The following is a 144,179-nucleotide window of genomic DNA, read 5'->3' as shown; positions in this document are numbered from 1 at the left end:
CTTGAAAGTTCTACTCAGCCATAAAAAAAGACGAAAACTTGCCATATGTAACAACATGCATGGACCTTGAGGGTATTATGCTAAGTGAAATAAATTAGACAGAGAAAGACAAATACCATATGACTTCACTCATATGTGGAATATAAACAAACACTTGATACAGAGAACAGATTGGTGGTTATCAGAAGGGAAGGGGGTGGGGGAAAGCAAAAGGGGTAAAGGAGGACATATGTATGGCGATGGATGGAAACTGGACTTTTGGTGGTGAGTACAAGGTAGTCTATACCTGAAGTTTATATATTTATATAATGTTATAAAGCAATGTGACCTCAATAAAAAAAGAAAACTTGGATGATGTTCTGTATCCAGAGAGCACAAAGAGATCATCTGTGTGTACTTTCAGTGTTGCTTACACGTGTGTAAACATTGTGAATATAATGCTGTAGGCATTTACACCAGGAGTTTCTCTGGTGAAATAATTTAAACAACCAAACAAAAAACAATCTGTTTTTATCTGAGCCTCACCCTCCAGCAGCGGCTGAGCGTTGAGGAGTCTGAGATTTTCAGGTTTAAGTGGAATGTGTGAATGAGGGGATATGTGGATCCTTTAGCAGAGAGAAGAGAAGAAAATAGCCACAGGAGGAAAGCCAAAATAAGATCAATAATTCATCACAAGACGATTCTTGCGGCTAGAAAATGACTATATGTACTTAAGCTCCCCAGGAATTTTGAGCAATCTTGGGAGAACACTAGGTTTCTCACAAAAAGTGTGTTTGGTTAATAGAGCCAATTTTAAGGACAAATTTCAAGTAACGGTAAGCCCAGCTAATGTCTGGTTAACACAAGTCTAGATTAAAAGTTACACATAGACTTAAGGGCTTGAATTTTTCCTGTAGAATTTATATATTCCTTTGCCTTGTGTTTTCAAACTTTATTTTAGACTATTTTTAGATTTACAGAGAAGTTGTGAAGAGAGCACAGTATTCTCATATACCACGTGCCCGGTTTCCTCTACTGTTAACATTTTATATTAATATGGTGCATTTGCCACAACTAGAGAATTGATATTGATGCATTATTATTAACTAAAACCCATGCTTTATTCACATTACCTTAGTTTTTACTCAATGTGTTTTCTCTATTCTAGGATCCTATCCAGGACACCATGTTACATTTAGTTGCCAGGTTCCTTTAGGTTCCTCTTGGCTGTGACAGTTTCTCAGACTTTCCTTATGCTTGATGGCCTTGACAGTTTTGATGAGTACTGGTCAGATAGTTTGTAGAATGTTGCTCTGTTGGAATTTGTCTGACGTTTTTAAACCAGGGTTATGGATTTGGGGGAAGAAGACCCCAGGGATGAAATGCCTTTCTCATTAAATCACATTAAGGGTATGTGCTGTCAACATGACATTATTAATAATGTCAAGGTTTTCTTTTTTAATGTGCACATTCTACGTTCGCTGTTAGGTTACAAACATAGAGACTGGACATAGAGACTATCTTGATCTTTACTATGTACAAACTACATATTACCACCGCTAGAATTTACTAGTTTATGAATTTCCCAATATTTTAGTGTGTGATACATACAGACCAATACAGAACCAATCAGTCTTATTTTCCTCCCACATAGTTTGACAAAGTTAGAAAAAGCTGACCAAAGAATAGAAAATTTTATATTATAACAAAAGTGAACGCACACTCCATGAAACTGGAAAACATATTTTCAATGATGTCTCATGCCTCTTCATCTTATTGTTGTTGCTGCTATATCGTTCTGTGAACTTTGCTGTTTAAATTTCTTTTAAAATGTTCAGAAAAACATGTGACCCTAGACATCTAACAGCACGGTTCCTCAGCCCCACTACACACAATACCCAGAATCCCAAATCTCTTCTCATCATTTCCTTGGGGGAGAATCTACACTAGTCCTCACAGAATTTGGGAGTGGCAAATAAGCACCTGTCCTGGGATTCCTGGAAGTTCATCACTGAAGAAGAATGCTCTGGGTTTTTTTTTTTTTTTGAGGAAGATTAGCCCTGAGCTAACGACTGCTGACAATCCTCCTCTTTCTGCTGAGGATGACTGGCCCTGAGCTAATGTCCATGCCCATCTTCCACTACTTTATATGTGAGACACCTGCCACAGCACGGCTTGCCAAGTGGTGCATAGGTCTGCACCCTGGATCCAAACTGGCTAACCCCAGGCCGGCAAAGTCGAATGTGTGAACTAACCACTGTACCTCCGGGCTGGCCCCTAGAATGCACTGTCTTTTGAGGTCCTCTTCTACTTCAATAGCTAGGGATCTGGGAAATGTCCACACTGGCATCAACTGGGTTTAAGCGTGCCCTCCTGTGTTCAGAAACTCGTCCTAGGAACCCCTGGGAGCCAGATATGGAACTTCTTTTTTGCAGGAACAGATGTGTGTCTTGTATCTTGCCTAGCTTTGTCTATCGTCTGTTCTTTTGTTTTTGCTGAAGCTCAATCTGTGCTCACAGAAAATTCCTAGAGTCTGCAGAGAGAGGAAAGCAGGCAGCATAAAGAAAGAAAATAACCCTGGTTCCTTTTCTGACATCTCTTTGTTCTCTTTACTCTAGTTCAAACAGCATCATCTAGGTCATAACTCGGCAATGGGCAGTTCACATTTCTACCTTCCTTGGTGACTCTCTTCCTAACCACTTCTCAGAAACAATCTCCTTGTTGCATAATTTTTCGGATTATTATATCAGGATCTTCTAAGTTACGTGAATGGATAAGATGCCAGTTTACAAAGTAATGCCAATGTACATATTACATTTGCTTTTTCTAAAAGTACAAATAGAACAAGTTTTCACCCAGCAAATGCTCATTAAAAATTATTAAACAAGGCACTCATACTTGTATTTTGATTGTTTTAGCAATATCTTTTTATCTATAGAAATTTCTATGTTTCAAGTATAATAGATATGATATAATTTTGCTTATTTTGCATTTATTATATTCACTTCACATCCATTATCATTGTTTACTAAAAACTCTCAGACTCTGTAGTTTGCCGTTGTCTGCTTGAAAAGAGAATCCATTTCAGAAGCTCGTGATTACATGTCTTAATTCTACCTGGTCAAATTAAATGATTTTAAACAATATCTCTATTACAGATGAAAGTGAATTTTTAATTCTTAGTCAGTATGCCGACATTATGTGGAGAGATGGAAAGCCATTGCACTGCCTGGCTTACACAAGCAAATCTTATATACTGTAGCTTGAACATGTAGTCCTCTTGCCCTTGGTCAATTTGGTCAAAATTGACTCTTTTGAAGTGTACGGTTCAGTAGCTTTTAATATATTCATAAGGTTGTGCAACTATCACCACTATCTAATCCAGACATCATTCAGGGCCATATTAGCTTTATTCACTACAGTCATATTCATTAATAAAACTCTTATTTATTTAGCACTTACTATGAGATAAGCCTTGCATTAGAGAAGAAGTGTATAGACCAATCAAAGAGAGACCAACTTTCTGCCTTCAGGAAAGCTTATAGTCTAGAAAGAGAGAAGCTGTTTTCAAATGTTTACAAATCAAAGATAAAAATACAGCTCTGACAAGTGCGGTGAAGCTGAGGTATACTACATTCTTTTACATTAATTTTAATTGAGATATACGAAACATAAAATTTACTCTTTTGAAGTGCACAGTTCAGTAGTTTTTAGTATATTTGTAAGATTGTGCAACTATCACCACTATGTAATCCAGAACATTTTCATCACCCTATAAAGAAACCCTATCTATATCCATTACCAGTCACTCCTCATCCTCCCCTCCTCCATCCCCTAATCTACTTTGTTTCACTGGATTTCCCTACGCTGGGTATTTCATATAAAAGGAATCTTCCAATATAGATCCATTGTGTCTGGCTTCTTCCATTTAGCATAAATTTTTGCTGTTCATCCATGTTATGGCATACATTTATCAATATTCATTCTTTTATAATTTAAATCATATTTTACAAATGTAAATAATATTCCATTGTATGGATATACCACATTTTATTTCTCTCATTCATCAGGTGATGGAAATTTGGATTATTTCTACTTTTTGGCTCTTATAAATAATGCTGCTATAAATATCTGTGTATAAAGTTTTGTGTGAAAATATGTCTTTGTTTCTTTTGGGTATATAACTAGGAGTGGCATTATTGAGACATACGGTAACCCTATACTTAGTTTTTTGAAGACCTACCAAACTCTTTTCCTAAGTGACTGTACCATTTTACATTCCCATTAGCATTGCATGACAGGTGCAATTTCTCCACATTCTGTCCAACAGTCATTATTGGTAGCATTTTTATTATAGCCATCCTAGTAGATGTGAAGTGTTAACTCATTCTCGTTTGGATTCACCTTTTCTTAATGATTAGTGATGTTGAGTATCTTTTCATGTATTTATTGGCCATTTGCTTATTTTTATAGAGAAATATTTATTCAAATGATTGACCTGTTTTTAATCGGCTTATTTATCATTAAGTGGTAGGTGTTTATAGTTAAACAGTAATTCTCTGGACTGAGACGTTGAAGGAGATCCAGTCCTGCTCTGCCATCTCCAGTGGCTGCCAGGCTGCAGATTTTCACCATGTTTGTGGATTGTTGATTTTCAAGACTACGACAAAACTGGAGAGTGGGGGAATGCAACTATGACAAATTAAATCTCTATAATGCTTACTGTTCTTACCAAAATTCAGTAATTTTTCTTGATTATATGCTCCCAGGATTATTATAAGTATTTTGTTAATTTTGACAGCCTTGAAAAAGTTAATTTTGAAAATCTTTGTGAGATTTGTTGTTTCTTTTATGAATGAGAGGAATTTTGGAAGTCTTTACTCAGCCATTTTTCTGATAACCTCTATTAAGTATTTGAGTTTAAAGTAGTAAAAAAGACTAAAAGAAGACCTGTGGGGCCGGCCCAGTGGTGCGGTGGTTAAGTTTGTACATCCCGCTTCTGGGCGGCCCAGGGTTCACTGGTTTGGATCCCGGGTGCAGACATGGCACCGCTTGGCACTACATGCTGTGGTAGGCGTCCCACGTATAAAGTAGAGGAAGATGGGCATGGATGTTAGCTCAGGGCCAGTCTTCCTCAAAAAAAAAAAAAAAAAGAAGAAGAAGACCTGAGAATTGAAATTGAGAGAGAAAGAGTAGTTCCAAATGAGGCCAAGGAGGCGGTCATTGGTCAGATTATTTAGCCTTATAGATCACAGCTAGGAGTTTAGTCTTTATTCTAAGGCCACAAGGATGTAACCGGAGGGTTTCACATAGAAGAGAAGCCAGTATAGATTTAGGGAGATTAGTTAGAAGAGAGGCAGAAGATAGCTGCTTGGCTGAATGTGGAAGGGAGAGGAAATGAAAAGTGGATAGATTTGAGAGATATTTAGGAAATAAAATGAACTGGGCTGTTGGAAAGTTTGAGGAAGAAATTCACAAAAAGACATGACTTTCATGCCCCTTCATCACCTCACAGTTCTGCTTTCCTGGCTAAAACGTCTGATAAGTTTTACCAGTATTTCATCTTGGATGAACGCACAATGTATAAAGTGAAATTGCCATGAATATCGTCACTGTTGGTACAAATGCAGTCATCTCTCTCTCTCTCTTTCACTACCAACTGACAAAATAAAAGAAACTTCTCAGAGGCAGAAGCGTTGACAGAAGCTCTAGTTACCGAGAGAAGACATGAGAAGAGATATGGGAGAATGGTTAGCGTTAAACTAAATCAAACACCTGTTGACCTTCTGCTCTAAGGATTTTATGGAAATCAAAGCACAAAGTGAATCTATTCTTAGGAAAAGCAGCTCTATCTTTCTTGCAATCACTTTTTGATATCTCATATGAGATTTTATTTATCTAATAGCTCAAAGTATTTTCACTAAGCCTAAGATTTTTACCCCTTCAGACGTATCCACAAGTTATCTCTTTATGTGACAATCTAATCGTGTCCCTGAGTTTTACAACAGTGTGGCTATTGCTACAATCCTACTTCCAATAACCTCTTGGGGTGACATTAATAGTCCATCCTCAAATAGTGCTCTTATTGTTTTAAAGGTTTTTACAGTGATTTGCTCCGTTAATAGCAAGTTGGAAATTATAACAATATCAGGAATCATGAATTTCTAAACTAATTGCTTGACTGGGATAAAAAAATCCTATCTTGATATAGGCCCACAAACACCAAAAGGTAATAAATGTTATTTAAATATCGGAATGGTACCAGGAAGTACTAATAATTTAAGAATGTTTGTCATATAAATATCAACATAGCATTATTTTAGAAATTAAAAAAAAGACATACATCATTGACAAAACAACTCCACATCTAGGATTATATTGCAAAGATGAACTATTACTTTCAGTAAAAAAAATATTTAGAATGATGTGATTTCAGTATTGTATGACATAACAATGAATTAGGAACATCTTAAATGAATTTCCATGGAAAATAGGTAAAATTACGGTAATAAATCATGAAAAAATGAGATCATTCTATATGTACTCATATGGAAATATCTTCATGAAATATTGTTCACAGGAAAAAGCAAGGCACAAAAAGGTCTGTATAATGTGTTATTATGTGGAAATAAGGGCATGTACATGACTGTACATGCAAAGACTACCTCTGAAAAGATCCATAGGCAACTGGTAATAGTATCTAACCCAGGAAGGGGAGCTGGGAGGCTGAGAAGCATGGAAAAATGGAAGGATCATGTGTGTGGGGGGGGTTTTTTGTATATACTTTCTTATGTTTTTTTAATGCTGTACCATATATATGTAATAATTAGCTTAATTAACTTAAAAAGTAGTATGCTTAAAACCTCTTTTACTTACCTTTATAGCAAGCTTTATCTATCATCTCTTTCTGCCTATCTATCCATCTGTCTATTATTTATCTATCTTTTTGTATACACACATATATCAAAATACATACACATTGTATTTGTCAGGGTTCTCCAGAGAAACAGAACCAAGTATATATAGTTCCCTGAATACATATAATTTATATAGATATATATTTCCTGATACTAAATATATATATATGGAGAGAGGCAGAAAGAAAGATTTGTTTTAAGAAATTGGCTCATGTTAAGGGAGGTGGTACCTGGCAAGTCCAAAATCTTTAAGGTAGACAGTATGCTAGAAATTCAGGTAAGAGTTGATGTTGTAATCCAGAGTCCCAATTCTACAGGACAGCTGGCTGGAAACTTAGGCAGAGTTTCCATGTTGCAATCTTGAGGATAATTCTTTTTAAGAAAACCTGTGCTCTTAAGACCTTCAACTGATTGGAGGAGGCTCGCTAGGTTATGGAAGATGGAGGTTAGTATACTTTCTCAAAGTCTACTGATTTAAATATTAATCACATCTAAAAACTACCTTCAAAGCAATATCTAGATTGGTGTTTAACCAGCAACAGGGCACCACAGCCTTGCCAAGTTGACGCATAAAATTCACTATCACACCTCCACTAAGAATCTTAGGCTTAAAAATGAAGAGCATTTCTACAAATGGGGCATAGGAGGAACAAGTCAATGAAAATTTTCCCACAATCCACAGATAATTTTCCCTAATAATACCATCTATTCGAGTGGAGAAGAAGATACAAGGATAAGGTGAGCAAATAAGCAGAGCTTTCATGAAAGACAGGCTTTTCCATACAAATTCTCTAGTTAGGATAACATAACTTTTTCCCTCCCAGGTATCATGCTATCCTGAAATGAGTGATATCCCAGTGGGGATGGTAGGAGAAAATGGAGATCTTTAACTGACGGAGAAAAACTAAAGGGTTTATATCAGTGTAGCAAATCAACACGTTGTATGCCTTAAACTTTCACGATGTTATATGTCAGATATATCTCAATGAAGCTGGGGTAAAATAAAAGAAGGCAAAAAAACCAAACCAAACCAAAAACTAGTGTTTGAAGAATCCTTCAAGTGAGATTCCACTATCTTCTGGCATTAGCTGAGGGTTTATGTGTTAGAGGCAGTTGAGTTGGTCATGAGTTAAAATAAGAAGAAAACAAGGCTATGATGTATGAAGCAACGCAAATGACCCAGTCTTACTTCTCAGAAATGTGTGGCTAAAAATAAGCAAATCTGTGGTTTGGAATTTTGCAAGGAAAATGGATAGTTTAAACACATTCCACAATTTGGGGTTTAGGAAACAAAGAAACTTTGTTTTTAGACTAAAGAAACTTTAGTCTAGGAGCTTGCAATTCCAAGTATAGGATTTTCTAAAAGACTTTAACCTTTATGAGAGACCTAATAATACCCCAGATACTTAAAACGCCACTATGTCTGTGGAAAATAACTATGCAATCTGTGCAGCTCTAAGGATAAACTAGAGATCAAGATATTGCTCAGAGATGAATACTCAGGTTCAATTTTAGGTAGAGTTTTAGAAAACTGGGTGATTTCCATACCAGCAGTGGGGAGCCATCTGAGGTGGTGAATATTTTAGCATTACACGTGGGTAAAGCTGAAATAATATGGCCAGGGAAATAAATATGGGCATGATGGCTAAACTTAGTGGGGTTAGGCTAGATGACTTTAAGATTTTATGATTATAAAATTTGAATTCCCTGATACTAAATATATACTTTATCTTAAATATAGAAGCGTAGCTATACTGATGAATATCTGAAGGCAGAAATTAACATACACTTCAACATACCTCACTATTGCGAATTTTTGATAGCACAAAGTAGTGTGCATAAAGTATAAAGTTTTAGAGTTTTATTTTTCATAGTTGTGTTCATTTCCATCTTGTTCTATGGCATGATTCCTATGTCAAATTCTATCTATTTAGGATTTTGCAAAGAAATTGAGCAAGGAACTTTGTTTCCATTCGGTTTTTAAGACACCGTATGCAAGCATGAAGACTGAATTATGTGATAAAAATTTTGGAATCTGGGAAATAAACACATTACTTTTAAAAAGAAGGCGTCTGAAGGAGGTGAAATAAAAAGTTTCATATGGTTCCCAGGCTTTTGGATTTCATTGGCCTATAAAATTATTTTTGTACTTTAGAGAAAGAAGGCTGACGTAGGGTTGTCAATGTTGTTTTTCAACTAAATATATGTTAAAGAAAAACTAAGAAAATAGCTAAACTCTAACATTGCTACCATTTCATAGAAGAGCTTTTGGTATATAAAGCATAATTTATTCCCCAGATTATATTCAAAATATTAAACAACTGGTGTGGTGCTTGTACTAACTGACTAGTTAGAACAAACAGCTGCTAAACTGTTACTGGTGAGTGACACTTAAGATCAACACTGGATGAACATAATCTTAAAATAAAGCAAAGCCCTTTATGTTTCATACCTTAGAGTCATAAAAGTTTACTACTCTTTCTTTATTTTTCTTCATTTTCCAGGTTGCACTAAATTTTAGTAGATACTTATACGTGTCCAGAGACTAGCATTTGTAATGTTGACTTTGGATAATTTTTCTGTAGCAGGAACCCCTAGAGTTGTTTTATGACAAGGCTGTGAGGAATTTAGAATGTTCTGGAAAAGTATAGAATTCCAATCTATGAACTCACTCTCAGGATTTTTAAGGGATAGTTTGGTCCCTTAGGAGTGACTTATAATAACGGATGTATAATACTCAGTGTAGAGGATTTATCAATTTATCAAGTAATTTATCGGTAAGTATATATTATAGAGCTTTGGCCCAAATATACAAATGCTAAGATAAACTAAAGTAGAAGGCTTATTACATGGAAGTAAATTTAATCCGAAAAGACTTCACAAGGTTTTCCAGTGCAAAGCATCTTATTTTTTTAATCTATAACAATATTAATTTGCCTTTGTGTTACAAACAAGTCTCAGAGATACATAATGAAACATTGGACGACTGGTTTAAAGTTTCAGAATGAGTTAGTCAGGGTGAAGAATATCCACGGTAGATCTTTGCTTCATGTTCATAATGGCATCTAGGGCTTCTTGACATATACTTACTTGGTGCTTTGTAACTTTAGATGTTGTAGCTGCTCTCAAAATATTCTATGGCAAAAGTCAGGTTGATGCATTTTCAGTAAAGTCACAATCATGAACTTACTGGGCATGGAGAGAAATGAAAATGATTTTCTTTTCTTGGCTCTTGCTCTGATTTTACATTTGAAAATTAGATTTCACTCAGTGCCTTCCAAATCGGTAGCTTGCATCATATTCTGCCTTCATCAACTATGCTCTGTTTTTATTCACCTTTTTTTTAATGGCATACATCCAAAAGGAAAATTACTTGAGTTGATAGGGGAAGACGTATTTAGCGTATTTTACTGAAGCAGCATATCAGAAGCTAGATAAGTTTATATGATTTATCCACCTCTGCTGGAATCTGAAAAGCTCATGGATTTCTCGTGAGGTAGCCAATGGCAATTTTTTTGATAATACAAGTTATTTCAAACAAATCAGATAGACAATTATAAAATTTTATGTTGTGGAGTTGTACATATTTTCTCCAGAGTTAATTTGAAAATGCAATATTTCAATATAAACTAGAGATGCACAGACATGTGTATATGTGCACATATGTAGCAGAAGTCTCTCTATGATGGATGTTCATTAATGCCTTTGAGTAATCACAGTATCATAAGGAAATGAATTGTGAACCATTTAAAAAATCCCAAGCCATTGTTTATAAGGAATAAATTTATAGGTCACTAACCCAGAGCACTAAATTTGCTTATCTGAGGGATTATTGAAAGAAGGCATTTAATGTAGTATGGGAAAAAAGACTCAGGAAATTGAAAATCTCTGCAAATTGGACAAATTGTTATGAATGGAAGGACAGCTGAGTTGTGAAGAGAAGCAGTTTTGAATTGAGGCTACTCAAGCATGTAACTTGGTTGGAGCCTAAGAACTAAGACCACCTGTCAACATAGAAACTATTTGCTTCAGAAAATTCTTAGTTGGCGTAGCAGCCTGAAAACCAGTAAAGAACTTCACAACTTCAGGGAATTCTTGTTAACCAAATTATTCAAGCAAACAGTTTGCTCATCTTGGAAAAGTGCTGTCTTTTTAGGATAATAGTTTGCTCATCAAAACTCACCCAGGACCTTTGACTCGCCGTGTCCTCCGAGTCTTAAACTACCATCTTGTGAACTTTCCCAAATATAAGCTCCCTACCTTAAAAAACTTGCCTTAAATTACTCAAAGCCATGCTTCCACACCTTAGAATGTCTTACCTTAAATTTCCCCCTTTGAGACACTACTGGCACATCTCAAAGTGGAAATCTCTCTCTCTCTCCTAAGTTAAATAAATTTAGCTTTGCTTAACATTCGTGTTTTTGTCGTGGTCTTTTTTTTTTTTTTTTTTAAGATTGTCACCTGAGCTAACATCTGTTGCCAATCTTCTTTTTTTTCTTTTTCTTCTTCTTCTCCCCGCCAAAGCCCCCCGTTATATAGTTGCATATTCTAGTTGTAGGTCCTTCTGGTTGTGCTATGTGGGACACTGCCAGCATGGCCTGATGAGTGGTGCCACATCCAAGCCCAGGATCCCAACCTGTGAAACCCTGGGCAGCTGAAGAAGAGCGTGCAAACTTAACCACTCTGCCACAGGCCGGCCCCTATCACGGTCTTTTAAAGGAAATTTACAGTTGACTGGATTAAATAGTAATTGAGTATTAGAATAGGAAAAACAGAAGTAAAATAGTTTTTGGATATAGGTGTGATCAAACATTATGAAAACTGCAAACAATAATAAAATTACTGCTTTATTAAAAACATGGATTTGAAGAATTTAGGTTACAGTTTTCCAACTTCAGATGGCTTACATCCACAAATATTTATATTCCCATGCTGGTTGTGCTATTCTCTGTCAAGACATTGTTCATCAGAATCCTTCCTTCCTTCCCTCCCTTCCTCCCTCCTTTACTTTCTTCCAATATTTTCTGAGAGTGTTTTATTCTTTTTGAGTCCTTGTTATTTTTATCATTTATGGCTGTCTCAGAGTAGTCTTTACCCTAGTGAAGACTATTTATTGAAAGTCTGCTTGTCCTTCATGTGTTTATATCTATTGGCAGATGCTCTGGCGTTTTCAAACTAAATCATCACATTTCTTTTATTGGTGATGGAAAGTCAAAATTTGTGAATGACAAATATAGAAGAACTATGTTTCCTAACCCTATTGGTGAATAAAAAAATTGAAAAGATTGGCAACATTAATGAGATTGTACCGGTAAAATGTGTAGTCAGAGCATTTTTGCAGGTGTTACAGAATGAACACCGTAATGACTGCTTGTCACTATTTCTGAAATACGATGATCATTGTAAGAAATTTAATGCACTGTTGATTATTTTCATTGAAGATTAAAAACAAAAGAAATATGCTGAGGTTATGTTAATGCCTCATTATATTGAACAGATATTTTTTGTTGTTGTTAATGTGGCAGTTTACAATATAGTGCTTCCACAGCTGATAATAGGCATCCAGGAGCAGGAGCAACTGCTTCGCAGATTTGGAAAGATACATTTAGAGTCAAGAAAAGGAGAACATTGAAAGCACACCATTATTTTAGGAACAAATAATAAAGAATGGAAAACTGCAGTTGAGGGCAGAGGCCCGCTTCTGAAGACCACTGGGTGGACTGGAAACTGTCCCCAGGGCAACCTTCAATGGCATATGCTGAAGATGGCAGGGCCATGTGAGAAAAGGAGCCTGGGTCTCTATGTCACAGCTTGAGCAGGCTTACCCCCTGCCAGGAACACTTGGATTGAACATGGAAATCTTGGCTCCACAGAAAATCCCTGAAATTGAGACCAGACCATTTCCAATTGACTTCTCCTGAGTTCTTACAACTAAAATCCATGTCTCTTAGTTAATGCCTTTAGGGAGACCCTTCAGTCCTCTGCTCCCATCTACCTCCCCTGACAAAGCACAATGGAGAGAAAGAGCCTTCAGAGGGGGAAGATTCCTGGGACCTTTGTAGGCAGAACCAGAGGAAACTTAAAATTAAGAGACTGGGCCTCATTCATGAATGTGAGCCCCACTGCTATGTCCTGACAGACTCATGTGCAGGGAAGCGGGTATGGTATGGGCTTGCTTTGACCTTCAGGGTTTGCTCTAGGGCCAGGTAGGGCCTAGAGTGGCTGAGCTCCAGGCTGCAAACATCCCATTCCACTTTCCCTAACATACTGTATAAGTAATATCATTTTCTATTCATGCAGTGAGCTGAGCAAAGTTAGCAAGCACTGTTTGCTAGGACCTGGCTGGCCCCCTCCTCCCCTAGCCCAACTATTGGACTGCCCTGGTTTCTGGGCACTTGATTGTGTTAGAGCTGGAACACTCTATAGAGTTACGTGAGGTCATTTGTGGCCCACAGGACAATGGCAATTGGAGGCAAATCTGAGCCATGGAGGGCCTGCTGCCTGCCACTGAGATGTCTTTTCAGCCAGTCTTGGAGCAGTTTTGTGGTACTCTGCTTGAGACAAGTCCCAAGTTTCCTTGGGTGTCCCTGGGAGATCCCAACATGAACAGCTGTGATGATTTTTATAGTAAAGAGCCAACATACATTAAGAAGGGGAAAAGCGCTAGCCGAAAGGCGCTCTGTCCAGGTTGAAGTCTATGGAAAAGGCAGTGAGAAGAATGCACTAATGACAGAAACCACTGAAGTCCTCAAGTCACCTGTGGTGGAAGCCAGTCCTTCAGTGTTACAAATTCTCTGTCTGACAGCACTTAATAAAAACCTGAACAAGAATTTACTTTGAAAACACAGTAGATTTTCTTGAAAGGGGACAGAAAAGCAGGCCTCCTAAACTTTCCCAAGTGACTGATGTTAATCACATCTTAAAAGCATTACGGAACAATGGAGAACAACTTCAGAAGAAAATAAAAGAAGCTTTGAATGAAAAAGCTAATCTTCAGCCAAATCCAGAAGCGTTCAAGGAAGAAACTGCAGGAGGGAAGCAAAGAGTGTGGGAAAAGAAAGAACAAATGGAAATGCTTGAACACTCAAATGCACAAATGAAACAAGTCGTGAATGATAAAGTGAGCCAATTAAAATCTGAGGCTGAAACCATGCTGAAGATCAGATATTGCCTGATCTTGTTAGAGATAACATGGATGACAGGAACTTGAAAGTAGAGAAAAAGAGGGAAGCAGAAAATGTCTATTGCTCAGAAGTTGATATAGTCTCATTGATGATGTTAACTTAAATATATCCTATAAAAGGCCTGAAGGAGAAAAATTCAGAAAATTGTGTCAAGAAAACCAAATGAACGAAGAGCTTATGGGACAAATAAAAAGTCCAAATTGAGCAAGTATCTTTGCAGTCTGAAAATTCCCAGCTTGAAAATGAGAGTCAGAAGCTTCAGCTTCAGCTTCAATTACTGCCTGAAGTTTATCAAGAACATGTAATGTAACTTCAGAGAAAACTGGTTGAGGAGGAAACACACTGCTTAGAAATAGAGAGGAAATCTCCCAATGTGTGTCGAAACATAAGGTCCACATATCAGATATGCAACCTCTAGGAGAAGAGGTGGAAGACATGAACAAAGAATTGGAGAAAACCATTTCTTTCTATCAAAAAGAGATTCTCTTCTATGAGAAAAGAGCTCAGGAAAGTGGGATGGCAGCTCTGTTGATGAGAGAAAGATTTAAATGATTACGACAGGTAAAACTGGCCTTTCCTAAGTGGCCCTTTTGCTTCCGCTGTTCCACCCACAAAGGCCCAGAAGTGTCAGGGTATACCCTGGGTCATCAGGTCTCCTAGGAAGGAGGCATGTCACTCATGTAGGATCAGGGATCCTGGATCACCTGCAGCTTTGACAAAGCAGTCTAGAAAGGGGCAGGAGGAGAACAAATTTGGAGAATGACTAGCATACTTGACTATATTTGATTGAAAGCATGTGTATGTTATTGCATTCATTAACATCCATTTGTTTAATGTATATCTACTGAGCTCCCATGATGGCTTCAGAACTGTTCTAGATGCTTGGGATGCAGTGATGGAAAAACAGCCCATATCAAGGCCTGTGGATGCACAGAATTTACATTCTAGTGAGGGACAAGTTCAGATAATCATGAACAAATAAACAGATGGTAATAAGTGCTCTGCAGACAATTACAACAGGGTGATGGGATAATGAGGGTTATAGGACCTGGACATCTGGGTTTTTTTCAAGTTCCTCTCATGGTTCTGATGCACAGCAAAGCTGAGGAACCACTGCCATAGGGGGTAAAACTCTGGACTTATGGTGAAGAGCGGTGCCTCTTCCTCTGATTCAGCCCTCAGGGCACCTCACTTCTCATGTTTCTCGACCCCATGGTTTATGATATTGACAGATTGTCCTTCCATTTCCACACTCTGTCCTTCTCCACATTGCTATTTGCTGATGACCTGTGGTGCACTAAACACAAACAGATTCCTGTCTCTGCAGCTTCTTTGAGGCACTTGGGAAGCTCAGAAGGGAACTGTAGGGGAGGTGGAGGATGAGGCCAGGAATTTAGTCTCCTGGCTCCATCCTGACAAGTTTGGCTTGAGCTAGCTCCGTCTATAGCCATAGTCCATGCTTCTCTATATTCCTCTCTTCCTAGGAGTTCCGCTCACTACTCTTTCCCTTTGTCACGTCAGGCCTAGAGACAGACTGCAACTACTCTTAGGTTACTGCCTCTATTAGTTTCCTATTGCTGCTTCAAGAAATTTCCACAAACTCAGTTGCTGAAAAAAACACAAATTTACTACATTACAGTTCTGGAGGACAAAAGTCAAAAGTCAGTCTTAATGGGTGAAAGTCAAGGGGTTAGCAGGATTGGCTCCTTCTGGAGGCTCTTCCTGCCTTTTCTAGCTTCTAGAGGCTTTCTGCATTTTTTGGTTGGTGATCCCTTTCTCCATCTTCAAGATTATCAACACAGTGTCTACTCTTTCTCTGATCTCTGCCTCTGTCATTACATCTCCTCCTTTGACCCTCCTGCCTCTGCCTTTGCCTTATAAAGATTCTTGTGATAATATGGGACCCACCTGGCTAATCCAGGAAAATCTCCCCTTCTCAAGATCCCTAATTTACTCACAACTACAGAGTCCCTTTTTTCATATAAGGTAACATATTCATAGGTTCCAGGGATTAAGATGTTGTAGTGTAAGTGCCTGCCATTAAGCTTTTTGATTGACAAGGTATCCATTTCAAAAGACATCCATTTTCAGTAAAAATATTGCCAACTGTGTGACACAGTTATTACAAAACAACCAAACAAGGAATTAGCCGGCCCTCACCCATGAAGTTCCCTCTTTCAGAAAGCCTCAAGTAACCCAGATAACTGATCACTTGATTGACCCCACTTCTCCTTCCTAACACCCTAATTCTCACTCTTATGTTTGAACCCAGGAAACCCTAGACCCCCTACCCTCAGAACCTAGTAAAGACAGAGCCCCAGGTCTGCACCCCTCTTTCCTTCTACTCAGGACCTTGCTGTATGACCCTCAGGCATGCTGTATATCCTCAAGAACCTGTGAATAATAAACCTTCTTCCTCCAAGTTCCCTGATGGTTTCTTGCTGAAGTACATTCTGCAATAATAATAATCACAAGAGCTGGCCCAGCTATAAATAGGGGCCCAGGTGGGGGAAATGTCTGTGGAGCTCACTAGGAGTGATGTGTGCCTGGGCGAGTGCCAGAACATTCCTAAGCATCAATAGTCTCGGTACAATGGAACAGATGTGGACATTTTTTGGCCGGCCATTATTTAGCCTACCACACGATACCTTACGCACTGAAGTTCACCTACACCCACAGCTTGGTAAATAGTCCCTTTCTATATAAACCTTCTTAAAGGAACTATTTCCAGCGTTATCTGTTTCCCCAATTGGGTACGCAATTCTTGTCACTTATTTCAAAAGTTAATTGAGAAAATAACTCAGCATTTAACAAGCATCTTTCCAAGTAAGTGGATAAATTATAGCATAAATTACTGATAATTGAGAGGTACCATGTAGAAATATCAAAAGTACAAATGAGTATCTTGGTGGTTTCCATGAACTGAAGCTATGTGACAGGACAACAAAATGAAGATAATATACACATAAAGCTTGCCTATTTTTGACTAATTCTGCTAAGGTTTTGGTGTAATGCAGGTTTCATTATTGTAAGAGTAAACCTAATTGTCTTTTTCATTCAAGAATCATAATCCAGTCAACTAACATAGTGCCCCCCAGGGTGGAGAGCCTTGTGCTGGTTTATGTAGTCAATGTAACTTGTTAATTCATTACACAACGCATGGGGGAGACAGAATACTGACCCCTAAATTTCCCGAAGGTGTCCATGTCCTAATCTCTGGAACCTGAGAATATGTTCTTTCACATAACAAAGAGACTTTGCAGATGCATTTAAAGTTACAGACCTTAAAATCAGGGGTTTATCCTGGATTATTTGGGTTGACTCAATCTAAGCACATGAGCCTTTAAAAACAGAAAATATTGCTCAAGTTGGAAGCAGAAGAAACATGCAGCAGCAGAAGTCACATAGATTTCAAGAATGAGAAAGATTCAATGAGCTGTTGCTGGCTCTGAGATGCAGGGTCCATGTGTGAAGAGCAGAGAGAGCCTCTAGGAATCAAGGGCAGCCCCCCAGCTTATAGCTAACAAGGGAATGGGGACATCGATCCTACAACTAAAGGGAACTGGATTCTGCCAATGACTTGAATGAACTTGGAGCAGATTCTTCCCAGAGCCAGGCAATAAGAGAGCCCAGCAGGTCAACATCTTGATTTTTACCTTGTGAAACCCAAAGCAGAGAAACCATTTGAGCCAACCCAGACTTCTGACATACAGAACGGTGAGATATTAAAAGAGTATTGGTTTAAGCACCTAATTTTGTGACAATTTGTTATGGCAGCAATCAAAAACCTAATACAATGCAATTTTAGCAACAACAGGATATACGCTGGAAAATATTACTGTCCAAAAATCTTAATTGTTTATTTATGATTGTAACAGTAATATATACAGTTGACCCTCGATATCTGAGGGGGATTGTTTCCAAGAACTTGCTCAAAATCCAAGAATGCTCAAGTTCCTTGGTTGGCCCTCTCTATCCACGGCTTCTACATCCGCAGATTCAACCAAATGAGTGATTCATGGTTGGTTGAAACCGCAGATGCGAACCCAAAGACATGAGTGCCAACTGTACTCACTTTGGAAAACAATTTTACATGGATAAGTGTAAAGAAAAATTAATCGCCTGCAATTCCACCAACCGGAGATCATTGCTGATAATATTTTCCCATACTTCTACACAATGTTTCTTTGGAACCAGTTTTCTTCTTGGTAAAAGTGGTATCATGGCATATATAATTGTCTAGCTTTTTAATAAGTAACATATCGTGAACATTGTACCATATCAATAAAAAGACTTCAAAACCTGTTTTTTAATGACTACATATTTTTACACAGTTTACAATGGCAAGAGCTTTACTTTTTTCTCATTTTTCAAAAAGTGAGGTTTAATTTACACATGTTAAAATGCACAAATCTTAAGCATTCAGCTTGATTAGCTTTGAAAAATACATAATATTATGTGAGCCACACCCTTATTAATATATAGATTATTTCCATCATCTAGAAAATTCCTTATGTGCCCCTTCCTCATCAATTCCCACCACTTTGGAAACATCTGTTTTCATTTCTGTCACTATAAGTACTTTTGCTGCCTAGAACTTCATAAATGGAATCATACACTATTGTATTAGTCAGAGTTCTACAGAGAAACAGAACCAATAGAGAGATTTATTTTAAGGAATTGGTTCACATGATTATGTAGACTGGTAAATCCAAAATCCTCAGGTAGGCTGGTAGGCTGGAGACTCAAGAAAGAGCTCATGTTACAGTTCAAGTCCAAAGGGCATCTGCTGACAGAATTTCTCTTTGCCCAGGAGAGGTCAGTCTTTACTCTATTAAAGCTTTCAATTGATTGGATGAGGTTCACCCACATTATGGAGGACAATCTGTTTTACTCAAAATATACTGATTTAAACATTAGTCTCATCCAAAAGACATCCTTGCAGAAACATACAGAATAAACATCTGGGTCCTGGCACCCAGCAAAGTTAACACACAAAATTAATCTACACAAGTTCACCACTTGCCAACTTGGCACCCATACTCATCTCCTTAAACCACACTTACTCTCCAAGTAGAGACAATAACAAGGTTGTACTTCCACCTAACATGATACAACTATGCTGTATATGATTGAAACACTCTAACCCTTTCCCCAGAAGAGGATGAAAAGTCCTTGAGTGATGTTTACTCTTCTTCTTGACATCCTATAGGTTAAATATTGTGATGTAAAGTTAACAATACTTAAATACTACGATATAGTCATATCTTATGTTACATGATAAGGGGATAAGAGAAGGGAAGAAAACAAAGATATTATGTATATATTTGTGTAAACATATTCATTACCAAACAATATTCAGCAAACATAACAAAATACGGAATAAATACTATTGATCCTCATTTCTGTAATTGGTCATGTGGTCACAGCTGGTGGGGGGTTGGTTGAAGTGAAAAAATGTGGAATATAAATTTTATTTGAATCTATATTTTACATGATTGTTGTGAAAGTTTTAATACTGACAATCATAGTACATGCTCATGAACTAAATACTGCTAAAGATGATAGTAATAAATGATAACAGCAACAGCTTTGGGATGTTTACTATTTCACAAACAGTGTTCTTTGTGCTTTACGTTTGTTAGCTTATATCATTTTTACAACTTATTAGGTAGGAATTATTATTTTCCATATTTTACAAGTGAGGACATTGAAGCACAATGATTGTACATGATAGGCCCAAAGCCAAAGCCAAGCGTAGAGGGTATGTTAAAGCTTGCATTGAACCAGGGCAGTCTGTTGCTAGATTCAATGCGCCTGATAATGTAACACACTGCCTTACCATGGAAACTTCGAGGACTTCCAAAAGTAATCTTCATATTGTATTGCCACTGCTCTAAGTAGATTTGCCTTTTGCTCTGTATGTATTTGTAGACATCTCTATGTGTATATTCATATCACTTGTGTTTCAACTCAAAGAAGAAAACTCCCATCCTTGTACGTTGTTATATTTTTCTAAGTAGTGACGTTTAATTTGATTTTTCAAAAGTTTTGTCATATTTTTCCTTTGCATTTCACTAATAATAAATGTCATACTATTATTTATCTCAAATTAAAAAAGTTTATAAAAAGAAGTAGTAATAATAATAGCAAATGCTTAAATACTGCTTGTAATGTGTTAGGCATTCTTATTAATGATTTACATATTATTTATTTATTTATATTTATATAAAACTTACTTAAACCCGATAATAAGTCTATGAGGTAGGTACTACGATTAGCATCATTTTACGAGTAGGAAACTGAGGCACAGCTAGGTTATATAACATGTTCAAGGTCACACAGCTGGATTTCAAATCCTAGATGACTTGCTCCAGAGTCCGTGCCCTTAACCTTTTTACCTTTCTGCCTCCCAATATAGCAAAAATCAGAAGGAAGTGATTAAAAACTGCATAGAAATGTAAGGTCAGTGTATATATGCATTTTTCTAGTAATTATTAAGTAATAAATATTAATCACCATATACCTGTAAGATATGTTTGATCCTTACCTATTAAAATTAACTACATACTACGTTTTCAAAACACACTTAAGCAGAGTTATTTGCTGGCTGTGTCACATTTAAGATGGCTGCAAATCTTTGCCACCACTCCTAATCAGAGGTGAAATATATTTCTTCATCCTCTTGAATCTTAGGTGACCCTGTGACTGCTTTAATCGATAGAATACAGTGGAACTGACACTGAGTAAGTTGCAAGTTTAAAGTTTTAGAGTTCTGGCAACTTCAGATTCTTCCTTTGGAGCCCAGCAGCCATACTATAAGGAAGCCCATGTAGTGAGAGAATTGAAGCCCTGGCTAATACCCCTCATGCAGGAGAACTCTCCCTGTGAGCTAGCACTGTGGGTGAGCCATCTTGGAAGTAGATTCTAAACCCACTGGAGCTTCCCCAGCTTCATGTTTCCCACTTGGAGCATCCTAACCATCCCTACCTAAATTGCAAAGTTGTCAACAAATAATTGCGGCTGTTTTAAGTCACTCAGTTTTGGAGTGGTTTGTTATGCAATAATAGATGACAAAAACACTGATAAACTCGTTTAAATACTTTGTTAAATGTCTACTATAGCAACATTAAAAAAGGAGATGGTATTTTCCTTTCAAATAAGTATAAGTGTTCCTAATGTTTATGCTTGTTTCATTTAGAATTATTAACCCAATTTTATTTTGTACCTTTAAATTTGTCTATGATAAAAGGGGATGGGCTGGAGTGTTATACTTCCAATTCTTGGTTAAGTGGAACTATGTTTCCCAGAATATCCTTTTCTAGGTGGTTTTGGCAGAGTTGACCAAAAGAGATACTTCTGTGAGAACTGGGAGGCAGAAATGAGGTGCTGCTCATTGCTCTCTGATGTTTGGGGTGGTGAATGGTGGTGAGAGACAGATTCAAACCGACCCGCAGATAACCATACATTAGACTGCTCTGCATCCAGCTCATTTTTTCAGCTGCTGACCAGCCAGGCCTATCCCAGGTGCTTGACTACAGACACAAGACTTCTCCATAGATTTTCATGTTACCCCCCATGGCTTTATTTCAGTGGCTGGATATTCATGGTTTCTCAGACTGACTGGTTGGTGACTTCTCTGGTTCCTCATCTCCCTCTTCAGATTTTCACTTCCCAAGCTTGTCCCGCATAGCACTTCTGCTTCCCTGATTGAATCCCAACTGACATGGGTTATAGAGCTTCTGCCAGCCATGCTTCATATTTTAAAAGATTTGCAATTTTTATAGTATTCCATGGTGTATTGGTAGTGGAGAGACACACAATGGTAAACATCATACAATAGCCAGTATGTGTGAATGACAGTCATAGAATGTACATGAGAACCATGGCAACTAATACTACGGTAACGAAGGTCCATACTAGGTATCTTTGTTTGCACCATAGCTGAATTTCTGCAGTATGGTCCATAAATAAAATCTAATCACTTTCAGTTCATTCAGCAAATGTACATTGAGGGGCATATTATATAACTGCATTAATTTAAATATCAAAATACAGTATAGAAAAAACAAATGTTCTATCTCTCATAGAGTTTATAGTATAATGCAAAAAAAAATGGGCAATTAAGTTAATCAAATAAGTTTTATAATAGAAATGTAAATTTCTTTAAATTTTATGGCATGGGAGCCCATACAAGTGTCAGGGTTCTTGACAGACACTCCATAGGAGTGAAAGTTCAACTAATGCCTGCAGCAGAATGAGAAGGAGTTACCCCAGTGGGACAGGGACAGCATCCTTCACAGAGGGTCAGAAAAGGAGCCCGTAAGATAGGAGGAAATGTGAGGGGCCGCGGGAGGCCTGGAGAGCATAGAATGATGAGGGAAAGTAGTGAGAATCAAGGCTTGGGAATTAGGCAGGGTCTAGATTTTAGGGCTCTGAGTCCCAAAAGGGTATGAGATTTAATCAGTTTAGGCAGAAGGAACCTGGAGAATTGCATTTAGCCTATAGGAGCTGAATCGACAAGAGGAGGAAATAGCAAGATTTTTGATGGGGGTTGGGGCAGGAGACTGGTAGGAAGATTAATCTAGTGTTTGGAGAGGGTGGTACATGGAAAAAGCAGTGGTTAGTCCGGTTATAGTAAAACATGGAGAGGCTAGAGGAGTCAGGCATTGAGCAGAGCCAGCACATTTTTTTATAAAAATGGCACAATTTACTCTGATGCTTGTGTGGGAATGGACAGATGCAAGAGGGGGAAGGTGAGGAGGTTGAGATTGGGGACCTCCCTGCCTCCACAGTCATGTCACCTTTCCCCACCTGGTCAGGCTGTGAGGGAACAGCCAGTGACCCAGGAGAGGACATAGTGCTTATGGCTTTTGGTGGTGGTTTTGAATTTAAAAGGAGCTACATCCCATCAGAGGATTTCCTGAAGTCTTGTGGGGTCATCTCCAAGAGCTCCAAGAGCTGGACCCCTGTGGTGTCTGGGAAGGATTGGGGCCTAGTTTCCGATTTTATGGCTCAGGCAGCGAGATTGTACAGACCCTCGGCATAAGAACATACAGACCCTCACAGCGCAGGCAGGGCCCTTATGGGGAGGGCACGCATGTTAGAAGAAAGGATCTCTCTGAGATCCTGTGCTGTCCAAGTAGGTTGGGGATCTGAGAGCTGGTAGCCAGAAGAGTGGGGTGTTGGAATAGTAACTGATATCCTTTCAGAAAACACACCATAACCAATAGTGTGCATGGAAGAAAATTGTCATTTTCATGACATGAGCAGGAAATTGAGGTAGCCTTAGCTTAGACTTAAAGAGACTTTTCTCCAGATCATTGCAGATAAATTGGGGATGAGGTTTAAAAAAAGGAATCACAATACTTTAATAATCTGTGAACATTTTCTATTTAAAAGAAAATCTAAATAAATCTTTGACAAGTTTATTTTGGAAATATACTCTCTCTTTAAGTGCTACACAGACTACTAATATGAATAGTTTACCTGCCCAGTTCTTCTTTTTTTTAAACCACTTTCTTGAGGTATGATTGACATACGAAAAGCTGTCTATATTTAGTGTATACAATTTGATGAGTTTGGGGAAAAGTATACATGAATGAAACCATCACCACAATCTATGCCAGCCCAATTTTTATTCCAAGAGTACACAAACTGAATATATTCCTTATTTCTCAATTTCATATTGAAATGCAATAGCCATCACTGTTCTTTCCCCTTTCTATCTACATGTCATTTATATGTAACTCCAGTCCCAATTAAAAAAAATCTTTAAAACATTATCTGGGGGTAACCTAGCATAATTCACAAATGTGTAGATAACACTTGGATTTTTAGCATCTTGAAAATGAGAAATTCCCCCGTCACCACCCAGCAAATTGCAAATCTGATTTCTCATTTCAGTCAAAATGGAGGATGAGTACTGTGAGGAGAAACGATGAGAGTCACACTGTCCACACAGGAACAAGTCAGGAAGCAGTTCATGGGCTGGTCTTAATGAAATTTCTGAAGGATTATACTTTTTATAGGCTCTCTTGCAGGAAAAATATCGCAGTGGGTTTAATAAAATCAGAACTTAGTAATAGAAGGAGCATTCTGGGAAAATAAAAAATAAAATTTTCTACTTCACAAAATATACCCTTTCTACTGAAATTTCCAGCATATTATAGATGAAATTGCACTCAAGTAGAGAAAAGCACATAAAGATTATGATTGTTTTTGAGCCTTTAAAACTGATTGCTTTTCCTTTTAACCTGCTAAAACCTGAGTTCAGGGATTAGGTCTTTTCCAAGTGATTATGGCATCTTGAAATGGTCAGAGGGCTGCATTCTCCACTGTGGTTTTAGTCAAGAGCTGGAGTTAGGGAGAGATTAGTGGAGACTGAAAGGCTGATTTTTCACCTACAAATTACTAGACACTTATTGAGATGAAATGGTCTTGGTTTTCTGCTTTGTGCCATTTTAGAATTCTTTCTGAAAAAAAAAAAGAATATCTGTTTAGATTGCTCTTGTACCAACAGCTGACTTCTTCAGAATGTTTTAATAATTTTCAGAAAGTGCTCTTTCTCATCTCTATTGGAATCATATAACTGCAAATACCAGTGTAGAATAATAAACATAATGTTGAAACAGAACATTTAAGAAAGAAAATAAACCATTATTGTGGTCAGATTTCTACAACATTGAAGAAAATAAGCAAAAGTGATATTTTAAGGCTAGCAAAATAGGAATTGGAATAAAGCAAATAAGATAATGCATCTCTCTAGTAGAATACTTCCTGTCCATCTTTGCAGTTTTTTTTGAGTAGGATAGATGAGAAGAAGGAGAGAACTATTGCAAACAAACTGATTTAGGGTGGACTTGCATGAAATAATTTTACAGTGAAATCTTTCTTAAGAGCAATTAGTTCACGGAGGAAATTTTGAACTAAGACTGATAATGCATACATGACTAGGATAACCCAATCGGCTGCATGGTCTTTCTGCTGTTGATCGTGATTTGGGATGAGCAAACATTTTAAGAACATATGGCTGGAGTGCTCATCAACTACCAGTGCCCCATGTGAAGGGAGGAAAGATCTCTTCTAACCTCTAATGATCAACTATGTTTGTACTAAATTATATGTTACCCGGTATTATAGATTGAAGGTTTGTGGTTCCCCCAAATTATATTTTGAAGCACTAACCCCTAGTGTGATGGTATTTGGGAGTGGGACCTTTTGGAAGTGATTAGGTTTAGATGAGGTCAGGAGAGTGGAGCCCTCATCATGAGATTAGTAAAAAAAGAGGAAGAGATACAACACAAGGACACAGCAGAAAGGTGGGTTTCTGCAAGCCAGGAAGAGGTTCTCACCAGGAGCCTAATCTGTGGGCACCTTGATCTTGGACTTCCCAGCCTCCAGAGCTGTGATAAATAAATGTATGTGGCTTAAGTCACCAGTATATGGTATTTTGTTATAGCAGCCCAAGCTGACTGAGACACATGATTTTGGTGATTTGGTGTTTCAGAAGAGGGTGACTATTGTGGATCAGAATTGTGGGAGAAGCCATCATGGAAGATAAATTCTGATAGATAAAGCAAAAAACTTTCCAGGAAAGGAAGACAACCATCAAAACACTAAAGGGTAAGTGAAAAAAAATGGTAAAGATAATGGGGAGACTACCTGATAATTCCATTCTACACATTTGCACATTGATTGCCCTTTGTACATGGGCACTAGTGATAGAGAAACTAATTAGGTATCCATCAACCTTTCTAAATTCCTTTAATTAAGTACTCAAAATACGTCCAGTGAGAAATTTCACACACACACACACACACACACACTCACAACCATAGTATACTTGGTAAATTCTGAACTCAGAGAAAAAATATAAAGTAAAATGGGAGGCTAGAGGGTGGAGCAATTAACTCTATCTTGGGAAGGAATGGTCAGGGAAGCCTGCTTAGAAAAGTGTTAAGTGAAGCATTTGTGTGGGTACAGTGTGAATAAGGCGTTGTGGATCCTTGCTGATGGAAATGGGGCCTAGGATATACCCTGGCATTGCAGAAGTCCATTGGTTGTTGCCAATCTCATCTTCATGCATCACAGAGGATGCCATCACCATCCTGCACACCTGGACACTGACTCTGCTCTACTCTGAATGAGTTATGACTTGATTTTGTTTCTTTTCTATATCTGCAATTAGCTTGAACTTTTAAGGATACTTCCATAAGGAATCTCTCCCTAACCTTTATCAGAAACATGCAAATTTTACCAATTTCATTCATGAAATAACCTTCATATCTGACATTTTTGTTCTTTAAAAAATGTTTCACTTAAAAATGTCATCATATGAGATAACATATAAAATATATATAAAATTTGAGTTTGAAGATTAGTAAAAGTAAAACAAAATCAATTCTGGTGTACCCACTACCTAGGTTAGGAAAGAGAACAGAGTATTTTTTTCTTAAAAAGGTTAAATTATGCTTCTTTCACAAGAATTGCTGGAATTAGAAAAGATAAGTTTTATTATTACGGGCTTATCTTAATATTCTCATTACGCAATACTCAATGGGGTCTTTTATTTTTTTATGGCAGTTGAGTTATGTCTCATGCCAAACTGCTTTCTGGGGAAGGTGAGATGCATTCTCTTGCCAAGAGGCCATTTTTTCTGGGATGAAAGAAGCCTCATGAATTCCACATTCTATTTTAATATATGTACCACTGATGGTCTGTTCCCAAATAATTCTTTCCTTCCAAAGTTAGCCTTCTGAACTCTTTAGCTGAAAGAGAAGTCCATCTCTGATAGTCAGATCCTTTAGAAGTTTACTAAGAACTTCAAAATTATTTTAAAAAATTTAGGCACAATTCACTCCTACATATATTAACAAATTTGATGAGTCTTAGTCCACTCTCAACCACAGTTTGGGATCATGGATTTAGAAGATAGAACATTTCTCACCAAAATTGTATCAATTATTAAAAAAATAATTCCACTGACCACTGAACTCATATTTTGTAGCTCGTTGTATGTGAAGGATATTGTGATAGCTATTTCAGCATGAAGGAATGAGGAAGACACAACATCTATTTTTGAAACACAACTTAGTCAAATTTCTGGTTTGAAAGACAATGTGATTTCTTAAGGTGATAACATCCCATGATCTTCCATCATTTCTAGGTTTCTATTTCCCAGTGATGAGAAGAAGACCATCAAGTTCTGGGACAGGGTGGCTGGGCTGCGAATAAAATGTCAGAGATTTTGTATTCCCTGCTTGTTTTGTGTCCTGAAAATTTTTCTTAAGAGTTTATTAAGCCTGATGATTGCCTTTGGTAAACTTGTTTTATTCACCTATTATTAAGGTGGTAAGAGTGTAGAGTGTCTCTGAGGTCCCTGAAGTCAAAGAACTGTTGGTGTTTCAAGCATTTCATTTTAGGTGTTTATTGTTTTGTTAGTATCCATCTTCACTTTAGTTTTTTATTGATTGCTGCATAGTTTTCAATATATATCTTTAATTTATCACAGCCTATCTTCAAATGATATTATATCCCTCACATACAATGCAAGATCCTTACAACAGCGTACTGCCATTTCCCCTCCTAGTGCTGGTACTGTTACACACATTTTTCTTCTATGTATGCTATAAAACCAAACACTATTATCAGTTTGCTTTAAAGAGTCAATCATTTACAAATAATTTTTTAAATGAGAAAAATATGTTCCATGTTTATTAACACATTTATCAATTCTGAGGCAGTCAATTCTTGGTGTTTCCATTTGATGTAATTTCCTTTCAGCCTCAATAACTTTCTTAACACTTTTCATAGCATAGGTCTATTGGTGCCAAATTCTCTCATTCTTCTATTATTTAAAAATATTTGGCCTTTGTTTTTTAAGGCTATTTTTGGTTAGTATAGAATTCTAGGTTGATTTTTTTCCCCAGGACTTTGGATACGATGTTTCCAATGGTTTTTTTGCTTCCATCATTTCTAATAAGAAGCTATGAATTATTCTTTATGATTTTCCCCTGTATGTGATCTGGATTTTTCCTTTGGCTCCTTTCAATATTCTTTCTCAATCATTAGTTTTCATCACTTTAATTATGATTTTCCTTAAGGTAGCTTTCTTTGTGTTTATGGTGCTTGGGGTTTACTGCAATTTTTTGATAAAACACGGCTAATGTTTCTTCAATGATTTTTCTTTCTCGTTTCTCTTTTCTTCTTGTGGTACTCCAATCACGCATATGGTAACAGAAATAACAATAGGAATAAACATTATTAACATTTAGCGGAGGTGAAGAAAACTCCTGCAACATTATTTTATTCTATTCTTATTACATATTTTGCTCAAGTGAATGCTTGAATGTGTAGTGCACAGTTTTGTATTATAACTCTATCTTTTTCCATTAGGCTGTGGGACTCTGCCTCTTTGACTTTTCATCCCATAGTTCATAAGAGAGCTTATCTAAGGGTCCTTTAATATTTAGGTGTATGGATTTTTTTTAAAAACTAAGGATTATTTAGTACTTTGTTTATTTCCATAGCTAAAACTGTGAAAAAATCATATGGTTGTTACATAAATTAAGAAAGTAATTAGCTCTAAATTAAGAAAGTAATAGAGCTGTTTAGCTCTATTTAGGGCAAATATAAGGAACGTAAATGATTAGAGGGATAATATTATTTACTAGCCAAATATAGTAAAGTACAGTAGAGTATAATATAGATAGTATAAAATATAACACAACCAAAGCACTGGACTACTGAATTCATCTGTCTTTTGTCTTGTCATTGTTATTCAAAAGAAGCAAAAGAGAGTTCCTGCAAGACAGATCATAAACCAAACACTTTTTGATTCTCTATAATTTTGTAGATCTTTTTCAATAAAAATCAAATTTACCATGTAGATAAAATCAAATTGAAGAGAAAAAATATAACAGACAATAAGTTTTAGAGGAGAAACTTAAAGTTTGAAATGGCACTTTATAATGGTGAGGGCTGCAAAGCAAAATGATGAACCAATTCTCCAAGAGTTTTTCTGCTGCCATGACACACCCAGAGCATACCTGCAGGACTCACTTATGTCTTGGGAAATGGTTCAGTGGTTTGTACAGCTGGGTCATCACTTATATAATATGGAAGATTTGTTTTTGTTGCTGTAAGCAGATTGGCCATGATAAAAAACAGTTAATACTTCACAGTCTTAGATTATTGACACATTTCTGCTATATTTACCTCTACACAATGGCCCTGTCCTGATTATTGGTTGTATTCTACATAGATGGCTGGCTTTGATTGCATATTGGAAGCTTCTTGATTCTCAGTGTAACCCACTGTTTGTGATATCAACGACTTGCTTGTCTTTACTTAGGAATAGAATGCTGATAATTCTAGAAATGGGAGAAAACCTGTTACATTTTATCATTTAAAAAATTTTATTAGAGGAAGTCTGGTAATTGAAGTATCCTTATTAACAGGAAAAATGAATCTATTTCTTGAAGAAAATAAATTTAGAGGAAACTATGCAAAAATGATAGTAAATCAAATTTCTTTTTTCCTCTCTCACTTTTTCAACAGCAGTCCCTTTAATGTTGTAGTTGGCTTTTCTTTTTGTTGCTGTTCTTCTTTTTTTCTGGTGAGGAAGATTACTGCTGAGCTAACATCTGTGCCAATCTTCCTCTGTTTTGTATGTAGGACACTGCCGCAGCACGTCTTGGTAAGCAATTTGTAGATGCGCTCTGGGATCCAAACCTGAGAATCCTGGGCTGAAAAAGTGACGTGTGCAAACTTAACCATCATGCCACTGGGCTGGCCCCTGTAGTTTGATTTTCTTAATGTATTTAAATATTAGTCCGTTAGGGTAGAAGAACTGAGTTCTTACCTCCTGCAACAATAAAATACCAAATTAATGATTCCTCTACTTATGGATTTCTCTAACAAAGAACTATATGAGAGGGTATTCAGAAAACATACCGAATCTAGAGACCAGACCTAGCATGCAACCATTTTGCTGTTTTCAAGGAGAAACCACCATTACAAATCTCTCAAGTTCCTGATCCATAAGAACAACGTACTGAACACGACAATAGATGTCACCAACTCGACAGAGTTCAAACATCTATGTGAGATGATTTATTTTGTCACAATATTTGAATAACTTGACATTTTATTCTTCCAAAAAGTGGAATGTTGGGAAAATTTATTAATGTGTAGAAGTGTATTCAATAAAATAATGTTTTTTCATTGTTTAATGGTAACCACAGAGATATACAGTTAAGAAAGAATTTTCAATATGTGCCCATGCCGATTGCAGATTCTGGGTGCAGTCGTTTTTCACTTCAGGTCTTCCAAAAATACTTTAGCCAGCATTGATCTAGGTGCAACATATAAAAAAATGTTCAAAACCAGACATTATCTTTCAACTCAAGTATCCTCCAAGCCACCAAAACCAAACATTTTATATATCCAGATTTTTAAATACGAAGATTGAGTTAATATTTCTGGTTAGTCACTACTGCTTCCATTAGTTTTAGAATACTTAAAAGTTAAGTTTTCAAATTTGAAATAAGTAATTTCTTTTCTTTTTAAAAAATTATTCTTCCTATTGAAGTTTTAGAGATGATGGGCAGCTCAAGGCTGGCTAAAAGCCTGAAAAGTATACATTAATGAATCATAAAATGGCATTTACGTGAATCATGGTAAATAGAAAACTTTAAGAAAAACGACACTACAGCAACCTGGAGAGGTTTTGGAAACATACTTTTGAGAAACAAGCACTTAGCTCAGTCTCTACATAGTAGGTATTAAATAAATCTAGGTAATCGATAAGGAGACTTCTAAAAAATGTCTTAATACTGTTTTTATTTTTTTCAGGAGAATCAAAATGTTAAAAAATATTGTACTTGATCATTCACTTACGAGTTGATAAAAATGAACTCTTGTGAGAACCAAAGTACAGAGGTCTGAAAAAATTGAAAAGGGCTGAAGGGACTATTTTGGCCTATTATTTTGAATGAGAGAATGAAAAAAAAAAAAAAAGAGCTAAGAGAAAATTGAGGCAGACAAATTCTGAAAGAAAAAGAGAGAAATTAAGTGAAGAATAAGTATTTTGTATACTAACAAAAAGAGATGTATGCATTTTGCATTTTCCATTTTAATATAAAGTATCCTGAATGCGTGCCCATTTTCAAAAACTGATACGTGTATTCATTTATTTAATCAAAAATGCAATAACTGATTCTTTACACTTCTTTTAAATTCTTGCAATATGACAGGACCTGTGCTACATCCTAGAAAGTATTCTGCCATGGTTGCTGCTATCGAGAAAAAGGTAAAGAGAATTATTTCTCAAAGGAAAGAAACAGAAAAAGATGCATAAAATATCTGGGCTATTCTAATAGATAATGTAGATATGCATGGCATAAACAAGGCAAAAATGGAAAATTTTGCTTGAACATTTGGATTTTGGTATTAAAATCAAACCGTAAGGATCAATGAGTCAGCTTTTTAAATTCTTTGTAAGATCTAAGAGTAAATGTAGCACCATGAAATTTTAAACACACTGCAGTTTTGAAAGTAGGTTGAATTCTATGTGAAGGACTTGTGTTAACATAGTCAGAGACTACCCCGGTTGTCCAGTGGTCATTGAAAAAACACATACATTTTTTATTGAGAACATGTAATTGATGAAAGAATGTCTACTTTAAAGAAGAAATGTGTTGTGATGCTGTGACACTAAAAGCATTCATGCCTTAAGTCTAACTTTGATCTTTAATCAATGAACAGGATGTTTGAAACAAAATGTAGCACAGTGGTTAAAAACTATAATGGTCAACTTCACCTAAGTAGGAACAACAAGCCCATGAGCTGCAGTGGATTACAACAACAACAGTTTATTGTTCACATTGCATGTTAGGAGCTATAGGATTTTTCTTCTCCATGTGTCTTTTGTTATGGGCCCTAGGCTGAAAGATCATTCTCCACCTAGGATATACCATTTTGTACCAGAGAGAAAGGGAGCTGGTGGAAACACACAGGGCTCTTAAAGTCTCTGCTCAGAACTGTGCATCCATCGCATCTTCTCATTTCATTGATCATGAGGCCAAGCCAAAAGTCATTGGAACAGAGAAATATACTCATCCTTTGCCTGGCACTGAGTCCCATGCAATGGTTGGTAATCGATAGTTCTCTTAAAGAATGGGGAGTCAATCAATGAGAACAATCATGTTACTTTAAGACAATAGATTCTAGAGTCAGAATGACTAGATTTTCCATTCAATAGCTGTGTAAACTTGGGTGAGTTATTTAATTTCTTTATGCCTTAGATTCCTTATCTGTGAAACAGAAAACAATAGTACCTTTCTCATAGAGTGGAAACGAGGATCAAGGGAATTAATATTTGTAAGAAACTTACTGGGTCACAGTAAGTACCATTTAAATATGAAACATATCATGTAGATATTGCAAACTTAGTTAAATTGATTTATCTTAGAGACATTTTCTAACTGTACCCTAGGAGACGCTTGTCAACTGTATGTACTTAGCTGTAAATAAAGGAATACTAGTTTTACTAGATTTATTTGATCTAAGTTCACGTGACCAAGCCTCCAGGGATTATAAAAGCTACAAGTTAATTTTATTTTCCAAGTTGTGATAATTTTACTTGGTGTTTACAATAAACATCACAAAACATGAATTTACCTACAATATGTGAAATTTTGTGAAATCTCCAGAATAGGTATGTCTATAGACACAGGAAGTAGATTAGTCATTGGCTAGGGAGAAGGGAGAACAGAATTGCTGAATGGGTCCAGAGTTGTCTTTTGGGATAATGAACATGTTTTGGAACTAGACAGCAGTGGTTGTCTTGCAACACTGTGATTGTACTAAATGCCACTGAATTGTATATTTTAAAATGGTTAAGTAAATGTCATCTCAATAAAAAGTGAATTTTCAATTGGTTCTTTCATAATATTGTTACTAATCTTAATAACAAATTACAAAAATAGGTTTCCCAAAGAAGAAAAAGCCTCAATTACCTTAAATTATACTGACAACCCTAAGATTTATTACTCTACTCCAGATCTCCCCTTTAGTCCACATATTTAGTTAATTGCTTACAAGATATGTCCTCTTGGTTCTCTCCAAGCAACTCCACACTCAACATACGCAAACAACAGCTCGTGATCTTCTTTCTAATCTCGTTCATCAACAATTAATCTCTAATGACCCAAATGACATTATCTCTCTAATTTTTCAATTTACAAGTATGAGTCATCCTTTATATCTCCACTTTCCTTATACCTTTTGCCACTCAATCTCCAAACCTATAAGATTGCTTCCTTACTATATCTTGATTCCATCCACTTCTTGCTCACCTGGATTATTCAAATAATTTCCTAGCAGGTCTCCTCAAATCCACCCCTTTCACATCAAATGTTCCTGCATGCCCCAACACATATTCACATACTCTATTCTAAGCACTGAAGGCAAACGTATCTTTTAAATATGGAAATTAAGCCAATTACCCTTAAAATCTCACAAATGCTTTTGATTAGTTTTATCTTGGCCTCCAAATCCCTGATATCATCTGCAAATTCATTTCACATAATGCCTCTTTTTGATCTGACCACATCAAGCTTATAACCCTTTCACTCATTTTCCCAAATGCATCAGATTCTCTCCAGCCAGAGAGCCTGTATCTCAAATACTGTCCACCCCATTTGCTATGGGTTGAATTGTGTTCCCCAAAAAGATATGTTCAAGTCCTACTCTCCAGTACCTATGAATGTGACTTTATTTGGAAATATGGTCTTTGCAGATGTAATCAAGTTAAGACGAGATCATTAGGATGGGCCATAATCCAATATGACTGCTGTTCTTTGTAAGAAGAAAGACACATGCACAAAGGAAAGATGTAGAGATACATGGGGACAATGCTATGTGACGGCAAAGGCAAAGATTGGAGTTATGCCATCAGAAGCCAAAAAACACTGGAAGCTGGAAATGGCAAGGAAAGATCCTCTCTTAGAGGCTTCCGAGGGAGCATGGCCCTGCCAACGCATTTATTGTAGACTCTTAGCCTCTAAAACTGAACGAATAAATTTCTATTGCTTTAAGTCACTCAGTTTGTGGTACGTTTTTACAGTAGCCCTAGGACACTAACGCACTGTTTAACTCCTTTTTTTCCTTCTCAGATCCCAATTCAATCATCTCAGGACACTTTCCAGCTAACTACATGGCTAGTTTCAACCCCCCTGTTAAGAAGATTCATAGAACTTTACATTGTCCTTTTAACACCAGAATTGCAATTTTGCATTTATTTGTGTCATTTTTCATTTAATATTTACTCTCCAGTCCCTACTTCATTCTGATTCCTCTCAGTGTAAGGATTTTTGCTATTTGTGTTCATCTCTGTATCCTGACACCTGCATAATGGCTGTCATGTGGTATACACTCAGTAATATTTGTTAAAATAAAAAATTCAATAATTTATTATGAAATTCATAAGTCATGGGAAGAAAGTAAGAGTTAAGTGAGAAAGCATATATGAAAGCAACTAGTATAGATTTGCAAATATATTGATTATTCTTGCAGTTTATCATTGAATCTATCTGATTTTCATGAAGGCATGCATTCAGTTCTAGAAGCAATGGTGAGAAGATTATGTGATGAGATGGATAGCAACAGAGTTCCTTTATCTTTCTGAGCTTCACCACTTAATCTACTTGCTATATTGATCTGAAGCAGCAACCTATTGTTTAAACTAGGAGAGAAAAATACTGGATCTAGTAGAGACTAGAGCAATCTGTCATCTACGAGAATGAAATACAGATATGAGATGTCTCAGAGATTGAAATTTCTAATGATATCAACCTCTAGGGGAATTTGATTCTTTGGCCTGATACTAAAAGATGTATTCTGAAATCTTCTTTGAAGAACTTAATACTACCCAGGTAATTATGAGGCATTTTGTCATCACTGACAAAGTCTATTTTGGTTATAGAATACATCTTATGAAAGCTAGTAGTGCAGTTATTTAATTAGTGTTTTTCAATAGCTAATTAACAATATGCTCTTCATGTTTGTGTTTTCCTTTCCCTTCTCTTTATTGCGAGTTCACTGAAAATCTAAGGTTAGATTTCCCCTCCCAAAGAGTTCTTGTCTTTACCTGCCCCCTCATTCATATATTATGCTCTTATTTGAAATGTATTTTGGCTTATTATAGTTCAATTTTTTTGCCTAACCACCTTAATTTTCAACTTCTAGAAAGAAGGCATTACTATTTTATAAGGACAATACTGAAAAGATTTCCAGATAATAATCAGAAGGTTTGAAATGTAGATTATTTAACTCAGTAAATGATTTGTGTTTCTATGTTCTTTGGTGATGGAAATATTTGAATGTAATAATCATAAATCACTTTGGAATGTTTTGTTGCTTTAAAGGTATATGTTTAGAAAATCTGATAAAGTGTCTTTGCATGCAAATACACATCATCTTCATCATTATTTAACGATTAAAATTACAAGAAACATCTTTTTATTTTTGTTTTTTTGCTTGAGGAAGATTAGCCCTGAGCTAACATCTGTGCCACTCCTCTTCTACTCGTTTGTATGTGGGACACCTCCACAGCATGGGTGGTGAGTGAAGTATGTCCATGCCCAGGATCCAAACCCGTGAACCCACATCACTGAAGTGGAGTGTGCAGAACTTTAACCACTTGGCTATGGGGCTGGGCTCTACAGGAAAAATCTTAATGTGTTGATCTTGATTATTGAATAGGCATATTACAAAAGAACTCTAAGAGCATTTTCCAGAGGTAGGTACTTGGTTCTGGAAGTCTGAGCAAGTTGACAGTGCCAGGAAGAGTGTGATGTGAATGGAGCCCAAATAAAGGTGCTATCGATGTACCCTAACTTTGTATGGAAGAACTCTCTCTTCATACTTGCTTTCTGATTTCAACTAAAAAGGCTTCACCAAAATATGTTGTGTGATGTCTCAGTAAAGATTCATCATTTTCCCCAAGTCTTATAATAAAAAGGTAATATTTAGATATCAAAGTCCTAAATTTAAGCCCTCATTCTGCAAGTTATTTCATGTGTAGTTTTGAAGAAAATCACTTGCATAGCAATATTTTGACTTATAAAATGAAAATCAGGTTAATGTACACATTACAGAATGGTAGAAACATATTAAGTGAGAAGATTTACAAAAAGCTTTGCAAAACTATGAGAAAACAAAATTACAGCTACTGCTTTTTTCATGTATTATAATTATTTTATCTTCCTATTTTTATTGTGAAAAAAATAGTTAAATGTGTTCTCACTCTACTGACTTTGGGTCAACAAATTTTACTCCTTTGTGGACGGTGATTTACATGACCAGATATGGCTTTGACTTCTGAAAGACTGGTATTGTGAATTGTGTCATGTTAATAATAAAATAGTCTAGAAAGGGTTGTGAAGATTCCATGAAGACTCGAGCAAATGGCACAGTTTCTGGTACAAAGCAGGCCATCAACATTAAGTTTTGCCTATTCTGTTTCTCCTCCATTCTAAGTGAACAGTTAGCTTGCAGTTCTCATTATGCAAAGAACCTTGTTAGTTTTGGGAGAAAAATGTGTTTAAGTTCAAGAATTTCAGTACTTGACAATTTTGATCAGTCTTGTAATTGCACATTTTACAAAGCAATTAAATTGGAGAAATTATAGCCTGATATAAAAGGCCTACATCAGAGAAAAATCAGAGAAATTATTATTTAAGCACAATAATGTGAGTATGAGTGCAAATATTCAGCCCATTATTATAACTAACAACCTATTACTAGACAGAACAGCCCAGGAAACCTATTGCTCTAAATAGTCACAGCTACTTTGGGCCCTGGGATGTCCATGTTATGATAAGAATTAATACATAACGCATACACACACTACTGAATACTGAACACCAACTGAATTTCTATGAAGAATGTGTTTACTATACCAAGGAGTTACAGCCCATCACTGCATTTGCTCCTGCAGAGGTGTCAGCAAATATCCACTTACCAACCTACAGCTGTGGTGACATTTAAATTTGTTTAGTATAATAAATCAAATGGAAAAGTGATTAGTATTCACTTTAGACTATAAGTATAATATGCTCAGTTGATAACCAAATAATAAAAACAAAATTGAGCTGCTCCATAGAGATGTCTAACATGCAATATCTTTAGATGCTCAGCTCTCGTGCTTAGGACTCTGTATTAGTTGTCTAATGTTTTACTTCTAAATAATTTTCTTCCAAATATACTTCATTCATTATATTTCACTAACATCAATTTTTAAATTATTAACACACTGTGGTAGATCTCTGCACCAATGTATTTTCCATATTATATTGCCATATTAAGAAGAAAATATATGTAAGCAAAAACTCACCAATTATCAGTTCAAAGCTTCCATTATGTTTATTCTGTAGTTCAATTAACCAAATACTTGTGGGCTTTAAAATGACTACAAAATACAAAGTGGAAGAAAATGAGAGGTATACTGCAGCTTATCTCTGAGCACACTGGTCATTTTGAAAAGATGGTTTAGAAATGAATTTCCTCTATGCAAAATAAATACACTAATGCAATTTTTATTTGAAAGTCTCGGGCACAATATTAAAAATTCAAATAGAATGTTAAAAAAAGATGGCTACTCTCCTTGGAACTGGGTGATTACAAAATTATACTTGGGAACTATTTAGAAAATGAAACTCTCTCTGTTTTGCCCTTTTAACTATTTTTACTTAAATTTAAACTTGGCTTAATTGCTTAATATCTTTCAATAGCCTGTCTCAGAGTAGTGATGAAAACCACACTCCTTATCCTGTCTATGAAGCCTGATGACAGGCAGCCTGTCACTTGTCTTTACCTCATCTCAGACCACTATTTCCTCCACTCACTGGCATTTTCCTTCTCAGAACATACCAAGCTTACCCTGCCTTACGGGCTCTGCACTTTATAGTTCATCTTTCCCCAAATAATCTTGTAATTCAGTTAGCAAGTCAAATGTCAGCTCCCTCAAATCATCTTCTTATTCATATCTCAGCTCAAATGTCACCTCTTCAGACATTTCCTGTGGCCTTTAAACTCATGAATAGCATCCAATCCCTTGTTTCCTCTTCTTTGTAGTATGTATCACAATCTGATGTCACATTAGTTTGCTAGGGTTTTGTAGGGACAGGAAAAGTTTTCCCCCATCGTCTTAGATTCCTTTCTGGGGGACTGCAAATTAAATTGACAAACAACAGATTAAGTGGAGAAAAAGATTTGTTTGTAGGTAAGTCTGAACTAACAAAGGAAACAGCTAGCTCTCTAAATGGTTAAAGAAAGAGGCTTATAGACTTTATCTAGTCAGGGAAAGGGAGGAGGGGACAAAAGGCTTCTATGGGAAAAACAAATCAGTTTCTTTACAAGGATGATGGGTTTTTAGGGGAACAAATGGGAGGAAGAAAGTTAGTGATATGTTTGTTTATGTAGGTCTGAGTGGTCTTTCTGTCTTGTTCATGGCAATGAAACTCCCCAGAAAAGGGATCTGTGGTAGGCCTACTCTTGGTTTCTCTCCTGGCAGTAGACTCTCATTGAGAGGGAATTTAGGTAGCCTCATTTCTCAGAAGTTGTTGTTTTTGAGCAGGTAAGGGTAGCTCTGAGAAGGCCTCTTTCTATCTTCTGTTGAATCTCAAATCTTTAGCTTAAAATAATCTTCATATCATCTATGGGGTTCCAAGAAGATCCCTGCAGATGTTGGAACAAAATTCCACAGACTGGATAGCTTAAACAACAGAAATGTATTTTCTCAAAGTTCTGCAGGGTAAAAGTCCCAGACCAGGGTGTTGGTGGGGTTGATGTCTTCTGAGGCCTCTCTCCTTGGCTTGCAGATGGCAGTTTCTCCACACATGAACATTCCTCATGTCTCTCAGTGAATTCTAATCTCCTTGTTTTGTAAAGACACCAAACAGATTGGGTTAAGACCTGTCCTTACGGCCTCATTTTAAATGAGTCACCTTTTGAAAGGTCTTATCTGCAAATACAGTCACATTCTGAGGTTCTAGGGGTTAGGGTTTCAACATAAGAATCTTAGGGAATCACATTTCAGCCCATAACAGATATTATTTACTCTCACTCTTTATTATCTACCTCTGTCTCCCCCACTATAACGTGGGATCTTTGAGGGCAGAGAAATGCCAGACTTCATTGTTCTCAACATGTAAAACAGTTAATGGTTGTAGTTGTTGGATGATAAATATCTATTGAATATCTAAATGAATTGCTTTAGTTAACAAATACTGATTTCTATCAGTGAATAAATATTGATTTCTAATGTTGGGTAAGAAACTCTTCACTAAAATAAATATAAGCGTATGTTTGATGGAAAATCAATGAGGAGATAGAGAAAAATTTCTTCCCTAAATATTTGGAAAATTATTCAGTGTCAAAAATAAAAATAGATTTATTTTGGGGCCGTCCTCGTTGCTGAGTGGTTAAGTTCCCGCCCTCCGCCGCAGTGGCCCAGGGTTTCGCTGGTTTGGATCCTGGTTGCTGAGCAACATGGCACTGCTCATCAGGCCACGTTGAGGCAGCGTCCCACATGCCACAACTAGAAGGACCTGCAACTAAGATATACAACTATGTACCAGAGGGGATTGGGGAAGATAAAGCATAAAAAAAAAAAAAAAAAAGATTGGCAACAGTTAGCTCAGGTGCCAATCTTTAAAAAAAAAATAGATTTATTTTATTTTGAAAATATTGCTCATAAAATTACTCTACAAAAACTCTAGGAAATTTTAAGAATATCCTTCAAACAGAAAGAACTTTCTTCAAGAATACAGCTAAATAACTTACACAGAAAACACAAAACATATACTTAGCCAACTTCCTCTCTTTAAAGGTATGTGAGATGATAAGGTGTTAAAATGACCAGAATCAAGTAGAATTTTTTTTATGGAATACTGGCTGAAGTATATGAGACTTAAATAACATTTTGAAGGAATGGGAAAAATTGTAAAGGCAGGTTATGTAGTGTAAAATGCAAAATGGAAAAATCAGGAATATCAGACAATAAAAGCTGGGAGGTGAAGGAGTGAGTTGGAGAATCTTGTAGCTCATAGTTAGTATTTCAGTCAGATAAAGTAAGAACTTTCTAAAGGGAAAGAAGGGATAAATGTGGTCAACGTATGAGCAGAGATTTCAAAGTAAGAAAGCAAGTGTTACTGCTTTTGTAAGGTACTAAGATTGTGGACTTAGACTGAAGTTGTTATAACATTTGATATCTCATTGCTAACTGGAGAATTGAACAATTAGCCCCCTCTTCTATTGGAAACAGGTTAAGAGGTAAATTGTGCTACTGTTTATAGTGTGGGAGAAGCTAGAGAAATGTCATGGATTAGTGTGAAAATAATGCTATTCTTTATTCATGTGTAGTGTTTTTGTAGAGTGGAAAGCAATATAAAGTAGATCTTTGTATCAAAACAACTCTGAACAAAGAATAAAGTTAGAGCGGAGATGTAAATTTCAGAATTATTAGGTCACAAATAGTCTCCTCATCAAGGAAAGGATAGAAACAAGAGCAAAAATACCTAATACTCAGGCTTGAAGGATGACCATATGCAGAACAAATTATATGATTTTCGAGAGAATGTGCTATCTCAAATAAACAGGAGACTTGGAAACAGATTGTGTCTCGGTTGAGGTACTTTATTTTCAGTGTAGAACATGGTCAGTTTTACTAGATAGAAATGATTTCATGCTTTTTCACCACCTATGTTTTGGAGATTGGGCTCATGGGATGGCAGCTTGCTCTAAGTTCTAGCTGCCTTCAACTCAATTAAGGGAAGACAATTTACAATTTTATTAAGTGATGGTGCTTTGTGATTATGGTTTGTATTATGGAATATATAATTTTGAATTTTCCTCTCCATCCCTATCATTAACATTGCTTCCACCTCTGAAACGCATTCTCATCTGGAGCGTTCTGTGCTATTAATTACCCATAGGGTATCATTTGAGGTAAGCTGAAAGAAACCGTTGCACCTTAGATTCCAAGGTTCCGTTTGACTATTGCCCATTCAGTATTTTAAAATACAGATACTTTTGGGGACACTTAACCTGTAAAACAACTTTACATGCAAGAGAGACCCTGGCAAGCGATGTCCCTAGAAAGGATGCCCTTGAGTAGTGTTGTTGAAAAGAGAAGAGAAGGAGAAAAGAAAAAAAATCTTCAGCTATATCTTGATAATTTATTTGATTCTTTCTCCAAACTCTAATCACCAAAAATACAATAATAATGCTAATACATAAAAGTACCTCTAAAAATAAGCCTAGACCAGCCACATCATTTTGTATTTTTATTTCTGTGCAGAAGCAGCCTAACACTCACGTATTAGTAGTTCTTATAGATTTACAAGATGCTGTGCAAAAGTTTGTTAGAAACTTTTCCTCCATGATGTCACAATTGTGTAGGCTGAAGACTCTTCACCCATCACAACAAGCAATTCAACTCCAATGAACATGAAAACAAACTTCTGGCAAGACTTTGACCTTTCTAACTAAACTTCCCAACTCCTCCTCCCTTTTGGATCTTTGAGCCAAACTCTTCTGCTTTCTTTCCCTATTTTCATCTTCTACTGTGAGAAAATAAGGTAAAAAGCAAACCTCAAATCCCAAGTCACACGGAAACTCATTCTACTCTATTTCCTTTCGGCCATAAGATTTCCCCTTTCACTTTCAGGAATAAACAGTTTCAGGAAGCAATCTTTACAGTTTTAATAGCTTGTGGCATTTACAGTCTCTGAAGCCAAATTTCTCTCTAAAATTTCCTTCTTCAATCACATGGGGCTGCTGGACATTGTCCTTTGTGCTCTGAGCACGTGTTTCCTGCTGCATTTCTCCCTGATTTTCCTTTTTTCTAAACCAGACACATTTGGACCTATTTTGTGCCAATCACTGGAACAACAACAAAAAAGCCTTCAGAAATGTTTCAAAACTGTTTCTTAACATACAAATCATCTACATATTTCTTAAAAATATTTCTTTCATTTTCCTACACATATATTTGATGCAGGCATCCAGAGGTCATGCATAAATTTTCTTTCATATAGTGCTTAGAAGACGGAACGTTGTGTCGGTTATGTGGAAAATAATTCTGTAACGGAAAAATTGGGTATGGATATGGTAATTTTCTTTTCAATTCACAGTGTACAATATCAAAAGAAGGTATTTCGGTGAAATGAGTTATCTGCATAATTTGCCTGTGAATGTGAGGACGTGGATAAAAATATAAATACTTGTATTTGACATCCTTGAAGAGAGCAACACTGCTTCTAGGACTCACACACTGATGTAATCCTCTTGTAAAGGTATTCTGTTCCCAACTGTGTTCAGTTGTGCTTTCATGTGACAGTGAATGTTCTGAATGTTTTTCTCAGATCAAGTAATATGTAGGGAGGTTAATCTGAAGACAAAATCATGTTTTTCTAAAAAACTTTTCTAATCAGTTGATTTGGATGGACTTGCCTAAATTTACTTCATTCCTTGAAAGGAATTACATATACTTATTAGTCTTTGACAATATGACTCTGCTATTCTGGGAATACAGCCACGCTTTTAGAACTGGATTCTGTGTTTGACAGTGTAGCTCTCTAAACACGATATTGTTGGTCACGAAGAGACGATAATCAGACAGTAACTTTGAAAGTTAGGTAATTCCTACCTTGAGAAAATGCTTCACAGGCCATTATTTTAACCACTCCTGTGTTGTTGAATAATTCTTCTAACGGAGAAAAGATGATTCTTCTCAACTTTTTTTATTGTAAATTTCTCATACATTAAGGTCATAAAAGTCAAAATTTTCTCTATCCTTTTTGTTAATATCTATGAAATGTTTGGCATGAGGCATACTAACTGTTTCAGACATTTACTTAAAAAAAATTAGAGGGCCAGCCCCAGTGGCATGGTGGTTAAGTTCGGCTGACTCTGCTCCAGTGGCCCAGGCTCAGTTCCTGGGCATGGACCTACACCACTCGTCAGTGGCCATGCTGTGGTGGCGGCTCACACACAAAAAGTGGAAGATTGGCAACAGACGTTAGCTCTAGGTGAATCTCCCTCAGCAAAAAATAAATAAATTAGATAGGTCCCCAAACTATGGAAGAGCCTGATTCGTCATCTGTTTTTCTCCTCTTCTTTTCTGCAAGTCCAATAGTGCTAACCTTTCTCTTTCTCTCTTTAAATACATATGGTAAATATTTATATGTAAATATATGTATATATACAAATATATAGTAGTATATGTATATAATGTAGTGAGATTTATACATTTAAAACATATATATACACACATATATGAATAAATATTTATAATATAATGTGGTGAGAGTTAAACATATAGATAGATATATATTATCAATCTGTCTCTATATCTATCTATGTATATCTATATCTATATTTATCTGTCTAAATCTCACCACTTTTTTATTTTCTGTGGGAATCTCATCTTCTCAATTATAAAAAGCTGAGTTCTACATAATTTAAAGCATCCAGGATTTAGTTTTGTAAAGATTTTAACTAATCCTGTCATTTATAGTATATAGAGGTTCACAAGCATGATTTATGTTGGACAGTAAGAAATAACCAAAAAAATGGTTCAAAACTGAGCCGTGTAAATGGTAAAAAGAAGATACCAATTTGGAATAAATTTCTTTTAAGTGCAAAACCAGCCAAAAGGAAAGGAAATAAATGTCATCGATATCTATATAGGAATTGAGGAATGTGGGAAACTGTAGTATTAGAGTAAAATGTAAATGATGAGATAATCTATGCAAAAATTCTCATAAGTATAAAGAAGGATGTTTTTCCTTGTTATATTAAAATCTGAAGAATGCATTAGTGTGAGTCCTGAAAAAAGACCTAACATCAGTCTGCTAGTGTTGGCTTTCAGGATGACCACAGATGAACTTTCTTAAAAGCTAGAGGCCACTTTTAGTTTTTAAAGTGATAGATTACTAGGATGAGCAAGGCGTCATGGTTTTCAGTTAGATTATAAGCTTCTTGTTGGCAAGTTGCTGATCTTTTCATCTCGGTCACAACAAATAACACGGTGCTTTAATCTTTTCTTCCTGTTTCCACTTTTGCCCCCTCAGTCTACTATCTACATAGCAGCAAAATTATCTTTAAAAATGCAATTCTTATCACATCGTTCTTCTATTTAAAACATTCTACTGGTGTATTATTTCACTTAGAATAAACTTGAAGGCCCTTACCATGGCTTGTACATCACTATTTCCTTCCTACACTCATCTCACACCTTTCTCTCCAGTGCCCATTCTGCAATATCCCAACAGGTGGTCCTCTCCTCTTTGAATACTGCACATTTGTTCTTGCCTCAGGGCTTTGTCACCAGCTGTTTTACCACCTGGAATATTTTCTTGACCAATAATTTTATAGCTGGCTCCTTTTCATGACGCTTTGTTTCAAGTGTCGCTTCTTTGAGGCTCCCCTAAACATGGGGGTGGGGTGATTAAGTCAGTCTCTATAATATTAATTGGTTTTACTTTGTGGCACTTTCCACTATCCAAAACTAGATTGTTTATTTCTCCACACATCAAAAAATAATAAAATTAAATTAAATTAAAAAGAGCCATCTCTGTGGGAAAAAAGGACCTTATTTGTTATGATTAAAGTGTTTAATTGCAGCACCTAGAAAATTTCCTGGCACAAACTAAGTTCTTATCCTATATTTTATGAATGAATAAATGAATGGATAAGAGCAAAGCATGTGTTAAAAAATTATTTGATAAAAAGAGAACTCAAAAATACATCTAGGACTTTCCAGCTTCCATTTTCTGACTCAATGTTTGATAAATCAATCATCCTATAACTTGTCTTTTTACTTCTCTGTGATTCTATCAGCCTGTCAGTCCGTCATTCTGACAGCCAACCAATATTTTTAACAGCATTTAGGTGCCCAGCCAGGAATATAGGGGGTGAAGATGCCACGACTGAGAATTGCTGCCTGAGAGCTTGTATTCTAATAGAGAGCAAACTGTATACGGTCCTGTGCCTCTTTACAACCGGGATATGTTCTGAGAAATGCATTATTAGGTGATTTTTGTGGTTGTCTGAACATCATAGAGTGTGCTTACAGAGACCTAGATGGCATAGCCTACTACATACCTAGGCTATATGCTACTGATCTTATGGGACCACCATCATATACGAGGTCTGTTTTTGACTGAAACGTCGTTATGCAGCACATGACCTTTATGCAAACAAATAAAGAGTATAATGACAGCTGGAATAGATTAAGGACTCTGGGTTTTAAGTTTCATATAAAGCCACTGTAGGGTTGAAAACCAAAAAGTGAAAACACTGAGTTACACTTTAGAAAGATTACACTAGGTACTCATCTAGACTGTCACACAAGTGCTGCCATAGTGAGTATTTATCTCCATCAAAAATATGATATTTAATGACTAGTAAATAATGTTGGATTTGCTTTGATTTTCAAAATTTTACCATTATGCCTATTTCTTAAATATGTCCTGGCTATGCACTGTAATCTGGTGAGTCTGTCTGATCTTCACAACTTGTCTGTTTACATTTTTGTCTGTCTTGCCCTAATTATAACAAAGTTAAAAAACATTTTATATTTGGAGAATATTGTTAATATAGATACTGATATTGTTTTTAAATAGGAGTCCAGTTGGTAAATAATGACTGAAGTGGTTACATAATCAGAATGAAAATACAAAATGTCCTATATTTAAAATTTTTAATTTTAATTGATTGAATTCTTTATCTATATGTTATGTTTTCACTTAGGGAAGTGAATAATAATGACAATTCAGACAAGAGAATTTTTATAAATTTAATCATCTGAAGAACTGTGTTATTTTTTGAAACTTGATTCTCCAATGACAAATTGCTTATATTGATATATTTATAACCACACTGTCTAATATTTTTTCAATTATTTTATTAAGGTCGTAGTGGTTTATAACATTGTGTAATTTCAGTTGTACATTTTTATCAGTTAAATATTTAATATTAAAGCTTGAATTAGGTAAAATCATTTTCTTTATTTTTTTAAACAATCAGTTACTTTCTTCAACCAAAATTTCAACTCTGTCAGAGAAAGAGGTAATGTTGCTCTGGTTAAAACGGGCAATATTATATTGTATTATATACTTGAAAGTTTCTAAGAGAGTAGATGTTCTCACCACACACACAAAAATGGCAATCATGTGAGATGATTGATGTGTTAACTAACCTTATCATGGTAATCATTTCACAAAATATATGCATATCAAATTATCACATGGTACACATTAAACTTCCACAATCTTATCTTGTAATTATATCTCAATAAAGCTGAGTTAAAAAATGCATGAAAAATACCCCAGACCATGGGAATTCAGCACAGGGGGTTGGTGGGGTCATTTGTATTTCCCTTCACCCCAGCTGATCCTAGGCAGGAATAGAGAGGTGATCTTCAGAACCTAGTGTGAAAATAAGCTAAAATTTCTTTATACCTGTGATTTTTGATTATGACAATCAAAGCCTGCCTGGCAAACCAGTTTCTTTCTGTTAAGGGAGATTTTTTCTTTTAGTCTAATTTTTTGAGGGGGGAGAACATTGGCCCTGAGCTAACATCTGCTGCCAATCTTCCTTTATTTTCTTTTCTCCCCAAAAGCTCAGTACATAGTTGTATAAAGTCATTCTAGTTCTTCTATGTGGGATGCTGCCACAGTGTGGCTTGATGAGTGATGTGTACGTCCCTGCCCAGGATCCAAACTGGTGAACCCCAGGCCACAAAAGTGGAGCACCTTAACTTAACCACTATGCCGCCAGTCCAGCCCTGTGGCAAAGCAGTTTTTAATGAAGAGATTTGTTGCAACACATATTGTGAGTCAATAGCTAATAGACTGGGCTGTTGTGGCTGTGGATTTTTCTGGAAGACCGAGAATGGAAAATTCATAGGTGAACTGTAGATAATACTGATCTCAAGACCTGTGTGAGTAAATTCAAACTTAAAGTGCAGATTGAGTGGTTTTATTGGAAGTAGCTAAGGAGTTAGAAGGTTTGGGCAAAAACAATAGACTTTTATTGGAGGATACAACATCCTTAGGATAGGATCCAGAATCATCCAGAATCTTCCTCATGTTTAATGGAAGATCTTCATGATTAAACACTAACACAAAATATGCTAAGTACTAACACAGATGTAGTTATAGTATAACATTCAGATGCTAGAATAACTGTATTTGAATTAAAAAAAAAGTGTGATTGCTGTCACTATGGGGGACAAGATATGTAACTAGTTTCAAGTGTATGTGGTGCAAAATACTTTTAAAAGCCTTTGAAATAAATGAATTTACTCTTTTGTGACTTCTTATTTTTTCCTTCTTAGAGAAAAAATGATTTCAGATGTATGTGTGGGTATCGCACTTGTCTGTTGTATGTCATACAATTGCTGGACAGTCTAATATTGCTTGACAATCGCAAGAACCAAGTTGGCCCAGCCATGGATATGTAATTGACCCTAAAGAATATTTGTTAAGGTTGAACTTGTTTCTGTTGTTCCCTTTTCCCTCTTTCTTTCTAAAATCTAGCAGCTTCTTATTGCAAAGAGAGACATAGCTATTTTCCTGTAGAGAATTTTGCCTATTTTTATTTCAAAGTGAATTTTTGAAGTGTGTCATGAATAGATTGTAGTCTGAATAATATTTGCAAACAGCCAAAATTCTGAACCATTTTATATGACAAAATAAGATTAATTTTAAATTGGCAATATGTAGTATTTAACAATATTAAGCCTGTGACTTCAGTTGAGAACTTTGATTCACGTTACTTGGGAATTACACAGCATTGGAGGGAATATAATATTTGTTTCATTTTATTTTAATATTAAGTTTCCATTTCCAAAACTGGAAGCAATAATATGTTAAGAAATGGAATTATGAGGGACGAGAATTTGCCACCCTAAAATGTGTCTCTTTAGCTTGATTATTTTTAAGAACAAAAGACTCAGGAAGAAACTTTGACCTTCCCCCTAACTGCCTAAAAGAATTTTAGAAGACCAGTCCCAGGAAGGAGCTAATACCATAGATAACTATAGCACAATATGAACCAGGTGTGATAGACCGGGAGGAACCTAGCAAGGCCCATTTGACCAAAGTTTTCTCCATGTCTCATTGTCTTTGCAAGGCATGGCAAACATTTGTTTGCCAAACATTTGCTCTTCCAGCTCCATGTGAATTGCCTTCCTTCCCTTTGAAGTCCCAAACCACTACCTCAACATCTTCTTTTGTCTTTAGATGAGGATGGTATTTAAGGTGATGACTTCAACTATCTCAGTGAGTTACTCAGTTTTTTCAGATTTCTGACAAGTATATATGTTATTAAACTTTGCTTGATTTTCTCTTGTTAATGTATCTCATGTCAGTTTAATTCTTGGACCAGCCAGAAGAACCTAGAGGGTTGAGGAATATTCTTCCTCGCCTACAGAATAAAAGAGCATAATCATACTTTAGTAATAATCAAATAGCCCCTACTCAAAGTTAAGATGTATATTATGCAAAAATATTCAGCATACAGCTTATTCTGTTTTCAAAATAAAAGAAAACACTTACTGAGAAGGTTATATAGTCATCTATCCCAGTATTCGTACGTGATTGGTATATCATTGTCAACAAGAGAGAAAACCACTGGTTTATATTGCCTTCTTTTTTTCTGTTTTAAAATTTCTTTCTTTTTATTTCTCTTCTCTTAGTTTAAAGATTAATTGTTGCTATCTTGATTAAGGAATATTTACATATTTACTTGGAATTCTATCAATTTTAAAAATTATGATTATTTTATTCTTCCTACATCTTTCCCGGAAGATTTTATTTTTACTTTTATTTTTCATCATTCAAACAGGTTTCTGTCTCTGAGAAGAGGAGATAAAGTCATTGATTTTCAAAGAGAAGACCATTTGGACTGATTCCCCTCTACAGGTAAACATGACTTGACAGTTCTTAGATTTAATTCAAAGTTTCTGATACAGTATTAATGAGACTTCCCTCAACAACACAAAGGCCATATTAAGAGATTTTATATTAAGACCCAGGGACCCCCAATAACTGCTTGACTTCAGATTTTCTGCAACCATAAATTTCACTCAGAGGGCCGTAAAGTATAAAGACAACTAGAAAGCCTGGTTTAGGATAGAGGTCAGGACGGTGCTCAGGGTTCATATTGCAAAATGAACTCCAGTAGCTCTTGAAACCTGCTCTTTGACTGAGCCATAGTCTTGGATAAGTCCACTTTGTCCAATCTTCAGAAATGTAACACTTTTTCCCTGCGACTGTGTGATAGGATTGTTTGCATTTGTCACTGTCATTCAGGCTTCCTGCTTTGCTTTTCTTAGTTACATTCTATTCAGTGAAAATTTACTGGGGAGTATCTATTTAAGAAAAAGTGGATGAAAATTTCTGCCCCATCTACTATGTGTTTTTTGACAGTCACATGAATGAGCAGTGTAATTTATTAAACTGCAGACCAAACTAATCTTAGTATTTGTAGCATGAAAATTTTTGCTACAATCTTGTGAGGGGCAGAAACCCAAAAAAACGCTCTGAGAATAGCTTTGGTTTTGTTTTCCAGAGACAGCTACTCCATTTTCTCTTCATTTCTGCATAAGGGCATTTTAATCTGGGAGGTAATATCCTCACTGTGTCAATTGGCTATTGCTGGGTAAGCTGCCTCCAAAACTCAGTGCTTAAAACAGCAATCATTTATTATAATAGCTCTCAAGTTCTGAATTTGAGGGTTGCCTGGTCACAGATGTGCTCACTCATATCCAGGGAACAGAGGGCTAATTGGCTGATATAGACTGGCCTCCTCTGGGGCAATTGGGTCAACTTGGCTCTGCTCTGTGTGTCCTTCATCCTCTTTGGGATGAACAAGCAAAGCCAAGTATGACTACCTCATGGCAACAGCAGAAGGTCAAGCCTGGTCTTGGAAGTTTCTTTCACACTTCTACTTACACCACATCTGCTAACATTCCGTTGGCCCAAGCAAGTCACTTGGCTAAGCCCAGAGTCGGGAAATTATACCACTTGTCACTCCATGGAGGATGCTACAAAATACATAGAAAAGGATGGAAACAGGAAGGTGCGACAAAGGGGATCATCCTTACAATCTACTACAGTCAACTTTCAAGAATAGTATGTCCCAAAGCGAGACAATTGTGTGTATGCACATGATCACTTAGACTCACAATATATTCATATATACCTAGCACAAATGTAATCTTAGATGAGCACATTCCTTTTTTTTTCTTATTCTTTTACTTTCGGTAAGTTTATTTAGAGTTATCAATTCCAAATATCAGCTGCTAGCACATAAAGCATATTACTAGACAATACCAAATGATATAAATATTAAAATCCTAGGTAGTAAAATACGCACACACACACACACATACACACATTCCCTTTCCAATTTAAGCCATATTTTAAAATTTATAACATCCAATTAATATCCTAAATCAAACATCAATATAGAAAACATGAACTAATATAACTAATGTTGCCTCTATCTTCTACACAAACATGTTATAAATGTATTTCCTGTTCATTATAGTTCTCATATTTGATAATTTGAAAGAACTTAGTTGTTCCCATGGTTCCTTATTTCCAGCAGATATTCTAGCAGAATAAATTCACTTTACAGCTCTCCTTATAAAGTTTTATCTGATTTAAATCGTATTTATTTTTGCTAAATCAGACATGTATGATTTTTATTAGAGATGTTTGGCTTTTTCACAGTATCACATTGCTATTATAAAGTTATTAAAAGATAATTTAATAGTCTATTTTAGTAATTATTATTGCTTTTCTCCAAATGTATTCTTGTCAACATATTTTGCATTTATATTCCAAACGACTTTGCAGAACCTGATCTTGTCTGAAAGGAAGGCTGATAATTATTGTCTAATGCACACTTTGTCATATTTATGCTTCGTTCAGTCCATTAGGAAATAAAATTGTATTTGGTTTTAGCATGCTCAACAGTTTCTTCTGTGTGTGTTTGTGAGCTTGAAGTAGTAATTCTAGTAGCTGAAATTTAACTCATACAGTGACGTAGAGATCGTTTAAAACCAAACTTTTTTGACCTATTTGGAGTACAGCAAAGATGCTGACTTAACCAGCTAGAGGTCAGTAAACTGTAGATGCAGTAAATAGACCAGGTTTGTTTCCTTAGAAAGCAGCAGAGGTCAGGTTTATTTAAGAAAAAAATGTGAACTTGAGTTTACAGGATCTGTAAACTATCTGTCCAGCAGTCTTGAGGTTTTCTGTTTCCTGATCCAAAAAATGAAGACAATAATAATCAACTTCCCAATCTTATACCTTTTGGGCATGAATAAATCAAATAGCAGTTAGGCAATGTTAAGCAAGTTCTCATGTAATACGGTTACATCCTGCTACAGATTAAATTGAGTCAAGAGCTGGTAGTTATTATTGAGAGCCATAGAGACCAGGAAATGAGCTGATGATTTAAACAGTTTTAATAAAATCGAAGCCTCCCCTAAGTTTGAGATGTCTGGTTGGTCAGGAACACCATGGAAATCTTCACAGCAGAAAAAAACTGTGTTCCTTGACTTTGTGACAAAAAAGGAGACATACTTGTCATGGAAACTCATTGAAGATTTGGTCTCTTAGAATCTATATGTAAGTTGTAGACCAATGTGTAAGATTTATGTGTATCAAATACACACATACACACAGACAGATACTCATTTAATGATTTGAGAGGAGGAAGACATTTCAGGTTGTGAGAACAGCTCTGAAAAGCTACAAAGATAGGTATGAAGAACGAGTGCACACGGAATCTTCTTTCTGAAGCAGAGACCAAAGTTCAGGGAGTAAAAGGATTTTTAGACAATGTGAGAGGAAATAGGCAATCCTTACATACATTTGAGCAAGTGATTTCAATGCTAAAAGGAATCTTTCAGTCAAATTTATCTGTCTTAAGAATAAGTGGTCTAGTGGTTGCAATTTGGCACTCTCGCTGCCTCAGGCCAGGTTTGTTTCCCAGTCAGGGAACCCCATCACAGTCTGTCTATCTGTCAGTTGTCATACTGTGGTTGCTGCATGTTGCTGTGATGCTGAAAGATATGCCACCAGTATTTGAAATAGCAGCAGGGTGATCCATGGTGGATAGGTTTCAGTGGAGCTTCCAGACTAGACAGACTAGGAAGAAAAATTCCAAAAAATTGGCCAGGAAAACCCTATGAAGAGCAGTGGAGCATTGTCTGATACAGTGCTAGAAGGTGAGAGGATGGCGGAAAAAGACCAGGCAGCGTTCCACTCTGCTCTACATAGGGTCACTAGGAGTCGGAATCCACTCCACAGCACCCACAATGAAAAGACTTAGGAATGGATTGGATGGGGCAGAGAATGAAGAAGGATGATCAGAATAACATTGACAGTTATAGGATGAGAAGAAGCTACAGGAGTGAAGAGAGAGGACATTTCCAAGGAGATGGCTGTTCTTGCTGAGAGACTGGAGTAAGAACATGGAGGAGAAAGAAGGGTTAAATTTTTCAGTTTTTTAGTTTTAAGTATTTGGAATACATAGACACACACACTTATTTAAACTGTTTTTGCACAATTTTTTTTAGAAAAATCAACTTTATTGAAGTATAATGCATACATAAAAATAATTTTTCTCTGAAAACAGTAGGCAAAAAAAGAACGATGTTGTAAAATGCCATGCAGTAACTAAAAAGATAAAACTGAAAACAGACATTAGGAGTGAAATAATTTTGTTTAGTAACCATCCAAATAATATTGGCAGAAGTCACTTTTGTAATTTTTTATTGTGTAATTAATAACTATTAAATCAGCGCTAAATTTCAACTGAGGAAGAAATTTTTATTCATCTTCTTTTAGGAGTAGATTCTGCTCTGCTCAACTCTTTAAAAATCTCATACAAAGTCAATTACTTTATATCCTAAATAGAATTTTGAAGGCAGATTTTACCACATTCTGTTAGACATAGGAACTTTTAATAGATGAGAAGATAATATTTATACAACTTAATTTACAAACCCATAAAACAGATGTAAATTAATGTAAAAGCTAAACTCACAAAGGAAACAATGTTTCTAAACTGCTGCATTCTCTTATGTATTTGTTGAAAGGATTTGATAAAGCTACCATAAAAATCTATTCTCTATTATTATTATTATTATTATTATTATTTTGGCCCCTATTCTCAATTATTTTGAAATGACTAAACTCAAGTTTTAAACAATAAATCTCTGATACTTGCCATTTAATTTTTTATCATAACACTGTCACAACAAAAATGTTAATGAAAAAATATTTTGTCAGTTTTCAATAGAAAGAAAAATACAGCAATTAAAAAAAGTGATGGACACAGGAGTAGAAAAGGCATTCATTTTTGAAGATGAAAATTTCTTTGTGTGTGATAAAGTCTATGTATATAAAATGAGCAGTTTATTTTTTTGAACTAATTACTTCTTTATGTAGATGTTTCCTCAGAGGTTTATCTTGTTGTAATGGAAAATAAGATGCAACACATAGGCAATTGTTAGTTTACATCTTAGTCTTTTCTCCAAAAAGATTTTAAACCTTTTGAGAGCAGGGATCATGTCTCCTTTTTCTGTACTTCTCATCGCACCTAGGATAGTCATACTGAGTATATAGCAGAGTCAAGTGTTTGTCTAATAACTGACTTGGTTAGCATTTATTATGTGGGTTCAGTTCAGTAACAATTTCACCTGTTCATTTTGCAAAACAGAGAATCTTCTAAAACTTCCTGCTCTCAATGATCTGCTCTGTGCTCCTTCCCAGATTCTCTGCAACACATTCATGTGTAATGGTCCATATCCATTTGAAGTTCAAAGAAATATGATGCACAGTCCTGTATTCCCCATCTTCCTGTCCTCTTACATATTTCTGGCTCAGGGGTATAATGGAGAACAAGGAAGAGAAGGAACACTGATGTATTTAATTTGTAGTGGTCCATTTAAAAATTCTGTTATTCCTCAGGTCAAAATAATTGGGGTACCAGAAAAACAGAAGGGAGAATGACAAGTGATAGATCTAATTGACCCAGTAGGCAATAAAGTCTTAAAGGGGAGAGCTGAGCACAGAGCAGCTGTTCATTTATCCCTCTTCTCACTTCTTTAATTTCCAAATACACAGCAACCACTTACATTTATTAAAGGCTAAGTTATCAGCCGATCACAGACCAGAGTAAATATATGCTATATATACTACTTTGTGTATGTGAATGTATGTATGTATGTGTGTGTATATACACGCATACAGAGACTATCTGTATCACTATACATGTATAGGCATGCATCACTTACCTTCTGAGAAATGTGTTGTTAGGCAATTCTGTTGTCGTGCAAACATCACAGAGTGTACTTACACAAACCTAAATGGTATAGCCTACTACACACCTAGGCTACACAGTACTAATCTGGGACCACCATTATATATGCAGTCTGTCGTTGACCGAAACGTTGTTATGTAGCACGTGACTGTATATATATATGTATACAAAATAAATATATGTAAGATGGTATTTTTTTTTACTTTAGATATGCTGTTTAATTATTAAAAGGCATGCACGGAAGAATTTTGTTTTAAACAACCCTATAATGTTATTTGCTGCAGGATGTTTTGCATATTATCAAGATGCTCTAAAACACAGTGAAAGCCACAGCATGTACCAACTCGTAGTTTTTCTCTGTTTTATTTTGCATTCAATTTATGTATTTGTGCACAGTCTTTTTTATTACAGCGGTGTTATTCTGTTAGTAATATATATCACTACAATATATCACTATCTATATATCTGTCTATCTATCTATGTGTGGTAGTTAGTGATTTCTTAATAAATAACGCTTTCATTTTTTTGCCTTGAATAATGTCCCTATCATTTTTTGTGGTAAAAACTAGTTCACTTTTCAGGATCCAAGTCAAATATCATATACTCTAGCTCTAAAGTATCTAATCACTCTTTCTTCTCTTCCCATAAAACTTTCCATCCACCTCTGTCATTGATCTAGGTCATTAAAATCAACAGTTAGAGGGGCCTGCCTTGTGGCATGGTGGTTGAGTTTGAGCGTTCTGCTTCGGTGTCCTGGGGTTTGTGGGTTCGGACCCTGGATGTGGACATACACATTTCTCATTAAGCCATGCTGTGGCAGCATCCCACATACTAAATAGAGGAAGATTGGCATGGACGTTAGCTCAGTGACAATTTCCCTCACCAAAAAGCAAAAAAAAAAAAAAAAAAAAAACAGGTTATAGTAATTTGTTAAGACCCTCCTTTTACAGTTTAGGAAGTTTGACCTGTCAGAGGAGAGAGAAAGTGTCTCCAAGGTTTTTAAACATATATGCAAAATACTACATATGTATTTTACATAAATTACTATGGCAGGAGTATCCAACATTAATTAGAAGAGGTGAAACTGACTGGGGCCAGGGTAGAAGTCAGATCTGGGCTCTGATACCATTCTTATTAATAATACTTTAATACTGCCATCTATAAAATGGGAACCCTAATACTTACCTCTCAGGTTGTTAGGAGAAGCAAATGACAAAGCTTATGTAAAGTACTGATCACGTTGCCTGGAAAACAATTATTCAGTCAGTGTTGGCTAACATCATTGTTAATGAAATATTGGAGTAAAAATCCAAATTAGAGCATTATCTGTGCTGATGGAAGGAATGGCTTAAACCATCCTGTAGAAACCATATCTATGAATCAAAAGAAACTGTTATCTAAAAGAATGGAAACAATGCTTATTTATCATAATAAGATGTTTCTTAGGAGCTTCTGAGCTAGGCAATATTGCATCAACCTTTTCAAGCCAGAGTCCTTGGAACTCTAGGCAATAGTCAGTGTTCAGAATTGTTCCAATTGTTAAATATAAACTTTTTTTTTTGGCTTTATCTCCCCCCCCCCCCCCCCGTACACAGTTGTATATCTTAGCTGCAGGTCCTTCTAGTTGGGGGATGTAAATATAAACTTTAAAAAGTATTTTCACAACTCAAAATTAATTAGCTCCTTTGTTTTTGGTTAGAATCAATTTTGTTAATGGTGTATCTAATTTTAATTTAAAAATTTATAATTAGGTACAAATATGTGATTAATTTGAAATGTGGGAAATCTCTTAACAAGTGCTATTTAATTTATACACAAATTTTTCCAAATATGAAATCCATGGGAGAAAATAAGGATAAAAAAGGAAGAGTCATTATGAAAAAGAATTGAAAACGACTTATATAAACAGGGTCAGGTAGAGGCCTGTCGTGCTGTTGTGTGCCTGTCTCAGCCTATCAATAACCAATCTTGTGGCTGAAAGGGCCCTTGTGCTTCTTATTGTGATTGTATGATGCCGTTCAGCAATAACCATCAGGAAACTTTGGGGAAAAAATGTTTATTACTTACAGAACCTGGATATTATACAGCACACCCGGGGCTACACAGCAAGGTCACAGGTAGAGAGAGAGAAAGGATATGGGCCTGGGTTCTGTTTTTATTACAGTCAATGGTTGGGGCCTAAGCTTTCATGTGTTCTCTGTTTATTGGTGAATTTAAAATATAAGAGTAGGAATTTAAAGTGTGGGAAGAGAAATAACAAGTGGCCAAATGGTCAGTTATTGAAATCAACCAAGATCTTTAAAACAAAGAGGCCTCAAGAGGGGGGATTGCCTGGCTCTTCATCTAGTCATGTGGCTGGCAATGTGTTTTTGAGATAGCCATCTTTGAAGCAGATGCTTCTCTGAAGTGGATGCCTTGGCAATCAAAGTTTAAGTCAGGTACGTGTGTTACAAAAAAACCAAAAAGGCAAACCTGACTGTTGGCTTTATACTACATGTGCTTATTGTTTCTGACAGCTAGGTAACCTATTTACGTTTGGAATCCTAGGAATCTTTTGGAAAAAATACTCTTAAAACTCAACAAGAAAACAAACAATCCAACTTAAAAAATGGGCAAAAGATCTGAAAGACACCTCACCAAAGAAAATATACAGATGTCAAATAAGCACGTGAAAAGATGCTCACCATCATATGTCATTAAGGAATTGCAAATTAAATAACAGTGAAATACCACTATACACCTATTTATTTTAATTTATTTCTTTTGAGGAAGATTAGCCCTGAGCTAACATCTGCTGCCAAACCTCCTCTTTTTGCTGAGGAAGACTGGCCCTGAGCTACATCTGTGCCCATCTTCCTCTACTTTCCATATTGGACACCTACCACAGCATGGCTTACCAAGCGGTGCCATGTCCGCGCCCAGGATCTGAACTGGCGAACCCTGGGCCGCTGAAGCAGAACGTGCGAACTTAACTGCTGCACCACCGGGCCCGCACCTACACCTATTTAGAATGGGTAAAATCCAAAGTCCTGACAAAAATAAAGGCTAGTAAGGATGTGAAGCAACAAGAACTCTTATTTATTGCTGATGGGAATGAAAAAGAGTATAACCACTTTGGAAGACAGTTTGGAAGTTTCTTATAAAACTAAACATATTCATATGATATGATCCAGTAATTGTACTCCTTGGTATTTACCCAAATGAGTTGAAAACTTATGTCCACACAAAAGCCTGCACACAAATCTTTAGAGCTGCTTTATTCATAATTGTTAAATTTTAGAAGCAATCAAGATGTCTTTCAATAGATGAATGGATGAACAAACTATAGTACATTCAGACAATGGAATAATATTCAGCACTAAAAAAAACCCAAGGAAAACAACAGAAACAAAACAAAAAAAGAGCTATCAAGCCTTTAAAAGACATGGAGGAAACTTCAATGAATATTGCTAAGTGAAAGAAGCCAATCAGAAAAGGCTACATATTGTATGGTTCCAATTATACGACATTCTGGAACAGGCAAAACTATAGAGACAGTACACAGATCAGTGTTTGCCGGGAGTTCCTGGAGAGGGAGGAAGGGATGAACAGGTAGAACACACGGAATTTTTTTAGGGCAGTGAAACTATTCTGTATGATACTGTAATGGCAGATACATGTCATTAAACATTTGTCAAAACTCACAGAATGTATAACACCAAGAGTGAACCCTAATGTGAACCATGGAATTTAGTTAATAATAATGTATCAATTTAACAATTATACCACACTAATGCAAGATGCTAATAATACAGCAAACTGGGGAGGAGTGAGGGGGTATATGGGAAATCTCTGTACTTGTCACTCAGTTTTTCTGAAAACCAATAACAGCTTTTAAAAAAAGTTCATTAATAGAAAAACATTTTGAAAAAAAGTCAGGGTCCCTTCCCTGGAACAAGCCAAATTTGGCCTGTTGACTCTGGACTTGAAAGTTTTCCCTCTTGCCCCCAGATAAATCAAGCTTAACCCTTTACTGCCTCTTCCAAACACAAAGTAATGTTAAATTATTCTGAAGTCAATGAGATTCTGATCCTCAAATAAGAAAGTGGAGAGATGGTCTACCTCAACTCATTAAGAAAGAGAATACCCTGTGTTTCCTCTGACATCAACCAACCAATTCTCTAATCCTCCAATTCTCTGACATCAACTGGGAGTCCATCAATTCAACTCAGTTCTAACACTAAACAAACAAACAAACAAAAAAGAGAATACCCTAGGGAATAACTCTGAGAGGTGAGAGAGTAAATGACGATGATGGTGATGATGAGCGATCTTCATATAAGACAAGGGCTATTGAAGGGTGACACCAAACAAGGCATAATAGTGTAATTAAAAAAGAATAGCCTTCCAAAATCTGGCCATATTACTTACTATATATGTGGCCTAAATCAGGTTTTGAACCATTCTAAGTCTGTTTTCTCAAGTATCCAATAGCAACAGTAATACTATTTATCTTGTGGAGTATTAAGAAGTGTAAATGACTTGTGGAGAGTACTGGCTACAGTGCTTAGGCATGCAAGACAACTTTCCTCCGCCCTCCTGGGGAAGTAATATACCGCATACTTGAAATGAGTTCTTAGATAGGAAGAGCTGTATGTCTGAAAATGAAGGTTCACCCTCTGGATGCCGAAAGTTCTGAAGTCCTCTGAAGACTAGGCATTCATTGTCAGCTTAAAAAGTGTCATTCAGATAGAAAGTCTTCATCTGCTTGGGGCATAAAGAGTTAATTCTGTCCTCTGCGCTGCAACTTTGGGAGATGAAGGTGCTTGGAGACACTGAGAATTGTCAGGATCTAGAAAAAATGTGTTGGGATTTTTCAGAGGCAGAGAAGAGGGCAAGAGAGCCCCAAGAATCTTGTTGATGTCTTACGGCAAGAACAAATGAAAACCTGAGTTAACAATCTGTTTAACATTTTGTGCTTCCTTGACTGCCTTTCTGGTTTAAGGGAGGAAGAACTAAAAATGAGATTATGTGTTCTTATATGAATCTGGTGTGAAAGTGTGGGGAAGAACTAGGAAAAACAGGTTTTAGCATAAGAGGAGACTATTAAGAGGATTTATGAAATTGTGTTTACTTGCAACCCAGGAATTAGAGGAAGGATCTGGGTAAACATTTGAGCTCAATCCTCATTGATTGTGAACTGGTCCTTTGCTTTTTATTTTGTCTGGTTTTGCTTTGTTGAGCCAAGAGTGACAGATGAAATAATAAATGTTTCTCAAATCCTAAATTTTATCACCAAGAAAATTTTCAAAAAATCAGAGGCATGAGTATTTCGTTCATGGAAGAAATTAAATATTGGGTAACCACTGAAAAGACAGTCTATTCTTTTTTTTTTTTTTCCCCAAGGAAGCTTAGCCCTGAGCTAACTGCTGCTAATCTTCCTCTTTTTGCTGAGGAAGACTGGCCCTGAGCTAACATCCGTGCCCATCTTCCTCTACTTTATATGAGGGACGCCTACCACAGCATGGCTTTTGCCAAGTGATGCCATGTCCACACCCAGGATCTGAACCGGCCACGCCTGGACCTTGGAGAAGCGAATGTGCCAACTTAACAGCTGTGCCACTGGGTTGGCCCCAAGACAGTCTATTCTTAATGGATAACTAAGAAAAATAAATTAACAGTGGGAGCAATAAATTTGATATGTTGAGAACACCAGAGCTTTATGTACAGAACTGAAACCAACACAGATTCCTATCCTTGTGTTAAAAAAAAAAAATTGAGTTCAGGCATATTTTCCTGTCTCTAGGGTAAACAATATTGAAACTAAGTGAAAATAACTTAGCTACTTTCTCCAGGAAATATTTGCTTCCTGGAAGATAACAATGACCAACAGCGATAATTTACTGATCAATACAAGCAGCATGCTCATCAAAACTCACTTCACCTTATTGAACCCACTAATCCAAGTTCTTAAGTTAGAAATTTTGTCCCAAGTTCCCTGATTGAAAGGCCTGTTTTAAAATCACCCAGTCCAGGCCCTGATTGAAAAGCCTGTTTTAAAATCACCCAGTCCAGGCCCTAAGATCCTATGCCTACCCTTCTTTAACTTTCACTTTTTGAGACACTATTAAGACTCTGTTAAGATGGTCTTCTCCCTCATTGCAGTTAAATTTTTAAAGGTTAGTATTGCTTGATCAATGGATTTTTTTGGTCATTTTTTTTTTAGTCTTTGGGGGATTTAGCAGTTGACAATGCTGGAAGTTTCACAGAGCAGTTGAAACTGTCTCACAACCACAGGTCAAAATCCTCAACCCAAGACAGTGTTGTCCCTAATGTTCCCTTGAACTTCTTCTCAGTGGTCTCTTCACTGAAGTTTAAGTTCTACATTGGGTCTGAGCTCCAATTACTTTTTCTTCAAGTTCCTAAGCTCCAAACTGCTTAGCTTACTTTAACTTCTACACATGATTCATTTTTTTTTTTTGGGGGGGGCGCGGATTATTTGATTGTATGTCCAGGTTTGAAATTCTTATCCTTGGAGGAAACCTGCTCTTTATTCACAACACTTTCCTGTGGCTTTAAAAAAATTTTCTTTTTGGTCTTTGTCATATTCTGTTCTAAGCTTATGAGAACAATTCCTTAGAGAAGGAATTGGACATAGACTTGATAAATCCATCCTTCAAACTCACTTCAAGGGCTGATGAATTCAGAAAGCCAAGTCAGGTAGGTGTTTAAGGGAAAGTTTTCACTGGCCATCCAGGAAAACCTTATTAGAGTTTGCCTCATGGCCTCATCTAAATTTGTCTGTGAGACTTTGGTTCAGGAAGAAACCTCTTGAAAACTCCTGAACATCAGAATTATGAATATGTCAGGTCTTCAATTAAAAACAGCTAACCAATTAGATGAGGGCTCAAAGTATGGCATGTACACACAAAGAATATTTGTCTGACCTGTTGCCAGACTTTGCTGGTTTTCCTCCGTCAAAGTCAATGCTCTCTCTAGGACAGACGTCAGCTTCTATCATGTGTTCACACTATAAGTCTAATTATGTAATTACCTTCTAAATTGCATAATTTCTCTAAGGATAACTTAGATTTATAGTGGACACTTTGAGGAACTTCTAATACGAACAAAATTATTCATTTGAGAAGGGCCTTAGAACAAAAAAAAAGAATATAATTCCAAACATCCAAAGTTTAGCATTTTTTGATTGCTAAGAGAAAGCTTCCAAAAGAAATTCAGATTCTAAAATTGCTTCTGTAAAAGGTTTGGTAGCCAAGTTAAACGAAACATGAAAAATATAAAACTATCTTTCTCTTTTATCTCTCTAAATCACAACTCGGACCTACCAGACTTTATTCCACTATTCCTTTCTCCGCCATTCTAATTCTACAGTACACTCTGCTCTGACCTCCACTACCCCTTTCTGACCCAGTTCTTTTCTCCTCTACTCAACAAGACACCTCAGATATCAACTGCCTTTTTAAGTTAAGCCTCCTTTAGATTAGAGCAAGTCCCTTATGGCTAATTTTAAGCCTTAGTCTCATTGTTGTAAAGAGATTTCCAAAACCAAGACATGATAGAATGAAATTCGCAGAATTTAGAATAGTTCTAGGAGGATATAGAGCTCCACACTCTAGGTTAACTGTTTCTTAAGGTAGTAGAGACCTCAAGTGCAAGCAATCGGATGTAAAAGGGGAAAAGGCAGAGTGGGAAGTCCCTGAGGGTGATATGCGGAAATCTTCCTCCCCACCTTAGTATGCCTAGTACCTTGAAAACCATAGAAGTTTGGAAGAGCTACATATGTTAATTAAGGTATTTTGGAGGCTATCTCCAACATCTTTACTATGAAATTAGATTGGGCTCTAATTTACTCATACAGGCAAAGAAGGAATGATTCCATTGGAAATTTTAGATACAGGCTTTTTAACATCTTTAGATAGCATTAAGCAGTCGATCCAGAAGCATATATGAACCCAGCTTTTCTTTCTTTTGGTGAACACCCATAAGCCAGAAATAGAGAACATAATATCAATCAAATATTGCAATGGAAATTAGCCCTAGGACCAGATCTCCAACACTTCTGTGGATATTTTGAAAGAGCCTTGGGACAAAAGCAGAAAAAGATTCAGAATATGAGTTGCTGTCCTTACAGTAAAACAATTAGTTTCTCCCACTCCAGTTATTAATCATTAGGATGAGGGAGACTTTTGATAAAGACAAATGTAGATCTGATCAACAGAAGAGATATTGGAAAAACAATTCTCTTACACTAGCCAAGACACTGAATGAAAAAAAAGATGATGATCAATGATGGTATGTGAATTTAGTTAAACTCACAATGAGAAATCTCACGTAAGTGTTTAAAGAGGAAACTTGAAAATGTGATTGATTTGGGTGCCACAATATTTACCTTTCATCTTTCAACAAAACACAACTTCTTCCTCAGAGTCAAAAAATCTAAAAAAGTGGCAGGTATCTCTCATAATGCTCAGAATTCCCCCATGTCCCAGGCTACAGCCATCATTTTCATCTTGTGAGCCCAAATGTCTACTGATGTTTGCATAGTCATTGGGGCTAAACCCACAAAGGTTCAGATTGATGCATCTACAACTTAATGCAAGCTTGAACAATACCCTCTAAAACTAGAAATTAAAGAAGGACTAAAACCAATATTTGAAAGCCTTATGAATAGGGGCTCATCATATCTTGCACCTATCTATGTAATAATCATATCCTCCCAGTAAGGAAACCCATCTGGAGAGGATATTGATGTATTAAGCACCTCAGGAACATAATGAGAGTTACTTTCACTTTCTTCTGGTACTGAATACAAATACTATTTTATCCTCCCTGCTATATTATAGTAGTAGATCTATGTTCAGACTTCTTTAGTGTCCTCCAGGTAGATATTCAATACTTGTTTGCCTTTTTCTGGGAACATCAATGGTGTATCTTGATTACTGAGGCATTCTCTCTTTCACAGTTCTTTATCCAAGATAAAGAATTTTCTAAGTTCTTAAGAACTTTAAGTATCCTCATGTGGAAGGCCGATTATGTTCTAATCATGGGGCGAGGACATTGATTACATTTATTTACTTTCTCTTTGAGATCTGAAAGGATATGTTTCTAGAGGAAAGTTTACATTTTTAATGAAAAAGACATGATTAAGCCAAAGGAGATATTCACCTCACTTCTGACAGATTACAAACCATTCACATACTCCTGGCCACTTAAAGATAATTAAGAGAACTTCTGAATCCCACTGGTTCCTGTAGGGAGTGGGTTCCCAACTTTTCTGAAATTTCCATTCTTATATTTGATTTAGTCAAGTCTTAAGTATCATAAGTACTTCTTTAAGGAAAAAAGTTTTTTAAAGAAACTTAAGGAAGACCAGAGATTATGCAACTTAAAATTAACATTTCACCATGTCATAACCCTGAGTCTACCTAATAATTATAGACCTATCTACCTGTTGGTAGAGTGATCTGGAGCAGCCCTTGATATTATGACTCCACTTTGTGGGAAGCATCAGTAACCAATTGCTTCCTACAGCCCTTAGCTTGAACCAGTGGTAAAAATTCCCCCATCTTTCCTCAATATAATAGCAGCTGCGCCTAAACAACTACAAACCATATGCTGCCTTATTTTAAAGTCTTAAACTAGATGGACTCTAATGTTGTATAATCTTTTTTGCTCACTGAAAATATACAATATTTTTCAAAAAATAGGCTTATGTCCTACAAAATCCTATTATTTTCTCTTCATAAACTTCCATTCGTAATGCTTTAAATCCTTCTAGTCTTCTTCCATTTTCTGAACAATGAAAAACTCATAACTTCCTAGCATTTGTCCGAAAACTGCCTGGCTCAGAACAGATTTATTAGAAATGCTTAGAACAAGAATTCTAGATTTAACCTTGCTTGTTGATGGCTCATAGTTTAAGATTGATAAGGGAGACTATTGGGCCAGATACGCCTCAACAGATCTTGACTCACCCCTAGTGACTGACTCCTTACCAGGAAAAAATCTACCCATGTGGCAGATTTCATTGTTTACTAAGATAGATAAGGGGTTAATATATACACTGATAGCAGGTATGCTTATCAAGTAGTCCCAGATTTTGGAATGCTGGGAAATAAGTATGTTTGATCTTATATAGGAACACAAGTAAGAATTGTCAATAGTTTAATGCACGTTTAAGTCCTCTAAACCTTCCTAAAGAGGTGGTTGATGTAAAGGGAAAACCCACACAAAAAGAGATCACATGAAGGTTAAAGTAAATTTGCTGGCTGGTCATTTTTTCAGGTAGGCAGCCCTCACTGAGATCCTAGCCCTCATGAAAGGGTTAGAGTAGAAATTATAAAACATTACTTTTAACTTTTTGTTAGAGAGGGATAATGGAAAAATAATCCTTGCAAATTATATGAGAACAATCTCTGGCACTTTCAGGATGGCCACTTCTTGGCATCAGAGAATCTCAAATAGAAACTTCAAAAAATTTTTAATGAAGTCTCTTACTCCAGCAAGGAAAAATTGGTCATTGTAGTTTACTGGCATTGTTGGAAAGTTTGACTAAAATTGCTGATATTGTCTTGGATGAATGTCTCGTTAGTCATCAACATAGTCCTGGTAAAACTGTATGAAAAGACATGGATAAAAGCTCAAATCTGAGTCCTTTTGAACATCTCCAAGTAAATTTCATACCACTATCTCCCACAATAGATTTTGAATATGTTTTGTCAGTGTTTTCTTATTCTAGTGATGGATTAAAGCTATTCTTTGACAAAGAGCTAAGAGTTTGATACTGGCAAAAATAATACTTGATTCTGATTTCCCAATCTGGTGATTACAATCTCTGTCTCCAGTGACAGAGATACCACTTTCTGAGAGTGTCACTAAAGAGATTTTCAATACTTTGCTGCTTATTCAGAAACTTCACTGCCCTTGTTACCCCCAATCTTCAGAAATGGTAGAAGGACAAGATGGATTCTTAAACTAAAACAAACATCAACAAAGCTTTCAGATGTTATAGGAATTCCAAGATACCGGCATTGTTTTTAATGACAATGAAATTAACTACGTCCAGAGGGTTACTGATTCTTCCCTTCCAAATTAGTATTAGGCTGCCTCTTGCACCCAGGAATTTTAGTTCTGATTCTAGACCCTCCCCTAATGCAAGCAGACATTGCCTAATAGTACAAGAGACTCATGGAATTCACCTCATTGTGCCGTCAACGGATAGTCACACTCTTTCTTCAACATGCTCCTAAAGAACACTTGAAAGGTTTTAAATGCTGAAATCTTGTCTTCTGGAAGAGATGTCAGATAACGTTATTGAACTTGAGTATAAAATATCTTTTTAAGTACTGTAACTAGTTATGATAGAAGTAAAAACTCTAGGAATATACTTGTCTCTTGAACACACATCCCACAAGTAAAGGGAGAGGAATTATCGTCAAATCACAGAAAGCTGTTCCAACCAGAGAGCTCAAGCTGAGAATTCTTAGGAATCTTCCAGAAGCAGACAATCTTTAGGAAGAGATAGCTTCAAGCCAAGATTTTTGCACCAGGTTGACAACTGCAGGAAGTCTTTGATGCAAGGCACACAGAACACGATCCAAATAATCAGGGACACAGATTGTCACAGTTTAATTTGTGTGCTCTTACTCTTTATCTTCCTAGATATTTTCTTTCCTCTTTGTAGGTTTAAGGTTCTGGATTGCTAATCAACACATATTGCCTCTTAATTATGATATTTATGGTACCTGTAAGATCCTTACACTTAATATTGCTTTATGCATACTTAGTTACTACTTGTTACATGTCCTGCTACAATTTCCTGAGATTTTGCCAAAATCAACAAACCATCAGCTTGTTCTCAGCTTCCTTTGGACAGCAAACAGCGTCCCCTGAGAGCAGTTCCTTTTTATAAGTAAGTTTGTGTCTTGGATCTGTTACTTGACCAACAAAAAGATTTTTGACATGGTAAACAGTTCACAAAACCAAAAGTCCCTAACACCCTATCACATCATATCTGGAAAGAGGACCTTTGTGGCAGCTAGCCTTTGGAACTGAATTTTCACAGAAATAGACCTGGGGAAAAAATAGGGAACAGATGTATATGTAGAGGCTATATTACTTTTGTAGATCTTACAAGAGAGCTATATTATATAGTCTTAACCTCAGACATTTTGCTTGAGATCTATCTGAAGTTTTCTATACTACAAACAATATTGCCTAATGTTGGCCCACTTTCAATGAACGGCATAAAATCATTAAAATAATATTTGACAGTACAACATGTAGTATTTTGGGTGAAAATAAATCACTGCACAGTCACTAATGACTGTTACTGGATTTGAGGCATATGGCCTATTGGCTGCTAACTGTAAGAGATGTGCTATCTGATGGCTGCCTGATTTCACCCAATGTCTCTTTCAGTCTCTTAGTTTCCCTTCTTACCAAAAGAGATCTTTAAATAATTTAAATCAAGAAGGAAAAAACTTTGGAACACCAGTTTGAAAATTTTATTGATTGAGAGGAAATTTTGTTTTTTTCCTTCATTTCATGCTTTAGAAGAGTCCCCCAAAGTGAGGAAAATGCTGAATGTTCTGGTTCATAGAATAGAGAAAGAACTAGAAAATGTCACTATCACTTTAGAAAGCTGTCATGAAATTGGACAGTGGTTTAAAATAAAGCTGCTTTAGATACATCACTGGCCTTTGAGAGTAGAGCATATGTTATCTCAGAGGAAGAATACTGTGCTTAGATCCATACGGATCTCTTAGGTTGCTTAAATATAACAAAAAGGTCCATGAAACAAAGAAATGACATCAGGTGATTTGGTTAATACCCAGTTAAATTAATTTAGTTAAATCTGGTTCTTTGTGCACTTTAGATAAAAGAAGAGATTTGTTCTCTTGTTTGGATTTAGACTCTCTTGGCTCTTGTCTTAGAAGTGAACTGTGGCCTCTGATCAGAATCCTTTCCTTTGAATTTTTCTGGGTTGCAGTGCTCAAGTGCATGATCACCAAAGACAAATCCTATTGGTCAGTCATTACCATAAATGCTATTCAGCTGTTGTCCTGTGAAAAGTTCCAACAAACGATTATCCAATCAGTTGGACACAAATAGATGTTGGAACAGCCACCATCAAACACTCCGTATGTGACTATACGAACCAGGGTTGAAACAGAGAAGCAGAATCAGTAGAAGTACTTTAAGGATTGCTGATAGGGAATTGAGTGATATGATGATGGAGGCTATTTAGGCAAATCCAAAATCTGTAAGCTGCCTGCCAGGAAGGGCAAACTGTAACTCTCAGGTGCAGGCTGAGGTGAAATTTCTTCTTCTATAGGGAAGACTCAGCTCTATTTTTAATGCTTTTTAATGGATTGAATCAGTCTCACTCAGATTATCTAGGATACTCTCCAGTAATTAAAGTCAACTGATTATTGTCTGTAACCATTTCTACAGAATATTTTCACAGCAATACCTAGCTTAATGCTTTATTGAATAACTTGAGACTATAGCTTGGCCAAGTTGGCATATTAAAATGACCATGACGGATAGCCATCTGTCATGGCTATCATAAAAAAATTAGCACAATCTTGGTGGCTTAAACAGCACAAATTTATTTTCTTATAATTCTATCGGTCAGAAGTCTAACACATAATCAATGGATTAAATACGAGGGGTGGCAGGGCTGCATTTCATTCTGGAAGCTCTAGCAGAGAATCTACTCCCTTGATTTTTCTAGATGCTAGAAGTTTCCCACATTCTTTGGCTTATGGCCCCCTTCCTCCGTCTTCAAAGCCAGCAAAGACAAGTTGAGTCCTTCTCCTACAGCATCACTCTGACATTGCATCTGTCATCACACCTCCTTATCTGACTCTGCCTCTGTTGTTGCTTTTTTTAAAAATTTTATTGAGATAGAATTTACATACTACACACTTCCCCCCATTAAAGTACATAATTTAATGATTTGGAGTATATTCACAGATATGTGCAAACATCACCACAGTCAATTTTAGAACGTTTTCCTTACCTTAAAAAGAAGCCTCATATTCATTCTCTATTATCTTCCATCCTCCCAACATCCCCAGCTGTAAGCAGCAATAATCTATTTCAATCTATATAGATTTCCTTATTCCATACAATTTGTATAAATGGAGTCGTATAATACATGGTCTTTTGTGACTGGTTTCTTTCATTCAGTAGAATGTTTTCAAGATTCATCCACGCAGTGGCATGTATTGGTACTTCATTTCTTTTTATGGCCAAATAAATTCTTATTTTATGGATATATCTGAATTTGGTTTATCCATTCATCTGTCGATGGGCATTTAAGTTATTTCTAGCTTTTGCTTGCTAGGAACAATGCTGTTGTGAACATTCATGTGCTTGTTCATTCATGAACTTGTTTGAATATCTGTTTTGAATTCTTTGGGGTATGTACAAAGAATAGAAGTTTTTGGAATGGAATTGCTGAATCATAGGGTAACTCAATGTTTAGTCATTTGAGCAACTGCCAGACTGTTTTCCACAGTCGCTGCACCATTTTACATCTCCTCCAGCCGTGTATGGGAATTCCATTTTTTCTACATCTTTGTCAACACTTGTGATTAACTGTCTTTTTGATTCTAGCCATGCTAGAGGTTGTAAATTTGCATTTAATTGTAGTTTCATTTGCATGTCTCTGATGACTGATGACGTGAAGCATATTTTCACATGTTTATTGGAAATTTTTTATATCTTCTGTGGATAAATGTCTATTCAGATCCTATTTTTAAATTGATCCGTCTTTTTATTATTGAGTTTAAAGAGTTTTTAAAAATAAATTCTTAATGCATGCCCCTTAGCAGATATACGACTTACATATGTTTTCTCCCATTTTGTGGGCTGTCTTTTGATTTCTTGATGATGTCCTTTGAACCTTAAAAGCTTTAATTTTCAGTTCAAATTATTTTTTCTTTTGTTGCTTGTGCTTTTGACATCATATTCATGAATCCTTTGTCATATCATAGCTCAAGAAAATTTTCTTCCACCTTTTTTTCAAAGAATTTTATAGTTTTACTTTTACATTCAGGTCTTTGATACATTTTTAGGTAATTTTTGTATATGGTATATGTATTTCAAGATTGTTTTGGCTAATCTGAGTCCCTTGCTTGCAAATTAATAATGAGTCAGCAAATGTTTCAGTTTTGGCCTAGTTGGAAAACTGCAGTAATATACATGAAATAGTGGATAGAGAAGAACTGAGCCTAACATGAAATACTTTTTTAGAAAAAACAAATTAAAGGCTTATTTTCCTAATTGCTAAAAATGTCAAGTTTCTAACTCATATTTTGTTTTTGTGTCTTTTAAAAAAGCATAGTGCAAAATATCTTTTCAAACTGGTAAAGTTGCCATGCAATATTACATAAGCTAATGGTCTGTAAGATTTGTAATGTACTGTATCCAAATTACTCTCTGTTAAGATGGGCTGAAAGTCCAAGGTTGCACATTTTTAATACATCAATTACTACAAAGAAGTCAGCTGGATTTCTGATAGAGATTGCATTGAATCTGTTTATCAATTTGGTAAACATATTCATCTTAACAATATTAATCTTCTCATCCATAGATATGGAATGTCTTTCCTTTCAGTTACATTGTTTTTAATTTCTTTCAGCAATGTTTGGTAGTTTTCAGAGTATGAGTTTTGTACTTTTTTTGTTAAATTTATTCCTAAGTATTTTATTTTTTTTGATTCTATTGTAAATGGAATTATTTTCTCAATTTCATTATTAGATTGTTCATTGCAAATATACAGAATACAAGTGATTTTTGTATATTAGTTTTATATTCTTCAAACTTGCTGAACTTATGTAGTAGTTCTTATTTTTTTAGAGGACCTTTTGGATTTTCTATATAAAAGATGATGTTACCTGAGAATAGAGATAAATTTACTTCATCCTTTATAACTGAGATACATTTTTTTTTCTTCCCAGGGAAGATTAGCCCTAAGCTAACATCTGCCAATCCTCCTCTTTTTTCTGAGGAAGACTGGCCCTGAGCTAACACCCGTGCCCATCTTCCTCTACTTTATATGAGGGATGCCTACCACAACACGGCTTGCCACAAGGTGCCATATCCGCACCTGGGATCCGAACCAGAGAACCCTGGGCTGCTGAAGTGGAAAGTGTGGACTTAACTGCTGCACCACTGGGCCGGCCCCTGAAATACCTTTTAATTCTTTTCCTTCCCTAATTACTCTGACTAGAACCTCTAGTACTATGTTGAATAGAAGTTGTGAGAGCAGATATCCTTATCTTGTTTCTAATCTTAGAGGGAAAGTATACATACTTTCACCACTAAGTATGATATTAGCTGTGGGTTTTTCATAGATAGCCATTATCAGGTTGAGGAAATTCCTTTCTACTCCTAGTTTAATGAGTGTTTTTATTATGAATGAGTATAATATTTTGTCAAACACTTTTTCTTTGTCTATGGACATAATAACGTGATTTTCTTTTTTCTTCTATTTAAATGCTGTAACACATTAATTGACTTTTGTATGTTGAAGCAATCTTGCATTCCTGGCATAAATCCCATTTGGTCATGGTATATAATTCCTTTTATATGTTGCTGCATTCAGTTTGCTAGTATTTTGTTAAGGATCTTTGCATCCATATTCAAAGAGGTTTTTCTCTGTTCTCTACGTGTCTTGTGTCTTTTTTTTGTTCCTCTACTGATTCCTTTTGCATTAAGTGAATATTTTCTAATGAAGCATTTAAATTCCTTTGATTTTTTCACTACATCCTTTGAGTTTTTTTAAAAGCAATTTTTTTAGGGCTTATCATACACATCTTAACTTAGCAGAATGAGTTTCATATTTATGCTATTTTAATTCTAGTGAGATACAGAAATATTACATCTGTAATTTGTTATGGACTGAATGTTCATGTCCCCTTCAAAATTCATATGTTGAAGTCTTAACTCCCATATGATAGTATTAGAAGATGGAACTTTGGGGAGGTAATTAGTTTTAGATGTTGTCATAGGGTAAGGCCTCACAGTAGGATTAGTATCCTTATAAGAAGAGGAGAAGACCGGAGACTGCTCTTTCTCCACCATGTGAGGACACAGAGTGAATGTAACAAGCCAGGATGAAGGTTGTCACCAGAACCTGACCATACTGGCACCCTGATCTTGGACTTCCAGCCTCCAGAACTGTGAGAAATCAATGTCTGTTATTTATACCACCTAGTCTATTGTATTTTGTTATAGCAGCCTTAACAGACTAAAGCATAACTCTGTTCTCTTTTCCCTCTTTTGTGGTATTGTTGTTGTTTATATATTATATATATTGATGTTATGAACCCAATAATGCATTCTTATAATTATTACTTTACTGTCTGTAGTTATTTTCCTTGCCTAATACACCTCTGCTCTCATCCACCTCCTTTACGCTGTTTTTGGCAAATATATTACATTTCTATGTTACAGGCCCAACAGCACTTTATATATATATTATATTATATATTTTTTTTAAAAATCTGTTAAGAGAAAAAAATGAATTTATATTGTCTTTTATAATTACATAGTTACCTTTACTGGAACTCATTCTTTTCAATGTGGGTTTAAATTACCTTTTAGGATCACTTGTTTTCAGCTTCAAGAGCTTCCTTTAATGGTTTTTGCAAGGTGGGTCTGCTAGCAATAAATTCAGCTTTTGTTTATCTAGGAATGTCTTTAGTTCACCTTCAGTTTTGAAAAATAGCTTTGCTTGATACAGAATTTGTGGTTGTCAGGTTTTTTTCTTTGAGCACTTTGAATATGATATCCTATTGCCTTCAGCCTACATTGTTTCTGCTGAGAAATCAGCTACTTATCTTATTGAGTTCCCCTTGTAAGTGAAGAGTTGTTTTTCTTTTGCTGTTTTCAAAATTTTCTCCCTGTCTTTGATTTTCATTGTTTTTACTATGATGTGTCTGTGGATCTCTTTGCATCTCCTACTTGAAATCCACTGAACTTCTTGGATGTGTAAATTAGTGTTTTCTAATAAGATTGCGACTTTTTAGCCATTATTCCTTTGAATATATACATACATATATATTACATAGATACATATACACTTAATGGGTGTCTCACATTTCCCTGAGGGGCTGTTCACTTTTCTTCATTCTTTTTTTTTTATCTGTTCTTCAGCTTTCACAATCTCTATCAACCTATCTTCAAGTTTTCTAATTTTCTCTTCTGTCAATTTAAATCTACTGTTGAGCCCATCTTGTAGATCTTTTACTTCCATTATTGTACTTAACTCCAGAATTTGCATTTTTTTCTTTTATATAATTTCTATTTTTTAATTGATATTCTATGTTTAGTGTGAAATTGTCATCATATGCTCCTTTACTTTTTAAACTGTGGTTTTCTTTATTTCCGTGAACATATTTATAATGGCTAACTCAATGTCCTTTCCATTAAGTTTGACATATGGTTGCTCTCACACAGTTTCTGTTGCAGTGAGTGTATCACACTTCCTTGTTTCTTTGAATGTTTCATAATTTTTTGTTGCAAACTGGATATTCTAAATAATAGATAAATAATATATATACTTTGGTCTCCACCCCTTCAGGCCTGTATTATTTTACTGACACCTATTTCCTGACCCAACACTCTTAAACCTCTGATGTTGCTCCTTATGGAATGTTTTTGTATTTTTTTTAAATAATTTTCTTTAGTGTCACTGGGGAGTAGGTTTCAGAGCTCCTCACACTGTCATGCTTGAAGTCCTCTCTCCCCCTCTTCTATTTTAAGGACCATTATGATTTACATTTTGCCCACCTAGATAATCCACAATAATTTTCCTATCTTGAAATCAGCTTATTAGTAACCTTAAATCCATTGTAATCTTAAATTCCCCTTTGTTAGGTAAACTAGCATATTCACAGGTTCTGGAGATTAAAAAGTGGACATTTTTGGGGGAAGGGCATATTTCTGCCTACCAAAGTGACCCCAACATGTCAAACAATGTGCTAATCTGTATTGAATAATCCCCATGACATAATGGTCTATCTTCCAGGTTAGCCTAAAGCATGGGCAAAAGGGTCAGTGAGAATATTAATTAATAAACATATTAATATTAATAAACATACTTTTCTCTTTCCCTGTGTAAAACCATGCTAGGTTCAGGCATGTTTTTCTGCTCTTGTGTTAAACAATATGGGTATTAAGCATATTTACATGCCCCTATATCAAATGATACTGAAACCCAGCAAAAATAACTTAGGTATTTTTTCATAGTAATATTAATTTTTAAGATAAGACTGTGAACCAACTTTAATAGCTAATGAATAATAACAGTTGGCTTATCAAAACTCCCTTCAAGACTCACTCCTCGCTGTGCTCAAAGCTATTAATTCATAAACTGTATCCACTTTCAATCCGTTTCCTGCTGTGAAAGACCTATCTTAAAATCACTTAGCTCAGATCATAAAATCCTGACCATCTCCTTCCTAAACTTCCAAAGGTTGTGATATTACAGTAGCTTTGTCAATGAGTGTGCATGTGTGTATATGTGTGTGCCTGTGGTTTTCTCTATTACTGCAAGAAGTCTAAAACACTAAGCTTCGCTTGATCATCTAATATTTCTGGAGACTCCTTTTGGGAAGTTAACAGTTGACAATGGAATCAAATAGATGAGTATAGACAAGATATTGATTTTGGAGAGTGTTGAATGTTAGGAACAAATGGACTATACTGTGAAATTGTACATTGTTTATTTTTGCATATTTGCATGAACTATCTTTAGAATACTGAAATTGGAAGCAGAGGAATGATGTTGAAATTGTCCAACTGCAAAGAATTCTGAAGTGGGGGGAAAAAACCTTCAGAGAAACGTTAAGAAAAGCACAGACTTTTAGATTGTTGTTGCTTTTTTCTCCTCCAGAATTTCTATGGTCTTTTTGGGGGGCAGGGATAGAAATTTTATTGAGATGGAAAATATGTATGGTTTGTTTCTTTGTTTTGCTTTGTTTATTTTGTCTTTCTGTTCTATCTATCTCAACAGTAAGTTCACAGAAGTGAATTTTTTCTTTTTTTGTTGTTATAAAGAAGGCGAAATTAAATAGTTCTCTATTTCTTTTGCAAAGACTTTCTACTAATTACTTAAATTTAATATTCTCTGAAGCAATGCCACATTATTGTTGAGGATTGTGTCAATGTGAGCAAATAGAATGCAAATCCTTAGACTTATAGAACAGAAAGAGATCTGGATATTAGTAATCAATAGTTTTCAACCCTGGCTGTAAGTTGGAATCAGCTGTTGAAGCCACATCTCTTACTGTTAGGCCTTGGTTTCTCCACAGAAGAAATGACTCTGATGAGAGTGATAGTTTAGCAGTACTAATGTAACCCATCTGCAACATACTACATTTTGGGGAAGAGAGATTCCTAGAGGTTATGTTTTCCCTCAAGACTATCAAACTAGTAAATGGTAGTTGTGAAATTATAATCTATGATTTCTGATTCAAAGTAAGTACCTTGAATAAATAAATGATAAAAATAAAATTTATACTATAATCCATGCCTTGAGATATTTTATATTACTAGTTAATCTTCCAGGTCATGGTTGCAGTGCCTAGGTTAACTTGTTAACCTTAAAATATTCTGATTCTTTTATATCATGGGTCAGGAAACTATTGCAAGTGGGCCAAATCAAGCCTACAGCATATTTTTGTATGGCCTGTGAGCTAAGCATTGTTTTTGCATTTCTAAGTTGTTGGAAAAAATTTTAAGAATAATATTTGTGAGATGGGATTAAAATTCAGGGTCCATAAGTAAAGTTTTATTGGAACATAGCCATGCTCATTCATTTCTGTATTGTCTGTGGTTACTCTCATGTCACAGTGGCAGAGTCGAGTAGTTGTGACAGAAACCATATGGCTCACAAAGCAGAACATATTTACTCTCTGGCTTGTTACAGAAAAGGTTTGCCAACCCTTGTTTTTCATCAAAGAATTAAAAGTTCTGGATCTGTACAAATTAGTGGGGATGTATATTTATGCAGCATATGGAGTGGTTGAATGCATTCTTGGGCCTGCTCCTCTGTATTCCTTTAATGTCACTCATTATTCTATTTGACTTTAATGGTGTGCTTGGGTTGATATGTTAAAGATTAATGATGCACTTATCCTAAATCAAGATTCACAGAGATGTGAAGTTACAGCAGAGAGTAGAAGGCATAATAGTTAAAGATTTTGCTTTTTTCCTCTGGAGAAATCCTGAGGATTTTATGCGTAAAGAATTTAAGTAGTTATAGCAACTCTCCCAGAAGATGCATAGCTCTGCCATATTCTTGTCATAAAGCTGACAGTACACTCATGCTATGCTACTTGGGAAAATATGAGGAGCTGGTGTACAATGTCCATCATTTTGGGTTTAATTGAGCAATGAGTGTACATAATATTTGCATACATCTCTAGCCAGAAAAAAAAAAAACTTCAAAACTCTGCTTAATTAGATGTTAGTGACTGTCATGAAGCAATGTGGGTCTCTGTCCCCAAAGCAAAATATTATTTGGTAATAGATATAAACTATTGACAGGCTCTCAGTACAAATGTAGCTGCTAAACAAACAACATTTGCAGTGGTTAATGTGCCATGGGATGGTGAAAACACATTCCCATTGATTATAGGGACATAAGTCAACCTGTTACCCGTTAGGATTAAAACAACAATGACAGTAAGAGCAGCAGGGGCAGCAGCAGCTACCATGTATTTAACACTATCTGTGTGCCCAGAACTGTTTCAGGTACTTTAGAAGTTTTGACTTACTTAAATCATCACAGCAATCCTACAAGGTAGATACTATTACACTGTGCTATGTAGATTGTACATCGTACTCTACAAAGAAAGAAAATAAAGCACAGAGAAGCTAAATAGCTTGGCCAAGGTCACACACTCAGGAAATAGAAGAATTTCATTGGAAACTAGGCAATCTGGTTGCAGTCTTTGCTCTTAAATAGTATCTTTTAGTGCTTAATCAAACTGTAGTTTATACAGTATTTAAGTTAAACAATGGAATCATGTTTTAGAAAAAAATATTGAGATTCAAGTCATGCCTGTTTTGTTTAAGGGATTTGAGAACACACATACACAGATATAGATAAATATAGGTATATTTATTTTGACTTTCTTAACCAAAAAATAGGAATTCTATTTACTAATGTTATAGAAGAATGGGACTACCTCTCAGAATATGGAGTGTGTTGTGTTCTCTCTCTCTGTTTTTAAATTTCCTGATCCTAGTATAGTACTTAGTTTAGTATACAGTTGATGCTTAATAATAGTTTGCTGAATGAATGAACCCATGTGTGGACAGCACTGTCTGGTTTCTATAAGTTCTGCCATATGAGCAGAAGCTCATGAGGATTAGGAAGAAGTGAATTTTTTCCTGATTGTTTCCTGCTGTGAAGACTGTCCCCAATAGGTCTGGGAATTCTGGAAGACTTTCTAGATATGGTCTAGAAGACCATGCTAAAGTAGTTTCCTCCACAGCCTTCAAGTTGGGTATGTCAACTTGGTTACGGAGAACAGAACACTGTAAGCCTATATTAAAATGGTTACTTTTCCCTTGGTTTATCCCAAAATCGCTACTTTTCCCTTCTGCTAGCCTGAAGCATAAGGGGAGTTTTCTCAGATCTTAACTGTGATAATCTGATAGGGTTTCTGAAGGTAAAACTCACACAAGGGTGGGAGCCCCCTGGACTGATTCCTTTAGTTTTTAACTCTAGTTCATACTGAATCTCCAGCAACTTGTTAATTATTATTTCAATATTTACATCAGTTAGCAGCTCCGGTGGCTTCTGCTCACAGCAGGTTATAATTCTCATATTTACCTGTCTCTCCAGTTTTTCAGGGTGACGATTTGTCTGGGATCTCAATTCTCTGGTGGATCTAAGAAGAGCTGTAGATTTTCTGTTCACTGAGTTTTTACTTGTGGTGAGGACAAAAGTGATGACCCCCAAGCTCTTTACAAGTGACAGAAGAACCGCCTCTCCTTCACTTTTAAATCAGCTCTGGTAGACTTTCTTGGGCCTACATTCGTGTGGAAATTCTAATAAATATTTTTGACTTATTCTTAGAAGTTGTCGTTTTTAAACAGAAGTAATTGAAATGGTAAACTATTTCAATGTATTTCCAATAACGCCCATTTTTTTTCTAGTTTAGACATTAAGAAAAATTTCAATTAGCATTCTTAACTTGGACTCAAAATTAAATATTTGAGTTGGATTGTAAAACATCTAAATTTCTATACTACTCGGATGTCATAAAAAAGGTGGGGTTTCTTTCTTGAATATCTTCTTTTATTTAACTTCCACATAACTGCTAAATACTTCTTCTAATAATTTATATCATAACTACTAATTAAATGTAGACGTATCTGTTTGAATTCTGGATTCTTCATTGCTCTTCCTTTCTTTACTTTATCTCATTTTTCACTCTAAATATAAAGTAGTAGTACCCTCTGTAATGACTCCTAATAAAATACTCTGACTAATGAGGTCAACAAGATTTAGTTGCAAATCCTGGTCATTTCTCTCTTTTAGGAATATGATCTTCTCCAAATTAACCTCTTTGAACTTGTTTTCTCATCTATAATACAAAGATTGTGCTGTCTATTTGGCTGAATTGCTGACTTAGAAATAATGTGTACAAAATCACTATCACAATGCCTGGCATGTTGCTGGAAATAAATAGAAGTGCAGTAACAATACATTATTGTACAAGTATATTTTATTGGTACTTTTTCAAACTATTATCCTCAAAGGCTATTGATTGTCAGAAATAAAGTTTCAAGTGAATAAGTTCACCTTAAAATTGAATGCATTTATTTTTGTCTTAAAGGAACTGCCATGTTTTATGCACAATCTCTGTCTCTGTTCAATTTAATACAACGTAAACAGTACTCAGCTTATACTGATGAAATGGTATTCATCAGAGTACTGATGAAAATTGTTTTACTGTCAAAAACATTTTTCTCCCCTGAAAATATGTAGGGTATGAGGTCTGCACCCTTATAATAGTCAGCAAATGTTTCACTCTTGGCCTAGTTGGAAAATCACAGAAGTATCTATGAAATAATGGATAAAGAACTGAGTCTAACATAAAATAGCTTTATGGAAAAAACAAACTAATGTTTTATTTTCCTGGAGGTTAAGTATGTTAAGCATATAACTCATATTTTGTTCTTGTGCACTTAAAAAAAGTATAGTGCAAAATAGCTTTTTAAGCTGGTAAAGCTTCTATGCAAAATTAGATGAGCTAATGTTCTGGAAGATTTGTAAGGAGCTATGTCCAAATTGTTCTCTCTTAAGATGGGTTGAAAGTCCGAGGTGGCACATTTTTCAAATAAATGGCAAAGCTATTGCAGCAAGGGGATTTGGAAGAACACACGCAGGTCTTTGCTGATTCAAGTTGTACTGTTGAGCTCAATTTTCTTGAACTCTTCTACTAAGTCAGTGAGATTTTAAATTAATAATAAAAAACTAAATAAACATGGTCTTGAACATTTCAAAATGTTAGAAAAACAAAAAATTCATATAAAATGGTTTCTGTTTTCTCTCTCTGGACAAATATCCATATTCTTGCTAATATAAGACAGATATAAATACATCTGTCTTGCTAAATAGCGCAGAGAAGGCTCCGCGAGCAATGTTGCTTCTGCAATATTATTGCTCCCACTCCCACTCCCAAGTCTAGATCCTCTTAGTACCATCTCTATATTTCAGATTTCACAGAAGCAAGTCTTTTGGGTGAGATGCAATAACAGAAATAAATTAGCAAGCCCCGAGATCAAATGGGAAAAATATTCTTCATTTGACTTTGTAATTTGTTTGCAGTCTTTGAATGTTTTTTTATCTCTCTCCTGAATCATCAAAGTTTTTCCATATAAAGGAAAAAAAAATAATCTTTCATCCAATCTGTGAATCTTAAAGCTATTTCTGCCAGTTGATCATAGAGTCACTTCAGGAATGTTATAGTCATAGTCAGAGCAGATACTTACTCAAAAAGAGACAGATCGTGTGTCTGGTCCAGTCATGTAGCGGTTAAGTTTGCATAGTCCACATTGGCAGCCTGGGGTTAACAGGTTTGGATTCTGAGTTCAGACCTACATACTGTTCATCAAGCCACGTTGTGGCAACATCCCACATGCAAAATAGAGGAAGATTGGCACAGATGTTAGCTCAGGGACAATCTTCTTCATCAAAAAAAGAAGAGAGAGACATTGTAGTACTAATATTTTATGTGAAGAGCCTAATTTTCCACCTTTCAACTTATTCCTCATGACTTTGTTAAAACCTTAGGACTGAAGCAGAACAAATTGTTCATTCATTCTTCATTCATGCAAGTATTCATTGAATACCACCAGGTAGTCAGCTCGGTATTGGTGGTTAGCAGCAAATAAAATAAATACAAATCCCTACTTTCACAGGCCTCACATTTTAGAAGGTTTGAGATAATAAACAAGAGAAATAAGAAAACCATATATCATGTTAGATGGAAATAAATGCTAAGTGGGAAAATACAAGCAGAGGGGAGATAGGAAATGTGTTTATGTGTGTGTGTGTGTGTGTCTGCAGGAGTTGACAGGTTTTTTTTATTTATTTTTTTTTAAAGATTTTATTTTTTTCCTTTTTCTCCCCAAAGCCCCCCGGTACATAGTTGTATATTCTTTGTTGTGGGTCCTTCTAGTTGTGGCATGTGGGACGCTGCCTCAGCGTAGTTTGATGAGCGGTGCCATGTCCGTGCCCAGGATTCGAACCAACAAAACACTGGGCCACCTGTAGCAGAGTGCGTGAACTTAACCACTCAGCCACAGGGCCAGCCCCAGGAGTTGACAGTTTAAATAGAGTGGCTAAGGAAGTCTTCACTGAGAAAGCGACTTTCAGTGACCAAGATAAGGGAAGCCATTTTATATTTGAAGAAAGCTTTCCAGGCAAAAGGAACAGCATGGGAAAGTCCCCAAAGTAGGTAATTTTATTCCATTTATTCCATGACAGTCCCTGAGCTACTTAATAATCACTAGCATGTCATTCAGTACTTCCTTTAGATGAAAACCCCAGTGTCTTCCTTTGCTTCACAGACCAAATAATTTAGATATCCTTCAATGACACAGTGGCCTTCCTTCTGGGGACATTCTCTGCTTTGTCTTCACCATCTTTTTCACATTTGCATAAGATAATACTAAATATTCCATTGTACCTGTTCAGGAATGACTGAAATGAATGAATGGATTATTTATATTTCTAGTGTTTTCTTTTTTAAAACAAGTATAGTTCTGACATGATTAAAAACTTTGTTGGTTATTCATTTCTCTTTTTTATTAGTTCTATTCATTTGTCTCTCTCTTATTCTCCATCTTTGTCCCACCTTCCATCCCCCAGAGCCACTCAATTACAGATTCTTACTAAAAATTTAATTATTCTATTTTCTCAGGCAAAGCTGGGGGTAAGAAAGGAAAGTTGAGCATCTGACAAAGTCTGTTCCTTCATTTAACATTTCTCCTTCAATATCTATCTCATTTGGTACCTAGCAGCAGAATTGGGATTTCTAAATAACAAATTGTTAAATTCTAACAAATCTCTGTTAAGTGTCATCATTATGTCATTTTTCTCTAAAAGTCAAAGTGATAAAAATCAGTGAAGCATCAGTAAATGATATTGCAGACTTCACCTTTAACTGTAAATCTCTCCCTAGGTTTTAGATACTTATTATAAATCATGTCAGTCAATAATATCTGTCATAAATAAAGTGAACATGTAATTTATCATGCAAACTGGGAGTTTTTGTAAGTGACCATGGGCACTATTAAAAATTAAGCCACGATAACAGGTATGAAGCAGAACTATGAAAAGAAAATTAGACTTAAGTCTCCTCTACTTACGTATAATATTTAATAAAGGTAGTATCATATAGTGGCCAACCGAAAAGGTTCTAGAATCACAGAGAACCAGGTTTGTATTCCAGTGTTCATGAAGCAGTAGGATCTTGGAGAAACCATTTAACCTCTCTAAACCTCATTCTCTATATTTATAGAGGGTAGCTGTCAATGTTATTTATCTCATAGGATTGTCATGAAGATTCATTGAAGTTAAATGTATAAATCATTTACCTTAGGAGTTATGCAATATTGTGTACTCCAATATTAGAAATATAGAAGCATAAGATTAGTGAACCTCTTTATATTAAAATACTAGAAGAACTTATTCAAAAATGAGTTTTAAATATCATAAAGAAAAAATACAGAGTGTTTCCACAAATATTATAACACTAAGAATTGGTTTTGGTTTCCTGATTTAAATATAAATGACTAGATAACAGATTTAGAGATAATAATAAGATCTTAATATATGATGGACATTGTTTTAAGTACTTTCTAAGTGTTAACCAATTTAATCATCTCAACAACTCTATGAGGAGCTAGTACTATGGGAGCAACGAGACACAGAGATGTGAAGAAACTTATCCAAGGTCACCTACTAAGTAATTGGCAAAGCAGAAATTTAAACCCAGGCTGTTTGTATCTTAACAGTTAGGATATATTGACTCTCAATATGAATATAAATGAAAAAAGTTATATAGCAAATATAGAAATAAATACTTTAATTTTTTAAAAATCTGCCTTTTGTTTGCAGGGAAGATGGAATAATAGAAACCAAATTTATTTCCAATGTCAAAAGCCCTGAAAACCAAACAAAATATATGAAACAACTGCTTTTTTAGCTATTGAGCAAAGGGCAAAAGGCAGTACAGGGAAGTGATTCTCAAATAAAGGAAACAAATGAGGTGGGACCCGTTATTGCCCTAGCTAGTTGCTTAGATAGAGTTTCCAGGTTTACATGCAAAGAGTAGGAGACAAATCAGAGCTTGGAGTTCTTGCTGAGTTGAGGAGACAGAATTTGGAGTGGAAGACCGAGGTGGTTAAAATTTACAATGGAAGATGCTGGAGAGGAGAGGGATTGATAGAAAGTGAGCACTGGATATTTGTAATGGGGGAACCTCTCATTTTTGTCTGAGTATGAACTTTGCATGCATAAGAGGGAGCTACTTGAGCTTGGAGAAAGAAGTATGGGAAGGAAATAAGTGGAATAATTGCTTGTAACTCAGAAAAATCTGGGGAAAGTTAGTGTTCCAACCAGCCAAAGTGGAAAGACTTACTATTACAAACAGCATAGTGTATAGTCCTCAGAAGAGTACTGTATTAGTAATAAGGATGAATTAGCTCTCTACTAAGTGCTTGTCTTGACTATCTTAACAAAGTTTAGAAGCAAGTCTTAAAAGGATCAAAATGATCCCAAGTATCTTAGCTGTGTCCTGCAACAAAGTCCAGTGACAGCGAAAGGACTGCCAAAAACCTAAAATGCACAGTTCCCAACATTCAAACAAAAACTAACAACTATGAAGGGAAGCAGGAAAACATGATCAATAACCAGGAGAAAATTCAACACATAGAAGCAGGCCTACACATTAAAAAGATTACAGAAATAGCAGTGAAGAACATTAAAACGTCTATTATAAGTATAATCCATATTTTCAAGACGATATAGAAAAAATGAACATAATGAGTAGCAAAATGGAAGATGTGAAAGACTAAAATTGAATTTCTAGAGATGAAATACCCAGTCTGAAATGAAAAATACATTGGACATATTAACAGGAAATTAGAAACTTCAGAATGAAAGATCAGGGCATATGAATGCATAGAAATAGAAACTATCCAAATGAAAGACAGAAGAAAAAAAACTGAAACAAAAATATTAGCAGAGCTGCTACAAATGAACAGGTTACTAATAGTAATCTTAAGAACAATATTAGTCTATCACACATGTAACTGGAGTTACACAAAAGGAGGTGGGTAGAAAATTATTTGCAAGAAAAATGAATGAAATTTTCCAAATTTAATTAAAAATATAAACACAAAAATCCAAAAAAGTTAAAAGAAATCACAAAGAACATGAAGAAAACTATGTCAAGTCAAATAAGAATAAAATTGCTGGAAACCAGTATTAGAGATATCTTTGAACACAAAGCCAGAAAAAAAGAAATAATAAGGGCCAGCCCCACGGCCAAATGTTTAAAGTTTGCATGCTCTGCTTTAGTGACCCTGGGGTCGCCAGTTCAGATCCTGGGCATGGACCTGCATACCACTCATCAAGCATGCTGTAGCAGCATCTCACGTAGAAGAATTAGAATGACTTGCAACCAGGACATAGAACTATGTTCTGGGGCTTTGGGGAGAGGGAAAATAAAAAAGAAAGAATGGAACAAATATAAGAATAACTGCAATCTTCTCGTCAGAAACTATGTGAGCCACAAGATGTAAAGGATGCCTTTAAAATATTAGGGAAAGAAAATAACAACTCTCATCTTAAAAGCGTAATCCAGAAAATATCTTTCAAAAAGGAAGACAAAATAAAGATCTTTTTCAGAAAAAAATTGCTGAGATAATTGATTGCCAGCAGGTAGGTATTACAAGAAATGTCAAATACAATTCTTAAGGCAGAAGAAAAGTGATACCGTAAAGTAATTTGGATGTTTACAAAGAAATGGAAAGCACTAAAAGTTATTATTGTGTAGGTAAATATAATTTTTTTTTTCAAATTTTGAATTCTCTTGAAAAGATTAGTGACTATTTAAAGCAAAAATAATAAAAATATGTTTCAGGATTTATAAAATGTAAAGAAATAAAATTGTGACAACAATAGGGAAAAGGATAAGAGGAAAATGAGTGTACAGTTTTATGAATCCAATAATATTTATAAAGTGGCTTTATATTTTTTGACGATAGACTATGGTAAGATAGTACATATATATTCGAAGCATCAGAGAAACAACCCAAACAAATGTGAGAGCTATTAAACCTAGTGACTATATAACAGAATCATAGAAAAATACTCAGTTTACTGAAAAGAAATCAAGGAAAGAGAGAAAAGTGATCAAAGAAATTATGGACAGATGTAAAACAAAGAGCTAAATGAAATTTAATGCAAGTATAGTAAACACACCAACTAAGACACAAATATCAGATGGGATAAAAAAAACAATGCAGAACTTCAAGAAATCCACTTTGAATAAAAATAAACCAATAAGTTAAAAAGAAAAGGGACAGAAAATCATTTATTTCACAAATATCAACTAAAAGTAGGCTTGAGTGGCTATAAAAATGTAAGAGGAACTTTAAAGTGAGGGATATTAACATGGATAAAATGGTATATGTCTTAATGATTAAGTGTCAACTCACCAAAAGGACATAATAATCCTAAATGTATATGCATACTTATTTACAGACCTTCAAATATGTGAAACAAAAAAATGAAAGCATAAAAAGAGAAAGAGACAAATTCAAAATCAGAGTTAGATATTTCAATGCTTCTCTTTCAGTGATTAGTAGGACTAGTAGACAAAACATCAGTATATATAGTGAAGATGTACAGTAACGTTATCAACCAACTTGACCTAATTGATTTTTGTAGAGCACTTGACTCAACATTGGCAGGATACACATTCTTTTCAAGTATGCCAGGAAAATTCAACAAGATAAACCATATTCTGTGCTATAAAACAAGTCTCAAGAAATCTAAAAGGATTCGATTCAAACAAAGTGTGTTCTCTAAACACAACAGCACTAAAATAGAAATAAATAGCATGAAGTTTTCCGGAAAACCTCCAAATATTTGGAAATAAAAACATAATTCAAATAACTGATGAATCAAAGAAGAAATCACAAGGGAATTCTAAGAATATTTGAACTGAAGGAAGATAAAAATGCAAAATATTAAACAAATGTTCTAATCTTCTACTTAGGAAAATAGAAAAAAGCCAAGTTAAACTCACAGCAACCAGAAGGAAGAAAATGACAAAAAAAGAAAGAAAATATTAATGTAATAGAAAACAAAGAAACAGTAGATAAAACCAATGAAAACAAAAGCTAAATATTTGAAAAGATGAACACAATTTCTAAGTCTCTAGCCAGATTGACCAGGAAGCACTGAGGGAAGACACAACTATAAATATCAAGAATAAAATGATTCATTACTACATGGCTCAAAGACATGGAAAAGCTAATAGGGAAATATTATGAAAAACTGTGCATTGATCAACAACTTAAATTAAATAGACAGATACCTTAAAGGAGATGCTGCCAAAGCTAAGAAGAAGATAGACCACATAATCCTATATTTATTAAAGTTATTGAATGTTTAGTTAACACTTTTTCACAAAGAAAACTTTAGTTTCATATGGCTTTAGTGGTGAATAGCATCACACACTATGGAAGAAATAATTTCAATTATGCATAAATTATTTGAGAAATTAGAAGGGAAAACACTTCTTAACTCTTTTTATATAGAGACATTACCCTGGTAGGAAGATATAACAGAAAGAAAAAAGTACTAAACACTATTTCTCATCATCATAGACACAAATCTCCTTAAAAACACTACATCAATTAAATTAAATTAAATCAAGAGGAAAAAGAAATATATATGTATATGAAAAAAGGAGAATGCATCTAAGTGAGATTTATCCAAGGAATAAAAATTGTGCTGTTTGAAAATCAAACTCTGTAATTCACCATATTAATACACTAAGAAAGTGAAAACAAATTGTTTCAAAAAATTTAGGAAAAGCATTTGATAACATTCAAAATCCACTCATGAAAAGAACTCTCAGTATATTAGAAATAGAAAGACACATCCTCAATCTGCTAAAACTACTAAAATCCCAGACCAGTCCCATGGCCTAGTGGTTAAGTTCCACATGCTCTGCTCCAGCAGCCTGGGCCCAGTTCCTGGGTGTGGGCCTACATCACTCCTCTGGTGGCCATAATCTGGTGGTGGCTCACATGAAAAATAGAGGAAGACTGGCAACAGATGTTCTCTCAGGGTGAATCTTCCTTAGCAAAAACAAAGCAAAACAAAACGAACTACTAAAATCCTATAGCTGGTATATGTAATGCTGAATGACTGAATGTTTTCACCTATTTTGTTTGTTCTCACCACTTTGACTCAACATTGTGCTGAAGGAAGGTCATAGAAATGAAATAAGGTAAGAAGAGAAATAAAAGGCATAGAGATTAAAATGTAAAAAGTAAAATTGTGTTATTTGCAGAAGATATCATGTGTATAGATAATCCAGAGAACATATTAAAAAAAACTTACTAGAAATAATATGTGAGTTAGGAAGTCATAACATACTATTAGGTCCTTATACATGCGCAAATCTTATTTCTAGATACTCATAACAAAATTGGAAATTGAAATTTTAAAAAATTACCATTTACAATTTCACTAAAAATTTGAAAATGTTAGTGATAAATTTAACAGAAATTGTACAAAACTTTTACATGGAATCCTATAAAACATTACTGAGAAAAATTAAAGAAAACCTAAATAAATAGAGGAATAGATAGTGTTCAAAGACAACAAGGCCTAATATTGTTAAGATGTCAGTTCTCCCCAATTTTGTTGATAGATTCAATTTTGTCCAAATGAAAACACCAACAGGCTATTCTGTTGCTGTTGTTAAAAGTGTCAGTCTGATTGGAAAATTTCATGGAAATTCAACAGATCAAGATAACCAAAAATTTTGTGAAAAAAAGAATATTAAAGTTGGAGAACTTAGACTACCTGATGTCAAGACAGTGTGGCATTGGTATAAAGACTGACATACAGACCATTGGAACAGTGTACAGAACCCATAGATAGACCCATAATTGTATGTTTAATTGGTTTTTTAACAAACTTTGAAGGCAATTTAATGGGGAAAAGATAACCTTTTCAACAGGTGGTGCTGGAACAATTGACTATCAATGTGCAAAAATTTAACCTCGAGTTGAACTTTAAAATATATACATAAGTTAAGAATTTAACTTTTTATTTTCAGTGTGAAGCCAATGAAAAAGTAAGCCACAGCCTGGAAGAATATATTTGCAATTGCTTTTCTGAAAATGAATTTGAATCTAGACCATATCAAGAGTATATATTTTGTGACGACACATAAAGAAGATGAAAAATAAAGATAAAATCGGGAAAAGATTTGAACAGACACTTCACAAAAGAACATAAAAGAATAGCAAATAAGCACAATAAAAATGTTTGATGTCGTTAATCATTAGGGAAAAGCAAATGAAAATCACAATGAATTAGAATTATATACATATTGAAATGGTTGATATCTAAAAATGACAAAGTGTTTGCATGGACCTGAAGCGACCAGAAAGATTAAAATGTTACAGCCACTTTGGAAAGCAGTTTGTTAGTTTCTTGTAAGATTCAATACATACTTGCTATGTGACCAGCAATTCCATCCATAAATACTTACCCAAGAAAAATAAAAACCTATATCCGCACAGACTTGCACTTGAATGTTCATAGTAGCTTTATTTATAACAGCCAAATAGGAAAGAACCGAAATGTCCTTCACCTGATGAATGGACAATTTGTAGTAGGTCCATCCAAAAGAACTACTCAGAAATAAAGGAAATGAATGACTGATATGAACATCAACATGGATGAATTTCAAAAGCATCATGCTAAGTGGAGAAAACCAAACACAAAAGCTGTGTATGATTTACATATATTTACATACGTTTTAGTTTATGTAAAAATATTCTTAAAAGGCAAAACTATTATTTTAGAAAGAAGGTCAGAGTTTGTCAGATTCAGGGAGTTGGAGAGAGAGGATTGACAGCAAAAGGGAAGGAAGTAAAATTTTGGGGGTGATGGGAATATTTTGCTAGTGGGTACTGAATTTATACATATGTTGACTTTTACAGTGAAAATTGGTAAATTTTAGTGTGTTAAAATATGCCTCGATAAAGCTGACTTAAAAATCTGGGTAAAAGTAATATTAAATATGTCTAGATAACTAAAGAAATATCTAAGAAAAACATAATAAAATGCAGAAATGAATATGTGTAGAAAATTAACATTCAATGAGGTTATCATAAACTAGAACTTAGAATTTGAAAGTTAACTCACAGTCATGCATAGTAAACATGAAGCCATTGACTATTAAAATAAGCTAGAAGTCTGAGAATAACAGTGACATTAAATAAAAATATCAGGCTTCAAAGTCATCATTTCTCAAATCAAAAATAAAAATACTTTAAAAGTGAAGAAAGAAGCTCAAGCACAAAAGAATTATTAATGAAAAAGATGCCAAATTCAAATGCCAAAATCCATTACGACTTGCATTCATAATGCAATTATAAATTATCTTAGAAGAGAATGTATGGGTTTTGCTGTGTATCATTACTTTTAAATGAAAAATAGAAACATCAAGTATAATATGTCATAGTGCTGTTTATGAAAATGCTGTTAAAACTCTGGTCATTTTGACAGATCATCTGAAAATATAGGTAGAAATACATAAAAATTGATGAAAAACTCTGTCATTTGGGCAGCATCAAAAAAGTAATGAAAGATTTTAAAAAGAATAGAAGGATAGAATATTTTCATACAGCTCTGAAATGAAAACAAAAATAAATTGGAAGCAAATTACAGGACATTAATAGAATTATATTCATTGGCCTCACAATGTAAAAATGCTCCAAATATTTTTTCCAATTGTTTTATTGAGATCATAACGGTTTATAACATTATGTAATTTTGGGTGCACATTATTCTTTATCAAATTTTGAATAAACTTCAATTGTGCTCACCACCAGTAGTCTAATTTTAGTCCATCACCATACATATGTGCGCATTTACCCTTTTCTCCTACCTGCAATCCTTTTTCCTTCTGGTAACCACCAATTGGTTCTCTTTGTCTACATATTTGTATATTGTTCACCATATATAAGTGAAATCATGCAGCATTTGTCTTTCTGTATCTGGCTTATTTTGCTTAACATCATACCCTCAAGGATCATCCCTGTTGCAGCAAATGGGATGACATTGTCTTTTTTATGGCTGAGTAGTATTCCATTGTATATATTTACCACATCTTTTTTACCCATTCATCTGTAGAAGGGCACTTTTTTGCTTCCACATCTTGGCTGTTGTGAATAATGCTACAATGAACATAGGAGTACATAAATCTCTTTGGATCATTGATTTTAGTGGATGTCAATTCTTTGGATAAATACCCAACAGTGGGATAGCTGGATTGTATGGTATTTCTATTTTTAATTTTTTGAGAAATCTGTTTTCTATAGTGACTGCACCAGTTTGCATTCCCACCAGCAGTGCATGAGCGTTCCTTTTTCTCCACATCCTCTCCAACATTTGTTTTTTGTCTTGGTAATTATATCCATTCTGACAGGAGTAAGGTGATATCTCATTATAGTTTTGATTTGCATTTCCCTAATAATTACTGATGTTGAACATCATTTCAGGTGTCTGTTGGCCATCTGTATATCTTCTTTGGAAAAATGTCTGTTCATATCCTCTGATCATTTTTTCGGTCGGGTTGTGTGTGTTTTTGTTGTTGAGTTGTATGAGTTCTTTATATATTTTGGAAATTAACCCACTGTCAGATATATGATTTGCAAATATTTTCTCCCACTTGGTGGGTTGTCTTTTCACTTTGTTCATGGTCTTTTGCCTTGCAGAGACTTTTTAGTCAGATGTAGTCCCATTTGCTAATTTTTTCTTTTGTTTCCCTTGCCTGAGTAGACATGGTATTTGAAAAGATGCTCCAAGACCAATGTCAAATAGTGTACTGCCTCTATTTTCTTCCAGGAGTTTTATGGTTTCAGGTCTTACATTCAAGTCTTTAACCGATTTTGAGTTAATTTTTCTGTATGGTATATGATAGTGATCTACTTTCATTCTTTTCTATGTGGCTGTCCAATTTTCCCAACACCATTTATTGAAGAGACTTTCCTTTCTCCATTGTATGTTCTTAGCTCCTTTGTCAAAGATTAACTGTCCATAGATGTGTGGTTTTATTTCTGGGCTCTTGATTCTGTTCCATTGTTCTGTGTGTGTGTTTTTGTGCCACTACCAAGTTGTTTTGATTGCTATAGCTTTGTAGTATATTTTGAAGTCAGGAATTGTGATGCCTCCAGCTTCGTTCTTTTTTCTCAGGGTTGCTTTGGATATTCAAAGTCTTTTGTTGTTCCATATAAATTTTAGGATTCTTTGTTCTATTTTTGTGAAGAATATCATTGAGATTCTGATTGAGATTGCATTGAATCTGCTTTTTGAAGAATGGAAGATTGCTTTAGGTCATATAGACATTTTAACTATGTTTATTCTTCCAACCATGAGCATGGAATATCTTTGCATTTCTTTATGTCATCATCAATTTCTTTCAATAATATCTTATAATTTTCAGTGTATAGCTGTTTCACCTCTTTGGTTAAGTTTATTCCTAGGTATAGTATTCTTTTTGTTATGATTGTAAATGGGATTGTATTCTTGACTTCTCTTTCTGCTAGTTTGTTGTTAGTGTATAGAAATGCAGCTGATTTATGTAAGTTGATTTTTTAACTTGCCATTTTTCTGTAGCTATTGATTATTTCTAATAGTTTTCTGATGTATTCCTTTGGGGTTTCTATATATATAATCATGTCACCTGAAAACAGCAAGAGTTTCACTTCTTCCTTTCCGATTTGGATTTCTTTCATTTCTTTTTCTTGCCTAATTGCTCTGGCCAAAACTTCCAGTACTATGCTGAATAAGATGTGGTTAGAGTGGGTACCCTTGTCTTGTTCCTGTTCTCAGAGGGATGGCTTTCAGTTTTTCATCATTGAGCATGATGTTGGCTATGTGTTTATCATATATGGCCTTTATTATGTTGAGGTACTTTCCTTCTATATCATTTTATTCAGAAATTTTATCATAAATGGATGTTGGATCCTGTCAAATGCTTTCTCTACATCTATTTATATGTTCACATGATACTAATTACTTATTTTGTTAATGAGGTTTATCACATTGATTGATTTGAGGATGTTGAACCATCCCTGTGTCCCTGGAATAAATCCCACTTGATTATGATATATGATCCTTATTATATTTTCTGTATTTGGTTTGCCAATATTTTGTTGAGGATTTTTGCATCTTTGTTCATCAGCGATATTGACCTGTAATTTTCTTTTTGTGTAGTCTTTGTCTGGTTTTGGTATCAGGGTAACATTAGCCTCATAGAATGAGTCAGGAAGTGTTCTGTCTTCTTCAATTTTGGGGAATAGTTGGAGATGGTAGATATTAAATTTTCTTTGAATGTTTGGTAGAATTCTCCAGAGAAGCCACCTTGTCTTGGACTTTTGTTTTTTGGGAAGTTTTTGATTACTGTTTCAATCTCTTTACTTGTGATTGGTCTATTTCTTTTTGATTCAGTTGTATGAGTCTAAGAATTTATCCATTTCTTCTAGGTTATCCAATTTGTGGGCATATAGTTTCTCATCATATTCTCTTATAATCCTTTGTATTTCTGTGGCATCTATTACAATTTCTCCTATTTTGTTTCTAATTTTATTTATTTTAGCCTCCTCTCTTTTTTTCTCGGTGAGTTGGGCTAAGGGATTGTCTGTTTTATCTTTTCAAAGAACCAGTTCTTAGTTTCATTAATCTTTTCTACTGTATTTTTAGTCTCTATTTCATTTATTTTTACTCTGATTTTTATTATTTCCATCCTTCTGCTGACTTTGGGCTTTGTTTGTTCTTCTTTTTCTAGTTTTCTTAGGTGCAGTTTAAGGTTACTTATTTGAGATTTTTCTAGTTTGTTGAGTTGGACCTGTATTGCTATGAATTTCCTTCTGAGGACCACTTTTGCTGCATCGCATAAGAGTTGAAATGTTGTATTTTCATTTCCATTTGTCTGCAAGGATTTTTTAATTTCTCCTTTGATTTCTTCATTGATCCAATGGTTGTTCAGCAGCATGCTGTTTACTCTCCACACATTCCTGACTTCCCAGCTTTTTTCTTGTAGTTGATTTCTAGTTTCATAGCATTGTGGTCAGACAAGATTATTTCAATCTTCTTAAATTTACTGTGGCTTACCTTGTTTCCCAACCTATGGTCTATCTTTGAGAATGATCCATGTGCACTTGAGAAGAATGTGTATCCTGCTGCTTTGGGAAGGAATTTTCTCTATATATCTATTATGTCCATCTGATCAAGTGTTTTATTTAAATCCGCTATTTCCTTGTTGACTTTTTGTCTGGGTGATCTGTCCATTGATGTAAGTGGGGTGTTGAGGTCCTCTACTATTATTGTGCTGCTGTTAATTTTCCCCTTTGGGTCTGTTAATAGTTGCTTTGTGTACTTTGGTGCTCCTGTGTTGGGTGCATACATATTCACAAGTGTTATGTCCTCTTGGTGGAATGTCCCTTTTATCATTATAAACTGCCCCTCTTTGTCTCTTATTGTCTTTTTTAACTTGGTCTACTTTGTCTGATATAAGTATGGTAACATCTGCTTTCTTTTGTTTGCCATTAGCTTGGAGTATCATCTTCCATACCTTCACTCTGATTCCATGCTTCTCTTTAGAGCTGAGATGTGTTTCCTGGAGGCAGCATGTTATTGGATCTTGTTTTTTAATCCATCCAATTACTCTGTGTCTTTTGATTGGAGAATTCAACCCATTACGTTTAGAGTGATTATCGATATACGAGGGCTTAATAATCCCATTTTCTCTCTTGCTTTCCAGTTGTTTCATGTTTCTATTATTTCTCTCCTTTCTATTTCTGACTGCCATTTCATTTTGGTGGTTTTCTGAGGAGGCTTTCTCTCTTTTTATGAATTGTGGTTCTGCTCTGATTTTTTTGTTTCGTGGTTACTGTGAGGTTTGTATAAAAGATCTCATAGATGAAATAGTCCATTTTCTCATAGCCTCTTATCTCCATTAGACTAAGTAGGTTCCACCCCTTACCTCTTCCATTCTCTTTGAGAATGATCCATGTGCATGAATTATTGTTGTCAAATATTCTTTTTCATGTTGTGAGTTTGTGACTAAGTTGAAGTGTTTATAGTTACTTTTGGTGCTTTCCTTCCCTCTATCTTTTAAGTCATAATTGAGTATTTTCTTCCCTGTTGTGATAGAGATCTGCAGTTTTCTGAATTTGTCTGCCTATTTATCTCCTTTCTCAAAGCTTTGTAGTCCTTTACCTTTTTGTTTCCAGTTTGAGAGTGTCTTTAATCATTTCTTGTAGGGGAGGTCTAATGGCAATGACCTCCTTCACCTTTTCTTTATCTGGGAAAGCTTTTATTTCTCCATTGTATCTGAAGGAATGTTTCACTGAATAGAGTATTCCTGGCTGAAAGTTTTTGTCTTTCAGTATTTTGAAAATATCATTCCATTCTCTCCTAGCCTGTAAGGTTTATTCCAAGAAATCCACTGGAAGGCTTTTAGAGTCTCCTTTGAACATTGTTTTCTTCTGCCTTGCTGCCCTTAACATTTTTTCTTTGTTATTGGCTTTTGCCAGTTTTACTATTATATACCTTGGAGAATGTCTTTTAGCATTGATGTATCTAGGTGTTCTATTAGCTTCATGTATTTGTAAATGTGGTACCTTCCCCAGGTTTTGGAAGTTCTTAGCTATTATTTCTTTGAACAAGCTCTCTGCTCCTTTCTCCCTCTCTGGTCTCTATGGAATACCTGTAATCCTTATGTTGTGTTTCCTAATTGAATTGGATATTTCTTAAAGAATTCCTTCATTTTTAAAAAAATCTTAGTTCCCTCTCCTCCTCCACTTGTAGCATTTCTACGTTTTATCCTGTAGCTCACTGATTCTGTCTTCCATAGCATCAGCTCTATTTTTTAAGGATTTTAGATTATTTTTTATTTCATTAATTGTGTTCTTCATATCCAGAATTTCTGCTTGGATCTTTTTTTTTCTCTCAGTCCTTTTGGTGAAGTATTCCTTCTTCTCATTAATTTTATTTCTGAACTCATTGAACTATCTTTCTGAGTTTTCTTGTAATTCATTGAATTTCTTTATGACAGTTAGTTTGAATTCTCTGTCACTTACATTCTAAATTTCTGTGCCTTCAGGGTTGGTTTCTGAAGAAATCTCATTTTGCTTCTTGTCTGACTTGTTGCTGTACTTTCTTGTGTGTTTGATGAATTAATCTTATTTTCTTGGTGCATTTGTGGTAGTATTGGTTGCAGATTCCACCTGCTACTGCTAGTGGGAAGCAAGAACTTAGTTTCTGATCCTACGCCATCTGCTGGAAGTTGTGGGGGTACTATGGGTGCTTGTGCCAGCCTGGAGAGTATTTGGGGGCTTGTGTAGATTGTGTTTTGTGGGTGGGGCTTCTTCATGAGGTCTAAGCCTGGGCCACTCCTTGTGACCACAGCAGCATGGTGGGCTCCCTCACCACCGGTAAAGCAATCACGAGTGGGCTAAGGGCTGCTGCCATCTCTACCTACAGTCACCCCCAGACATGTTCCCACTTTTGGAGTGCAGTGGTACTATGAGCACTCAGCTTGGGCCAGGAATTTTCTCACCCTAGTGTGTGGACCTGCCCCTGCCTCTTCTTGCAGTCCTGTTGGCTGCTGTGCTTGGTAAGCAGAGCTTCCTCATGAGGACCAAGCCAGGGCCACTCTTTGGGACCACAGGGACATGGTGGGCTCCCCACCCCTGGGAAAGCAATCATGAGCAGGCTAAGGGCTACTGCTGCCTCTTCCTAGAATCGCCCTGGGTCATGTTCCCACTTTTAAGGCTCAGTGGTACTATGGGCACTGTGCAGGCTGGGTGGGCTTTCACCCTGGTGCATAGCTCTGCTGCCATCTCTTCTTGTGGTCCGGCTTCCCACTGTGAATTGTGGGCAGGGCTTCCTCCCAGGGACTGAGCCAGGGCCACTCCTTGGGGCTTCAGGAATATGATGGGCTCCCTCACCACTGGAAAAGTGATCATGAGCAGGCTAAGGGCTGCTTCTGCCTCTTCCTACAGTCACCCCATAGTCTGTTCCTGCTTTTGGGACACCGTGGTACCATGGGTGCTTGTGCCAGGCTGGAAAGCATTTGTGCATGTGCACGTGACTGCTTGGAAAGGGCAGAGAGTGGTCACTTATTTCCACCACTCCATGGAAGGCTAGTCAATACATCTTCAGATATATAGCTGAATGGGTCTCTCAGGCATCCTGTTGTGCTGTGTGGGTTCCCTCCGACGGTCAAATAATGCCCATTTAGTTGTAGTTCAAAGGGAGAGAGATAAAGGGAACAGCTCACTCCACCATGCTGCTGACATCAGTCTAAAGCTTTTTTATTTTCTCAAAAACTGGTGCCATAGTATTGGCTTCTATGTGCATTGAACAGTGAGCCCAGTAACAAGAGGAGCTGGAGTGGAGTGAGGAATGGGCAGAATAGTAGGACCATAATATTTCAAGCTATAGAACTTTGCTTCTGCCTGAGAGTTGTAAAATATAAAATGGTAGAATTGAAAGCTGAACACTGAGGTAACATGTGCATGGGACAGCCAGGATTGAAACTGTCTGAGACTCCCAGAGTCTACTGGATTCTGCAACATGTACCTCTAACCACTATGCTGCATCAATTAAATTTCAGGAATGCCAATTGGACTTAGTTGGTCAACTTGAACAAATTTCCAAAATGACATCTTAATGAATGGCTGAATTTTCTCATAAGTACTTATTATATTTGAGACAGGAATGGAAATGGATATCTTTTTGAGCTAATTTTATTTTATTTTTTTCATATCATGAGGTGGTTTCAATATACTTGCTTTCACAAAAATTTTTACATTCAGCCTATTTTCCCCAAAATTTGCTCATTAAAAGGGTAAGAGGAAAAATAGAGGCCCACACTGTTAATCTTAAATCCATTGTTCTTGAACTACCTACACACACAATAAATAACTAACAAATTCTGTGGCTGCAACATGAATTTCAGGGATAAAGATGCAAGAATTCAATAACTAATATCCTGGATGTGAATAGAATATTAGATATCTAATAAAGAGAAATCTAAAAATCTACTTTTCTCTCCATCAAAGACATTGATGTTGATTTCAGCATGCCTTAAATATTTCATATTAATTTCTCCTTCAAAACCCCACTCTTCCTCTTTCCTCACCTACATCTCCCTTGTCCTTTTCTTATATTTCCCTACTAGATTTTAAACTCCACAAGGAAAACCAGTGTATCTCATTCATTGCTTTATTTTAACACTTGGGCAGGTACTGGCACATAATAGGAGTTAATTAATTTATGTTGAATGGAAATGGATATATTTATCCAACTGCATTATTTTACAGAACAATTAATTTTAAAGGATAAAAACTGATAAGCATTGAAAAAACAAAGCCCAAACATTCGTGTTCTAGAAATTCATTATCAGAGAAGAGGAAAATTCCATAAAATAAGATTTTTAATTGTTGGCAGCAATTAGTATCATTATAAGAATAGCTAAGAGGTTGGTGACTTGTTGAGCTATAGCTATTGCATCAAAGTTTGAACTATATTCCAAGAAAATCATTTTAATAAATCACATCTAGGCCTGCTTGCTTGTTATTCAGTAATATGGCACATTTGGTCAAAAACTATTCATTATAGGATTGATTTGGAGATTTTGAGGAAGAAAACACAATGAACTAACATGTTCATTTGAAATAACCATTACTAGATGGCAATTAAATTATCACTAATGTTTTTGAGAAAGCAATTTGGAAATATCCTGATATATGAGCAAGTCATATTTCTATTAAGAAAGACAAAGATTGTATACCACTCTGTGGAAGATATTTTAGCAAAAAAGAAATACAGAGCATTAGAGTTGTAGGCCATAATACAACCTTTACATGAAGCGTAATGGAGTTCTCATTTAATGGCACATTTTCACATTTCTAAAGAAAGTGATAACAAAACAATCAAAGATCATTGACATTGAAATGCAGCCAAAAGTGAGACCATCTGGAGAAGGACCTCAGAAGAACTCGATTTATAGATACGAAGAAGGTGAGAAATTGGTATTAAACCTTTTCATCCTGGCACCTTTACAGAGAATTCTCCACCTACCTGATGTGAAAGCACATTTCACTAGGTCCTTAACAGCAGCAAAGTCTCTGAAGAAGGTGGGAATCAACTACTAATAGAATCTTTTTCAGGAACTTGGAAGTTCAACTCTCACCAAACTATTTCATATGACCACTCATTTAATTCGCTCTAATGATACCAGGGCTAAAAGTGTTTGTGGTAGATTCTCTTATACAGAAACACGCGACCATGCAAAAATTTTCTCTTTTTGTGGATCAGGGTTTCAATCAATTCCTGGATGTCTGCAGTAAAGGCTGCTTCAGAATTAAATAATGGTATATTTGACACTGCTTACACATTAAACAGACATTGTAGTGATGTGCACTCCCTTTATTTAAGAATGTTTAACCTGCTTTTGGTTGATAAGTACATTTAATATCAGTATTGTTATTTGACCAATCTCTGAATTTTGGGAGGGCTAAAGAGATCCACTCTCAAAGATGTAAAAGAAAAAGTCATAAATTGCTCAGAGATGACATTGAGAAAACAACAGTGACATAGAGCAAACATTTGCCTGATTAAGTTCAAAGTCAACTGACTTCCACAATAATTTCCCTAATGTTAGTCTCTTTGAAAGGGGGAATTTTTGGATGAAGACGGTCAAAAGGTACAAACTTCCAGTTGTAGGATAAATAAGTACAAGGGATGTAACGTATAACATGATGAATATAATTAACACTGTTGTATGGTATATTTTGTGAAAATTGATAAGGGAAAATCTCATTTAACATGGATTCTGGAAGCCCTGTAGAGGGAGCTCTTACCCACATACCATCTGTTGCAACTTACCTTATAATTTGGGAAGCAAGGGCAACTACTTTAGTACTCCAGCAGCAGGAAAGAAGATTTTCTTTTTGCCCAGCAACAGCTCAGCCAATGAGAAGCTGTTGACACCCTGAACTTTCACTTTCCTTCAGTGAACTTTTGTTTAGAATTGTCCCTCCTGAATCCTCCCTTTTCTTTATAAAAGCAAGCTCTCCTCCTTTGTTCTCTGGATTTTCCTATGGTCCACCATAGCTTGCATTTCTCAAATTGCAATTCCTCTGGATATTCCTGAATAAACTCATTTTGCTGGTAAGATAACTGGTTATTTTATTTAAAGCTGGTAATTTGAAAGTTGCTGAGAGAGTAGAATCTGTGTTCTCATCACAAGAAAAAAAACTTTTTTTTTGCTTGAAAGGAATTGAGAGTGTTGCAATGAAAATATGTGTTGTTTTCCCCCTCCTTATTTAAGAATATAAAGTAGCCTAGTATAAATCAAATCTTTACTGGAAAAGTTATTCCACATTCATAGACTTTTGAAAAACTTTGAGAAAAAGACTTTGAAAAAAAGTCAATGTTATAATGATGTCAATGGTCTCTAAATTAATCTATAAATGTAATGTCACCCAATTATAATCTCATCATAACTTTTTGTGGTACTTGGCAAGCTGATTCTAAAATTTATGTGGAAGTGCAGAAGCCCAAGAATAATTAAATCGATGTTAAGAAGTCAAAAAAGGTGCTGTCTATCCAGATAGCATAACTCATTATAAAGCTAAGAGAGTGGGATTATTTTTGACAGAATAGACAAACAGACCCAAGGAACAGAATAGAGAGTCTAGGAAGCAGCCATTGAATATATGACAAAGGTAACATTAGAAAACAATGAGAAAAAAGGAAACATTCAATCAATGTTACTGGAACAACAGCTTCCCTGTAATAACAAAAAATGGTTTCTGAAGTCAGACCATATGTGAAAATCACTTCCAGGGGTTTAAAAGACATAGATAAAAAAGGCCAACCTTAAAAACTTTTAGAAGCATTTCAGAGGAAAATATTTTTATGACCTTGGACTGGAAAAGAATTTCCTAGATGAGGTTTTACAAAGTTCAAATCATAAAGGGATATGTTTAAAGGTAACTACTAAAATTTAAAAACTCTGTTAATAAAAAGCCCCCATAAAATCAGCGAAAAGATAAAGCCATAGCTTAGGAGGCAATATATACAATAAATATAGGCATCCATAATTAATATCTCTAATATGTAAGACACCTATGAAGAACTAAAGGAAAGATAAACAACATGATGGAAATATAAGCAAAAAATGTGAATTAACAATAAACATAATAATTGACACTCATTTCACTATTAATGAGAGAAATGCAATAATAAAATATTTCACTGGATTTAACAAGCCCCGGTAAGTATGTGCAGCAATGGAAACATTGATGTGCTACCATTAATGCTATAAATTGTACATCAACTTTAGACATGCCAAGAGTAGCATAAATTATGTTTGGGTGCAGCCAAATGTTGTAAAAGTGTGTACATGGATCTGAATAATGAGTAAGAGATTAAGGAAGGTATTTCTTTTGGAGATGGAGGGAAGTGAGCAAAGCAGAGTGAGTCCACAGGAAGCTCTAATTATATTTGCAATTTTTATTTACTGAACTTGAAGGTGAGTATATAAGTTTTCAATATATTATTTTGCGCCCCTTTTTGTTTGTCTAAAGTAGATCATAAAAGCTATGAGAACTAGAAGGCTTCCAATATTAGATCACTTGCTAAGGTTTTCAAAACAATTTCTCCAGAAAGAGCAAGACTAATACGCAGAATCAGAGAATTGATAGCTGAACAATATGTGGAGCAGTAGGGGCACTGCATGGCTGGAATGGGCTCAGAAGTCTCATGTTTTCTTTCTGAGTAGCTTTCAGTAAAATAATTTTTGCATTTTACTTTGTGGAGCCTTTGAGTGTTGACCACAAGTAGAGAGTAATTTAGAGGCACCGCTGTGACAACATAACCCTCTCGCATTGACAAGATCACCATCTGCTACATCGTGAGATTAGGAACCACTTTAATAAGAAGGTACATCATTAAAATTTGACTCTTTAAAATTCTAGTAGTCCAAAATAAGGGTGAGAAACTTTTAGTCATGTGACAGAGTCTTCTAATTAAAATATGAATAACTTAGAAATGTATGAGACTTGGGAAAACAGAAATGGAGTCTAAGAACAATGTTTTTAGAACTCTGAATAGAAGCATTTTTGCATAGCAGTTTATAGGGATGAGAAAGTATATAAGGAAAGATCCCTTGATACAAATCTAAAGAATCTTTTATCCTTTTCTGACTACTGGGAACCATAACCTTTTTAATTAAAAGCTGAGAAGACAGAACATAAGAGATCAGATTTCCTGGTATCTGCGGGGTGGATAAACACAAAGAAGGCTATGGTGAAGATTTCCCCAAGCCTTTCTTACACCTCTGCGTCTCCACTTCCCACAGCACATATCTCCATAGTCACATCTAGGTCTTCAAATTATTGATGACTGCATTTTAAGCTTGCACTGTAGCATAGAAGTCAGAATTTACTTAATATATTTCTTGTTCTCCAGCTTGTATTATTTTTATTAGTATTTTAACTTCACTCTTCCACCCATCATCTACACACCCATTCACACACACACACACACTTTCACTAACACTAAAAGGAAATGGAGGAGCACAAGTTAATTGACAAACTCAAGTTTGGAAATTAAAGTTATTTTTAAATGTAAATAAATATTTTATTATAAATCCCAACTAAAATACCATGCATCAAAATGTTCAATTTACTTTATGAGTGTTACTTAGCTGCAAATTATAGTAATGTAGATACAATGCTATATCTTTTGCAATATTAATATGATGTCACTTCTTACAGAATGAAATATTATCAGATTTAATTGATACCTAGTGTATCCCAATGGAAAATCCACTAGGGAATCCACTAGGAATTACATTTCTCTCTCCTTTGTAGAAATGGCTGAGGCCATTTATGAACACTTGACGTTTATTGGGGTCAGGGTTGGAGGTTAGTGTCTCTCCTTGGGATTGATTATGATTTCTAGTAGAAAAAATTAAAAATATTGTATCCTGATTATTTTAATTGTAAGTTGATAAACGCAACTAAAAATTTCTTAAGCAAAACAAGCATTCTATTGCCTTATCCTTAACTGAGAAGTCCAACCAAAGGGAACACTTTCAGGCACAGTTGGATTCAGGTGTTCAAATGATGTCATCAGGACCACTTCTCACTTGCTCTCCATTTCTCTCCATCTTATAATTTTGCTTATTTCTTTGATTTCTTTGCCCCCACCATAGAAATCCTAGATAAAGAGTCTGACAAGCTTTGGATCTTGTGCATATTGACAGATTAATCACTGTGTTCAAGCATGTGGGGTACCATGATTAATAGACATGGTAGGGCTGCTTGTTGAATAGTCTTACCAGAATCATACTAAATAAATTTGGGGATCTTTCCACTCCCTAAAAAGGAGATTGAGAAAACAAAAATAACAGACCATAAATCTTCTAATCTGTATTAAGCATGTCTTTTTATTTTGACGTCTTGACCTCTTTGGGCCAGGCTGACACCGGGACTGTTCCACCCAGGGTTAACTAATTTCTAGAGACAGACAGTTTGCCAAGGAGTGTGCCTCTCTTAGGCAAACTAACAAATTCAGAGCCCTCCCCTTCACTCCTCATCTGGCTCTTACACTCCAGGCCAGTATTCCCTGTCTTAATCACCCCAGGGCCAGGTACCAGACAACTCAGGACAGCTCTTACACCACAGAGCCCACTGAAATTATTCAAACTAGCCAATTCTAAGCCTATTTAACCTACCTCTCCCTTCCCTTCCTTTGGAGGCTCTTACCCATGTTTTCCGCTCACTCCTTCTGCCTCCTGACTGACCTTGGTGCTTCCTTATGTGTGGCATACCTCCTGTGTCTAGGGATCTGTGAGTATAAACTTCCTTATTCATGACAGTCATTTCCATGCCAGTATGTCTGACCAAACCTGAGTAAATCAAATCCTGGGTACATTTTAAAATATAATCTAATATGCTCATACATTTAAAGCCAAATTAATTAATCAACTCATCCATTCATTTATTACTTTATTATTGTTAAAAGAAATAAATGGTAGGCCCAAGCTGGAGTCATTTGCTACCAGGACAGAAAAGCAAGATTTAATTGCAGTTTCAGCCGCTCAAGGGAATATGACCTTAAATCAAGCAGTCTGGAAATTCCTGATCACCATCAGTGAGGTCATCTGCCTGATAAGACCCCTGCTGCCTCTCCCCCAAAGAAAAGTGATCCTGCTTGAAAAAAATCCTTTCTTTCTTTTTGCTAACAATTTTCTTGTCTCACTCAGTTTCTGCCTAAAATACCTTGCATTTTGTACAACCTCTCAGAGCACCTTTCTATTTACTAGATGGGACGCTGCCCAATTCATGAATCATTGAATAATGCCAATTAGATCTTTAAATTTACTCAGTTAAATTTTTGCTCATTAACATTATTCAATTGATGCTTATTAAGTACATAGTTTGTCCTAGATGAAAATATTATTTCTATAACTTGGCTACTGAAAACCATCTATTGGTTTAGGTTCTTCACATGACACTTTCCCTCCATTATCCCTGTACTAGTCAGGGTTCTCCAGAAAAACAGAACCAACAGGGTTTACGTAGATATATAGAAAAAGATTTATTATGAGGGATTGGCTCCTGTGATTATGGAGGCTGGGAAGTCTCACGATCTGCTGTTTGCAAGCTGGAGGCCCAGGAAAGCCTATTGTAGTTCCAGTCCAAAATCAAAGGTCTGAGATCAGAGAAAACAATGGTGTAAGTCCAAGTATGAGTCTAAAGTCCACAGAATTTGGGTCCAATGGTGTAAGTCCAGGTCTGAGTCTGAAAGCTTGAGAATCAGGAGCATCCAGGACCATGAGCAGGAGAAAATAGATGGTCCCAGCTCAAGCAGAGAGCAAATTTGTCCTTCTTTTTTTTCTATTCAGATCTTCAGTGGATAGGATGATGCCCATCAACATTGCCCATCTTCTTTACTTAGTCTATCAATTAAAATGCGAATCTCTTCCAGAAACACTTCACAGACACACTCAGAAATAATATTTTACCAGCTATCTGGGCATCCCTTAGCCCAGTCAAGTTGACACATAAAATTAACTATCATAACTCCTAAGTACCTTCTCTTATAGCATCATGTAATTTACAAAGTATTTCAAGACTTTGGAAATTGTGGTAAAGAAATCAAAAAGAGAAAGAGAACTTAAAGTAAATGGATTCATCAGAGATTTTATTTATATTTTGTTTTTATTTTTTCATTTTGGTATTTATTTTCAACTCAGAAAGAGCTGTGGATCATCTGAGTTTCTTTCCATTAAATAAATTTCAAGATTTGAATCAGATTTTTCTTTTTTCTTTTTTTTTCTTTTTTGCGGAAGGCTGACCCTGAGCTAACACCCATGCCCATCTTCTTCTATTTTATATGTGGGATGCCTACCACAGCATGGCTTGCCAAGTGTTGCCATGTCCGCATCCTGGATTTGAACCAGCGAACCCCGGGCGCCAAAGCGGAGCGTGAGCGCTTAACTGCTGACCCACCAGGCCGGCCCTTGGTATTTTTTTTTAATGTCTGGTTTTTACCCACCAATTTATTGTTTTTTTTCATAATTTGTGATAAAGTTCTAAAACACACAGTCTGCATGGTCCTGTCAGGAAAATATAATATCCTTGCAAAAATTACTATCAAAATCAGCCCATAGTAAAGAAGCAAACACAGAAGAAAAAGAATATTAATTAAATGTTACAGTGAGATTAATTTTGAAAGAGTTTTATTGGGAGTAAGTTTTGAATCTGATTTGAAAGACCCAAAAAAAAAGCTAATGAAAAGTTTGAAGAGAATGTGTCATTTTGGATCTAGATAGAAAGTTAGGTGCTCTGCCTGCATTCCAACTTTAACTCAAATCCTTTTTCTCATAATTAAGAAAGCTTGGGAACTCCAGTGAGTGAAATGACAATTCTGCAGACATAAATTTGAAGCTAAATTAGTTTATGTTTGAAATAATGGCAATCACAAAGACAAGGAATTAATTAACAGCAGATAAAAGCTTGAGACACAACTCACAACTGATTAGATGATATCCTTGTTGGTCACATTTAACGAGAGAACAAATAAGAGAAAGACTGACAGAAATCTTGCAGTGAGATGAGGGGATTGAACAAAGAACACACATAAAGTCAATGATCAGGCCACTGTGTAGATGGCAGTTCATTATGATTCTCCAAAAAAGCAGAGACCTTTGAAGTATGGTGAAAATTAGAATCACATTAAACCACTTTCCCTTGAAGCAAGGTGTCATTAGTAAGCAAAACATAAAATAAAAATATTTTTGGAGGGGCTGGCCCAGTGGCGCAGTGGTTAAGTTTGCACGTTTTGCTTTGGTGGCCCAGGATTCGCTGGTTTAGATCCCGGGTGTGGACATGGCACCACTTGGCAAGCCATGCTGTGGTAGGCGTCCCACATATAAAGTAGAGGAAGATGGACATGGATATTAGCTCAGGGCTGGTCTTCCTCAGCAAAAAGAGGCGGAATGGCAGCAGATGTTAGCTCAGGGCTAATCTTCCTCAAAAAAAAAAAAAAAGGAAAAAAAATATTTGTGGAGCCATGCATAAAGTCAAGTAGGTAGAATTAGACTTTGTTTCTCAAAGTCATCTAATTTTGTGTTCTTTTATTGTAAAATTTTGGCGATGGTTATCTGACAACTTCCAAATGCATATCTATATATAGAGAACACAACAGTAAAAATAAAACTCCAATGAACCGTTGGAACCAAAAAGTTAAGGGGAGGATACTCATTATCCAATTAAATGAATCAGCCCTTTGGATTAGAACTAGGTTTTTTGGACTGTACCTTGAAACTCAGTTGCACACGCTATAACAGGTAAAGATACCCAGGGATAAGCATTTAGAAGGGAACTTGGCTCCCTGTGGCAGGGCATATGTGTGCATTTGGGCAGTTGCCAGGAGAATTTTCAGTGAGCCAACACACAATAAAAGGAATAGAAGAGCCTTGGCAGCATCATCCTGGAAACCAGCAAAGTCTATGCCAACTCTGGAAGCAGAGGCAAAGGCTGCAACAATAATTAAGTTGGAGCACAGCTCTGCAACCTTCCCAAACAAAGGGAGCTAGGAGGGGAAGCACTCTTTTCGGAGAGCTAATTGAAGGAATGTTGTCTGTGCCCACCTACTCTGTTCATCTGATCTAAGAACCATGACTTTCACAACTAGTTTGTAAATGCTACTGGACACAACTCTTTATCTTTGCCCACACTGGAATAAAGTACCCCTAGAGAGACATTTTTAGCAATTACAGACTTCATTGATCTGTAGCACATGTGGAGAATGAACCTAATCGCTTTAGAAGATGAGCCCTAAAATTACTTTGCCTCTGCAGGGCTTTCAATTCTTCCATTTTATATAGCCCTATTTGCTCAGCTCATGGTGCAAAAACCCAGTGTCCATTTAGGATAGTGTGCACCCTCTGTTTCATTCTGAATCAAGCCATGCTTTCTTTCTGATCATGCCTGCCTAGCACATCTAATGAAGATAGAAATAAGTGGAATTTTTCTGTTCCCTTTTGTCTTCTAGGGGATTCCATGTAGGATATGTTGGATGTCCCAGATTGTGAGGCAACAATAAGTCTTTCCTTATCTATCTTTGACATACAAGTAAGTGCGCAAGGGAGGGCAAAAGAGTGTACGTCTTCAGAAAGTACACACTTAGCTGCCACAAGCAAATTACATCCTGGACTAGACTCTACCTGATGTGAAATGGTGGGACGAAAGCTGTGAAACACCTAAATAATTTGCATAGTATTTGATGCTGCAGACTTCAGTTTTGTTACATTTTCTACTAATAAGTGGCTTTGTAACTAAACAGAGTCATTTTAGTTCTCTGTTCTTTAGTTTTTCCACTTAATGTGTGGACAAAAAAGCATAACTGGACTAATATATCAAGTAAACATATTCCTTTTTACAAAAAATCTGGAAAATAAATTTTCAACAATGAAAGAGTGGTTATGTAAATATCAATATTGGAATAACATTGATTCATTCAATAAGAGAACATTCACTCATTCATCGTTTATTGTGCTCCCATTGTGTGCTATGTTCTGTTTTGGGTTCTTGATATGCTATGGTGGACAAAGTAGATTTCTTGCTTTTATGAATTTTACCTTCTATTATAGGTGGAGGGAAGGGAAAGATATAGCCAAGCAAGTAAGGATGCACATTCATAATATGTCAGTGGGTGATATGAGCTAATAGAAAAATAAAGCGGGAGAGAGTGGCAAAAAGAAATATGATCTCATGTTATGCAGAAAGCAATGCAGAAAGGTTCTCCAAAACTTACATAGATAAGCCTCTGCTGATGATTATATTATTTTCTCCATCTTTCTTTGTGATGGTTAATTTGACTGGGCCATAGGATGCCCAAACCAGTGGTAAAACATTTTTTCTGCATGGGTCTGTGAGGGCGTTTCTGGAATAGATTAACATTTGGATAGGTAGACAGAGTAAAGCAGATTCCACTCCCTAATATGGTGGGCAGCATCCAACTGATGGCGTGAATAAAACAAAAAGGCAGAAGAAGGTTGAATGTGCTCTCTGCTTGACTGTTGAGCTGGAACATGGATCTTCTCCTGGCCTTGCTGCTCCTGCGGCCGAGGGCTTCACACTCAGACTAGAATCTACACCATTAGCTCTCAGGCCCTTGAACTACACAACTCGCTTTCCCAGCTCTCCAGCTTGCAGGCGGCAGATCATGGAACTTCTTAGCTTCCATAATTGTGTGAGCCAACAGCTTCCAATAAATCTCTATCATGTCTCTCTCTCTCTCATCTCTGTCTATCCTATGGTTCTCTTTCTCTGGATAACTCTAATTAATACACTCCCAAATTCCATCCATTCCTGTGATCAAAAACTGACACAGTAACAAAGGTCTAGCATCACTAAGAAAGGAGGCAGCAGCAGAGGCTGCTTATGTTTGCCCATTTTGTTGTCTCTCTCCTTTAACTTTAAATATTTTTTTTGTTTTCAGCTTTATTGAAGCATTATTGACAAAACTGTAATACATTTAAAGTGTAGACAGTGATGATTTGAGAAATACATATATATATATATACACACACACACACATATATAGTGCAAGGATTCCTGCCATCGAGTTAATGAACCCATCAACTCATGCATTTATTTTTAACTTTAATGTTCGTGCTCTCAATTAAGGATTAAGCAGCCAGTCTTTCCAGATTTCTCATCTATGACTATCATAATCCCTTAAAACCATATGTTTCTTACCATTCTTAATAATTTAATAATATTGAGTTATCAACATTCACTTAAACCCCATTTTTTTCTCTATGACTCTATTCTCATGAACAGTTCCTCCAAAAAATAAAAATAAATATCTGATATACTACGTTTGGGAAATACAATTATATCAATCTTGGGAAACTTAAACTAAAATCATTTTAGTGAATAGCACACTGACAGATCATGAATATTTCAGAAGAAAAGGAAGTAGTAGATAGATCTGATGGACCACAGAGGTCCAAGTCAGAATTATTTTGGAAATAATTTTTTTTTTATTAAATCTACTTAATGTCCAATAGGCATTGAGCAAATGCTTTGTACTTCAATTTCTCACTTATAGAAGAGGGGTACATTGGTAACGCACAGAACTTCTATACCTTATTTTTCTCATGTATACAGATTTCCACCACTATCTGAAAGATCGCATTACGCCACTTCGTTTTTACGAAAGACCTGCATTAGTACCTGTTTTCTCTAACTGAAAGAAATCTGAAGAGGAGTTTCGCTTTTCTGAAAAAAGGCGAAAGGCAAAAATGGTATTTAGCATTTGTTTTGCAGCAGCCATGATGGAGGCAGCGCGCACAGAGCAGACAGAGTGGCGCCACCAAGCTCTTTCCCTGGGAACTACACTCAGAATCTCAGCATCAAGCCGCCATAGCTTTGAACGCTGTCTGTGAGCGTCTGTATTTTATCTCCTTTTATTTCGATAGGTTATTTTTTCTGCATAGGAAGGCTCAAAATTTTTTCCCATATAAATTAATGGTAACTTATTCTTTGCTTTATGCCATTTCGGCTTATGAAAGTTTTCATATGGATGCTCTACTTTTGGATAGTGGGGGAAACCTGTAGTAGAAATAAATTGATAATACATTTGACTTAATATAATCATATTATTAGATATATCGCCAAGGAAAAAAAACCTCTTTGTCTTTTAGTTTGACATAGTAACAAAACCAATGAACAAATAAAAATGTACTCACTTGAGATTCTGTTTTCATGAACAGGAATAAGATTAGCCTGTGGTATTCACATGGATATTTTATTGGTGCTTTTACTTTCTTGTTATAACTTAGGCATTTTGGAAAGGCTATGGGAATTTTGTATTTTTGTAGTCTTTCAAAGAAAAGATAAATTGGCTTCTAGAGTAAACATACGTATAGCTGTCTTTACCCTGTCTCCATACCAAAATAATGTCTTTTTTTATGACACAACAGAAAGTAAGAGACTTGTGAGTTCCAGCACCAGCTGTACAGAAATATCGCACTGAAAAACACATTCAAAAGTAAGTTAACAGAGGCTGATGCTGTCAAGAAACTACTGCAGTGGTAGCACAAGATGCTCATGATTACGTCTCCTGCTGGCAGTTCTTCCGCCATATTGAAGAAGGCTACTGGATTAACCCTGACTCTGAGTGCAGAAGTCCTGACAGATTCCAAGACATCAGCCAAGTCTCATGATTAGAAGACAGAGATGATCTGTATTATCCCTGTCACGCTCTTGTGTTAGTCAGTGATTAACAAATTGATCTCACAATAAAGAGGAAGGTTGGGTTCTAATTAGTGTGCAATAACGTTAGAGATGATAATATGTGATAGCTCGTGAAAAATTTCCATGCATTATAAGTCATTCATCAATACCTGTGCTACTGAGGAGATTATTGAGTTAGTTAGAGAAATTAATCTGTAATTTTTAAGCTAATTTAGTCAACACATGTTACCATAGACTTTAATAAAATGGTAACATAGACTTCTTTTTATTATAAAAAATCTATTACCACAGACTTTTTATAATAAACCCACAGAAGTAAAAAATATGCACTGTTTTCAGATTAACAGGAAAATGGGCAAATCTTTATGATAGAGTTTTTAGACAATTTCCATAGACAATTATTTTAGAGAGGCAGAAGTACAGGTGACCCACTGTCAGCTATTGTCCCAACCGTCCTTAGACAGTCACCAGCTGAAGAGCGATCTAGTGGGAATGCAGAGATTCCCTGTCATTCTCCTTATCTTTATGATTTGATGGGGTTGAGGGCAGGCCACCCGAAGATGTGCCACTCTGGTATGCAGACTATTTCGAGCTGAAGACAATGAACCCTCGAAACACTCAGGAAGAGCATCCGAACTTCCCCCTTCAAACTGACTAAAGGACTTTAGCATAGAAGGCCTGTTCCAGGAAGGAGCTCATATCGGTGATAGCTATAGCATGATGTAAAATAGGTGTGATAAAAGGACACCAACAAACCCACTTTTTGGGCCTAGAAAAACCTGTTAACAAACATTTGCATTCCATCTCTATGTAGATTGTCTTCCTCCCCTTTGAAGTCCCAGATCACTATGTCCTGCTTGTCTGTAGCTGAGGATACTTAAACAGGTGGACTCAGCCAGATGGCTGAGTTACTCAGTTTCCTCTGGGTTTCTCCCATGTATACATGCTATTAAATTTTGTTTGATTTTCTCTTGCTAACCTGCCTCTTTGATTATTTGACCAGCCATAAGAACCCTAAGGAAAAGCGGTGGGGGGAATTCTCCCACTTCCCCGACAGATTATACGATGAATCTAAGGTAAACAATGTTCCAGCAGATTATCTAATGAAAACCACATAGTGAATTAACTTTACTACATATTTGACTCAAACCTACTGTAGAGTGAAGAAATCAGTACACTTTTGCTCAACAACTCATAAAGATTCCCATTGCCCTTCAGTTCAAGGCCAAATCATGTTCTGCGGTGTGCGACCTTTTGTAGTAAACCATACCTCACATTCCACTGCTTTTGAAAGCCTGTTTTCTCATGTCTGGTTGTCTGTTTCTTTACTGTCACCCACTACACAATAAGCATTTTTTCCCTCTCTAGATTTTCTTGGGGTTTTCTGTTTTTTAGTTCTTTTGGTGATGTCCTTTTCATTTTCCTAAGCCAAACACTTCTTGAAGTTCAAATAAATCCTAACTCCATCATGAGACTTTCTCAGATGATTGTAATGAATATTATCCTGTTCCTCCTAATAACCATCCAGAGCACATATTTTCTGAACCAAGTATTGTGAAATGTCCTTCTTAACTTTTGCTTTCAAATTCACTTATATTCTTACCTGTTGCTTTAGGTGCATATCTATTTTTGCCACAAGATGATTGATTCGAAGCTCAAATATTGCATTTCTACTAACTCAATGATTAACAGAGGTAAGAATTTTCCATCTTCTTATTCTATACTCCTGATAGCATAGCACAAAGCTAGGTACATTTTATACTCTTAATAAATGACTGTTGAATTAAACTGAAGAAAAATGAATAACCACTCTTTGACCATTTGTTTTAGCATTTTTACCTAATGATGTTACTTCATAAACTTTTTCTATGGCCTAATTTTATTAACTTAAGAACCTCTAAGTGTTTTCTTTCATTTTGGTGAGGAGACTTCAAATCTTTTTTTACCCTCAATTAAAATATAGAAATTTGTTGGTCTTAGGAATTAATGTAATTATAAGCTCAGTAGCTATCATCTTGGTTATGTATTATTTGTTGAAATATTTTTTCTTAAATTCCCACATACCCTGTAATATAATGACTCAGCATAGTAACAAGTAAGGTTACTAGTAGGGATCAAGAAACATGTTTACGCTTATAGATAGTAAGTGACAGGACTAAAGTTTGAATCTAGGTGAGTCCTAAATGCTTGCCACAAACTATTTAGTTAAAAAAATTATCTCCATTCTTAATTTTTAAAAATTATATTTATTACGTCCTTAACTTTTAGATCTTTTTGTAGGGAAAAAAAAACATAATACATTGCAATATTTAATTTAAATATACAGGTTAAAATTTGGCCATACAAAAAGCATTTTAGTGTCATGTAACTAGCAAAGGATAGCTTTGCCAAAGCAAGACTGTGATGCAGCATTATGACAATCTCTAAAGCTATTTACTTCAGAGTTCTTCCATTGTCTTTCCTGGTCCAATTACACACATTTTGAATCTCCTTTATGTATTAGATGTGTCACTACTGAAAATGCAGAGATGAGTTTGTTATCTATACCTATCCATCTATTTGAGGAAAGTAATATGTTTTTATTTTCCTCTGAAATTCTAGCTTGTTGTTAAACTAGTAATAATTTTATGAAATTATTCCACTGTACTTAACTTATTTTTTATGTTATTCATATAGATTTTGTTTTAAACAAATTGCCTTAAATATTCTCAGAAAACTTCAACATTTTAGTCTATATAATATGTACAGAATATCCAGTTTAAGGAAATGAAATAATATAAAAACTTTGTTAAAATATACGGCTTAACTCCGTCTATTTTACGTCAACAGTTTCAATCTGATAAGGGCCCTGTTGGTTATCAACTTGCCATTCCTACAGTGGTAACTTACCCAAGAGAGAAATTCATTCTGCCTAGAAGCAAATGATAATATTACCAAGAAACTTTAACATTCATGCCAAAGAATCTTGGCAATATAGGCCAAGCACTCACATATATTGACCCCAACACTTGCAAAGTCTCTGTAAGAAAATATTCCTCTTTATATACAGAAAGACTATAGCTCTGAGAATTTAAAAACACCTTAGCTAGTAGGTGGTGGCGAATTTGATGAATGCCTTTCTCACTGCAGTAAACTGCCTCCTGAGGGCTTTTCTCTTCATTTTCTTCCATAAGATTTAGTTTTTTTACAAATTGACAACTGAAATTAATTTTTTTATGATAAGAAAGAAAGAATTGTCATTGTATTTTCCTAAAGAGAGAAGGAAGGGAATATAATGGGAGATACAGGTATGATCCACAAACATTAGAGGAAAAAGAAAATTACACTAATACGACATGACACGATATGGTTAATTTTACCAATATGTTAAAAGTGCAGTCTTTAGGGGTAAATCATATATTATTTGGGAAGCAATCTTTCAAAGCAAGCTTTTACTTTCAAATAGATACACATTGACTTCTGACGAGGAGTTATATGCATGATGTTTAATGTGTTGTTAGTTTCATTAAGATATTCTTAGGCAGGATGACTTTGCAGATGGAAGTTGCTTTAAAATGAAAATGCTGTATGTATATTTTCTATTATTATTAAGTATAAAGCATTCCCTAAACAGAATGTAAATTAAGAGAAGGATAGTATTAAGTGAAAGGTGTAGTGTGCCAGTTGAGTTCTTAAGTACTAAAACAATCTAGCTCTCTGTTGTGGACAAAATAATTTATAGAATCTAGTTTGTTTTAGAGTTCAATGAGTGCAATAATTATACTTTTTTACAGAGAAAAAGGATAAAAGAATCGAGTATTCTGAGTTAATTTTTAACACCTTAGAAGTAGGTAAACTCAATACTTAACGGGGAAAATTATCATCTTAATGTAATCAATCATTTAGTTCTCAATTTTTCAAAATCAGATCACCTTCTAATTTATTGAATTGTGAGAGAATGTATATTGATCCTTATATCTGAAATAAACTCATCTATTATGTCACAGCTTATGACATTTACACTATAAACAAGGGTATAATACATCTTGTTAAAGCTGTCATCTTTGTAAAAGAAATATCATATATTGTCAAATAAATTTACTTAATTTTTATAGACATAGAAGAAGTCTCTTGACCACCATTCATAACCAATATAGTGCACTGTTTTATTGATTTATAGATTTATTTATTAAGCATCTGTTATATCCAATTCTAAGTGCAGTTCTAGGACCTTTGTATATAAAAGAAATAAAAAGTAAAATAAAAATTAAAAATGTGAAATTAGCTCTCAAGTAAGTCTTAGTGTAATTGTGGAAAAAGCTGTTAATAAAAGAATAATGTAAATAAGTTTAAAATTGAAACTGGCAATAATATAAAGAAAGCTATCTGATGCTATGAGAGTAATTAATAAGAAAATTGACATTACGTAAGGAAGTTTGGGAAGGCTTTTCTTCAGAGGAGTAGTCACTAGTGGGCTAAGATGAGGGCGTAGTGTATGCAAGTGGACATCGAAACCACGGCATAGATAGTATCATGTGATGAGAGGTAGAGATAGAGACAGAGAATTGAGAAACTCCAATTTTAATGGTCCGGTTAACATTGAAAACTTAAAAACGGTAACTGAGAAAGAGTGGCCAGAATAGTCAGAAATCTAGAAGAGAGTCTTCATGGAAGACAAGGGAAAGGAGTATTTCTAGAAGGACAGAATTAAGAACAGCTCTGAATTCTATTAAGAGTTCAAAGAAGACAAAGACAAAAATATTCCATTGGTTTAGTAACACAGAAATCAATGGACACTTCAGGAAGGTCTTGGAGGAATGCTGTGGAGAGAAGCTAGATGAGAATGTTAGAGTAATGAATAGAGATAGATTTTCTGAGAGGGTGGGTGTGGAAAGAATGAGGTGAATGTCCTTGGTATTTAGGATGTAAAACTGGCTAGAGTTTATGATGGACTCTATATGGAAGGAAAAGGAAAAGACAAAATGAGTTATGACTTTCTAAGTTTCTGACTTGCAGGCAGTGATAGTCACCGAGACAGTAAACCCTGGAAAAGGATCAGGAGTGGATTTTTTTGTTTGCTTGTTTTAGTGGGATGGAGTTCATGAAATTATGAATTTTATTTTGGACATGTTGAGCCTGAAATGACTTGGAATTATCCAAGGCAATGACTTGAAAAACCTGTTGGATATACTGATCTGAAGTTCAAGAATGGTAGATAGAGAGGGGACTGTGGAACACAGAAAGGTAACATGGTGGGAGAAAGTTTATTTTAAGGTGAAAGAAGGACTTTCTTGAGGAGAAGGTAAATATCAAAAGGGAAAAAGAATAATTGATAACTGACGAAATAAGAGTTCATGAAAGCCAAGTCACAGATGGAGGGATTGGCTTAGCTGAGAAGAAGACTAGCTCTTCTACTATAACAAGAGGGAAGGAGGATAGCAGAGATTCTGGATATGTTTAATTGCAGGAAAATAAGGGGGTTTTATTCTGATGGCTTCTATTTTTCTTGAAATAGGGTGCAGGTTTGTCTTTGAAATGGAATGGAAGTGGGAGGGTGGGACTTTGAGAGTTGTGGGTTAAGCACTATAGGCTGCGAAGTGTGATGGACAGTTGTTTAACTATAAGAACTTTTGTTTCAAGGAACCCTAGGGACATTATTAAATAACAAGAGAAAGAAGTAAATGTCTGTTTAGAAGAGTGGTGGATTCATTGGCTTGTGTTTGATAAGTGAATAGTACAGAACATGGGACCTGAGAGGTAGATCAGATTTCATAGGAGGAACAAAGGCATTCTTGGCTAGGATACAGAATGAGCAAATATGGTATTGGGGTGATGAATATGAATGCTAGATTAAGTCTGGCCTGAGCGGACTAGTGGCTCGTTTTGGAGAAAAGGTAAGAGCCAACTTGGATGGACTTGTGTAGAAAAGCAGGCACTGAATTTTGATTAGCTGTGATAGTTAAATCAGACCATCTTGGATTCTTGAGCACAAGGATTTGATGTGTGAAAGCTGGGCTCTGTGAAAATTAGTCTAGCAGAAGTATGAAAAACAATTTGGAGGTGTAAAAGTTGGGAATTGTGGAGAATGCCTAGAAGGCCATTACAGAATTTCATATGAAAAGTATTGGAGTCTTGAAATAGGGTGGAAAACAGCAGGCAGGAGATGACTCTGAACTGCTTTCTGAAGCACTTGCTTATGTTTTGCATTCTTTATTGAACTTTATCTATTCTGGTTTTGGAAGCAGATATCCTGGGGTAATTGTTTTGTTTCCCTGTTGGGTCTGCCTGTAGAAGGATCCAAAATGGGAAGATAAAGATACCTTCATTAAGAAGTTTGTTGAACCATCTGTCTGACTAGAAGACTTTTTTCCTGTGGCTTTGAATTTTATTTTTTCTAAAAAAAGTTGTATTTTAGTCAAAGAAGAATATTCACAGTGATAGGCTAACTTTGCTGTCCTCTGTTTTGAGGACTCTCTTCATCAGTTAAGTAACATTGACCAATTTTTAGGCCAGCCCTGGTGGTCTAGTGATTCAGTGCTTTCAGCGCTCTGTCCTGGGTTCCTTTTCCGTGTAAGTATCCACACCACCCATCTATCAGCTGTCATACTGTGGCGGCTTCATGTTTCTGTGATGCTGAAAGCTATATCACCAGTACTTCAAATACCAGCAGGGTCACCCATGGAGAACAGGTTTAGTAGAGCTTTGAGACTAAGACAGACTAAGCAGAAGGATCTGGCGACTCACCTCCAAAATAATTGGCCATGAAGACCCATGAAGAGCAGTGGAGCATCATCTGATACAGCACTAGAAGGTGAGAGGATGGCGCAGAAAGACCAGGCAGGTTCTTCTCTGCTGTATGCAGGGTAACTAGGAGTCAGAATCAACTCCACAGCACTAACAACTAAAAACCAATTTTTAAAGAAGATTTAAGTTGTTTGTCTTAGAAAAATCAAAATAATGAATGTGTTCATGAAAATCTCCTCTTTCTAGCTAAGGGTTTTGTTTTGTTTGTAACCCATCCAATTTTGTCTCATGTATTATGTATTATAATCAAATTGGAATAGAAAAAAAACCCATTTTATCTTAGAGCATCTGTATTCATAAAATTAGACTGAAAAACATAACGAAACAAATTTTACTCTATTTTCTGCTATACTGAACTTTATTCTTGCTCATCACTTAAATATTTGGTGTTAGAATTTTTCGATAAGGAAATAAATTATTTGCATTAAATTACTTGAAATTATACCTACAGTTCTTAAAGTATATATGTTAAATATCTCAAAGTAATTACATTAAATTTCTTTTTTGAGCAAGATTAGCCCTGAGCTAACATGTGCTGCCAATCTTCTTCTTTATGTTGAGGAAGATTGGCCCTGAGCTAACATCTGTACCCATCTTCCTCTCCTTTACATGTGGGGTGTCTGCCATAGCATGGCTTATAAGTGGTGCATAGACCCACACCTGGGATCCGAATGAACAAGCCCTGGGCCACTGAAGCAGAGGGTGAAAACTTAACCACTACATCACTGGGCCAGCCCCTAAGTTTAATTTTTAATAAAGTATACAAAATTATTTTAAAAATTCAAAATATTTTGTATAAGGGACTTTTGTTTCTAGTCAAAATAGAGAAAAAGGGACTCGATTTACTCTCTTGAATAAACTAACCAAAAATTGACAACGTATATAAAATAATGATTTTTAAGTCACTTTAAAACTGGCAACAGAGGGCAACCCTGTGACCTGGTGATTAAGTTCTGCACTCTCTGTTTTGGTGGCCCAGGTTCAGTTCCTGGGTGTGGACCTACACCACTAGTCAGCAGTCATGCTGTGGCAGCAATCCACATGCAAAATAGAGGAAGATTGGCAGAGATGTTAGCTCAGGGCAAATCTTCCTCAGCAAAAAATTTAAAAAAAAACCCTGTCAACATAGGAAAGTAATTCTTAAGAGAGCAGAAGTAAATGAGGTGAAACTTATGATTGTCTTAGGTTACTGATTTAGGAAAGTTCCCAGACTGTGGTGAAGGAAGGGGTAACCCAGTTTGAGACCAGAGGACTCCTTGAGTTGAGGAGACAGAATTAACGGTCTGAGGAGACAGAATGTTTAGAATTTTTAGGGCTCAGTATTGGAGAGGATAGAACTTCAGAGAGAGAGACAGAACTTCAGAGATCTGTAGAGGGTCTCCCTTGAGCAATCAGCTATGTACTGACTAACACACAAGTGTGAGATACTATCCAAGGCTGAGGAAAGAACCCCTAAACGGTTAGTGGTCAGAGGACTGGGAATAACGATGTTTCCACCAAACAACTTGGAAAACCTCATGATTCATGGGCATTGAGTAAAGTTCACAGAAGGGTCTTGTGTCAGTAGGGGAGAATAATTAGCCCTAAACTGAGCAGTGCTTCAGTTTTGCTTATAATTTTTCAAAGAAATACACAAAAGGATTAAGGGATTTCCCTAAAAGTTGACTATATCCCAGAACAAAGATCAGGAATATTTATAGTAATATAAAAATGTCAAGTATCCAGATAAAATTCACAATAACTAGTATAAAATAAAAGTTACTAGGCATGCAAAGAAGCAGAAAAATATTACCCTTAACAAAGGGACAAATCAATCAATCAAAATGAATACAGAACTGACAAAGATGTTAGAATTGGCAGACAAGGATATTGGAACAATTATAATTGTGTTCTATATGTTCAAGGAGAAATAGGTAACATAAAAATGTTCAGATAAAACTTCCAGAGAAAACAATTAGGTAAGATGAAAAATGCCCTATATGGGATTAGCAGCATATTAGATACTGTAGAAGAAAAGATTAGTGAACCTTAAGCCGTAGCAAAGGAGACCAAAACAAGATTCAAAGAGAAAGGAGAATCAATCAAAGTGAGCTGGCCATAAAATAACTCTCAATAAATTTAAAAGGGTTCAAGTAATTTCATGCATGTTCTATAACCACAGTGGATTTTCCCTGATGGAAAGATCTCAGGAAAATCCTCCAAAATTTGTAAATAAAATATCACTATTATAAATAATCAATAGGTCAAAAAAGAAAGCAGAAGTGAAATTAAATAGTATTTTGAGCTAAATAAAAACACAATCTCTAGAAATCTGTGTGATGTCGCTAAAGCTGTGCTTAAGTGAAATGTATAAGACTAAATGCCTGTGGTAGAAAAGAACAATCTTAAATCATTGACCTCAGCTCCCACTTGAAGGAACTGGCAAAGAAGAGCAAATTAAAAACAACGTAAGTAGAAAAAGAAAACCATAAAGATCAGCAAGAAAATCAGTGAAGTAGAAAACAGAGAGACAATAGAAAAATGAATGAAACCAAAAGCTAGTTCTTTGAAAAGATCAATAAAATTGACAAATGTCTAACTAGATTTATCACAACAAAAAAGAGAGGAGATGCAGCTGTCAATAGCAGGAATGAAAGTATGACATCCCTACTAATTTTAAAGGTATTTAAAAGATAATAAGCGATATTAAGAGTAATCTAAATGAAATGACCAAATCCTGGAAAGACATACTGCCAAAGTGCATTCAAAAGTACGACGAAATATATCAAAATGATCCCTGAATAATTTTACATCTATACAAGAATAGAATTTGTAGAAAAAGTTGTCTGATAAAGAAAGCTCCAGGCATAGATGGCTTCACTGATAAATTCTTACAAACATATGAGAAATAATAATATTGATTCTATAGAAAATCTTCTAGAAAATCGAAAAGGAGGATAAAATTCCCAAATCATTCTAAATCAAATTTTAGCAAAGCAAGCTCTACATTATAAAAAAAAGGATAATACATCAGGACCAAGTGGGCTTTATTTCTGAAATGTAAGGTTGTTTTAACATTTGCAAATCAATCAATGTAAAATCATCACATTAACAATTCAAAAGAGAAAAAACCCCATGATAATTTCTATGTACATAGAATAAGCATTTGATAAAATCAACAACCATCTTTGATAAAAACTCTCCATAAAATAAGAACATAAAGAACCTTCCTCAACTTGATAAAAAGCATCTCCTGGAAACCTAACAGCCAACATCATATTTAATGATGAAAGAATGAATGCTTGGCCCCAGGATAAGGAAAAGGAAATTTATGTCCAGTCTCAATGCACCTTTTCACCATTGTACTGGAGGGTCTAGCCAGTTCAATAAGCAAAAGAAAGGCATCCAGATAAGAAGGGAAGAAGTAAAATACTCTTTATTTATGGAAGGCAAAATTACCTATGTAGAAAATTTAGCGAAATATGCAAGAAAATTACCAGAATTAACAAGAGAGTTCAGAAAGTATGTAGGATACAATTCTAGATTGCAAAAATTAATTGTATTTCACATTCTGCCAAAAAAAATTGCATTTTTAAAATATAATTTACAATATCATCAAAATATATAAAATAGTGGCAAATTGGAAAAAAAAATAAGTGAAAATTATGTACACTGAAAACCGTAGATAATTGCAGAAAGGAATTTAAGACCTAATAAATGAAAGGCATATTCTGATCATGTGTCGGAAGCTTTGATATTGTTCAGATATCAATTTTCCCCAATTAAATCCAGAGCTACTGCATCTCAATCAAAATCTCCACAGGTTTTTTTTTTTTTTGGTGAAAATTAATGAGCTGATTCTAAAAATTATATGGAAATCAAAAGATCTGAACAACTTTAGATATAAAAAAACATGAATGAAGAATTAACTCTACCTGATTTCAAGATTTATTACGAAGTTACACAGTCAAAACAGTGTGGTAATGAAATAGATCCAAATGTACATGGGTAATTGATTTTTGATAAATGTGCAAAGGCAATTTAATTGACAAAGGATACTCTTTCCCACAAATAGTGCTGGAATGATGAGATATCCATAAGTAAAGAAATAAATTTTGATCCATGTATTGTACCAAATTAAAAATTAATTAAAAAGTCATAGATGTAAAGGTAAAACTTAACCTATGAAAGTTCTAGATTAATACTTAGGAACAAATCTTTGTAAACTTGGATTTGACAAAGATATCCTAGACAAGACACCTAAAGTACAATCCATAAAAGGAAAAAAAATAAAAGTGTACTTAATAAAATTTAAAAGTTCTGAAACTTCCCCTTTCAGTTCCAACATGTAAAGACCTTGGAACCCATCACTCCCCTTCTTAAAACAAGAAAAGAACTAAATCAGGACTTTTCTTGGACCCATCAGAGAATTGAATTTTCAGGGAAAACTGCCATCCTGGAGAGATAGGCCAATACTGGGAATCACAGTTAAGATTAATTTACCTGAAACGGAGCCATTGGAGACATAAACTGACAAGGACATTTAAATGGTAACTTTGAAGAATTGCTGGAGTTGGATATAGACTAGCGTGAGAATGAGAAACTCCTGAAGGCCCCAGTCTTAGTGGAACCCCCACACTTCCATGGCTTTTATCTCTAGACACCTCACGAGGTTCTCAAGATGAAGAGTTAAGAAGAAAACACTCCTATTTCTGGAAGGGAGAAGGAAAAAGTAGCCATTCTGAAATATTGCCAGAGAGTTCTCCCTAACAAAGGCTTACTCAGCATGTGAAAAGACTTTACCAGAGCCATTTTTAACCTGAGAGAAGAAAAATGATCCAATTCCAGTTTCATCTAGCTTTCCTGTCTCAGCTAAGAGAAGGGAAAAAAGCTGAGAAACACTTGTGAATATCACAGCTCAGGGGCACAGACCCGCTAAAAGAGTGAGATTTAATCATAAGATTATAGAATACTTCTGCTCACACACCTTACCACCACATCAATAGGACTCCAGAATAATAAAAATAGATTACAGCTGAAAGATCTGTAAGGCGCACACTCAAGAAAGAGCTTTTAGTGAAACCGAAAGACAAAAAGTGAGATAGAAATAAGGACCCTAGAGGAAATTGAAGACTCTGACAAGAAGACAAGAGACATTTAAAACAGCCTAATTCCTACGCAGAATAACAAAACCTCAAAATAAAGGCTTATTTAGCTCAGTTCTTATTACCTGATACATCATGTCTGGCTTTCAACAAAAAAGTACAAGGTCTGACAAAAAGTAAGTCTCAAGAGACAAAGCAAGCACCAGAACCAGACTCATATATGAAACAGATTTATATTTAGTGACAGAGAATTTAAAATAACTGTGGTTAATATACTAAGGACTCTAATGAAGAATGTAGATAGCATATAAGAATAGATAGGTAATGTAAGCAGAGAGATGAAAACTCTAAGAAAGACTCAAAAGGAAATGCTAGAAATCAAAAACACTGAAACAAAAACAAAGAATTCCTTTGATAAGCTCATCAGTAGACTAGACATGGCTGAGGAATGAATCAGTGAGGTTGAAGATATGTCAATAGAAACATCTCAAACAGAAATGCAAAAAAACAATTAATTAAAAAAAGCAATAGAAAGTCCAAGAACTATGGGACAATTTCAAAATGTGTAAGATATATGAGATAGGAATACAAAGGAGGGGAACAGAGCAGAAGAAATATCTGAAATAGTAATGGCTGAGATTTTTCCAAAATTAATAACAGACACCAAACCACAGATCCAGGAAGCTCAGTGAACACCAAGTCGGATAACAAAAAGCAAAGTAGGGGCTGGCCCTGTGGCCAAGTGGTTAAGTTCATGGGCTCTACATCAGTGGCCCAAAGTTTCGCTGGTTTGGATCCTTAGTGTGGACATGGAACCACTCATGAAGCTATGCTGAGGTGGCGTCCCACGTAGCACAACTAGAGGCACTCCCAACTAGAATCTACAACTATGTACTGGGGGACTTCGGGGAGAAGAAGAAAAAGAAGATTGGCAACAGATGTTAGCACGGGTGCCAATCTTTAGAAAAAGAAAAAAACCTACACTTAGTTATGACATACTTAAATTGCTGAGAACCAAGGAAAAAGAGAAAATCTTGAAGCAGTCAGAGAAAAAATATACTTTACTTATAAAGGAATAAGGATAAAAATTGCTTCAAACATCTCTTTAGAAACCATACAAGCAAGGAAAATGTGGAGTACAATTTTTAAAGTCTTAAAAGAAAAACCCTAGAATTTTATATCCAGCAAAATTATTCTTCAAAAGTGAAGGAGAAACATTTTCTCTGACAAACTGAAACTAAGGGAATTCATTGTCAACAAATTCATCCTACAAAAAAATTCTAAAATAAGTTCTTCAGAAAGAGGGAAAATGATATAGATCAGAAACTCAGATCTACGTTAAAAAATAAACAATGTCCAAGAAGAAATAAATGCAGATAAAATATATTTTAAATTTTTCTTGTTCTTAATTGATATATTAGATAAATGTTCGTTTGAAGTAATAATAGTAACTACAAATTGAGTGATTATAAAATATGGATAAATAAAATAATTACAGCACTGTCATAAGGGACAAGAATTGGTGACATTCTGTTATAAAGTGTCTGCTATAATATAGTAACAGCATGGTATCTGTTATAGTGGCACAGGATTATTTAAAAGTGCTCTTAAATTAGTTGTACATATATATTGAAAACTCTAGGGCAAGTATTAAAATATTTTAAAAATGAAGTATGGCTGATATGCTAAGAGGAGAGAAAATGCTCAATTAAAACAAGAAATGTCAGAAAAAGAGGGGATTAAAAAAGTTAAAATGTATGTCTTTGAAAGACTTCATTAATAGAATGGTAGTATGAGCCACTGATTGGGAGAAATATTTCCAATTGAATATCTAATAAAGGACTCGTGTTCAGAATATTTAAAAGCTGTTAATGCCCAATAATAAGACAAACTATGCAATAAACAAATGGGCAAAAGGTTTGAAAAGATACTTCCCAATAGAAAGTATATGGCTGGCAATAGCACATGAAGAGAAGCTCAACATCATTAGCTCTTAGATATATAAAGGTTAAAACCACAGTAAGAAACCACTTTACACCAAATAGATTGGCCACTATTAAAACAACTGTCCACACCGAGTGTAAGGAACTATATGCAGGAACTGGAACTCTCATACACCACTGTTGAAAATAAAATGGTACAACCACTTTGCAAAAAGGTTTGGCAGTTTCTTAAAAATGCTCAATGAAAACCTATCACATGATCAAGCCATTCTATTCCAAGGCGGAATTCACCCATGGAAAATGAAAGTATACATGCAAAGACATAAGTAAATGTTCATAACAGCTTTATTTGTAATAAACAAAATCTGGATGTAATTAGATGTGCATTAACAGATAAATTGATGAACAAACTGTGGTATATCCGTACAATGGTATACTATTTACCTATTCAAATGAATAAACAATTGATACCTCCAAAAGTAAGGATGGATCCCAAAATACGTATTCTGATTGAAGAAGCCAGATAAAGTAGAGAGTATATACTGTATGAATTCATATATATTAAATTCTAGGAAATTTAAACTAGTTTACAGTGACAGAAAGTAGATCAGTGATTGACTGGGAGTGGAAGGGAGGTGAACGATGGGAGGATTATAAAAGGGCATGAGGAAACTTTTTGAAATTGTTGATGTGTTCAAAACATTGGTTGTGGTGGTGTATTCACAGGTGTGCTTGTATGCTTTAAATCTGTGCAGTTTAATGTATGTCAACTATACCACCATAAAGCTATTAAAATAAAAAAATATTTTTATAAAATAATGTTGGCAAATAATTCTGCAATATGTATTAACTGTTTTTTCTTTCTCCAAATTCATTAAAAGGAGCAATATACTTTAACAATAATGAGACTTGCAAAGCATGAGGTAGAGATAGGGAATATGAAAAGATTTCTTACTTTAGAAAGATATCAACTACTACATCAGTTGTTAGAGAGATTTAAAGAATTTGACTTCTCACTTACTAATCTCTAACCATGAATGAAGCTGTAACACTGTGTACCTAACTGCACATCAGAGCAACTGATATTGGCTATTTTTAGTCAAGTAAATATTGTGCAAAGCCAGAAGCCCCACCCTCCATTTCCCATTTATATTCCCTTTTTTTTTTCTATTGGAAATCTGTGTTAATATTTTCTCCAGTGCTCTTTAGAAATCTGGCATATACTTTGCAACTTATTTCCTTATTAAATTGAATCTGAAAAATTTTGAGATAGTCAAAAGAATATTAACATTGGTTATATATTTTTACCAATGCCTAATATTCTCACAAATATTTGGTTTTCCAAAAATTTTTCATGACCTTTATTGCAACCATTCTTCATTCTGAATTTTCCTAGATGATTCTCAATTTTAATTAATTTATGAATGAATTATATTTCCCATTCCTACTATCTAAGCTAGGCAGTAATAGTTTTCAAATTACTAGTATTTCTAGTCTGAATTAACTCAGATCCTTAACTATGTATGTTAGGAAACCTAAGTGATTTAATAACACAGGTAAACACGTATATATGGAGGAATCTTCTGTCGACAACAATAACACTGCTGCCCTTTGTCTATCTGCTTATAAAAGGCTTTCAGTGGGGAATCTTATATTTAGTGGAGATGAATTTACGTTTTCCCCATGGTATCCACTGCACATTTTAGATTCAGGCTGTTTTCATTTCCTCTGTCTGAAATGTGATTAAAACTTATTTTTCAGTAATAAACTGATCAATGTACTCTGGAAAATCATCACATCTGAGGAAAATTAAAAATATCCAGTCATTTATATGCTGCATAGAGCTTCATTCTACATGGTATAAATTCAGTAATATACATTCATTAGAGAGAGGAAACAAAAAAAGAAAGACTGAGTCTAAATTCTAAATCTCATCCTCAAGACACTTGAGATACTGAATTTTCCTTTTTCCAGTGTGGTTTCACTAACACCCACCATGTTTCTGCCTATATCTCAAAATCTAGACGTACTTTGTGTTTATACTCTAAGAATCGGAGTAACTATTTTGTGTAGAATTCAAAAAGATTTGAAAGTTAATACAGAATGAACTTGGAGTCCAAAAAAACCTCTTTTCATGGGTCTAAGTCACATAATATAGTCTGGTATCTGCAATAATATATGAAAAAGGAGTAAAAAGGTACATTGTTTTATGCTTATAGTGACAGATATATAAAGGTTTTCCATCCATCATGATAATCTCCTGGAATAAATTTAACATTTGGGACCCATATTAATACATATGGCAGTCAAAGACAGATCTCCAAGTCATATATTTAAACTCCATTTGTTCTAAGGTTTTCTTGAATGGGAATCTTATGGTATTCAAATTAGCGACTATGTTAATTTACTAAGATTTAGATTCTCCACCTTATGTATAAAAAGAACATATAGTTTTATATGCAGAAAATAATGTTAATAAGATATTCCTGCTTACATTTTGCAAATTTTGTTGTCTTTTATGAAAAAGGTTACACTGAATATTATAGAAATTGAGTTTTTCTTTAATTTTAAGTAAATTTTTTTTCAACTTTAAAACTACAGATATATCCCCGACATACTCTGACATTTTACTACCAATTCTTTGACTTATTTTTTGTCCTTAACTATAAGAAATAAGATCTGAGTTAAGATTAAAAAAAAATATCATGTGAACTGTTACAAATTAAAAAATATAAAAGCATAACATAAAACTTCACCATAAACAAATGCCAGTATACATGTGAATGTTCCTGAAGTCTTTGAAGAGGATTTTGAAAGGTCATAGCATAAGATGACTTCAGTGATAGAAATTTGAATGGAATGCAGAAAAACATTTCCTTAGATTTTCTGTCCTGAAAACGGAACAACCAAATTAAGCCCTCGTAGATCAGAATTTATATGATAAATGAGAAATTTAGTTGTATTTTTTCTTACATCATTTAAACAAAGGAGTCAATTAAGCGGAATATTAAAAATCAATGAATCAAAGAGTGGTATAAAATAATAATTAGAAAGTAATGAGTTCATGAAATAAGATGGCAGTGGAGAAGTCATCAAATGACAGTAACAGAACTAGTCCATTAATGAGAAGTGACATTGAAGGATAGAAATACCAAATACAACAGAAACTATGACTGAGTGCATATTGTATACATTGATACAGATGAAAACACCTTCAGAGTTAAAGGAATTTTCCCAGGGATGATTTAGTATAGATAGAGGAGAAAAAAAAGTATCCTTAAAATTAAGCTACTCTAGAGATGACCTCCAAGTAAATCATCTCATGTTTAGAAAGCAATCATTTGAGCTTCTTATTTCAACTTTAGTTATCTTTTGTTTCAAAATGATCATGGTTTAGGTTTGTTAAATAGAAATACCTAAAGTGCATATATAGTATGTGTCAGGAACTCCATCTGCCTCTTCACAGCTCAGAACAAGGGAGAAGTCTGGTATGTTGTCAGGTTGAGGTCAATATGACATAACAAGAGTGAAATGAATAGCTAATACCATTCCTGTATTCGTCAGACAAACATACAACCAGTAGGAGATATATGTGTGTGTGTGTGCATGTGTACAAAGAAATTTACTTCAAGAACTTGATCTTGGCTTACATGATGGTAGGGTCTGGTTTGGCAAGTCTGAAATCAGTAGGGCAAGCTGTATACTCTCAGACAGAGGTGAGGCTGCAGTCCACAGATGAGATTTCTTCTTCCTCAGGAAAAACTCAGTTTGCTCTTAAGACTTCTCAGTGGATTATATAAGACTCACTCAGAGTATGGAAGATAGTCTCTTTTACTGAAAGTCAACTGATTGTAGATATTAATCACATCTATAAAATACCTTCACAGCAACACCTGGGTTAGCAAAATTACATTAGTGTTTGATTGAATAATTAAGTACTTTTGCCTAGCCAAGCGGACACATAAAAATAATCACAATTCCCAACTACTCCTCTGTTTCCAGAAGCATCTCTTCTTAATAGACACAGGTTTCCAAAACCAAACCCTTTTTAACAGCATTGTCTAAGTCTTAGCAGTTAGCCTCACCTGTAAGAATAGTCCTTATGCAAACATTAACATCAAGAGGAATGGGGTAAAGGAGAAGAACAAAGCTGGCGGATCGATGCTACTCAACTTCTAGACTTACTGTAAATCAAGACAGTGTGTTATTGGCAAAAGAATAGGAAGATACTTCAGTGAAACAGAATAAAGAGTCCAAAAATAGATCCCCATACATTTTGTCAACTGATCTTTGACAAAGGCAAAAAGGCAATACAATGAAGCAAGGATAGTCTCGTCAATAAACAATACTGGAACAACTGGACATCCACATGCAAAAAAATGAATCTACACACAGACTTTACACCCTGTGTAAAAATTAACTCATGATGTATCATAGATATAAATATTAAAATGCAAAATTATAAAACTTCTAGAAGAGGGGCCGGTCCGGTGGTGCAGTGGTTAAGTTCACACGTTCTGCTTTGGTGACCCAGAGTTTGCCGGTTTGGATCCTGGGTGCAGAACTATACACTGCTTGTAAAGCCATGCTGTGGCAGGTATCCCAAATATAAAGTAGATGAAGATCGGCATGGATGTTAGCTCAGGGCCGGTCTTCTTCAGCAAAAAGAGGAGGATTGGTGGCAGATGTTTGCTCAGGGTTAATCTTCCTCTAAATAAATAAATAAAAATAAAACTCCTAGAAGATAATGTAGGAGAAAATCTAGATGACCTTGAGTATGGTGAATCTTTTTTAGACAAATACCAGAGACACGATTCGTGAAAAGCATAGTTGATAAGCTGGACTTCAAATTAAAACTTCTGGCCTGCGAAAGGCAATAGCCAGAGGATTAAAAGACAAGTCACAGACTGGGAACAAATGTTTGCAGAAGACACATCCGATAAAGAGTGTAATTCAGAATAGATAATGAACTCATAAAACTCATCAATAAGAAAACAAACAAGTTGATTCAAAAGTGGATCAAAGACTTAACAGACTCCACACAAAAGAAGAGACACAGGTGGCAAATAAGCGTATGAAAAGATGCTCCAAATCATATGTTCTCAGAGAAATGAAAATTAAAGCAGCAAAAAAATAGCACTGCATACCTGCTAGAGTGGCCCAAATCTGGAACACTGACAATACCAAATGCTGACAAGGCTATAGAGCAATAGGAATTCTCGTACATTGCTGGTGGGATGCAAAATGGTACAGCCACTTTAGAAAACAGTTTTATAGTTTCTTACAAAATTAAAAATACTTCTACCATACAATCCAGCAATCATGTTCCTTGGTATTTACCCAAAGGAGTTATAAACATAGGTCCCCATAAAAATCTGCACACAAATGTTTATAGCATCTTTATTCACAATTGCCAAAACTTGGAGTAAGAAAGACATGCTTCAGTAGGTGAAGGGGTAAACATATCTGTGGTCCATCCAGACAATGGAAAAATAAAAAGAACTGTTGAGCCATGAAAAGACATGGAGGAATCTTTAGTGTATGTTACTAAGTAAAAGAAGCCAATCTGAAATGACTACATACTGTATGATTCCAACTATATGACATTCTGGAAAAGGAAAAACAAACTCTGGTCACAATAAAAAGTCCAGTGGTTGCCCAGAATGGGGGAAGGGAGAAGGGATGAGTAGGCAGAGCAGAGAGGATTTTCAGGGCCGTGAAAATATTCTGTATCATATTATAATAATGGATATCTGTCATTATACATTTGTCCCAACCCACAGAATGTATAGCACCAAGAGTGAACCCTAAAGACAACTTTAAGTGATTGTGATCTATCAATGTAGGCTCTTCCTTGGTAGAAAATGCACCATTCTGGTGAGTGACTTTTTTTTTAAATTGAGAAATAATTGACATATAACATTGTGTAAGTTTAAGGTGTACAGGGTATTGATTTGATAAATTTATATATTGCAATATGATTCCCATTGCAGTGTTAACTAACACTTCTATCACGTCGCACAATTATCATTTCATTTTTGTAGTGAGAACAATTAAGATCTAGTCTCTTAGCAACTTCGAAGTTTGTGATACAGTATTATTGACTATCCTCACTATGCTGTGCATTAGACATCCAGGAATTATTAATCTATTTGTTGCAGGTTTGTACCATTAACAACATCTCCCCAATTTCCCCATCCCCCAGGCCCTTGTAGCCACTGCTTTACTCTCTGTTTTTAGGAGTTCAGCTTTTGTAGATTCCACATGTAGGTGATATCATACAGTGTTAGTTTTCTCTGTGTGACTCATTTCACTTAGCATAATGCCTTGAAGATTCACCCATGTTGTGGCAAGTAGAAGGGTTTCCTTCTTTCTCATGGCTGAATAATATCCCACGGTGTATACAACATTATCTTCTTTGATGTTGTTGACAATAGGAGAGGCTATGTATGTGTGGAGGCAGGGGGCTTATGGGAAATCTCTGTACTTTCAATTTTGTTTTGAACCTAAAACTGTCTAAAATAATAAAGTAAAAAAAAAATGAAATGAGGTGGACTGGATCTTTGATAAGGCTATGGCAATTGTCCTGACGGCTATTGTTTGTTCTGAGTGATTGGTGGACATGTACCCTCTTCCTGTAAGTTATTTGCTGCTGAAATGTATCCTAGAACATGTAGGGTGAACATAGTAATGTTTATTGCTCCAGATCGTCTTTGTTTGTCTCAGTCATACACAAAGGAGAACAGAAATGGGAACCTGATAAAAAATTTTTCAGGTATCACATATGATCTTGTCATTTTAAATATGATTTAATTACATAATTATGGTTAACCTGCATATTCCTATGAATTCAAAACCTCTTTAATCGCAAAGTAATAAATGCTCTTGTTATGTAACATGATAAAATTACCAAATGTATGATTTTTTATGGTATAAAAATTTTTGAGTTTTTTCTTTCTTCCACATTACTATGTGGAACTAAGGAAAACCACTAAAAGAAACAGTAATTTCATTGAAATTGAAAATCGAGAGACAACTGATGGGTCAAATCCTGATGGGCTCCTATAGGAAAATTAAGTTAAATTACAAAATCAGAGCTAAAATAAAGATGTCTGGTTGCCAAAAAAGTTGAGAAAATGAGAAATTGTGACAATATCTCAGGATTTCAAAACAGGCATAAATAGACACTAAGTCTATTTTGGAAATAATTGCCTGATAGGAAGTTTTATGAATTAGTCTCTTACTTTAAATGGCTAGTCCCTTCATATCAGAGGCAGTATGAATCATACTCCTGAAATAGCATTTTTTTATAACCTATGCTTGGCATCTCACTATCCTCCATGAAGCCGCAGGATATTTCCCAGGCACTTAAAATTTGAGTTTTCTTTTCAATTTCTTTTTTCTCATAAAATTCATTATGATATGACTACTGGTTATGTTCTTTTGACCTAAATGGTTATTTTATTTCTCACTTTTCAACAGAACTTAGCATGTCACCACTCATCCTTCTTCATTACTCCATTTTCTTAGCCTTGTCTCATGTACCTTTAAATAAAAATTTAATGAAAAAATTTAGTTGGTTTTTGATTACCTGTCTTTGTTGATGTGACTCCATTTAGAGATAGAAAATGGATTTCATCACGGAAAATAGTACACCAATTAAAAAAAGTATTATTACTTTCTGTGCTATTATTTTTATTGCTATAAAATCTTTAAAGATAACAATACAAGCAAATGATAAAGATGAGGGATTTCCTTTTTATAAAAGAAACATCTTTCTTTGATGTCTAATGTTTATCTTGAGATCTCTTCCTCTCTCCTGGGGACCTTGATATCTACAATGGCAAGGACAATAGGAAGGAATGTCTACCACTGAATCTCTCACTATGGTCACAACATGACACAATCACCCATCCTGAATTGAGATGTCTCAAACTTACATGAACATGGCTAGAACATTTGGGAAAGCATGTGTGTGTGTGATAGCTTTAGTTTTATCCCATCAGAGAACTACTTGATTGCAGGAACTGTAGTCTCCCATGACAACTAATTGTCTAACAATCCAAACCATCTTAGAAAGACATTTAGATTTTGGAATCTTTCTTTTTTTTTTTGTCTGGGAAGGAGAGCCAGGGTTGAGAGTTCGGTGCTTTCTCCTCAAAACCTTCCAGGATAATTGGGATGGGTGAGCTGTCCTGAATATAGAATTTGATGGAAATCTGTTATTTTCACTTTTGTCCATCTAGAATGTTTCTTTCCTAGAAATCCTCCTGGAGATCTCCTGACTCCACTTCTGCACAGGAATGGTTTCTCTTACCCAAACTGTCCAATTAGAGTACCTCACTGACTTCTGTATGTTAATCTACCCAGGGATGCATGGATGGCACAAATGGGGCTAATCAGATCTCTTTTTCAGGACTGGATGTTCATGAAGGGGAGAGAAATACTCTGTTCTTATGATATTGTTAATGGCTTCGATCAGGCAAGCCTACGAGTCCCAGGGACAGTTTTTGCCACCTTGTGTAGAGAGATTTCCTGAAAATTACACCATAGCAGAGGAAAAGAGTTAAGATCTGATATTTTTAAGTGGGTAAGAGCATATGTGTGGTGTACTTCTGGATAGGAAGGTTGTGGCAATACAATAAATAAATGAAAAAGATTGTTTCAAATAGTTATGTTTTCATGAAGAAATATTTATCTGGTAGAATACTCATTTTTTAAGATACAAACTGTGCGATATATGTCTAACTCTTAATAATAAGTTTTTTAGTTAATACCTATATAGACAAAATTTTTCTTAATGTCTCAGAACACAAAAGTCTCCAGTGGAAAAAATCTGTAAGCTCTATTTCAAATACAACTGGAGGAATGTCAGAATCACATCTGGATGGTTTGAACAGCTCCCTAAAACTCAACTGAGAGGTCGCGCATCTCAAGTTTTGCTGGCTTTGAGTAGATATTGCTGAGTCGCTACAGCTGGTGGGTAACAACTGAATTTTTGGTGGTGAGGAAGTAATGTTTTAAACATTTCATACTTTGGTATGATATTTTGTAACATATAAAAGTATGATTCTGTATTTTATTACACTTTAAGAAATTGATGAGGATTGGCATGTAAATAAATTGTAATTATTTTCGTTTTAAAATAATGGGAAATAGTCTCCCTGTTTACAGTCTCATGCAGAATGTCTGTTTTCAGAAATGGATTATTAACATTAAATGGGATTACATATTATATAAAATAAATTAATATTTTATAAACAATAATAAACCATAGATTTAAAGATATATTTGAATAAATATATATTAAATAAATATATCTTTAAATAAATGTATTTAAATAAATATATACATTTAAGTCTCTAATTGCTTTGGAAGTTTGGACAGATAGAATAATGTATTTATTAATAAGGTCCTTGTTAATACATGATGATGGTTATATAAAATAGCTCAAAAGAAAGATAATAAAATACAGCCCCCACATATTTATCTACCTATGCATCTCTATTTTCTTGCAGTTTTTCATAACTCTGGAAATAGTGACCTCAATGGATATATTATGGACTTTTGATATGCCTGTTATCATTAATTATGTTTTAGAACTATAAATAGTATTATTTAAATATGTTTCCGTATGAGTGTGTATAGGTATAAATCAATGTATTTAAAAGTAGGTAAACCCTATATGTAATAGAGAAAAAAAGTAAAAGCCTGGTGGGTGGGAGAGTAAATAAAGTTGCTCTCTGGCCTGCAGTCTGTGTTGTCTGAGGTTGTGAAATTTCCTCGTTGCCTCTGCGGTCTGCCCAGGTGCCAGAACTGGCAGCTCCCCTGGAGGGTTTACACTCACATATTGAAAAGCATCCATTATCATCCCTTTCCTAATGCCCTTGGGTACTTCTTGGCTGAGAAAAAATGTGAAAGTAATGAGGGTCTTTTACTTCTGGAGAAGTTAAGTTGTTAACTGTACTTATGCTCCCTTCCACTCAGGCTGTTAAAAAATATATTGTTTTCTGCCTAGTAACACAGCCAAGCCTGTGGTCATTCCTCATTCTCAGCCTACTCTCACATTCTATGAACACAGCACTTTCCCCTGGTAACACTTTCAGATATTGCCCTCTCTATTAAATTCCAAACAAATTGAAAAACGGAAAACGAAAACGAAATTTTGAAAATAATTAGGATCTTTTTGTCCCCCCCTCACGCAGAGCATCTTTGGTACTTCCCAGATAATTGCTCAGAATAACAAAGTACTCGTTCCTCATTTCCATAGCATAACCTTGCCCCAGCACATAGTACAAAGAGGGGTAGCTGGGAAAAACTGAACATGATTGATAGGCCCCCAAGTTTCTCTAGCATGACTCAACTGCTATGTAGGAACTGTTTTATTGTCAATTATAAAAACTGTTGAGGGGTGTGGACTCTCAAGACAAAGTGGCTCATTTCCCTCCTCTTCACACTTTGGACTCTATTTATAAATATATTCAGGGGCCGTTATTCACCTGAAAAATTTTGAGAACATTTATGATATTCAGAATAGGTAAAGCCTAACCATGAGCAAAAACTCACACCCTGACTGTTGGCAAGATTCTTCTAAAACATTCTAAAATATCAAATAAAGTATTTGATCTGAGGTGTGAATACTTGTTAATAACAATATGGGCATATCCTTTACAGGTCTGATGGTAGAGAAGGCTATAATGCCCTTTGGATTTCTTAGTACTGTCATTGCCTAGAGTATCTGAAACGTCAAATCAGAGATTCCAAAACAGCATGTTTAAATTCCATGTAGAACTTTTTTTTTTTTCTTGAGGAAGATCAGCCCTGAGCTAACTACTGCCAATCTTCCTCTTTTTGCTGAGGAATACTGGCCCTGAGCTAACATCCATGCCCATCTTCCTCTATTTTATACGTGGGACGCCTGCCACAGCATGACTTTTTCCAAGCGGTGCAATGTCCGCACCCAGTATCCAAACTGGCGATCCCTGGGCCGCCAAGAAGCAGAACGTGTGCACTTAACCACTGCACCACTGGGCCGGCCCCTAGAAACTGTTATTAAGTGGCTAGATGTTCTGCTTATAGTCTTTATAAATATGGCAACTGCAGAGAAAGAAGAGCTTTGGATTATCTTTAATGCATATAAGGTGTTATTGAGTGGACTGGAAGATTCATTTGGTAGATCAGATCAGATTTCCCAAGGTGGCTCCTCAGAGTGGCCAGGCAGAGCCCAAGGCTTCTTCGAGCACCTGACTACTCACCTTAGGCCTGGACAGCCTTGTCTGGTAATCCCAGTGTGCCAAATACACATTGTCACTCTCTCTGTCTATAGCGAATGAAAAAGTTTGTGAAGCACTGCCACCATATGATTTTGTGTTCCATTCTTCCAAAGTATCAGAGTGAGTCAACAGAATTCCTTTCACAGCTTGACTTAGACGAAGGGTGTCAAGGTAAATGTCCGGTAATTGGGTTCACTATTAGGAGCTTCAGCTAAAAACATCACTGAAATTTCATTAGAAAAGTCGCTCATGGTTTTTTGTCCATTAATGAGTTGTCAACTGCCAACAGCTACCATCTTGGATCTGTGTTTCCAAATATTAGAAAATGTCAATTGTACCCATTAAACAACTTCATAATATTAATTTCTCTTTTTCTTCTTAGAAGCACGACCAGCAACCCACTTCTCACTTGAATTTCACTCTGGTGGTAATAATTGACAAGAAGACCCTGGTAGCAGCTGACAGACCTTCGAATTTAACCTCTTGTAGCTGACCGGTAAAATTAAACTCTATGCTACAGATTCATTCTTCCATTATTCAAACATGCTCTAAATGAGTTCAGTCCTATGTGGTTAGCAAAGGCTGTAACATGACAGCATTCCTGGCTATTTGTCAACAGGAGACTGTAATTTCTTCTCTTTCTGTCTTCCTTCTCACCCCCATATACTAAGTATAGGTCTTATTTATCTCATTCATTAGTCACAGCACAAAAATGTCTTTCTCATCATAAAAGTCTCCTTCTTTGAAACAATGTAGGGACTTAGCAAGATTGCTAATCCTCTCTCCACTGAAGAAAATCAGCCTAATGACCACCATCAACAGTTATGCCAGTAAGCAAGTGTCTTGGGAAATGCTCGTTGCTGTACTGTTTGAGCTGAAATTTCTGTTCTGGACTGCTAGTTCAGAATTACTAATAAGTAAGAATACCTCCACTGAAACTGACAGACAATGCCTAGTTACTGTTACTGTAATATTGTCTAAAAGAGTACAAAGGTGTAACGTTAATTCATTATTTCTTGGTGTTAACAGCATACAAATAAAAATTAAATGCCTCTAAATGTTAGGTTCGCTCTTATTACCAAATTGTATTGAGGGGGAAATCCCCAGTACAGATGACACTTTCTGGTATAACAGATGTGGCAGTGGGACAGCTGGAGTTGAAAATGTCCTTTAAAATAATCAGTGTTAACTAGCTCTAGTTTGAAAAATGTGGTAATTTCCTATGTTACACTAGTCAGTTAAAAATGTCACCTCTGGGCCAGCCCTGATGACCTAGTGGTTAAAGTTCAGTGCTCTCTCTGCTTCGGAGGCCCGGATTCGCTTCCCGGTCATGGAACCACACCGTCCGTCTGTCAGTTGCCGTGCTGTGGTGGTGGCTCATGTAGAAGAACTAGAGTGACTTACAACTAGGGTATACAATCATGCACTGAGGCTTTGGGGAGGGAAAAAAAGAGGAAAATTGGCAACAGATGTTAGCTCAGGGGGAATCTTTCCCAGCAGAAAAAAAAAAAAGTCATCCCCTTAGCAATCTCTGTCCCTGCACTATTTTACTATGCTAAGATTTTACTGTGTTTCTGGAAAACCAGTTTTATAAACAAAACCTGAGCTATATTAACATTCAATTTTTGCAGGATATACTGATGTTATGCATCAGTATGTAATATCAGCATGATATTATCATCAGTCTATAACTGATGATAATCTGAAAAGGTTTATTTTTTATTTATAAAATCTTGGTTTACCCATGGTTTCTAGGCAATTTCTCTATCTCTTAGATTATGAATTATGGCACTCCAGCCGTGAACTATCTCCTGACCCCCCTTGTGGGAAAGATCCATGCACTCACGACATGAAGAACCACAACGGTCCCACCATTTGGGGTCTCTGGCTCTGCTGGAGAGACCAAGATCCTAGTTAATGTTTTAGGACAAGTCAGTAATAAGACGATGAGTTAATGATGGGTCACTAGGATGGTGACTTTAGAACAACAGTTTCACACAGTTGCACACATGGATTTCATTTTAACCAGCAATAGGAATATACTACCTTATTAGCCAGAATGTATCTTGTGTATTTGCTACAAATTGGGTCTTATCCATAATTTTCAAGTCCAATTCCCAAAAAAAAGTCTCTAAATTATACCAGACGGAGGGTGGGCTACATTGTCACAGGCTAACGGCCTCTAAAGAAATTAAGGTATAAAAACATACGCAAGGTACTTTAATAACACTAGGAATGATAGTACTTATCTTTCATGGATGCTTAGAAAATGTTGCATAGTTTGTAATCATAAAAGGATACATAAATATTTTTACCTGGGTACTAAACAAGTAATGCCTTCTATGAATTTAGATAGAACATGAAATCTGAAGAACAAGAGATGCTTTGTCTATTAATACATTTTTAATAAATCTGAGAGTCTGTCTACAGTGCAATAAAGTACACTCCCCATATTTTTTTTGTGAAAATTTTCTCTGGGCATTTTTCCTTTTCAACATGGTAAGTTTCAGCTTTCAGGCCTGCTGTTTTCTTCTGGTACAAATGCTGGAATTCCAGCCCTTAGAAACTTGCGAATTCTGCCCCTGAAAAGAATCTCAGGAAAATAAGGGGAAAGCATGAAATTTCCTATATCAGTGCATCTTCAAAAATTGTTGGTATTCTCATTCTTTCATATATTCTCATGTTTTGGCATATTCTTGTTGTAATTTATAATTTGCTGATTATTAGTCAGGTAGGACACTCCTCATGAACACTGGAAACCATGAATGTGTGCACCGAGGAAAAATATAGAATGTGGAAATGATTGTTATTTGGAAATTATTCTAGAAATATATTACAGAGAAAATAATTTATGTTCCAGATGATAAAAAATATCGTGTGTGTCTAATCTTGTCATGTGAAAAGCAGCTGTTAGAGGGATTTGTTTATTTGGTTTGGTGTTGAAAGTCTAGTTAATTGATTCTCTAAGAAAAATTTTGAAAACTTCATAGTGACATTAAACAATTCTTATACTGACCTGCGTTAATATAATAGCTACTTTTTAAAAAAATTGCTCATTGAGGAAAGGACCTACTTATTTAAATTAGATTAAGAGAATTCAAACACAAGTAGTTTACAGTCATAGTGAGTCTGTGAACTTGAAAATTCATAGACATCATTTCTAGAAATTATCAGTGACCTACATAGTCATAGTTCTCAATGAACTAAACTTTGAGGCAATTGAATAAAATTCCTTTTATCTAACAGCTGTACAGTGAGCTGCTATGGTTATTGAGACAGTGTTATGAAGACAATATCACAGCATATTATAAAACTATACTGGGAGTAATTAAATATGGGTTAGCAGGCACTTCTGTTTCTTGTAGTTATCCAGGGACATAAAATGTATAATATGAAAGATATGCAGTGAAGTAGATACAAAAGGTTAGTTCACAATGTATTTACCTGGTGAACTAATTTTCTTTTGCCAACTTGATTTTAACTGATTTTCTAGAGATTGTAAGATGGAATCTAATGTAGATGATGATTTTCCTGCATATCCATATGCTGTTGAAGAGATAGCTGTGTTGGGCCAGCCCCAGTGGCCTAGTGGCTAAGTTCAGCATGTTCCACCTCAGTGGCCCGGGTTTGTTTCCTGGGTGCAGACCTACAACACTTGTCTGTCAGTGGCCATGCTGTGATGGCAGCTCACATACAAAAAGAGGAAGATTGACAATGGATGTCAGCTCAGGGTGAATCTTCCTCAGCAAAAAAAGAAGGAAAGCTCTCAATTTGAGTTTTGCATGTGTCTTTTTAGTGGAATAGGCTCTTTAATAGAATAATATTTGGCAATGTAAATTCTCTGAGTAAAATCTGTTTTGAATATCCATCTAGTTATATGAATGCATGTACAAATATGCATATAAATACATATGTGATACATATACTATGTATATATAACTTATTGAGGTTTACTGAACTCAAGCCATTAAGTGTCTTATATATGAGACATTTAATTCTCATAAATCTATAAGTCTACCAATAAAATTTTACAAATGAAGAACCCAAGGTTTAGAGGAACCAAGTGAATTTCTCAAATGATATACCTTATAAGTGGAAAGGACAGAATTTAAATCTGATTTTATCTGATTCAGAGCTTGAGCTCTTCACTATTATGGCATTCTTCTTTTCTAGACTCTATCAATCAATCCCATTTATTTTCTTTTTATAATATGTGTACAAAGCACAAAAGAAGGTTAGCAATTCGTCACTTAATTACGTGTTTGTAGCAATCATAAACCATTAAGATTGACAGATGCACGTGTTAGACAGCTCTCCTTCATAGTTATAACTATGAGTAAAGCAACAATGTTGTCAGATATGTAATCTTTACTATAGCACTGTTGCTAGAGCTTTATGATATCAACCTTATTTTAATCAGTGTTTCAGTCTGTCTTCCTATTTTCGTTATACCTTTTCACAATGTATTTCCCTTTCTTTGATAAATTTCTGAGTTAAGTTTCATCACTGCAATCCAAAAAATAAAGTGTGGGAGAGATCATTCTTTGCTATATCAAAATTTTTCCACCTTGACATGGAAGGGGGGAAAAGAATTCAAAGATAAATGATTTCACCATGTCAAGAAATGATTAAACTTTTCTGCTGGGAATATAAATCTATGAATAAAACTGGATTTTCAAAATCATTTCCCCAAGTCTATAAGTATTTTCTAGCAGTACTTTATTCAAATATAAAAATAGCTATAATATTTCAGCCTAGATCCAAGAATGAAGAGTAAGCAAAGAAATAATATTTTTAATTAAATGTCTTGTTTTATAAAATTACCTAATACTAGCCAATATTTAGGAAGGATCCCAAAGAAAATGAACAATATTTTAAGTTACAGTGAACTTCGTTCATTTGTTTCAGAGTTTGTACTCTAAGATTTCCTCATCCTGTTTCTTGTCCTTTAAGCAGATCATGGCTTGTGCTGGTCTAATGGAAACTGAGGAGGAAGAAACACATACAAAAGAAATGGAGAAATTCTGAGTCAAGAAGCTCTTTCCTTAGAGCAGAAGCATTCCTGATTCACAGGTGAGGCTAATGCTTTATGATCACCCATAATCTGAACTTTCTAAAAGTCCTATGCTTATGGATTTTTCTGTGATAAATTCAACCACAGTTTACTTATGTATCAAATTGGAGACATCAGATGACTTCTCCTCTTTTGGCCCAACTCTTTTAAAAGACATTATATCTTCTGTATTGGTATTAACTTTCCATGAAAAACATCTAGCAATTAGTTTGTATGTTTTAATGACTTGGCTTGGCAAAGAATCCAAGCTGAAACAATCTTTTCCTTTGTACAATAACTCCATTGCTTTGTTAAGGAAAACATTGATTTTTGCCTTTTACTTAGATCAATAAAGCATAGTGAACAATTCCGAAATCATATTAAATGCTATATAGCTATTTAAATTGAATTGCATATTGTGGTACAAGCGTTCATAAAAACAAAACTAGAAGAATAAAATGCATTCCAGGTAGAGATTTTGGGATAAAGCTTGCTTTCATAAAGATAATAGTATATTTTCAGCATTTTCTTTCTAAGGCTTTTGAAGGGCTTTATCATGCAAAGGTTGAAGTAATTATGCTTCAGCGTACATAATATCAAATCGAATATAATTATCTCTACATTAGAGATCAGGAGATTGCTTTGTTTTACAGTTTTCAATGAGCACTGTAGTTTTGTTTACAATCTCTATGTCCAGATTGCTTTTAAAGAATAATGATTTGATTTAAAAGTCCAGTAGCCCTGTACTTTTAACTTCAAGGTAAATGTCACCTAATTCACTGAAGACTTTGTCCTCCTCTCTTCCAACATCTGTCATTAATCATTGTGAATTCAACCTCCACAGGGATCAACTATCTAGCACTCTGAACTCTCACTCCATCTCATCTTCAGTTGTCTTTCCTTCCTCTCCCACTCAGCTACCTACTGCCATGGTCACCCTCTAGATTTGTCATCTCTAGACCTTGGGCCACCTTTGAAATTTTATTTCAAGAAGTTTTCTTTCCAACCACAACATGTTAGCCTCCATCTCACCCAAAAAACTTACTGCCATCATTATTCAATTTCATTGGAATTGTCAGGCCATTATCCTCATAATATTTTCATGATGAATCAGGTACCTTCTGAATCACTTTCTTCTTTGTGTAACCTAAACTCAACACGAAAAATTACAATTACTCTTTCAAAAATCCTCAACCACTATAAAGCATTATCACTAGTATTACTATCATAGTTGCTATTACTGGTTACTTCTTTGTATCCTAGTCAAACCCACCATCAGCTTTCCCCATCCTGTTATAACAGCCTTGTAAAGTGCTTCCCCAATTATACTGTAACTCTCCAATATCAGCACAGCAACTCGAGTGACTCTTTAAAAATATAAATACCATCATTTATCTTTCACGCTTACCAAAGCTTACCATTTGGGACAACATGGATAAACCTTGAGTGCATTATGCTAAGCAAAATGTCAGACAGAGAAAGACAAATGCCATATGACTTCAGTCATATGTGGAAGAAACAGAAACAAACAAACACATAGATACAGAGAACAGATTTGTGTTTACCAGAAGGGAGAAGGGGGTAGGGGAAAGGTGAAAGGAATAATGAGATACATTTGTATGATGACAGATGGCAACTAGACCTTTGGTGGTGAACACCATGCAGTCTATATAGAAGTTGAAATATAATAACATACACCTGAAATGTATATAGTGTTATAAACCAATGTTACTGCAATCAAAAATTTTATAGGAATCAAAATATTTGTGAAAGTGATGTCAATATCATGGTACAGTGAACTTTCCCAAGATTCTATCCCCTGTAACATACAATGAAAAGGGACATTCATTCTCCAACACAGGACACTCTAAAAGAACACAAAAATGTCAGAGAGATGCACACAGCCATATGACGGAGAGTGGAGAGGCTGGATACCCCCTTCAGAAGAGCTGAAATGGGGTAAGACAAAACTTTGCTCCCTCCTCTAATAGACTGCAATTCACAACTGCGGGAGGCCTCTGAAAGGGAAGGAATGGGGGAGGGGATGTGTGTTCACAAGAACTTCAAGGACCACCAAGGGCCCATGCAGCTTAGAGGGAAGACCTCGACCAGGGTGAGAGCATTTGCAGGGGGTGACCTCATCAAACCAACATTCCAGGAGAGCAGATAGCAAGAGCAGAATGAGAAAGCCCTGAGGGCATGCAGGAGAAAGCACCCCTCTCCCCACCCGCCCAGTGCCTGCTCCACTGCCTGGGATCTTGGCTGAAGCCAGAGGGCTCAGAATACACAGCTCTTGACCCCCACCCAGTGGTGATAGGTGGTACTTGCAGTCAAATAATAGGATGTGTAAGACCAGACCCACCCCCTTTAGGAATATCAAACATTATATCAAATCTCCAGATCAGAGAGAAAGTGACAAGTACCCACAATTAAGTCCTGAAAACACAGAAATACGTAATCTAAATGACAATGAATTCAAAATAGTTATCATCAAAAAATTCAATGAGGTAAAAGAGAATGAAGAGTAAAAATTCAATGAGTTCAGGAGATACTTCACAAAAAGAGACTGAAACTATAAGAGTCAATCAGAAATATTAGAGATGAAGGAGAGAGTGGAAGAAATAAAACACCATATGGATTCCCTGAATGCTCTAGGGGACATCATAGAGGAGTGTATCGGCATAATTGAAGATACACATGTTGAAATGCTCCAGACAGAAGAGGAGAGAGAACTAAGACTAAAAAGAAATGAAGAAATTATTTGAGAAATATCCAATCCAATTAGGAAATGCAACATTAGAATTATAGTTATTCAAGAAGAAGAGAAGGAGAATGGCAGATAGTGTGTTCAAAGAAATAATAGCAAAGAATTTCCCAAACCTTGGGAAAGAGATGGAAATCTGTGAGGAAGAGGCTTCAAGATCTCCCAGATATGTAAATGTAAAAAGACCTACTGCAAGGCATATAATAGTAAAGCTGGCAAAAATGAATGACAAAGAAAGAACACTAAGGGAAGTAAAGCAGAAGAAAATGACCTACAAAGGAACCCCCATCAGGCTTTCAGTGGATTTCTCTGCAGAAACCTTACAAGCTAGGGGAGAATGGAATGACATATTCAAATCTTTGAAAGACAAAAATTTTCAGCCAAGAATACTCTATCCAGCAAAAATATCCTTCAGACATGATGGAGAAATAAAAACTTTCCCAGACAAACAAAAGCTAAGAGAGTTCACAGCCACGATGACACTCCCACAAGAATTCCTCAAGGAGGCCCTCATACCTGAAAAAAAAGGGAGAAAGGGGTTACAAAGCATGAAGTAAGGAGATAAATATGTAGAAAGAATCAGAATAGGATATCAAGTACTCAAGTATAGCATTAAAGATAAAGGGAAGGAAAACACCAAAAACAAAGAAAATCTTGTCATTTTAACCACAAACTCACAACACAAAATGTAATAAGATGTGAGAAAAACAACTTAGGAAGGGAAGAGGAAAGGGACTGAATTGGTTTAGACTAAGGAAATAAGAGGCCATCAGTAAATGGACTATATTATACATGAGATTCTGAATACAAACCTCATGGTAACCACTAAACAAAAAAGCATAACAGAGACACAAATAATAAATAAGGAGAAAACAAAGAAACACTTCATAAAAGACTACATAATTCAATGAGTTGACCAAAACACACAGGATGAGAAACAAAGGAAATGCAGGAGAACCAGAAAGCGAGTGATAAAATGACAGCATTATGCCCTCATATATCAATAATCACCCTAAATGTAAATGGATTGAATTCTTTAATAAAAAGACACAGAGTTGAGAGAGGTATTAAAGAACAAAACCCAACAATATTCTGCCTCCAGCAACCACATCTCAGCTCCAATGACAAACACAGGCTCAGAGTGAAGGGATGGAAGAAGACACTCTGAGCTAATCTCAAACAAAAGAACAAAGGTGTTACAAAACTTATATCAGATAAGGTAGACTTCAAAACAAGACAAGGAAAGAAAGACAAAGAGGGGCAGTATATAATGATCAAAGGGACACTCCATCAAGAAGAAATGATGCATAAATATTTATGCATCCAACACAGGAGCACCAAAGTACATAAAGCAACTATTAACAAACCTAAAAGAGGATATTAATAATAACACAATAATAGTAGGGGACCTTAACACTCCACTCACATCAATAGATAGATCTTCCAGACAGAAAATCAACAAAGAAACAGTGAAATTAAATAAAAGCTCAACCAGTTGGACTTAATAGGCATATATAGAACACCCCATCCAAAAACAGCAGAATACACATTCTTCTCAAGTGCACACAGAATATTCTCAAGGATATAACATGTGTTGGGAAACAAGGCAAGCCTCAATAAATTGAAGAAAATTAAAATAATGGCAAGCATCTTTTCCAATCACAGTGTTATAAAGCTAGAAATTAATTACAAGAAAACAGCTGAGAAAGCGACAAAGATGTGGAGACTAAACAACATGCTATTGAAAAGCAGTGAATCATTGAAGAAATTAAAGGAGAAATAAAAAAATATCTGGAGACAAATGAAAATGACCATATACCACACCAACTCATATGGGATGTAGCAAAAGACATATTAAGAGGGAAATTCATTGCAATACAGGCACACCTTAACAAACAAGAAAAATCTCAAATTACACCTCACTGAATTAGAAAAAGAAGAACAAAGGCCAAAGTCAGCAGAAGGAGAGAAATAATAAAAATAAGAACAGAAATAAATGCTATTGAAACAAAAAAGGTGGTAGAAAGGATCAAGGAATCAAAGAGCTGGTTCTTTCAGAAGATAAATAAAATTGACAAACCCCTAGCCAGACTTACAAAGAAAAAGAGAGACAAAGATAA

This window comes from Equus quagga, chromosome 21 (assembly GCF_021613505.1).
Source record: "Equus quagga isolate Etosha38 chromosome 21, UCLA_HA_Equagga_1.0, whole genome shotgun sequence".
Classification (NCBI taxonomy): domain Eukaryota; kingdom Metazoa; phylum Chordata; class Mammalia; order Perissodactyla; family Equidae; genus Equus; species Equus quagga.
Note: the sequence above shows the minus strand (reverse complement) of the source record.